The following is a 105504-nucleotide window of genomic DNA, read 5'->3' as shown; positions in this document are numbered from 1 at the left end:
GAAACAAGTCTTACTAATGGGTGTGGAGGAAGATGAAAATATTGCCAGTTTTTGCTGGAATCTTTTGCATAATGAGAAATGTGTCAGACAGGTTGTTTAATGCTGGAGTTTACTGAACATTTGGCTGTTACAGGATTAGGGCAGCAAATAGGGGGTGGACCCCGAGAAATCCCATGAAATGTCACAGCAATTAAACCATGAAATCAAACCAGTTAAACTATTGGAATATGTTATGTTAAACAATTAAAAAACAATTATGGGATTTGATAGCAACTAGTGCCAGAATCCAACAATATTCTATGTGTTTTAGTTAGACTTTTAGATGCACCCTGCAGTTCAAAGGGCACCAATGTGTTGGATTTAGACTTGGAGCACTGCTCTAGATTCACATCTCCACGTTTTTCAATAATATTTGGTTGTCAATAGCAACATAATGCCACATACAGAGCTTATACACTCTTGGAGAAAAGCACTGGTCCATGCCAATGACAATTTCCAGTGTTCCCTAACCCTGCTATTCTACATTCACAGCTTTTTTATTACTATAATTCTCCTTGGGCTTGAATATTTATGCAACCCTGCATATATCACCATTTCCCCATTCCTTTTCCCCCCCCTTGTCACCATCCTACTTCCCAGAGGTTGCACGGGGATATGAACCCAAATTGAGTGCAATCAATAACTGGCAGGTGGGAATGCCTCAGCGGAAGTGTGTCTGGACAGGCGCAAACTCTAATCTGATCCTGCATTAATTCTCATTATGGGAGGTCAGCCGCTGCTCCTTATGAGCACATTAGGACTATATGAGGTGCCCCACGGACTGCTCAAGCATCGCAAATGGCTTTCACATCCCACTCCAGCCCCACAAATAGACAATCTGGCATTCAGGAGATGACAGGCCTGAACCCTGGATGGCGATTTTGATGTATTATTCATTCCTAAATGTTCCATTATTTATTAATATTTCCAGCCTTAATTTGAGGGACAGCACGTTGAAACAGAGAATACACCAAAGATTTGTTTTCGTTTTTTCCTGCTTGGGTTATATGCGCCCTGTTAGGCTTTATTAAAAGAGATGACACATAGCCAGATTACTGGGTCCCAATCATCAACAAAGCAATTTGTAGCCTTTTACAAGTTTTGTTCGAAATTACAGATAATTTTGTCGCCCTGGTTACTGTGTCTTTTTATGCCATTGCTGTGACATTATTGGGAAGGTGCAATCTCTGTTTACCTCTTACCGTACCCAGCTGAAAAGAAAAAAAGGCAAAGATGCTATATTTGCACTGAAAAGTGAATACTGAAAACGCATCAAAAGAGCATGATATGAAATGAACAGCAAGCCAAATGTAAAAGGTTATTTTGTAATTTTATTATCTCCTCAGTATGAGTCAAGCCTGTTTGTGCATTTGTCTGACAAAAGTCTTTGTGAAGAGAGCAGCAGATGAAACAGACAAGGAAAGCTTCTCCAATCAGACACAATTATGCCTCTATCACTAATGCAACCCATTGGCAGCTTCTCTACACAGTGTGTGTATGCGTGCAGGTTTTGAAAAGGCCTATCCCACACTGATGCAATACAGGATGAAACTCTGGAAGAACAAACCTTTCACCAGAGGGGAAAAAGGTGCTCGACTCTGCACATCAGACTCTGTGACGGGACTTGACGAGACTCTGAGAGCTGACTGAGGAGAAACCTGTGACCCTCTCAGGCCTGTGACTGTGAGATTTTTAACATCTTGAGGCAGATTTGGAGACAAAATGATTGTGACACACGTTCATTACGTTCTATAGACCTGCATTCGCCTGACTTGGCAGCCTGATGTTTGTACTTTGTCATTTTGTTTGGTACAGTGCATATTGGAAAAAACGTTGTTGAGAAGTTTTGTCTGTAAGAGTATTTTTTGCTTTATCAATATTTAAGTTCCCCACTTTCCTTCAAATCATTCCATAATTTGTTTTAATTTGGTGCTATAGATAGTTTTTTAGCAGTAGGTGTCACTTTTTTCAAACGCTGGATGTGTCATTTTGAAATGAACGTTCAATAATTTTCTACAGAGAAAGAAAAAAATGATTATAATTCATATGTCTTAATAAGATGCACAAGGGCAACCAGTGGTGGATATTTTTTTTCAATCATTTCACCTTCCCAAGGACTGATGGGAGAAAAGCATATGAAAAAATATTAAAGAATAATGAATAATTAAGAATTATAATGAATAGATGTCTGAAGAAAAAAGTGTAAGACTTAAGAATCTTTGTTCATGGCATGCCAGTTCCATTTGTGAGAAAAGACTTTTCTATGAATAAGCATGTCTGGCCTTGAGAACTATTTGAGCTGTGTTTTGCTGTTTATATTTATGTACAATAAAGGACTGCAGCTGTGTAAAAATGTGTCCATGAACAGAAGAAAGGAGCCTAATGTATCTTGTCAAAGTGTGATCGTTGGAGCCTATGTTTGTTACTGCGATGGGAACGTGCCGCTTCACTTGGATTCACCACTTCAGTGGAAACAAATCAAGGATTTAAGGAGGTTTATATGGAAAATGTCCTCCCTGTACTCAGAACATAGGTATTATTAAATGATTCTTTATATGCAAAAGAACAATCTCACATTATGCAGCGGCAGACGTTTGTATAATGAGATATATCCCAAGTTCAGTTCAATGAATTCATGCTTCAACAGACCTGCTGTCATATCGCACATTGCTACTGAGGCAGTTGAGTGTATGTGTGTGAATGTAACTCTGTTTTAAGTGTGCGTTGTGCTTTTCTGCATCACTTGTGTTGCACTCTTGTTAAGGGAATTTCCAATAAATGTGTGTATGCTTAAGACTGCAGGGAAATGTTTTCTTCCAAGAAATGTGTTTCAATTATACTAATCCTTTTAAACATCATGTTAGCTCTCATCATGTGCTGTAGAAACGCCACCTGGCATAAACATGTGTCTCGAGTGACCCCCTGTGATCGGATCTCACTTCCCTGCTCCAAATATAACAACGTACATCACTGCGACAAACAGACACAATGATTTTTACACAAAGAACAAAATATCTTCATGTATAACGCCAAATTAAAAAGAAGACCCAAACATTTACGAATTTGTAAGAAACAAGATTTTACAAAGTTGATAAAAGTGTCTCCGAACTCAATAACCCACAAACTAGCAATTTTGTTAAGGCTGTCTGGGGACTTTCTCCACGGGCCAAAAAGGTAACATATGATAATAAACCTAATTTATATAGTGCCTTTAAAAACAGAGTTTACAAAGTGCTTTGACAATCAGGCAAAAGCGGGAAACACAAAAAGTCAATATGATCAACTACAAGTAAGAGGAATAAAAAGCAATAAACAGGCAAAATCACAGAAAAAGAAAGAGGGAAAAAATAGTAATAAATAATAATACTAATAAAAGTAATGCAAAAATATAAATGAATTAAAGAATAAAATCAATAAAGGACAATAAGAGGATGGTAAGAAAAAAAACAGATTATTTTACTGTATTTGTAAAATTTGACATGGTAACAATAAAATGTCTTCATTAAGAATTTTAGACTAAATGGTAAATCAGTTGAAACAGTGTGTTCGGACAGCTGCTAAATGTTGGTGGTAAAATGCAGTAGACACAGAAGCAGACAGGCTGGTTGGCTACAGCGATGCCGTGTCAACACTCTTTTTACAAGGAAAGAAACCACCTAATATATTACAATACATTTAATAACAAAAAAGCATCAGGCACTGATATGTAGTTTTACCACTTATATTGAGATTATTGCTTTAGCTCCACATCAGTCTCGGTGACATTAACCTTGAAATTGTGGTTTGATTTTAAATTGTCACTTGTCAACAGACTGGATTGTACTCTCAATGCATTAGCCTACTTTCAAATCTTCAAATAATATGGTTGGAAATAGTCAATCTGAAGGGCTGAAAATGTAATCTCTGGATGTATCTATAAATCCAGCCGTTTAACCCTTGTGGCCTTGTTATTCACACAAAGGCACCACTGATCAATAAGGTTGTTGCTCCAGACAGCTGCCCTCTTCAGCTGATAGAAACCTTTTGACTGATGTCTGGTAACAGCCCATCTAGTCAGACCCAGGAGTGCTGCAGCAACCTTTGGAACAAGTTTCCATGCTGGGAAAGTCTTGCACAACCTGAAAGATCCTCATTTCAACTCACACTTGTGAAAACATAGCTCCACATATCTGATCCATGAGGTAATATAAGTATATGATCTGATTTTGAGCCTTTGTAATTTCAATTTGGTTTGTGTTTCCAAACAACTGTCCAGAAGTCCTTCTGCACCTGGCAAATTTAACTTCATTTAGAGTTGACAGTGATTTGTTAAAATGGCCTTATAACTCCTGAGAGTCTGAGCTCCTAGGTTAGGTGTGTTGTAGTTTCAGGGCACACTGAGTATTCACACAGTAAAGCAACCGACAGCAATCGTTGCTCCTGAGCAACTCTCACATCCAAACCTAAGACACCACGTGCTGTGAGATTATGTGTGCTATTGAGGTAAATTATGCACAAATCACAGCTCTTGTTTCGCATTGCAGAAGATTAATATCTGACACAGCAAAAAGCTGCCTGTCAGTCGCACCTTTGTTTACCTTGGAAATAGAAGAGATGGTTTCCTTTCAGTATGTGCATGATTAGAGTGCTCAATCAAAGGCGAGTGTGTCATTCCTCAAAACATCCATATTCTTTTCCTGTCAAGGGCAGCTCGTTGCGTCTGGGTGAGCACTGCCATTATAGCAGTCAAATCAACCTGAATCTAATGCATCAACAGTCAGCTGGCATCTAATATCACTTAACATTGCGGTACCCTTCAAGACGCTGCACATAATATTTTCAAGGGGTACTTAAATAGAGATTTCATGAACCTGTGGTTACATTAGTTTACACCATGAGGAAACCGTTAACATGGTAATGAGAAATTTTAAAGCTGACAAAATACTGAATGGTGGTGTACATCAGATCAAACTTTATCAGAGCACATCTATAAAACAATACAAGACACACATTTGAACCTTTATACATTTTTCATAGGGTATGCAGGTAACACTAGCTACATTTGATATTTGATGAAAAAAAGGAATGGAATTCACATGAAGCATCACATTTATCACTTCAAAACGTGTTGAAATCCAGGTTGGTTCGTCCTTGGATCGCTAACTTTGGACACAGCATCAGATTTTTTTTACAGGCTGAGCGTGAGGAGTAAACGTGAAATTTAGTGCACCTTTATGTTTTACATAAGTCACACTTTAAGTAATATTTTTAAGTTTGTAAGAACTAACTAACCTCAGACTCATTTGGTTACAGGAGCGTGGAAGCAAGCTTTGGTTTTGTGTCTGAAATTCCCAACAGCAGCAAGTGGTGATGTAGCCACTTCAATGAACTGTTTCATTACAGCACAAGCTTTAAATAATTAAGACTTTTTTTTTTTTTTTACTTGTCTAATTTGGTATCCTTTTTTTGACAAACTGCAACATTTCTGAATAATGAATATAACTGAATCCTGAAGCATGTGGCAAATAAAGGAGTCATCAGATCGGCTCATTAATTATGGATCAACCAAGGAATGTGAGACTCATTTGTCAGAAGTCTCTTCTGTGGAGCTGTAACCAATATTCGGCGAAACAGAAAATATGTGTTTCAGCTGAACTATCTGGGCCTTCATGGAGGTCAAAATAGTCATAACGAAAATTTCTTGTCAAGTGGATATGCCATTCACATATTTGGATTACTAGAGGCACATAATGACTCTTTCTGAATTTTTACTCTGCGATAAAACATCTGATTCAGATCTTCTCAAAACATGCCGTAGGTGCAGATTTCCATTAGGAGGTTTCGTACAGGGTTACTGAAAGCATCAACAAAACAATATGTGTTGAATTAAATATTATCTGGGTTAAAAAAAAAAAAGGCTCTCCATGCATAATATTTTACATTATCATAAGAACTGTGTGTATGTAAACTAGCATGCACAGTAAACCTCCAACTCAGCCTGAATCACAACCCGAAGAGGCAACTGACATTCATAATAGATCAATAGCAATGAGCAGACAGCTGTAGATGTACCTTGCGTGCTCCTGTAAATTCCTCCGGGTACTGTGCTATATCGCAGAACTCACTGATTTCTGTCATGTCTGCCTCATTAATACACAAACCACAAGTCTGTCAAAGTGCAACATTCAGTTTAAACCCACAAGGAGGGGGTCTGGGGAATTGTTGGCAAAGTGAGTGGCAGGCTCGCTCTCTTGTTTCTTAAATGCCATGTAGTGATTGCACTCTTGTTTGGCTCAGTCAGAGGGGGAAATTGATCCACACCATTCAGATACATGGCATAGTCAAAAAGTCAGCAAACATCCTTGAATGGAAGAATGGAGGCTTTGTCACAAGGGAATCACGTTAAATAATGAGAAGGGGGCTGAGAAACTTTACGAACTACTCTTTTCTTGTGCACAGTCAACTTTATGCAACACTGAAAAGGAGCTTTCTTTTTACTCAGCTGTGTATAGGTAGATTCCTTGACATTATGTTTCACGGTTTGATTGTTCAATACCTCACCTTAGAAATAAAAACTTGAATTTCGTAGATGTCAGTCAAGAAATGTTTTTATGTCTAGAAGGTTGAGGTTGCTGTTCTTTTGCTTCTTATCGAAGGCTGGTTTGGTTACAGCCATTATCCTGGGCTTTATGAGTAAAAAATGTATGTGTTGGAGAGATGTTTTGCCATTCTGAATCTTGTTTGTATTATGCTGCCAAACAACAAGCCAAGGTAAGATCTGAATAAAAGCTTGTGTAACTCCCTCTTAAAATTGCAATCCTTGCATCTCTGCATCCCCCTTTGACATCACTTTGTTGCCTAATCTGCTTCAACTATTATCAGAAGAAACACAATTTTATTCTATTACATTCTATTACCTTCACACTGCCTCTGCCCTGTCTGATTTACTCCCACTTCATCTGTTGTTGATTTTACTCCCACGCTTTTCCTTTCAGAGGGAAAACAGACCTGTATGTGTGTGTTCATGCGAAAACATGAATCCTGAAATGACTTCATGTAAAATTAATAACCACTCTATGAAGGGCATGCTATGTTTTCCTTAGATTGTAACACACAACGGGCGACATTAGTTGTTTGTAATGATGCAATGTTTGAAATCAGAATATAAACAGTGGTGCTGAAGTTCAGAAGTTTAAATTTCAGCTCTAGCACTTCTGCACAAAGCTGGTATTCCCTGTTGAATTGGCAGGCTTAGGCTCACTCTGGAGGACACTGCACTGTTATCTGCTCTTCTGTGCTGTTGCTGTTTCACGAGCATTATTGATGGCTGAGGTGTGAGGAGAGCTAAGTGACACACCCAGAGAACAATCCCTGTCTGCACTGTCAGCACAGCTGAACTTTAATGTTTGGCACTAACCTTTCACAAAACTTTGCAAAGTTTAAAACTTTTCTACAACTTTAACATTTAGCTGTGACATCATGTAGTAACGGCTTTCAGCAGGGTGGACAGTAACAGTAACAAAGTACTTTTTCTGGTATCTTTACTTATATGCTATACTTACATATTTCTCTCCCTCTTCTTCCGACTTTGGTAATGATGGCTATGACAGATAAAGACGACGTTTCCTACCCAAGGTCATATCTTAAGTCCATGTTTCAGATTTTTGGATGGAAGAAAGATTCATATCATTTTAAATGCTTGCTTTGTTTATGTTGCACAAACATCACTTCCTCCATGTAAGACTATATGATGTGGACCCATCATGTTTTCAAGCTAATAGGGGCAGTTACAGGTCACCTGCGGGCTTATTTTTGCATTAGACTATAAATAAATAATTACACAGAATTACAGAGCTTCTGATGGCTGCACCATGCCTATACTTCAAATGGTTCAACAACAGCTTTGTATTTACTTGGGCTAGACTGGGATGGGCATTTTAGGATAATTTCACATTCATATTCCAGGAATGGTACTCAAGTAAACATTTGACTGAATAACTTTCAAATGTATCAGAGTAATATTTGATCAGGAGTATCTATACCACTGTCACTGATATAATGGAAGGATAACTTATGTACTGTAAACTTACTGGAAAGTCTTTTTCCATAAGCTGATGTTAAATGAGTTTTAACGCAGCATGAGACAGCTCAACCGATTCAGAGGAAAACACAGGTTCCTCCACAAATATGTCAGTGTGCAGGGAGCTGTTCTCAGGAGAAATGTTATAGCCTCTGTAGTAACCCTGTGATTCACCACTGCAGCCGACCAACATTACTAAGACGGCAGTCAGTGTTCTCTCTCACAGCTGAGGGAACTGGGAATTTTCTGGAGGAGAGCTAAAGGATTTACTCAAATTATCTGCTCTGCACCAGGTACAGCAGCCACAGGTGCGCTGCATTATGCTAACAGCTACTGACCTAGTTGTGAGCACTTCTAAGAAAGTGGAGGGCTGAAAGATTGGCTGAGGCTGCTGGGACTCGGAACAGAAAGCACTCATCTGGACCTGAAGTGTTCTCAGTAGTGGTCACACAGCAATGCAAATGAAGAATGAAGTGATTTTTAGAGATTTCGTTGCATTTTTGTGGAATCAGGAAAGGTGGTCAAAATGTTTGTGAATTTAAATCCCTTATAGTCCATATTTCTAATTCATACTGAGCTCATTAGAGTGGGGGGCTGGGGGTCCTTCCCCAGAAAGAAAAAAAAAAGATGATGCATTTAGCCAGACTGAGGGAAGGCTACCAACTTAAGCTGGTACTAGACAACTATCTCACAAACCAAACGATGCCTGTGAAAAACATATTGATGCTCTATGAACATTAACCACTTCAGCAACAGACCTTAAGCTATAGTCTCCATCTCCTGCAGCATTGATGTGCAGCTGTGTGCTGTGTGTGCATGCTGTTGTGAACTCATTCTGAAACTTTTGGAAAAAAACAATAGCATATGAAGAGGGGGTGTGTGACTTACTGAGGTATGATGTATGGGGTTATGTTTAATATGTTTGACTCATGATATAAAATGATTATAACTACATATGACCCACCTAAGTCGAACAACATTTTGCAGAAAAAATAACCTACATTTTTCTTGCTGTTCATTTTGCTAACACTGATGATTTCTTTGAAGGGCTACATTTCAAAATGACGAATCTGCCAAAGTGATACCTACTCAGCTGTCGGCACAAAATTGAAAATTCTGATTCTAGGGGGACAAATTGATAACAGGTCATTTCCATCTGAAGTTTGACACATGGGTGGCACTTTTACAGGCTGGATCAGCTGGGGTATATTTTTTGAGGCACTGACTGACAGACATCGGGTAAGTTATTTTCAGAACAGATGTTACAAGAGTCATTTTTATGGACCTGATCTCTCTCTCAGATCAGTTTCTCCAAATCTGTGTGAGAACACCACCGACAGAGGTATTGACATATCTGCTATCTACAGACTTGTGGGATGAAGGTGCCTGTGGCCACCATGACTGATGACAGGTATCCTGTTTCTGATTACTTTGTTTGTGGTGTGTGTCTATATCACTTGCTCTCACAATGCTCTGCCATTCTTTTAAGATTTCCAATATGTGTGTTTGTACATCTGTGTGCATCAGACAATAAAAAGAGCTCAAGTAAGCAGGAGAAAAGCCCAGTGTGGAGTAAATAAATAATTCATGACAGCCAAGTGCTCTGGACCAACATAAAGCAGGCTGGTAGACCTGACTGTTAATGCTCAAGTGGTCTCCGGGAGTCCACACAATCCCATACAGGCTATTTAAGTCTGAACACCTATACAGTGACTGTGTACACTGTAGATATTGTGTTTTACATTAAAATTCAAGTCATCCAGCACAAGCTAGCAGAATGGTTGTCATATCTATCTTTTTTACGTTCGATACACCTGCTGAGTCAACATCTGCAGTCAGCCATATTTGCTACATGCACTGTGGGGTAATGGGAACAAGAATTAGCTTTCCAATATCAGCTCAAAATGAAAGAATTGGATTTTGTATGTGTCACAAGTTGATGTTGTAAGTGATGTGGGATACATGGTCCTCGTTCTTTGCAAAAATACTTTTGTAAGTTCAGTGCAGTTAACATGCTTCTTCAGCAGTCTGAGTTGGAAAAAAAACAAGTGGTATCCTCTAAACTTACAGTATTTTAGCACAAAATTCCCTCTATGGGCGACTATCCCTCCACTGTAACTTAGCTAGCTAACATTGCTGGTTGATTTTTGAGTCTACTGATTACCTGTGGCTGGCCTAAAGGTGTCGAGCACACTTTCACCTCCTGCCATGTACATGAATTTGTCCAATGGACTGTTTCTGTAGTCCATGTGGATACAGCCCAAAAGATTGTGTGCTGACTGTAGAGATGCTAGCTACTCACCAGCATAAAAAACTACCAACTGTGTGCTCGGGTGTGTGTTTTGGTCTCTGAAATAGATTCAATCCTGGGATAAGTCCAAATTCTTCACCCAAGTTTCAACTTGCACAGACACATCTTTCTCCTCAGTGTATGCTGCTAAGGGCAATCTATTCCACCTACCCACATCTGCCCATTGGCTTTGTATACCACTGTGCTGCCTCTATCACCTAGTCTTCTGTCTGCACAAAGTAAGGAATGCACATTTACACAGACAAGGGCTGTACATTTTGTGCTCCATCGCTTACATTGAATTCATCTTAGCAAGGCCAATATTCACAGCAGAAGCAATAAGAGCAAACAATAAAATAGCACACAATGAGAATAAAAATGTGAATCTAATGTGAACCTATCCTTTAAACTTGGTGAACATTTCTGCTAGTAATTCACCATCTTAAAATTCCTGTGCTAGCCTGGTACAGTAACAGCTATCGTCATACATCAACTTATATATTCATAGAACATTTACAACCCATCTAATCTTTTCATTTATTCATCTATGGCAATCACAGTGCAAAGTAAAATTGAAGATCCCCTAAAAGATACAGGTGCCCATGTGTGGGAAACTGTATGGTGTGGCAAAAACCCCTAAAATTCAATCTGTTCCAGCTGACTGACTCAAGGAACATTAGAGCCCCAGGATTACCTGTCAACCTATTTACAGACATCCTGACTCTGGGGGATACCGCAGGCATGTTTGTGTGCATGCTCACGCACATGCATATACTTTGGTGAGTGTGCACTCATGCATGTCTGGGCACCTTTCCGTCCACCTGCAGGTCTAGCAGCGAGCTGGCGAGACCTACAAAGAATGAGAAAATGAAGCTGTAGAGAATAAGTAGTCTGTCATAAGTAACACCACCTGCCTCTTAAAAGCAGAGAAACATCAATAATTCAACAGATACAATAGCTCATCGCAGGTTACAAACCTGTGTGTCTGGTTATATCTCTGCTTTACAACATGCTGCCTCAGCGTCTTCTACTGTCACACTGAGTGTGTAGTCAAACAAACATCCTGCACTCGGATCTGACAAACAAGAAACTTTTACGAAATACTGCTGCAGATCTATTCCTGTATCCTTAATTTAATCACAGCTTATGTGACGGATGCTGTCACCTCCTACTGCTTGTTTCTACATAACATTTAGACTGAAAGTTTACCTCTAAACTGTCAGTCATGTATCAAGATTATTTAAACAGCGGAAATACATTCTAGCTTTTTATTAATGTTGTTCTACTGGTTGATTGTGGATCTTGATCTCATTTTTTTTTTCAACACATTAGAGATCAATCTTTTTTTTTACATACTTTATTATGAAGATGATCATCTGCTACATAGTAAAAGAATATCCCAACATTTTGGGACATACGCTAATTGACTTTCTCATGCCAAGAGCAGGATGAAAGGATTGATACAGCTCTCATTTCTGTGTGGTAAATATGTAGTAACAGCCAATAGCAGGTTAGCTTAGCATATATACTGGAGACGGGGAAACAGCTTGCAGTGAGGCAGCAGAAACAAACATTACGCTGAACTTCTTACATCAAAGTCTTTTTTGATTAACTGTCGCTATTTCTTCCTCGTGGATTTCTTCAAGGATAAGAAGCTGCTGCTGAAGGTGGTCATAAATTCACTCGGAACAGGATCTCAGAGGTCTCCATGATGGAGAATCTACTGTGTATTTAATGGTTCACTCTCCCGAAGCATGAAAGAGCCTAAGTAGAGATTTCTTTTGATTTGTGCTGTATTATAATAAACCAAAAATATTTTGCTTACTACAAAGCCACATCTTGCCCGAGGCACAAAAACTGTCTCAAAATATCTGTCCCTGAAAGAGAAGTGCCTCATTTCAGCCTGGCAGCTCCACTGCCCGAGGGCACCCCGAAGCTCTCTCCACCTCTTTCTCAGTCTTTCTCTCTGGAAACATCAGACTTCACAGGTTAAGGTAAATATCACATCGAGGAAAGCTCCTATACATTTCACAAAGTATTTTAACAATGAATTATAGATAAATGGTGTTTGTTTTTCAGCTGCTGGTGCTGCTGATGTGCACCTTTCCAAACAAAGCAGGATAAGAGGAAAGCAAAGACGGTGTTCAAGGAATGTATTTTAAGATCTTCGTTGGAAGCCACCCGTCAGTTCTAAACAGTGATGTGTTCAGCAAAGAGACTCAGCAGACAGGATAAATATTTAAACTGTCTCCCTTCTTTGCTTATCAATTCATTTTATCTATTTAATTGGCTTTCAATCCCTTTGCCTCGTTCCAGTTGATGAATCACAGACAAATCGCGGCCTGTTTTTTTTTCCTCTGCTTGTGAAGGTAAGTTTGTTAAAGAATTTTCTTCCATGAAGGAGGCCGTGGTATTTCCAATTGTTTGTCAGAATTTTTTGAAAAACTTTTGAAAAGATATTTACACCATTTTGTGAGCAGATACTGTAAGTCTCAGACTGTGATTTCCTTCATTTGATAACTGTTCTGATCTTTTCCATCATTTCTATTACACAGATACATCATCTTTGTGTGATATTGACGAGCAACAGTACGAGGCATTGCCAGATTAAAGTGTCCTCTCACTTCCTCTGCATTATTCAGGTGTCGGGCCTTTCTCACACCAAAATGATATTCGCAAAATCTCTAATTGCCTCGGTTTGTTAATTTTATGCACTCAGACACACACACAGACGTGCTAGCAGTCGGCCGGCCCTCTGAAGTGGAGATGATGTGTGAATCTGGGGCATGCAGTGACTGATGTTCAGCACTGATGGGCATTGGCACCACCACCACCAAGCCCACGAGGCGCTCGGCAGAGGAGAAGGGCTACAGCTGGCCTGGATAAGCTTCGCCATCGAGACCGACAGCAACCTGGCTTAAACACATGGGCCATCCAGGGACTCCTCTAGGATGCTGATGCTGCTGTTGTCCTCTACTCCGTGAAATACTTTGTGGAAAATGACACTAACACTCCTACCTGGGAATTGGGTAAGGACATAGTGAAGAGACCCACTGTGAGTTTAATAAGAATAAAGATTTTGCTTTTGAAACATGAAGATCAGCGATTCGGTCAGATTATCATGTTATTGCAAGAAGGTGTACAGATTCTAACTTAACCTACCCCGCAAAGATCTGAGCCAGTTTGCTACTGTCTGATATTAATTCAGCATCTGAGAACAACTCATGTAGTGTGGGGGGAATCACAGACATAGGCCAAGAATGGAAAAAAGCTAATGAGAGATGAGTTCAAAGTGAGGTGAATCTGTGTTTGTCTCTTTTTGTGTTGGATTTCAGGCACTGTGCAAAGGATTAAAGACAGAGAATGTATCAGAACCCAGCAGGATTTTCTTACTCATATCATGAAAAGTTACTTTACATTGCCTACGCTTTTAGTATGAGCAGATGTGTGTCTGAGCTTATTTTTCAAACAGTTGTTGTGTGTGATGTTTCAGAGTCAGTGTGAATTTGGAATGCCCTGTGATCTGCCCCAGCATACCGGATGTTGCATATGTGATGGGTACTCTTGCCCTACTTCCCTAACTCTTTGTACAGCCTGTTTCCCCTCTGCTAGAGCAATATGCTGGCCAACATGATTGGATACAGCAGCTATGAGTCTCCTGTTCAGTGCTGTCATTCCTGTCCTGTGTATCGCTGATAAACTCAAAGTTTCTTGCAGAGTCATTGTTCTTCAGGACCCTGACTTGGATGACAATGGATCATGGATATTCACATCTAGGGGTAGGGTGTCCTGATTCTTGTTGGGATAGAGTAGAGTAAAGTATGAGTGCTCCATGGCTCTCCAAAAGGAGGGTTTTCAGATGCACACTTTAAACCAAAGGTTACGAGAACTCTCTACCTTTTCAATGTATTATGGTCCTTCCCCCCCCCTTTTGATGGCATGTGATGCCTGAAAGTCCAGCAGTGAACTTGCTGCAGTTGGTCTTGTTCCTCAAAACGAACTGGTACGGTAGGAGCGCTAATACTAGCGTTAGCCTGTAAAACAAGCTAATATTAGTGGCTGGATTGCAAGCAAGTGCGTCCTGCTTTTCTATCTCCATCAGATAAATGTAAAAATGGTATTGTGTTAATACCGGGATCGCCATAGTAACACAAGAAAAATCACCACAGCAGAAGACGCCATGTTGGAAATGTCCAATCGTAACGTAAACGCCATTGATGTCAACTGATGACATACATGAGGGGCTTGAAGGATTGTCCCATTGTTACCCCTATTCTGTTCTGAGGGACAAGGGGTTCACTCAAAAACGAGGGATGGGGTAAAAATTGGAAATGGGATTAAGCGCTAGGCTCTGGTACGATGCAAGTCCCCTACATAGGCGACCCCCTTTCAGACTCCATCACTGCTTACAAGAGCTTTTGACATGGCAAAAGTGAGAAGCTGTCAGGTTTTCATTTCAAATCTGTGTAGATTTTTTCTCCATTTGTGAGCAGCAGTATAACACTGGTATATCATCACCTTTTGAGTTGATATGGTAAACTGAAACAAAGTTGGCAGACCATGGCCGCAGTACTTCTCAGGAAAGGTTAGAAAGTTAGAAAATAATTATTTCCATGGGCTGGGGTTGACTTGACCCTCCCTGCGCCCAGGAGGGTAATAAAACATATTGCTGTTGATTTACAAAGTTAGAGGGTCACACAGTAAGCTTTATGTTAAAATAAAATAAAAACTTAACAAGCTATGCCTCCCACGCAAGCAAGGTCAATTGGCATAAAACCAGGAGCTTGCAGCAAGCTGTACTTCATGCAGCAAGTTGCCTCAGAGACCAGTATAATGTACACAAGACTGGATTTAATTCCTTTTCCCACCTCTTTCTGTTTTCACACACATGCAGTATACACAAGATATGAAGAGCGTTGTCACCATTACAGATTAATTGTGTATTAATTGTGGGGACAGGATGTCTACTTGTTGCCGTGGTTACTACTGTTTCAGCGGTAATGAGATGCCCTTCCTCTCCATTGGCTTCCCTGTTGTTGCTCTGCTATTATGGTGTTCCTTACAATAGTGTTCAGAGAAAAAGACCATTTCCACTGAGCTTAACCTTTGAGACGGTTACTGTGGAGTAATAAGCTATGAGACATCAAACCGGCTCTGAATGAATTTCATAATTTGCTCGCCTCAGTCCATTTCCTAATGGAGAGGGGGGCTTTGTTAGCTGTGGTATCTGGAAGGATGCACACATGAACAAATAGGTTTGTTTATCCAGTCATTTCCATTTAGGCTGACACGCCTCTCATCCATCTGAGGGGCTTTGTGAGGAACGAGTGAAAGATGATGCCTTCAGGCTGGTCGATGAGGTGCCGGCTGCTGTGAGCACCTATGTTCATTATCATATAAAGCAGGAGATGCATTGGCTCTAGACTCCAGCTCAGGGTTTTTACTGCTTATGTGGCTCCATTAAATATGCATGAATCATTTCAGTGATTTACAGATGATTTCCTGTATATGAATCTTTAATGCTTTGTACTGTGTCATCTGGCAAGTGATACAACTACTTTGCTAATCTGTATGAAAACACGTTACTTTTTTCACACTCATTGTCTTCCTTGTCACTCCTACATGCATCCTCAAAGGCTCCTGTTAAGATATTTTTGCAAGCTCTCGTGTCAAAGGTTTCCCTTGTCTTTTTCCTGTATTTTAGTCATTACTCTTACTTTGAAATCATGTGTGAATACTGCATCTGGATTTATTTTATAATATAAGATGTGCTAAAGTTTCTTCTACTCCCTGCTTCATTATCGCTAATTGAAGCCAATTAAATTCCAGGCTCTATGGGTGCATGGATATAAACACTTCTTTGATGCATCCAAGCATTAGTAAACAACAAGGTTGCCTATGGAAAACATGGCTCATACAGACTTATGCAGTGGCAGACACAAGATGTTTGAGGGGCGGCCCCACAACAATCAACATACAGTTGCAAATATACATTTGCCTGAAGCACATTCAGCACAACAGTAGCAAAAAAGTTCAAAGAAGCTATCAAATAACACACTTTGGGGTAAGAGGAACAGCAAAAGGCAGTATTTAATTGATGCATGTTTTTCAAACACACATTAGTGATATGCTAAAACATGTTGAGGTGAATAAAGTTAGCTCTCCAGCTGCCACCTTTTCATCCTGCAATTTTAAGTCCCTGATTTTGAATCCAGTGCAAAACCTGTCCAGGATCACAGCTAAACTCAGACACCTCAGCAATATTTCCTGAGAGTTCACACTCATCAGTGTGTAGGTTATTTCTAATCTTCTTATTCCACCGCCAGTCGGATTACCTGACTGCTGATATGTTGAATAAACCTTCGTGTGTTTTCCCTCTCCTTCTTCCCTCAAGCTCCCTCCTCTCGTGAGTGTGTCCAGGCAGAAGATGCAGTCAGTAATCATTTAGTTGCAGCTGGCAGCACAAATTGCACCATATCCAGGGATTCCATCTCATACCCGCCATGAATGCTATCTCAAGACATTCACAGACATGCTCTGCTCTGTCTTGCCTACGAGAAGCTTTGTTTGCTTATCTGTAGGGTAAAACATTCCTGCAAAAACTGATAATGCATAACAGTTTCACACAAATAGCAGCGCACCATACAGTGATGTGTTTGTCTGTTGTTTAAATTAAGAATGCATGCATAATTTGGAATAGTTGCATAATTTCTGCTGAGTGTAACCTTGTAGTGTTAATTATCAGAAAGACTTCTTAGAGTACTACAGTTGCTTTGTAGGGCCTGTGTTTTTTGCCTGCTTGCTGAGCTGCCAGTAGCTGATTGGCTGAGTGTGTTGTATACTGTGACATCCTTGCAAGGACACATTCAGCCCCTCATCAGGAGCCTCGCTCAGTGACCCTCAGATGTGTTTCTACCAGCATTCATCAAATCTCTTGCGCTTATGTCTTACAATCCAACCACTTAAACACAAGCACAAAAACATGCTGGCTTTGCTTTTTCATCTGAAATGCAGAGGTTTGGCTTTCAACCCAGCAACTGTTAAACAAATTGTTTTTTTGTTAATTTCCTCTGTTCTGCTCTAGTTGCTGCAATGGCTGAACTCCTGCCCATTAGGAGAGACGTGGCCACACAGTGTCCTAGGCTCATACTGTTCCCCTTCGTGTGGTAAACAACCCCACTATTAAGAGGAAACGCATTAAGAGTGGCCATTAGTGAGCGTACAGTGGAGACACATAAAAAGCAAAATAGTACCACACATTCTGGCAGAGAGAGATAGAGAGTTTTCGCATTACACTCTTTCCTTTAGCATCTGGATAATGGGGTTTATATTTGTTTTCCACTGGTGGACACCAGATGTATCACAAACACAAAGTTCTGGCATTGCTACTTAAAAATGAGGACTTCATTGCAAGCATAAGTAATGACAGAAAAACGTGACTTTGTTTTTGGCAGCATTTAGAGCAGCAGAGAGGCAACTTAATTAAATTTGAGGTGCTTTTGTCATTGAATGCTTGAAGCTGCTGTTAGTGATTTTTTTTAAATTAAAATAAGTGTTAAATAGCTCTATATTCCCACAGTAATCACTGTTATAGGCTGTTTGTTCAGTAACCCATGTCTTTCCTTCCCCCGTTATGCAGTAAAAGAGAAAAGATATCCCTGCCCACTTTATCCAATCAGAACAAAGAACTCCATATACAGGCGGTCGTGTCTGTTCGTGAGGTCTCACAGAGCAGGATCCTCCTGTTTGCTGCTATGTCTGGCCATTACCAGTCAGCGTTCATGTGGTGACGCAAAGGGGATGCTAACTGCAGAATGGACAAGAAGTTAGCTAAAACAATGATTATGCTTACAAAAGCTACAAATAAAATGTAGCTTTATCAACATGTAACTACGACCAATACACTGGTGCTAAAACTAACCTTATCTTTTGTCTTTTTGCCTTCTCTTCCTTTGTCCCTCTTCTTCCCTGCCCAGAAAACATGAATGTACAGTTTTTACCTCACATGCATTTACTGTAGTTGATATAATACCTTATTTTAACTGTACTGTACTTTACAGTATTTCAATCATATCCTTATAGTGAACATGTACTGTATGCATAAATGAGCTCGGTATTTACTGTTAGCATGTTTGTTCACCTAATTTCAACTGATACACATTATCTTGTTAATTCACAACATTTTAATAAAATACACGGTACATATACAGTTTGTTACTGAATCAAATTCATTTCAGCCTACCTGTTTGACTCGGAGAAAGTTAACCGCCTCAGAGTAAGAAAAGAAAAAAGAGAAAAATCCCTTTCTCCCAGCATTTCTCTCAGGGGTTGCTAGCTCTCTAGTTGTTAGCTGACAACCCTGCTGGACAGCAGATGTTTGGTATTTTAAGTTTCACAGGAAAAGTAAGACCTTTGACTTGCTGATGCCACTAGAGGAAAAGTCTGAAGATCACCAAAGTCATCTTGGCACCATGAATGTCTGCTAAAATGTTTAGTCTGGGTTGAAGCAGTAACCTGCCTGACCGACAGACAACCCTTGCCATCCCTAGAGCTTTGCTGCTAGCATGGCTAAAAACACACTATCTTGGTTGGAGCATTTTCACACAAAATGTTTTGTGTTTTTCACCATGACGTCAGTTAATTAAGTTTCTTTTTTACCAGCTGAAGTGAGTTCTTGTATGAACTTCAACAACTCCTCCTTCTCCACCCACTGAGTAGCTAAAAGGTCAGTGCCGCTGCACCAGTTAAACATCCGACTCAGCCGAGGTTACCGTGGAACCATGCTGCCCTGAAATGTTTTCCTGCCGCAACCTGGTTCTTAATAAGTTCCCAAGTTCACTTTAATAAGCACTCGGCTGAGATGAAAAACAAACATGTATTTGCTGATGTATACAGTATGGGCAGCGTAAGGGGAAATGTTTTCTTTTCACTGGCTTAAAAGGTTATCATCAGTCCAAGCGAGCATACACATTTTTTAACAGCACTGCTTCACGTTTGTCCGTCCAAATGTTCAATTTATTCATCTAGCCGTGACAGCTTTTTAAAATTGCAAACTTTCTTGAATGACAGCGGTTGTGCAATAAATTATTCATGTAAAAATGCTATTCGGCCATATTTTAGGCCATCTCTGTAAGTGCTAACAGCCACACAGCATTAAGGGGAAAAGTAAGGGTTTGTTTGTGTTAATTTCTTCTGACAGTATCAGCCCACACCCTGTCCTAACGTGTTTTGTATACAATCACCATCCTTTAGATGTTTTGCATCCTTAATTTTTAATACACCACCTATACAAAAAAACACAAATCCAGTAAAAGGAACAAATCTTATCAAATCTACAGTCTACTGTGGTTATAAGCGTATGTTCTGATGAACTGAAAGTCTGCACAGTTCAAATATGTTTCTGTGAAGGACTCACTAGTTATTCCAGTGATATTTTCTTCAAAGTCAAGTTCTGACGGACCAGACAGGGATGACCTCTTGAGGGCCAAACAAGACCACATTTGAATGTGCTTCAGCACCACTATACAGTAGGCTGCGAGTACATCAGCAACAATGCAGCTGTGTTGGGTGTCATGTTTTATTCAACACCCTCCTGAAAAGAAAAGACCTTGGAAGAAAAAAAAAAACATTTTTGTTGGGGGAGAGACAGAGGAAGCAGAAGGGAGGAGGAGGAGGAGTCAGCAGATATTTGCCTCATTTTGACAGCTGAGTCCAAACTGAAAGAACTCAGATTGCACTCCTTTAATGTCCAATATAATTCTTTAGGGCAGCCAGTATGTTAAATAAAAAAATGTTGCTCTGGGCCACAAACTGAGCTTTTTCACATTTTGCTTTTCACCTCAGATTTTCTGCTCTGATCTTTTGCATATTTCCAGGTTTGGGTATATTATAACGGGTCAGGTGGTAGAACAGATCTTGTTTGAGCGATGTGTTGTCCAACAGTGCCAGAAATCAAAAGTGTTTGCTCTTTTTCCAAACAGTCACTGCCTAGAAACAGCATTTATGGACTACCCATGTGTAGATTTATTTGACATTGGCAGTCTTCACATAAACACACTGCCGACTTTACAATTAAAGCCCAGTGACAATAAATACATGCCTCATATTTATGAGTTTACATTAATTTTTCATTTTAACTCCCTCCTGATTGCAAAGCCCCTGAAGTCTGACAGGTGATGAATAGCTGCAGGGTACGAATCGCTTCCCAAATGGCTTTAACTGACATAAGCTGTAATCAAACTGTTTGTATAGCAAAATAAATCCATCACCTGTTCAGGGAATGACAAACAAACCCTTTCCTTCATATCTGAGGAAATGCAGCTGTGTTACTAGTAAAAATGGAATGCAGGTGTTTAAATACTGTATGACTGCCTGCAACGCAAACATTGTCGCTAGCCACTATTTTTGAATTTATATGATGATATTTAGGACAGTGTTGAGGTTTAAAGTTTGAGGTTGAAGTTTAAACTAAGATCTTCTGCACTGCTAAGCTCTTGCCTCCTCAGTGCACCCTGTCTGCGGGTCAGGTCTCGGTTCTGTGTCTGGTAGGGACGTGATCAAACTTCACCTTTGTCTTTTCCACTCTGTTGCACTTTATCTCACTAACATCCTCTCTCCTGCCATCCTGGTGTCTCTTCCCCTCTCCTTTCTCCCCGTCACTGCCTCAGGATCACTGCAGTGGAACCTGCTCTCATCTCAGCAGTGAGGGTGATTGATTACCCATCAGCGCCTCAGACTCATCTACTCTTACCATCCCTGCTGCGCTGTTGCTGGTCGTTTTTAAGGGCTAGCATTGTCCAGAGCCAAAAAAGAAGGGTGTGACAGACTTTGATTTAATGCCCAGTGATATAAAAATCCTCTAATCTCGGTCGTTACTCTAACCAATTTCAACTCTTGGCTCCCAAAGAGTTGAATGACCTTCACACTCCAGTTAGAAAGATCAAAGTCACTTCTCATCTTCTGTAACAGGCAAGATAGTCATCTTTTAGTCATGACTGCACCACATTGTCTTGTGCAATTGAAATTTCACCTCTGTACTCTTTAAAAATGTGCTCTTTAATCGAGTATTCTGTTTCTTTTGACAGTTCTTACTCCATTTTAGTTGAGTTGAGTTCAATCATTTTATTACCCTTGATGGGAAACTTTACACACTTCTTCTGGTTTTTTTACATTGTTAAAGCTCACTTTTTGCCTTTTTGTCTGCATTTGAGTCCCTTTGTATTAAACATGACATCTTTGGACCATCTGTCGGCACCCCCTGCACTGTCTTCTGGTGGCCATTGCCAGATTTTCAGTTGCCCCTTCTGGCCCCCCCTATGAAAACTTTCTGGGGCCGCCCCTGTCCTTGAGAGGTTAGTGCTGCTGCTATAGCTTCAGTTATGTAAACTAGAGGGTATGTTTCATGGAAAGAAGAGAAAAGAACCGAACTGAAGGCTTTGCTTAATGTAAAGTATGTTTTCGCTCTTCTCTCTACAGGCTTTGGTATGAGTTTGATTTACTAATTGGCTCCACTGGTGGCAGCACTCTCCATTGATCTGATTGGTTGAAGTTAGCCTGTGATAGACGATGATTAACAGATGGTTTACCCAATCACCTGCCAAGTATTTCTTGAAAGTGTCTGCCCTTTTCCAAACAATTTCCTGCATGCCTTTTCTGGCACATCAGGTTAGGAAAGATCATGGTTTGGGTTAACCTGATCAATCTTGCGAGATCTTTGGCGAATGTGGGGTCTCGACATGACTATTAAAAACATTTCACTTCTTAAGGAAGTCCAAACATTGTTGTCACAACTTAAAGACCAGATCAGAATTTGCATCAAATTCCAGGTTACTGTCAATGACTGTTCCAACACATTTATAATCTTCTTTAAATTTAATTCATTGTCATGTATCATCATTGTAGCTTTAGAAATTTCATAGTCATCATAGCCCATTTCACATTTTTAAGACAGGATATTTTGCCTCGCCATCTGTGTGAAAGTTAAAGAAGCAGGGGGGGACAGTTTCGTTCCGCCTCTGATCCGCCAGCAGAGGTAGTAACAGAGGGGCAACAGAGGTATGACGACCTCTGTGTGTAAGGGTCAGCCAGCAGTGCAGGACAGGTGTGTGATGGTCTGATGGAGTTCATAGTCTGACAACTAAAGTGATTCTACACTCATCAAATAAAAGAGAAATGTCCCACACTTCAATCCACATAGCAAAGTTCCAAAACCAAACAACAGCAATGTGGCAGCAGGTAGTGTCTTCAGCAATGTAATGTAATGAGGAAAAAGATACTGTATTCATATGTGGAAAAGTCGCTGTCATCCTGTCTGTCCTACTGTCACACTCCTGCCCGAAAAATAGCGAGAGCCAGGCAGCTCCTGCATTTGACGGGCAATGATTATGTGACACGATGTAGAGCAAAAAACTTTAACCAAAAAAAATTTAATGAGGAAAAGTCACCGCAACGGTCAGCCAGACTGACTGGGCCTTCAGTGAACTTCCCCCCAAGAAAACAGCATCCCTCTCCACAAGTAAAACCAGACGGGGTCCGCTATTCACTGATGCCGATTATGTGGTTTTGTAATTTACGGCAAAAAAACTTGGCTTTGTTACTTTCCACAATGCATGGTGGGTCAGGATCTCAATCACAAGGCATTATGATTATAAACAGTCGGTGGATACATTTTTAGATTTACAGGCAGAAACACGTTAAAAAACCACAAAGATCTCAACGTCAGGATGTATACCATTATGCCTTTTTTTGGTACCGCAACACTGGCATGCTGTATAAAATGACACACTGGAGCGGCTTTATGCCGACGCTGCTTGGTTCAGTGTTCGCTGCGGCAATATTGCAGAACCTCTGAGTGAAAAGGGCTATTGTATTCATGCTGTAAACAGATTTTCCAGAGGATCGCCCTGTTCTACAGAATAGGAACAATTGCATTCGAAGATAATGTAATGGGATGTGTGAGAGGTGATGAAGGTGAAGTACTTCATTCAATGCTTGCAGTATGTCCTTGACGCTGAAGTTAGTTATGTTGTTTGATGTGTGGGAAGGAGAAATTAGCTATGATGTGAAAAAGACATTCTTGAAAATGTTTGTGCGAGTGTTGCATGCTGGGGAGATGGATCCTCGTTGTTGTGTTGGAAATGGCTGTTTAAGAACTGAATGAAAAGTTTGATGGGAGATGGGATCCAGGAGTTAAGGGACAGTTCGCAAACAATACTAGCTTATAGTTTATATCAGAATACATACCCACAAGCTTTTCAGTATTTGTAACCATGTTGTCCTTGCTGAACCAAAATATGAGCAGGCACTTTCACATTTTCAGTGTAAAAATAATCCTTGCTGCCCGCGCATCCTAATTCATCTCTCACGCAAATTCTTGTCTTTTTCTTCCTTGTTTATTTGCAGGAAATCAGCGCACAAACAGCTTGGACTGCTTGGACCGTGTTATTCCCATGTCATCCCTATGTGTGGTCTTGTAATGTGTGACCATCTGTCACTGATCAGTGATGTAGCGTGCAAAACACGACTGCAAGACTCCAGATTACAAGGCAGAAAGTGTAACAGCTCAGCGATCTTACAACTGTGTAGTGTGACCAAGGTGCTGATGCTGCTGTAGTCCGGAGTGCAGAACAGAGTGCTGTCTTTCTCTTCAATCCTTCTTTCTAAACAAAAGCTAGGGGATATCACTTCGGGGGGAAAACTCTGGTGATAAAGCTGCTTATGTCTGTGTGTGTTTGTGTGATTGAGAGACAGTGAAAGGAGAAGAGAAGGTGGGAAGTGGACTATTGCTGGAATATGTTTTTGTAAGTTATTAACAACTTAATCAGGAAACCTGCTTTGTCACTCATTTACCCACCCGCCCGAACCCGTGATATTTTGCCAGTCTGCATTGATTATTGAGGTGTCATCTGGTCAGGTAACAGTTGTAGAAAAGGGGGAAAAAAACATAGGTCTTCCATTTTCTATCCGTCCTTACTGCGATGCATTCAGTTGCCTTCCAGCTCTATTCATCCAGATTTGACATGACAAGGACAAGACTGTTTCTCTGACAAGGGAGAGCATAAGACAGAGGAGTTTTGTAAACAGCCTGAGGTGAAGATTTACTTTTACTTAAAGGACTGTAAACAAACTTTTTAACTGTATTTTTTTTCTGGTTATTTCTGTTTATATTTCCAGCAGCCTTTGTCTGTCTCTCCCTAACATATTGCTCTCTCTTCTCACACACTAGCACACACAATCACACTTGTACCAAGGCTGCAGTCAATTAATATTGAGCTGTCATGCATCCTTGCTTTTGGAAAGTAATCTAGCTTAATTGAAAGTGGGGTAATTGGCACATAAGTCGTCCCTGGTCCAAGATGGAGTGCCTCTAATTCAAGCCCACACATGCACCAGTGAACACGCGAGTGCATGTCACGTGCAGGGACAAGGATATACACACAATTAAGAGGTGCACAGGTGAGTTCATTATTATATTATTATACGTCTTTAATTACAGTCTGTGGGTTGGCTAAATTTACATTGGAACAGGAAGAGAGTGAGTGTAGAGAGTGCAGCGGTTTCTTTGTAACTTGTAATAATGAGCGCCTGAGCTTCAATCTGGATTTCTGCCATTTCTTTCTGCCTCCTTTGCGAGCATCAACCTTGAATTTGCCTCACTGCCAGTCTGCTTCTCCGCGACTTTCTGCCTTCCATCTCATTTTCACTCCTGCCATTATATCTAGTTTCAGTTCAACTTAGCATCAAATCAGCATTCTTTACTACTGTAACGCCTACGTGATCAACACTGCCCAATTGTCAGAATGCAGTGAGATATCACTGAGTTAAAGAAAAAGATTTCTCTTTCTTTCTTTTCACTCTTTTTGTCTTTCATGTCACAGTATCTTGCCATTATTAAATGTATCCCTGGCAACTGGGTCTTCATTGTTGCCATTACCAGCAACTGTATGGTTGCCAGGGACAAACTTATCCACTTTCTTAGAAGAGAAACCAATTCGATTAAAGGAGCCATAATGGGCTTTTTCATTTTTTCATTTATATAGCTTCTTGTGCATGTAAAAGTCCATGAAGATTTAAAAAGATCAAAGTCTGCACCTACGGAAGCTCTTCTCTCCCACAGAAAACACTGCTCATGAAACGCCTCGTCACCATGTCATACATTTGCATAATTTATGACTAGCGGCTAGTTTGATACATAAGAATTGATTTAGCACAACTGCTTTGTTGTGGTTAGCAGTGCTGGGTCAGGCGTGTGTGTGCTGACCAATCAGAGGAGAGGGGGCCTTAAAGTGACAGGAGCTAAAACAGAGCTTCTCAGACAGAGGGGGAATACAGAACTGCAGCACTGGACAGAATGAGAAAACTGATGAGTTTATTGAGCATTAGCGCATGTAAACCCATTCTAGCAGTAACTCAAAATAAAATTATGAACCTGAAAAAGAGAATAATATATCTACTTTCAATGTCACTTTCTACTTACTCCAGACCAGAGTCTAAAGTCATTTTAGTGTCAGTATATTAATCAAGAATGTGAGTGCCTCCAAGGCTGTAAATGATTGTATCATAGATCACAGAAAAGTATGCTAGCGATTAACAAAAATGATTTGCATGACTGTAAGACATCTACAGCTGATCATGTTGTTGGAGATTTATAGGCTTCATCATCACATTAAGCCGGTGAAATACTTTGAGAACCGCTCTCATGGCCTCTGTACCATCCCCACGCTGCTGTAACTAATAGGCTGTGAAGCCTCGCCTGCCCTGCATGTTGAATAAAGTCTCACTGTTTTATGGAAACATCACACACCCAGAGTTTAATTCATTTTGTTTATACTCCTCCTGGGAGACGCTCGTTTTCTTTAACGGCATTTCATGTCTGACCATCCGTCACCTTGTCATTTATTAGATGTTAATAAAATGTCGAGAAGGAGGCCACAGTAAGAATAAGTAGTAAGTTGCGCTGACAGCCACATCAGCATATGTGGTTTGTGTTGATGAGGCATCATGCGTGGCCAGGAGACTGATAGCACCAATTATGGATCTCTTAGGGTCAGGTTTATGTGGAACTACGATACCACTACAGTCAGAATTATTTTCACAGTTTCTAGAAAATTAAGCTGACATAAAGGAGCAATACATAGTCATTATTTCTTATTTTTTCTTGAGGTCAGTTTACATAAATTCATTTTCATCATATAGTATCTCAATGCTGTCTTTGCGGAGTGCTTAGTGGTTTATCGACTCATTTCCTTTAACGTCTAAATGGTTCGAGTCTGCAGATAATGGCTCAGAAAGGGCTTAATGAGCAGAATTATGCATAGTTTAACTAAACTCCATCCTACTCATATCTCCACTATTAAGGAAGAGAGTCTGTGCATACATAAAAACTAGAAGGCTTCTCAAATGTTAATGATAATCCTCAATTGCTATTATGCTTATGCGTGAACACTCATTTTAACTGACCTTTTAGAGATAAAGAGACAGATAGGTGGAAAATTAAAGGGAAAACCAACTCATTATCTATACAGTAGCTTTGCAGTGATGCTCATGGGAGAAACATTCATTCCTTCAAAAAAAGCTCATTGAGGGATTTGATGGTTTTGCCTGTGTCCATTTGTTTGTTGGTTGGTTTGTTTGTCAGCAAGATTACAAAAAAATGACATAACGGATTTCCACGAAACTTGATTGGCGGATGGGTCTCGGCCCAGAATAGACCCCAATAACTGTTGTTGTGGCTCTGGATAAAGGGACGGATCCAGGAGTTTTTTCTCACTTTCTTTGACGTTGCAAGATAGGGCATTTTTCTACATTTTCGTTAATTCCTCAGGGAATAATTCATGGATCTTGATGAAAAAAATTATGCGTATTTAGGTGGCTAGTATCAATGAATGAGTACAATTTGATGTGGATCAGAAATAAAAACCAGGATCTAGATTTAAATAGGATGTATTTGATAGGTAAGCACTCTGCTGGGTGCCATCCAAGTTTAAAATGACATTGTGTCAATTTCAAAAACAAAGAAAAGAAAAAACAACATACAACAACATACCTTGCGTATTGGTCACATGTCATGACAGATGTTCTGGTACTGTTGAACCTCGAAAGCAAATCAGTTCAATTGCATTGCCCTTCTTATTTTCTGCTCTAGGTCTATTTCTAGGTCTAATGAGTGTTGGAACGTGCATGAGTATCAATATGCAAACAGATGTTTGAGGACGTTTCTACATCCATCTATGGGAGTGGAAAAGAACGACATCCAAATGTGCCCTTTTCCATAGTGACTCAGGTTTATGAAACAGAATCAGATGTAGACACAGCTTTATAAATCTGATGAAAAAAATGCCGTTGCATATTTCTCTCATATTTTGTCTCTTTGCGTTCACACAGTTTTAGTCGTGAAGTTTTATGCATCTGGTGATAGCAATGCATATATATTTGATTTCATACTCATCTAATCATTCAGTTGCCCATGTGCTGTTTAAAATCTCCATTTTTAATGTTTATTGTTGTTAGTACAGTTTTAAATTTTACTTTTTACTTTAATTGCCTTAAAGTCTCTGATTAATCACTTGTTTTACATGCTTCCAAATGTTGACAACGCAACCTTACCTCAAGGTCCATTTAGTATGTGCACTTTTGAGCGTCTCATTTGAGCTGCATGAGTAGATGGTGTCTGCTCGGTTGTCATGGAAATGAAAATGTTTAATATTCTTTTTTTCTACAAAAGTTAAAAAGTCCTGTGAAAAAAAATGGAACGTCTACTGTACATTTCCATGACAACTGTGTCGCCTTTATTCGGCGATTATGTGACAGGATCAAAAGTTCAAGGACAGCTACTGTGTGGATCTTTAAGCGTGAATGCTTTGTCAGTGGCTGTTTTGTAAGGTCAAGAAGGAACTTGAATGAACTCCAGTTTCAAATGTGTTCCAAACGTAAAAACACAGTAACGTTAATCCATTGCCACTGTCCTACACAAGCACTCTCATTATCACCTACTACTTTGACCTCAGATGTGGCCAGACGCTTTTATTGCTCTAAAGAGATATTGTAAAAATACACGGCCTTCATTCACACTCAGGTGATGAAAATTACCTTGCAGAATGGATCATTTTGGACAGTTATGAAGGTGGTAAATGTGCGATTCAGGTGCAGCATTTATTTCTGCTTCAATGAAATGGCAATGCTCAACAATGACCTATAATTATACATGTATATTTTCAGCCAGAAGCTATGCTCCAGGCTGTTTCTCTGTAGTGAGGTGGATATGGGCATTGAGTATTTGCTTGCAATCAAAAGGCAACACCCTGTGTTTATCAATCCCTGCCCCTCCCATAGCTACAAGGTATTATATGTGTGTATTATAGATAATGGTTTATGTCATTTTGGCATTTATGTCCTCCCTGTCACTCCTGTTTCTGCTGTATTTATGATAAATAAAATGTGTCCATTATGTATCAGTTTCCCAGTGTGAAATTATGCACACTGAGCATAAAATGATGACTCATTTTTCTGTTACAAGCCAGCAATTTAGAATCAATTTCATACCAGCAGAATGTAATAGAAACAGTGCCGCCAATTACACAGATGACAACGCCTTCACTATACGACTGATTCAGGCTTTCATTAATATACATATGGCAGCTGTTAAATTGCCCGATGATAAAAGTAAATCAGGGATATCTCGCGGGGGTCTCTCTTCTCAAAGTGTGACATCATAACGCATTCTGACATCTAACACTGTAACCGTCAGGCGAGACTGTTTGAAATATGGAAGAGAGTTGTTAACACATTCTGGAGGTGTGATTCAAAAGGATGGTCCGTTCACATGGATCTGACAGGCTTCATGAGCAACAGAGGATGATGAGAACTTTCTGCAACCTCAATATTTTCAGGCGAACTAAGACGCGACACAGTCAAACATTAAATTGAACCTCCCATACGGACTGCTATGGTTTTAGAGAAATCAATGAGAATTTTATGGCCCTGTTGCCTCTGTTTCATCTTCCCTCTGCCCACTGTGCTCGCAGAGGGAGTTCTGCTGATGTGAAGATCAAGTGGATGCGGGCAGGATGCTAGAAATGAGCGTGTACAGACTCTGGGGGAAGCTTCAGCTTGTCATTAATTCTCTGTTTTCTGGGAAACATAAAAACAGACATGATGGGGCTGGATTTTGTTATATGTCAGTTAAAAGTCTGGAGGACAGATGATGATGGTTGGAGGAGCCACATGATAAGCCTCTTGGCTTTTTTGTTGGCTCTGACAGCACATCTGTTGTATGACTCTGTCATTGTGTTCTAACCCATTAGGATTATGCTGTGATTTTTCTTGCTTTGTTTATGCTTTTTGATATTTGGCAAACAAGAAACCTCAGTTCACAGGAATTTTATTTATGAAAAAAATATTTTTTAGTCACTGAGCAAGAAATGTGTTACCTTCCATTGACAGAACATATTATCTCCAAAAATATGAATTCTGCAACATGTAAGTGAGTCAGCTATGTTTTAAAAATGACCAATGTATGTTCATGTGATAATGGTAGCTACTGTAGATGCCTCAGCTTAGTGTAACAGTAGCAAAACGATGTTACACAATGATGTGATGTACTACTGTGTAATTTTGTATTACGTGTGCTGTTTTGTTAGTCTAGTTCTGTTCTGTTGCTAACTTAGCCTATAGAGTGCTGTAGGGATGATATTTTCCTAGGCTAACCCGGACGTTAGCATTGCCCTGGTCCCCTCGACAAAAACCCAATGAAGGTTTTTCCATTGGATTTTGAAATTTGCAGAAAAGAGGGCCAAGTTCATCATACTTGTTTTCTTTACTATACACACTTTCTATAAATCGATCTACAAGTTGTGAAGTTAGAGTTAGAATAGTTTGCAAGTAAAGTCAGCCCGTAAAGACGGACTAGTGAGTAGATCTCCGTGTTTAGCATGATGCAGTTTAATGTCCCTCACGTGTGTAGTCTCATTTGGCCACTTGTTAGCAACTGCCATTTTTAAGACGCGTAAGCGCATTATAATTTAATCATGGGACATTTAATGGTGTATTTTATGTTGTAGAACAAAACGTGTAAATATCTTAAGCCTGTGGTAACCTCAGGTCAATATGGACCGTCATACCCTGGGCTCCGCTGGATCATTGCTCTCCTCTGTTTCACTATCTCCTTATATCTGTATTTCTGTAAAATTTGATGCCTCTTCACTCTCATCTTCTCTGTTTTACTGCTAATTATCTTGTGTGGCCTGCCCTCCTCAAGGTCACCATGGTGGAGAGGAGGTCATGTGACTCGAGCACCACTTGGCGATGCCTCAGCGTCTTATATTTGTCGTGAGCAAATTCATTTACATTTTTCCACTACGGAACATCGCAGAGCTGGTTGGAAGGAGTCAATAGAGTTTGTGTGAATAAACAATTGATACAGTACATCAATAAAATACTGCTTGCTCATAAACACATCTAACATAATGGTGGATTTCCAGGTTGAATTTACAGATTGGTATCGGAAATAATGGGGACATTTTACACGGCTGGCAGCCAGGAGTCGAGTGCACTCCGAGCACTCAGGCTCTAATTGGGTTTTTACGTGACCCAAAGTGTGATTATCCATGCTCTCCATTTTCATTACAGAGCCTTCATTACACATTGCAGCCCAGGTCCCTTGGACAACACCGCCACAGAAACTTAAAGGCTTCAGGGAGAAAAAAGAAGAGAATGAAATAAAAGACTGATTTATTAGCTTTCACTCCATCAAATAACGCCTGTCCTAAGAGGGCAAACTGACTAAACACTGCCTTTCTGGAATGAAACAGGGGAGAGCTGAGGAAAATTAGTTACTGGTGGAGAAGGTTTTGCACCTTGCAAGCAGAAGACCCAGATAAATGTTTTCTCAGGAGTTCCTAGAGAACAAAACAGAGCTGAAAGACAGTGGATATTACAGTCGTCCTCCCTCGAGACAGCTCAGCGGTTTCTCAAATACCCCAAAAATGACTTACCATTTCTACATTATGTTTTTGTACGGAATAAATAAACAGGATATAAACTTTACTGTGTTGTTAGTCAGATTTGTTTTCCTTTGAATAGAGCCAGGCTAGCTGTTTCCCCCTACCTCCAGTCTTTATGCTAAACAAAGCTTTGAAAATTTGAAAATTGGCACTTCACATGTGGTATTGTTTTTTCACGTTAGCTCACATGAAAATTGCAGATTGTGAAAATGTGAAATGTGGAATTCCCATGTGAAGAGGCACATTTTATGTAATTTCAGCTTTTGCTTTTCATTTGGAAATTCCAATTCACATGTGAAAAAAGTGAAAAATGTTTAAGTTCACATTTGATCTTTAACTGTATTTGGAAATGTTTATTCATATGCGAACAAAACCATTTGTGAAATTGTGTAGGTCACATGTGACATTATTTTCTTTTCACATGTTCAAATTTTGTTTACCTGTGAAAAAAAAATCACACATGAGAAAATATTCAATTTACATGTAAAATTGTGATTTTCACATTTGAAATGCCTAAGGGTAGTTATTTTAACCCAAACTAACAATGTTTCCCTAACCCTAACTGAGGTGTGACTAAACCTGACCAAACCTTTATCATAGTGCTATCAGGAAAGGGCCTCTGTATGTGTTGTTCTGAAATGAATTACAAACAATGTATTGCTGTTTATTTTGCAGTCCTGTTGAGCCAGAGACAGAACTTTGATGGGATACTCTTGTCATTCTTCTGTTAACATATTGGGCCAAACTGCTTAATAACATAATAGCATGTCAGGCCTGTGTTTTTGTGGGGTTGTTCTGCAGCAGCAAGTTAAATTACTATAATCGAGCGGAAAAGAGTCTCCCCGTCTGAATGAGGTGGTAACACAGCTGCAAACGTGTTTCCTATTGTAAACAACAGGTTGCCCGGCTGACACCGGCAGATAAATGTGACTCAAGAAATGTTCTGATAGCACACACATCATGTGTATAATGTTCTATAATAGAAGCACATAAATTGGTAGTTTGACAGTAAATAATAGATGGTAAATAGTAAAAGGTGATGAAAAAACATCAGTTGAGATCGATCCCCTGACAGAATTGATCGAGGCTTCACTTAGAATGAACATGTTTTCAGACCATTAGCTAACCAGGACAACTCAGACCCATCATTCTTAAAGAGACACTGACATTTTGGGAAATATGCTTGGTCTCATGCATTCAGAGGGGAATATCAATATTGTATAAATTGAAATTCTGTGCATCCACTCCACTTCCTCCTCAAAGAAAGAAAGATTTCACATTCATCAAACAAGTAGTGAAAAAAACAAATTCCAACAGAGGGTATGTTTTTTTAATTTATTTTTTTTAAGTCTTACCATCATGCTGCCAAATACATCAGTTTAAGTAGGGAAATTAAATAAAAAAATGCTTTAATGAGATCCAGACACAGTACCTCTAAGTCTGCAAATGACATAAGGTCTCACATCATCAAAGCCAGGGAAGAGTAAGAAGTTGTATAATATATATATCAGCTCAGTAGTGTTCCTGGTGACTGCAGTCCTCCAATAATTATGATGGATGTGACAGATTCTGGGTGTGTACATTGAATGTGCAGAAAACCGTGACCAGGAGACGATTTCTGACAGGCAGTCAAACATCCAGGATGTAAAGGTTGATGCGATCTTGAGTCAACAAACTGACAATTAACATGCAAATCAGAAAAGAGCTGCAGGGATTTTCTAACATAAATCCAATAACCATATGACAAAGCAAGCTATGGAACCTGTTCATTTAGTCTGTCTGCCACAAAGCAGTTCTCAGAAGATTCAAATTCATATCCCCTACTGTATATGTATATGTATATTGGACCTAGCTTACAATATATCCAGAAAATTATAATAATTTTGTTAAGTTAGAAATGTTAGAAATAACTTATAAAATAAAAAATAAGCTTATTGTTGTGATAGAGTGTGTAAATGCATTACATGTGGTACGATCATAACCAGACTGAATGTTTTATGACAACCCCCTGAAGAAAATAGTCCAAAATAACAATGAGGCCACTTGTTTTATGAAAACACCATTATCAGTGCTGCATTTGCACCCGTGAACCATGAGCGAGGAAGCTGTTAACCTTTTCTCATTATACAAGCTTGTGACTGTATTACACATTTTTTCACACCGCTACAATGCTTCTACGAATGAAAAAAATGTCCTTCAATGTTAGTACAGTGGAAACTTGTCTTGTTTAATATGCCACAGTGGGTGGATAAAAGATATATCTTTTTCAAAGGTCATCTGAGATGTTCGGAGCTGTTCATGAACTGAAAGCATTGGTTGTCAGTCTCCACAACAGGTGTTTTTTCCCCGGAGTCCTGGCTGTGTGTTCTTCATCAGCCAGCGCACCAGCTTGGTTCACTGCAGGGAGGAAGTGCCACCAAATCAAAGGCAGAAAGACTTTGATGGTTTGAGCTGCCAACAGTTATTTGAGGTAGTTTAGATTTAAGTTGCACAGCTGTGGTGGCCAAAAGCCATTCTGCTCTCCCCTGTGTGCTGCTTCCAAGCCCATCAGGCTAGACTTTGATATCACCACCTTCCTGCAGAATGCTGCTCCTGGCAGCATAGACACAGTGATCTGCCTGAGGTCTCCCCAGTATTTGAAACTCCTATGCACCTGGTGGGCATAAGATCATTAGTAGCCAAATTACAATGAAGGCGACTAATTTGGTGGAACAACAGTTTATCATTTGATAAGCTATTATGCAATTCAGAACAATGGTGTAAACCACACTATTTGAGTAAATAAGTTATTTCTGGTGACCGAAATTAATTATTGAGGTCCTAGAGTTTTATTCACTTTTAAAAATGAAATGGCTCAAACAACATTTTAAAAAAATAACAGATATATTTTATGTAATGATATTTCGGATTTAAAGGTCCCATTTGTAAAATAGCTGATTGTTGAGTCTCATTCCAGACTCGTCAAATAATAATGCTTTGGGTTTCCCTACTCATCAAATACTGTCACTCTGGATTGGTAGGTCAGGCTGGCCACCAGCCAAAAGCATCAGTGTTTGACGAGTTGGGAAAGAGACTCAAAAATCAACTAACTTCTTGGTGGTCTTAAATTGGTGACATCAAGTTTAAAATGCTACTTCATAAGGTGATATTTAATTTCCATGCGCAAATGCTGCCAGCTTATCTTCTTGATTGCAATTACAAATTTTAACACCACCAGTAAGTTATCAGTGACAATTTTGTTTGTATTTAAAGCTGCTGTAAGCATTGCTGTTGTTTTAGCTAACTACCTGTCCGTTTTGGTGTTAGAAATCCCCTCCCTCCTTTTCACGTCACCACACGAACACTAAGCAGTAATCGTCAGACATAGCAGCAAACGGGGGGATCCTGTTGTTTATGCGTTCATGAGCAGACAGGACCGCCTCTTTTTGGAGTTCTCTCTCCTGATTGGATAAAGTGGGTAGGGATTCCAGAAAGTTTATTCTCTCTTTTACCGAATTTGTGGGGTGAGGAGAGATGTGGGTTACTGACCAAATACTCTATAACAGTGATTACTGTTGGAATATAGAGCTGTTCAACACTTATTTTAATCAAAAATAAATCACTAACAGCAGCTTTAATTTAAACAGTTTTTAAAGATGGAACCGTAACAATTCTCCAATATTTAAATGAGAATATATATATGCTTTCTTAAGCCTAATAAGATATTATTTTCACAAAACAAGCACGACAAAAACAAGAAAATTACGTTTCTTTACTTTAACAATGACTATGCTATTACAGCAGTGCTGGATGGAAAATGTAAAATAAATACAAATACATATCTAAATAGTACGTATGAAATGCTATTTTGTTAATTTCTTGGCCGGGAAAACGTTTACATTTTAAGAGAATTCATCAATTTTGATATGTTGCTTCTGTGCAGTGAGATGTTAGTCGGAACCCTTTCACGCTCGGATTTTGTTCCCACACGGCGTTCCATTTCGAAACAACGCGTCACTTCCTGTTACAATCCTCAACACAGCCGAACCATATAAGCTAATCAACTGTAGCTGCTTTTGGTGAACAAATGTTAATGTGTCGTAAATACTGATCAACAATAATGATTCCGTACACTGTCAACATCAAACTCGCGGCTCGGACGTTGACTGGCACTCTCAATTTACAGAATAAAACCGCCGTAGATTGGTGAGTACTGCATCTCTGCCCTTAGCATTATTTTGTAGTTAGCTGGTTCATTTAGTCAAATCGCGACGGACAGATGATGTTTACGACCTGCTAATTACATTGTCGTACATCGTTTCATTTCATTGTTCCCTTTCATTACTGCCTCAGTGGAGTTCATTGCTAATTAATGCTGAAAATGCAGATTTCTCCTTATGAAAACAGAAAAACCTGAAGGGTGTCTTGTGTCATGTGATGTGATGTGATGTGACATTTTGCTGGGCCTGATATATGGAAGCCTCAGTTTAACTCCGCATATATGGTGCTGACAATGATTAATTTATCACATATTTCAATGTGTACACATGAGACCTCTTACTTTGCATTAATCACCTCTGATAAAGACTTTCAGTGTAAATGTTCTGGATGTTGTTTACCTCAAGCAGGTGGAGAAAATGTGAATTATATGTTTGATGATATTTGTTGTGCATATTATAGTTGTAGTAGTTAATGGGTTTTGATTTTGATTTTTTAATTTTGATTTACAGTCACACAATGCTTTCAGCCGTGAATTATATCCTCATTTTGCATTAGGACTTTAAAGATGGATTGCAACAGTTATTTTTATTCTGTTGATTTTTTTCCCCCATTGATCAATCGCTATAAAAAAATCTATAAGAATATCTTTAAAATATCAATGACAATCAGTGTGTCCCCTAGCACAAGATAACATTTTCAAATATCTTGTTTTGTCCACAACCCAAATATGTTCAGATTATTGTAGTAGAGGAGTAAAGAAACCTGCTGGAAGCTTGAATCAGATGATTTGACTTTTTCTTGAAAAGTATAGTAACTGATTAATGTAATAGATGAAAACTAATCAATTAATCGTTGTGGCTGTCCTTGAAAGCACAGCCTGTATATGAGTTTCTAAATTAGGTGTGGAATTGATATTTCTGCAGTCTGGATGGGTCAGCATGCAGATGTTGTATCCACACTAAAATATGAAGATGGATATGGGCATGGAGTGGAAAGCAGGAATTTGCAATGTGGACACAGCTTTAAATTTATACCACATTCAATAGAAATATTATGCAAACCACTGCAAGAGCAAATGGGCACATTTATCGAAGTTGTGTCATAAGATGTTTAAGTTCACATCTGGAAAATGTGCTATATATAGTCTTGTGCATCACTTGGCTCAGTCTCCCACTTTCGTTCTGAAGTGGAAAGAACTTTCTGTTCTCTCACAGAATGATGGCCTCATCATTCACCTTCTTTATGTGTTACTCCTCTTCCCATCATTCTCCCTGGCTTTCATTTACTGTAGGGGTTGGCAGGGCCTGATAGCTCAAGGATGTCACTCCAGCATTCTCATCATCGATCCAAAGACGGCCCAGACCATCCAGGTGTTGGAGAAGCACAAAGCTAATGTTGTCAAGGTGAGTTTCCTAAGTTAACTTTTTTCTTCATGTGTTTGTTTATCTTCATAGTAGGGCTGCAACTAATGATTATTTTCATTTTTCGATCACAATAATAACTTTTTCATGGTTATTTTCTGGATAAAATTGTACATTATTTATATATAAAAACAAATTGAAAAATGGCCGTCACATTTCCCAGAGCCCAAAATGAGGTCCAACCATCCAAAGCAGTTTCAGTGAGAATCAAAGAGGTGGCAAATCCTCGAATTTGAGAGGCTGGAAACAGCAAATGTGTTGTTTTTGCCTGAAAAATTAGTGGAACAATCAATCAACTGTAATTATTGTTGGCAATTTCTTGTGTATTTATATTTGACTATTCAGTTAATTGACTAATAGCTGCAGCTGTGCTCCATAGGCTACAACAAATAATTTAATTTATTTCAAGGACAGCTGTAGGAGAAAAACAAGCATAAAAAGTCCAGAGAGAAGTTTAGGTTAAAGAATTAATGTGATAAGTTTATGTTGGATGAAAAAATTCTGTTTTGGGCACTTGTTTTTCTTTTTGCCTGTTTTGTTTACGTTCTCAATCACAGAAAGTGTGTATTGAATATGTGATGCCTCAAATCAAAAACACCAGTGTTCCTTGAAGCACCTTAAGTCAGCATGTTTGAAAGTGAAGTATGTAAGCTTTAATATCTTCAGTCCACTTACTGTACAGTATGTCATACTGTATGTCCTTTAAATGTACGTCCATTTCTTGCTTGATTTTGTGCTTTAAAATACAAACGCACAACTGCTAAAGAATAACATGTTATCACACAGTATATATGTTAGCATTGAATGACCTTGAGCTAAGCTGTTATCGTCACTCTCTGGCTGACAGATTCAACTCTGCTTCACTGTGTAAGCCAACACCAGAGCACCAATAAAGGTTGCCTCTGCTTTGACGGAGAGTCCTATCGAATCTTCGTGTGTGTGTGTTTGCTTGTGGGGTGTGTTTGTTTGCTTATGTGTGTGTGTATCTGTTTGTGTGTTTTGCAGAAGAGTAAATAATGGACAATAAATTCTACAGTGATTATCAGTGCCTCGGCTCAATCCGAGGCTCTCATTCCTCACTCTGAAGCACATTTTAATCTTGTAAAGCACCACAGCCACAGCAGTGGGCCATTCCTCACCACCACCCAGCCTGATATAAGAAAGCTTGCGGAATAAAAAAAAAAAAGACAAAAAAGAAAAAGTAGCCACTAGCCACAATAAAGCACGCCTATTCAGGAACAAATGCGTTAGAGACAGAATCAATTATTTAAACACCAACTTGTTCATACACTCATTTGTCTTTTTTAAGTCTAGAGCTAGCATTGGCTGCATTTCAATGCGGTCCCATAAACCCACATTTATATGCACTAGTCATTAGTTAAAATCTCTATAAGCACTAATAACGAACAAGACCTCCTCTGGATTGGTCTACAGTTAATGAGAAGATCTTTATATCTGTTGTGTAAGAAGGAATGCAGCTCAAAGTGCTTTACAACAAAGAACTTACATGCATCAGGTGCTTCACATGAAAAAGACATAGAATGTACATACAAACAGGGATATAATGGAATGATTAAAGGTCCCATATTTTAGAAAGTGAGATTTCCATGTCTTTTTTTATTATAAAGTCAGGTCTAGATGTTATAAGAACTGTAATCCATGGAGAGATGCACACAGCCCATATTTAGAAACTTTGCCTTCAAATGAGCTGTCAGGACTTCCTTAATGTTGTGATGTCACAACTATACAGTCACCACCCTCAGCCACGCCCCCAGCATTGCTATTGTTGCAAGAACTCCGACAAAGCTGATGTGGAAACATGGTTGGCTTTCAATAAAGGCATAAATACGTTTTTCAGCGTGTTTTTATTTATAAATAGTCGAACTTGCATTATGTTTCTGAGGTTAAAAAATTCTCGTTTCATCACCTTGTTAATGTGGAACTTGAAGCTTAGATCTAAATCAAGGATAACATTCTGATAAGACTCAATACCTCAAGTTTAACTGAGGGAGTTGATTTAGAGCTTACTAAACAGCATTTCTCTTTCTATTTTAGGGCCAACAAGACATGATTTCAGTTTTGTCCTTATTTAACTTTTTTAATTGCTCATCCATTTATTTATTGCCAAAAAGCAATGAGTAAAGAAGAAGTCTGCGGTGTTATTTTGTTCGGCAGAGATGTGCAGTTGTTTGTCATCTGCATAACTATGGAAACATACATTTTTCTCTCATATCATGGCACCAAGCTTCCTTGTGCAACCTAAAAAAAAAGTCTGGTTTCTCAGATATGTGATCAAGACCAAGACTGACCTAAAACTTCCTCCACTTGATGTATGTTTTCAACAACAGTCATAAAGACCAGCCAACTTTTGGCTTAATCAACAACTATTGATTAAGATATGAGGGTCAATTGTATCTATTACTGCACTAAGAGGACACGAATTGAGACCCTATTTTCATCATAATTAAGTGTGATAATTTTAGGGAGAGCAGTTCCAGTGCTGTGGTAAAGCCTTATTTAAATTCCTCAAGGATATTATTTTCCTTAAGAAAAGAGAGTATTTGCTCTGGAGCTAATTAGTGATGTTGTTCTCCTCAGCTCCTGTTTTTTACTTTATCCACACAAATGGCAACAAAATGTGGAAATCTTGCAGTGTTTCCATAGCGACTGCCAGATACTCAGCATGTGTTTTGCGTTTTTGTGTTTGCTAGGTGAAATGGTCCAGGGAAAACTACTACCACAATCTGAGCTCTCCCTACTGTCTGCGGCTGGCTTCGGGTGATGCCTCAGGAAAGATCATAGTGTGGGATGTGGTCAGCGGCACGGCTCACTGTGAGATCCAGGAACACTCCAAACCTATCCAGGGTATGAGATCGCCCCCCTTCCCCTCCTTGTAGGCTTGGATTGATTCTTTGTCTATCGGCTCTGTGCAGGAAGGGGAAATTTCCCTGGCAGCACTGCCGATGAGAAACTTTAGAGAATTGTTGCTCTGTTGTCTGCCATTTGTTTTCATTAAGATGCTCTTACCATCATTCTCTGTCTTTCTCCCTGGCGCATACTACGCCTCCATCCTCTTCGTTCCCACATTCTGCGCTCTGTCTTGCTGTCTTTCTCTGCCAGACTTGGAGTGGCTGTGGAATCAGGATGCGTCTCGCGATCTGCTCTTGGCAATCCACCCTCCCAACTACATCGTTCTGTGGAATGGAGACACAGGCACCAAGCTGTGGAAGAAGAGCTACGCCGAGAACATCCTCTCCTTTTCTTTTGACCCCTTTGACCCCTCCAACATGGCGTGTAGGTGAACAACATCTGACTCAGCCTAAGTTTATTCATGGTTTCACTTCTTTACTCTCTTGCCCACATATGCATGTCTCTATATTGTAGCTAGATTTATGGTTCTACAAGCTCAGTATGGAATGAACATCAATACTATTGCTGAATATATCAACACATATAAGAAACACTGTGCCACCTTTAGAAAGATGCATGGCATTCAGATATGCTAACCATTGAACCGTTGGTAACATCTCATTTTCAGAAAAAGCAGAGGTAAAAGAAAACAGACATTTTCTCAAGTGGCAGATGCACAGCTGCCAACACAACAGCTGTGACAACCAGATGCATCTTTTAATTTAATTTCTTTTTTTATCTTTCTTGGCAGTGCTGACCAGTGAAGGGATAGTCTTTATCACAGACTTTACCCACTCTAAACCACCAGGCAGTGCTGGCAAAAAGGTCTACATCGCCAGCCCCCATGCAAGCCCCGCCCACACCAAACCTGCGCCTGCTGCTGCTCCGGCCCCTACGGGCGCCAAGAAGGCCCTCAACAAGGTCAAAGTGCTCATCACCAATGAAAAACCCACGTAAGAGCCACTGTATTAGACTTTTACTTTCATAGTTGTATTTTAAAGAGACATTATGTAACTTTTTTACCTTAAAATAACAGCTTCAAAATCATGTTGATGCTACAGTGTCTTGAAATAAGGTGAATGGTGTCTCTGTCTCAGCCACTCTGCCCCCCTATCAGTTGTTTCTGCACTGTGTAACTTCAGTGAGAGGGTAGGATCACAGCGTTACATACATTTTAACTTCGACATACAAGTTGTCAACACATAACATTGTTATGACGTAATGAGTTCTGTTTGTAGTCAGCACCTACATTAATTCTGATAAATTGTTATTGACCTGGGACTTGTAATTTACAATAGTGGTGTTCCACTCAGAAACTGTGGGGGGCGCCAAATTGCACAAAAATGCCAAAATTGTACATAATGTTGCTTTAAAATGTATGAATATATTTTTTGCATATTTTAAACCATTTTTAAATTCGATAAATAAATCTTGCCCATATATTACAATAGTTTTATACAATATTACACCAAAATTTGCACGTATATGCATTTTTTAAATAAACCCATGAAATAAGCGATTGACTCCTTTCCCATTGCCTGGTAGGTGTGTCATGTTCAACTTCATGATCGCATTGGAAAACAGCAAACTGGATTCTTTTTTTTTTTCTTTAACTTCAGTCTCCCATTTAAGTGTAACGTCAACTGAACAATGCTGCTTGAACGGAGACGGGCATAAAAGTATTTTTATGTGCCAAAGACCCCTGACTACTACACAATCATTTGACCTGGGAATGAATGCCGATTGAATCTTTTCACATAGAAGACAAAAGCCAGGTGTTAGTGGGTGTTAGAGGGTTTTTTGTCCGGTGTGAAAGGCAATTTAGAATTCTCCCATAACCTCGTCTGCATTTCAAGTATGGTCCTTTTCAGTTTTGCTCTGGCAACTAGGACTGAAGGGCATCGCTATGGGTCAACTTAACAGAGGTTTATGCAAACGGAGTCCCATGAGATAATATTATCAGACAATTTATGAGGCTCAGGGCATCTTCAGCTACACTGTTTGTATGTGCCCGTGACCTGTACTGAATCTGCACCTGTCAGCATGCATTATGTCCTATTCTGCTGGACGACACATTCAGGCACTGTTTATGTCTTGCTTGAGTGTAAAAAGCAAAGTAAAAGATGTGTCTGTATCAGGATAATATAACAGGCTTCGATATCCAAGATCAATAATGGATTTATCATCTTTTCTGTTTTTCTTTCGTTTTGATCAACTAAGTGCAGAGTTTGATGTACAGCTAACCCTTTTTTCCATCATGGTTTGACGTTGATCAATTTGACCATGTTCAAATTTAAGCTTTTTTGGGATTGAAAGTGTCATATCAATTAACCTTACATCTGGTGATAAATCAAGATAAGTGTGGAAATGAAGGGCCTAGATTTCCCTGAAGAATAGTGAAAGATTTGATCATTTGGCAGATTTACTGCACTGCCGTCTAATACAGAGACACACAAGAATAAGCGGCTAACCTCATTTTTATGTCATTAAGTGACAAACTTAATAAATTGTGTAAGGCATTACTTTACAAAAGTTTAGACAGATCAGGAACCAAAGGCTTTTTTGATGTGCTGGCAGCTTCCTGCCTGAGCGGTTGTGACTGTCAGGCTTATTTATAGCGGCAGCACCCCTGCCTCTCTGTCCACCCACCCAACCAGCCGTAATAACAAACACTCCATTAATCTTACTTGCCTTTATTCTTTATCTTGCCTCCCTCGCGTGTCCGTTTCAGTCTTCATGTCTTCTGTTGGTAATTGACACCTTCTTCCCTCACCTTTCACACTGTGTATAATTGCTGTATTCCTTCAGTTGCCCCGTCTGTGTGTCGATTTTGGACGTTTATCATGTCCAGTGTTACAGTATCTCTCCTCTTTGGCTCTGTCTGGCTGTGGTTGATAGATGGGGGTTTAAACAAGAACCTCCTATACAAAACACAATCCTGCACATTAGTGTCTCATTAGGTAACTATTAGTCTAGATGTTCCTTTATCAAGAGATATTGGCTTCACGCTTACACTCACATATGCCTGGTCCTTACGCAAACACACATGGACAAACAAAATGCAATTTTTTTGAATTGTCAGAATTTTTTTATTTTTGATATTTATAAATTTAATATCACTAAACTAAACGAACATTCATTAATAAATAATAAATAAATAATTTAGAAAGACAATCGTAAAAGATTTTAGACAGCAGTTGTTACTGTTCTAACCACCATGTTAGGTTTAACTTTACAGATCCCAGAATTCTTGGGGAACAAAAACTCATTGAGCAGCTTGTTTGTTAGAAATACATCAGTGGCTCATTGCACCAGCTATAAAAAAAAAGCAACTTAACTCTGACATGGTGCAAAGACAGTCGACTGTAAACAGTGAGTTAGTAACAAAAACATTGGTAAAATACATGTGTCCTGTTCTGTGATTTGTTTGTTTGAAGGCCATTTGAATTCAGTGTGGGAATGGCGGACCCTGCCACTAAAGATGAAAACTACTATATTTAGAAGTATTTGCTGAATATAAATACATTGAATGGCTATTGTAGAAAAAATACCCTGACTATAGATGGTATCAAAAATGTGGTTTGATTTCATTAAACTATTAATGATAATAACTATAAATTAGAGAAATAGAAAATAGACTTTCTTTAGCAATGGTGGTTGTTTTAAAGGAATAGTTCACTCTAGAACGAAATTCAGTCATTATCGACTCACCCTCATGCTGATGAGAAGTCCGGTGTAGTTTCTTATTCTTCAAAGTGCAGCTGGAGACCCGCGGGGGTACCCTCCTGCAGCAAAAATCCATATAAACGGGCGTAAATGGTGTCCGAGATGAAAAGGTCCATAAAACTACATAAAAACTTTGTAATATTCCTCCATACTGCTCGTTCGCTGCAATCCAAGTGTCCTGAAGTGCCGACATCCAGAGTTTACTCGATACGATGTCATTTAGTACATTTTCTAGCCTAAACAGTCACTATACTATATTTGCCTGGAGGCACGCTCTCACGTTCACGCAAGTCTCCTTCACAGCGTTTGCACTACGGAAGCCGCGCCAGACAAGATCAACAGAACTCGAGATAGATACACACCGGTATTTACATCCTGCTGTGAGTTTTAAAGTTTCAAATCACTAGTGCAGGCAGATCCCTCTTGTGTTTGTGTGTCGCTTGGTCGCTCACAGCAGGATGTAAATACCGGTGTGTATCTATCGCGAGTTCTCGTTAATCTTGTCTGGCGTGGCTTCTGTAGTGCAAGCGGGTGCGAGGGAGACTCGCGTGCCTCCAGGCAGATATAGCATAGTGACTGTTTAGGCTAGAAAAATGTACTAAATGACGTCGTTTCGAGTAAACTCTGGATGTCGCCACTTCAGGACACTTGGATTGCAGCGGACGAGCAGTATGGAGGAATATTACAAAGTTTTTGTGTAGTTTTATGGACCTTTTCATCTCGGACACCATTAAGCCCGTTATATGGATTTTTGCTGCAGGAGGGTACCCCTGCGGGTCTCCAGCTGCACTTTGAGGAATAAGAAACTACACCGGACTTCTCATCAGCATGAGGGTGAGTCAATAATGACTGAATTTCGTTCTAGAGTGAACTATTCCTTTAATGAAGACAGCCACTCCCATGATCCCACACTACTTGAGTCTTTTGTTTTTTTTGATTGAGAGACACCTAGCAGCAGAAAGTACATACTCTGCATCTAAGGATTAGTGGATTAGTTTAAAATATTTATTAAAGGCTAGAAGTGCAAAGACAAGATAGAACCTAATGAACATTAAATTAAATATAATAATTAATAATTAACAGACATGTTCCCCCTCGAGATTAAATTGAAGCACTCAGTCCAACCCTGAAATGTACAAAGTTTTTTTAAATGGAAATCACAAGGGATCAGCTAGCTATAGATGAAGAAGGGCATGACCAACTGAAGTAGGCAAGTTTTATTTTGTTGAAACAATGTTTTGTGTGTTTTAGACAACTGATGATTTATGAGCGTTTGAAGCTTAGTGGTTTCTTTTTTTGTCCCCATTTCCATTTCCAGCTGCTGTTGGTCTTCTCTTAGCCAAGACTGCAGGGCCTCAGTTATAAAACCTAATTATGCACACATTTGGTGCTTGTGTACAAATCCAAGCCAAAGTCGTGATTTACGAACAACAGCCTGGCCGCCAGTTTCAAGTTGTATACGTTTATTCTGTATTGTCTAGACCTCAGGAGCCCAAGCTGAAGTGACTACGTAATGTATAAACACTGTATTTGATTTAAATGTCCTTTGGGGCATTTATGTTGAGATGATTAAATAATAGGAGGAGCAGTAAGTTCTTTGAAACTTGAGTCTTGAGTCCTCTGAGGTAGCCTCCTGTGCTATCAAACACACCTTATTCAACTCACACTCTCCGTAGGAGCGCATGTGTGCATGTGCCAATGTATAACTATGTATGATCCACTGACTGCTGTAGCCTTCACTCTTATTCAGCAAAGAGAGAGAGATGTGAGGACTGTGTGATGTTTTGGAAATTGGACAGCTGAATATTTTGGGAGGAATTTCAGTTACTTTTTTCCCTCTTATCTGGTTTCCTCTCTCTCTCTGAAGATCTTTCTTCTTCTTTTTTGAATCTAAGACACAGAAATCTCCTTTGCTGTTTCTTTCTGATGTTTTGCCTTTGGTGGCATCGATATTTCAGCCCCTATCTCCGCCTCGCCTGACTTCAGTAAGCAGTTACAGTGTGATTTAGCTCAGTAACTCCTAAGGGTTCCCCTTTTTGAGTCCATTTTATCTGTTACGCTATCCCCAAGGTGATAATGATCTCCATTGTGTTATAAAGTTACTCTCTCCTTTATTTGATCTCATGGTGACCTGAAGGAGTGAAGCCATAGAGATGAATTATGGCCACAGACCTGCTCATAGATTCAGTGAAAATCAGCCCCTCTGTTCCTTCTTGTGTGTGTCACTGCTTTGTTGTCATATGGAGAGATCAAGCTTGGCTGCTGCCTTGAATAATAGTAATAATTAATTTAAACGCACATGAAAGAAATTACAGCAAACAGGCTTTGTTGAATATTTCCAGGACTCTTATAATAATGGAAGGGAGTTTTGTCTGACACTGCCAATACCTGCTTAATTCATCAGCCTCCCATCCTTAGACCAATTTCAAATTCTGCCTAATTTGTCTGTGACTCACAGAGATCACAGCAGTAATAACTAATTTATTCATCCCACTGTATGGGAACACGAATAAAGATCAAGTTGATTTTAGAAATGAGACAGTTCTTATTAAACTTACTGAACTATTAAACTTTTTTAAAGACTTTCTTATCCATCATCTCGCTGGTGTTCATCATATTTGCATATTTCCTGTGCATGTGTTGTTACAGCAGAGTCTTATTATCTCTCTGGTGAAGTCCAAAGACTAAGGCTGGAAGTATATCCTGTTATCTGGACCTTCATTTCAAAATATATTTTTTTGCGCTTTGAGCGCCACAAGCTGAGTGCCATCTAGTTCTGTTATATCTGAGAGAAGGCAGACATCTCTACGACAGGTATCTCTAAAACTCATATCAAAACAATCTAGATGGATAAATAAGAAGAAAAGTGTGTATTTTTGATATTGAGGAGAACTCTCCCTTCAAAGAAAAAAAAGGTGACACTAAATCGTATTTCCTTTTCCTACTTTGTGTGCTTTCCCCACCTTCCTGTGCTTTATGGTGCTGTTAGTGCGGAGGCGGTGACGTTGAACGACTGTCTCCAGCTGTCCTACCTGCCATCCAAGAGGAACCACATGCTGCTGCTTTATCCCCGAGAGATCCTCATCCTGGACCTGGAGCTCAGCCAGACGGTGGGCGTGGTGGCCATCGAGCGCTCCGGGGTGCCCTTCATTCAGGTGAGGTGCTGCATACATGTATAGCAAATTCTCTTTAAATAGGAGCTCAGTAAAGCTTGATGGAATCTGTGGAAATTGCACACCTAAGAAAAGTTAATCTTGTTTTGGTGTAAATAAGGTGATTAATTTGCCAATTAGATACATTTTTCAAGGTGAAAATTTTGTCAGGGTTTCAATTTGATGCTTAGACACTCCCGCTGTCCATTTGAACGTTACAAAGAAAAGACAACTCGCACAATGTTAGTCCTGACGTCTCAGTTGGTCGAGGTGCGATAAATGAAAGCATTGCTGTGCTGTCTCTCTCTAACACGCTTCCTACATCACATTCTCCTCCTCCCCTCAAATGAACCCGGTGCAAAGTTTCTACTTTTATTGCATTATTCACAGGGCTTTACCAAAATCTGTCTCTTTTTATGGATTATTCTTCCAGGAAGCCAATTCCCCCTGCCATGAATGATAAAGTTCTCTACTTTTCTTCATCCCTCTCAGTGCTCACCTCATCAAGGTTTGACAACTGCACCGCAGAGCCACGCAGTCCTTAGTTACAGCAAAAAAAATCTCACCAGCACGACACGTCATTTGAATTCTTGTTCCTTTCTTTAGTTGCATTCACCTGTGACCTTTATGTGCCAATTCCCTTCTTTTGGAGTCTGGATTTGTAATTGAAAATTGATTAATGCTGTGGGGGTATTAGATAAAGGATTTGTCACAGCTGCAGAGCTAGTAATGGAGCAGAGACTGTCTCTTAATGTCACTCTGCTCACTCTGCTTTCATTCCCAGCTCCGTGTCTGTCTGTCTGTGAGGGAATGACCATTGTGGAGGCTTATCATTTCACTGAGTGGATCTTATGGTTTTCACAGTGGTGGCTCTTTTCTATTTGAGCCATAATATGCCCTTTAAAATATATAGCCTTGAAATTGTTCGTGCATGGACCAGTTTACTGCTCCTCAGTTTATCACTGCTGTCAGTTGACATTTTCTGTGTGCGTGAAGTGTGTTCTGTTCTATTTTATTTTACTTCCATAAATCATACTTTTTTGGGGTTGTCAGTGATCTTGTTTTAAATAATGGATCCATGGTTAAACAGTACAAAGACAGAGAACAAGCCTTTGTAGTCAGAGAGTAAGACCTGAAGTCACAGAGCAGGGGTAGAGGGGTATTACTCAGCCGTCCAGGCTCTGTCCAGCCAACGCCTCCCTTCTCTAAGTGTTATAAAGTGCTTGTCACGCAGCCAATTTGCATGACTGATGACACAGCTTCAGCAAAAGCCAGGCCAGAACAGGAACAACAGGGGAATAAAGACACATGAAATCTATACTGCACACTGTCGGATGTGGCACATACACAAAGCACAGAGTTGTGAGTTGATCAGGTACACATGCAGTAGCTGTACATCTAATGCAATCCAATATGAAATCTATCACTGTAATGCATGGGGTGGGGATCTGGGTTTAAAATGATTAGTAGAGAAAGAACACCAAAACTGATTCTGAAAAGAATGATCAATGCAAAATGCTCCACAGGTACTAAAACTGTCACCTTAAAATCTGAACCTCTGTTTGAAATTAGAAAATAAACTGAGTGTTGTCAGTCTTTTCACCTTCACAATGTTGCTGAGTATAGTTGATCCTCTTTGCACAAGCTTATCAAAATGAATGCTGTCTGCTTGTTTCATTCTTTGAAAGTTCAGTGAGCTGGATAAACTTAAAGTGAATCCTTTCATATTTTTGTATATGTTGTACAACAAAATACAAGTTGTAGTCCCTTTATGGCACTCAAAGTCAGCGTCCGGCTAGTATGTCAAACAGTACAAACACAGCTAAGGAGATAGGCAAATGCCTTAATTTAATTTTATAGTCATGCCATACATCTTTAGAAAGCTTCGAATCTTGGGATTCTATTCATGCAAACCATGTCAAGCTAAAACCACATCAGCAAAGTACTATCAACAAACAAACAAACAAGCAAGCTAACGAACTAGCATGTACAAAGTTTTGCCAACTCACCAATAAAATGTTGTTGTGTTTCAATATCTCACACAGTCTTCCCTTTTTCCCAAATGTCCACTAGACCCTTTTCAGTAACACATTTAGTCCAAAACACAGTATCCCATGATTAAATGGTGACAAAATGGCAGAAAAATGCAATTGTGGATGCCTTTTCATGCTTTTTTCTGTAAAAGACTCATCTCACAGCAGATGCCATTATCCCTCTACACAGGAGATCCTGAGATGGCTGTTGTTTGATTGGCAGCTCATTTGAGCATATATGAGTTTCTATGCCCGCCCTAGAGCCTATAACAGCCAATCAGTGATCGTGTAGACCAGTGACCCACTCTCTCTTCTTCATCCTCTTCCTCTGAGCCACTTAAATGCCGGCCTCCAGATGATTGATGCATCATGTAGCAATGAGATTTCAAAACCAGCATTATATAGTTTATATCAGTTTTTAAAGCCTTTTCTTTTGCAATAATGCAAGTTTATGTAGTTCAATGTGTTTTGCTGTTTTTTAGTTAGTGGAAATAAGGAAATAAAGAGCTATAATGAGTTTTTGCTCGTGTTACTCTCAAGCAGGGGTATCTTGATGTCACAAAATGCCATTTGTTTTGCCAGGTGCCTAAATGTTCATTTTCAGTGATATTGTTATTAAATCTGAACTTGGACCATATAAGACAATATTATGTGGACGCATTGTGTTTTCCAGCTAAAAGGGGCAGTTACAGGTCACCTGCAGGCTTATTTTTGCATTAAAACATTTAGTAAATGTCACACTCCTATAGATTAATGCCAGAAGCACTTGCAGAGCTTCTAAAAAATAACCTTTCAAAACAGCCCAAAACCATGCCTGTACTCCAAATGGTTCAACGATAGCTTTAAAATCCAGGATTAAGATGAGGCTAAGGAGTTTCAAGGCCTGAGGAAAGAAACTGCTTCGTAGTCTGGTGGTACAGCAGCAGACAATTCTGCATCTTTTGTCAGCTTTTGCTTATCAAGCAAAATCACCAAATGTTTCTTGGTTTCAGCTTCTTCAATTTGAGTTTTTGTCATTATGCCTCTGCACTGGCCATTGCCAGAGGTGTTATGTATTCAGGTTGTCCCTCCGTCCGTCCCATTATTGTGACCTAGATATCTCAAGAATGCCTGGAGGAATTTCTTCAAATTTGGCACAACTGTCCCGTTGGACTCAAGGATGAACTGATTATATGAACTGATGCTGGTCAAAAGTCACTCACAAAACATGTTTTTTCAGCCATAACTCACTGACTTAATAAGCTGACTTCGACAAACGATAACACAAATGTTTAATAGGATAAAAAGATGAGGGATGACAGTCTTATATCCGTAAGGTCCATGGTAAATTTCACTGTTACATTATAATGTCTTGTAAAAACATGTTTCTGGACATTATTGAATCACAATAAGTCAGGAACAGAAGGAGAGATTGTGATCATATTTCACATTTGGTTGGATACTGAGTTGGTGACACTTATCTTGGGTGCCCATCTTAAAACCTTGTTTATTGTATCCATCATTTCGCACTGTTTTTGTGTACGTTTTTTTTAAATTAGTTATGGATAAATTGACCATTATACATATTATTATTTTTGCAGCCCTTATTCTATCAATGTGTGATGTAATAAATAGAAGAAAGAAAACCCCCATCTTATTCAGATCAACATAAGGACTTATAGCTCAACTTGACTGAGCTCTTGCTTACATTTTTCTTTGTACGAAGTTAAACAGAATGCCATGAAGATGTTGTTATGTGATATGTGTTTTGACACATGGATGCAGTGCGAACGGCAAACTTAAGTACCAGCTGTTCACCAGTCTTCAAAAGACAGTTGGTTAACTTGAACACACACACATCATCACCTGTTTCTCTCACTATCTCTGTGTGTGTGTAGGTGATTCCCTGCGCTCAACGGGACGCTCTCTACTGTCTCCATGAGAATGGTTGTATCACTCTCCGAGTGTGTCGCTCCACTACCACTCTGGACGAAGCAGCAGGTATGAAAACTCTCCACGGAGATCTACACACACGCACGCATGCACGCACACACAGCACATGCTTATTGTACTTTACTCAGAAACCACTCTCACTCCCAGTCATCATCCATTCAGCCGAACTGCACTGCAGTCGGCCTGTAGTCTTTCTCTATGCTCCGATGGGCATTTAGCCTGTTACTCACTACACACATTTATCTTTGGCTTAGGCCAATGGGAGTTCACTGTCTGACTGAATCTCCCTCTCTTACTCTTCCTGCTATCTCTCCATGCTACTCTTTTCTTCCCTTTCTCCTGCCGTTTGCTTTTGTGAGCCTCTCACTCACTCGCTCTCATTTATTCACTGATTTCATTCTCATCTCTGTAAATCCTTCCCTGTATCTCTCTGTTCTCTGCTCCTCTACTTTTCTCTCACACTCTAAAAAATTGTCTCCCGCGATCTCCCAATCACACTTATTTATCTTATCTACTATCTTCTCTTTTTTTGTCTGTTTCCTTTACCATCAACTACTTAATGTTTTCTCCCACATGTTCTCTTTTCTGTTTCTCCTGGTGTGTCACCCCTTCCTTTCATGTGTTCACCAATTTGCTCTGATTCCTTCTAATTTTTCTCCCACCATTCTTCTTTCTTTTCTACTCTCCTACCTTCTTGAACTGTCTCCGCCCACCTTTTTTTTTTACCACTTTTATCTCCTTCTATTTCTCCACTGTCTTACTCCATCCCCTCCCCTCTCTCTCAGACCCTGAGCAGAGTGTCCACGAGCTAGTGTACGACCTGCGTTCTCAGTGCGATGCCATCCGAGTCACAAAGACAGTCCGGCCGTACCGCATGGTCGTCTGCCCTGTCAATGAAAACAACGCTGCGCTGATGGTCAGCGATGGCAGAGCCATGCTGTGGGAGCTCAAAGCCCACACCGGCAAGGCTGCTGTCAATCCTAGGTACACACACACACACACACACACACACACACACACACACACACACACACACAACCCTGCAAAGCTACATTAAAATATTGTAGGCGGTGGCTGAAATTGCAGGAAGAGGCAATAGTTAAAAGTTTGAATACTTTCTCAGGTAACTTAAAGAGACTTTAAACTACATAATCCTCTGAGCTAAATTTAGTCTTCAGTGACTAGTGCAGGTAAGGGGAGCAGGGAGTTAAGCTGTCGTTGATGAGCCCTGCTTCCCTTTGATGGAGCGCTCCCTCGCTGCTGTCGAGGAGACAGTTTTGTGTTTTTCTCTTAAGTCTTCTTCCTGTGTGAAGCAGAGAGAGGTTTGTCTGCCTGTGAGTGAACCAAAACCTGAATTTATTTTGGGCATTTATTGTTTGGAATTATTTGCTTCAGACAGGTAGATGTTTCAAGATAATGGCAGTTGTTGGTAACACTTCATTTTAAACATCATTGTACAGGTCCAGGAATTTCATGGTAATTACCAAGCAACAAATTTCAAAATTTTATTCATCTCCAGATTACCACACTAATTACTTCAAAATTCAACCCTAACCCCCTCATGATTTACATTTCAAGGAAACTTCCAACTGGTTTCTGCTGAAATTCTGCTCATTATGCCATTTTAATTTCCTATTAGTTTCTGTCTAAGCTCGGGCTTGTACCAAAGGATTACCTGTTAATGTGAAAGGTGTACAGATCCAGTCCCCCCCAAACTGTTCCAGACTCATCAGGGCCAATAAATATCGAACATGTTTGATATCTAGAAGTCAAAATCGGGATGACTGCAATTGTCATTAAATCAGTACTTTCACCACAGCCAATGAGAAGGATATGCCGAAGCAGCTGACAGTGTTGCTAGGCAAGGTTAAACAAAACTTGCCCTTGAGGCAAACATTAACTAGTATAATGCTGTTGACAGATAATAAAACCAACACTTAAAATCTCCCCTCCTGTTCTCCTTGAAGAATAGACAGCCCATGTTGACTGCATCTCACCGGATGTTCATAATATCCTGTAGTGTGTGACGTGCCATTTTTTTCAATTCTTGTAGTATGTGCAGGTTTGAGATAAGAGACAAGAACATCTGTGAAGATTCTCCTTATGTGTGTGATGCAAGTTGACTTTGCGATCTTAGGGTTAGGATTTTAAAAGTCCTGTAGTGTGAGCCCAGCCTTACTTCCCCCTCAGCAGACCCCTAAAATGAAGTGAGTTGTTGCAGCTTAATTTCCAACTATTTTCTGAGGGTCAGTAAGTTAAAGTTAATTGTTGTGGTTACTGGTGAGTAATTTCAAAGAAATTTCAAATATATTACTTGGTAATTACCACCTACATACCATGACATTTGCAGACCTCTAAAATGAAGTGTTATCCAGTTGTCCTTCACACTACACTGAATTAATAATCTGATGCTCCCTTTTGATTGTTGTTATCCTTGTGCTCAGTTTTCAATTTTAAAAGTCAAAACAAAACCTAAAAAGATTTTTTGGCTTGACTGACATGAATTATTATTCTAGAAGCATCCTCTTTGCAAGGTGGTGTTGTCACGGTGCGCTGAGCATGTAGAAACAAATTAATTTTTCACTGTGCCGTATCTGTTCGATTATAGGTCAAGCCCCGATTGTATAAGCTCAATCACAGTTTGTAGCAGTAATTAAAATATTTTCTTCACTGAATGATACCTGTGTTTTTATGGAGCAGCATCTAATCAATACAAGGAATTGTTGAACGTGTCATCCTCTACAAACGCTGCTTTCTCCCTCCGGTGTAGTAGATTCTGAAAAAGTGGATCACATTCATCACTGGCAAAAGCAATATTAATTTATCAGTCCCCATTCATTTGGTTTCATTAACAGATGTGTGCCATGATTTCAGACTGTATTTAATGAATGCTCTCTCTCACCCTTTGTGTCAGTTCGGGTCTGTCGCCGCTCTACTCCCCTGTGTCATTCTGTGGAGCTCCACTGGGTCCAAACCAGAAAAGGATTCAGGATCTCTCTCTCAACAGCATGATCGGTACGGCTCTACACATCACTGATACACCATCTAGAAAGCATCATTCGTGTTTGTGTCTAAAACGCTACCACGTTTGTATTTTCCAAGGCAATATACAACCCAAATTCCGAAAAAGGTGTGAGGCTGTGTCAAAAATAGATAAAACAGAATGTGATAATTTGCTAATCCTTTTTGACATATACTCAATTGAACACAAAATAAAGATACAAAAATGGAAAATAAATTTACAGTAGTTGTAGAAAGTGTGTACTGGAGATAATGAGACACTTTTGTACTGTGTCTGTGACTTAGGAGCTGACAGCAAATTCTCTGGTGTAACATGCATGAACTCGGCAGCAACAACACACGACACTCTACTTTCTCCAGCAGTTAACCTTGCCATAATGTCAACGACAGGGAAATAAGCCACATTAAAACACATTAATCTGCAGGCAGGATCGCTGCAAATAATCTTTGACGTCATTAACAATTTATGTGTGTGTGAATGTGGTTACATATATCCATGTTTGTTTGCATCAGGCTTCCTTGTACCTTTTATTGTACCTCAGTTAGTAGTGTGGGCCTCAGGCACCCCTCCACTTTCTGCTTTAATGTGTAACTCCTCCTCGCACTACACAGGCCACCGCTACTCCCCAGTCATTGCTGCTCTGCACAAAGACTCCCACGGGTGCTTGGCCCTTCCTCTCTGTCACTTTTGTCTCTTTACAATCTCATCCTTTTGCTTATGATGTGTTTCCATCTCGCTCTCTCTGGTCCACTCACCCTCTCTCTCTCTCTTCTCCCTGCTGATTTGGAACAGAGCTGCCTATCAAAAGTTGAATGTGGGTATAGAATAGTAATGAGACGCAGGACTATCTTTATTTTTTTATTTTTTATTTTTTGTTTTTATTGTTTTTTTTTGTTTTTTTTAAACGTTTGTCAGAGTTGAGCTGCCAGTGAGCAGGAGGCCTTGGGGAGATGGAGCAGCAGTAGTTATGCAGGCATAACAGGGAAGGATTTTGCTGCTGTCTATCCACAATCACACACACACACACACACACACACACATGGAGATTAGAGCAAGCTCCTGCCAGGAGCAATAGCTCTATCTGACAGTTGCTTCCTAAAGCTCTTGTTAAGAGTGAATGTCACTGGCCTGCAGGTTGCTGAAGTTCTGTAAAAAGCCTGCTTGTTGTTAAAATTTGATGCTGATTGGCTGACATAAGAAGAGCATCAGTTGGTCAAAGGCAAACTCACTATAGGACTAGAAAATTATTCGGGTCAAGTAAGCACTCAGTTGGAACGAGAATCTGGTACAGATAATGTACTTTTTATGAGTATCATCTGAGTACAGTGTGTCATAACTATATTCGTGATGAAAGAAAATCCCCATTGGTTAGCTGTCAAAAATGTGTACTGCATAAAAACTGTCGCAGCGATGTAGCAGTCCCATTGTTTAAGACTTGCTATCTTTCTTTGTTTTGGGCTGATTTTCAAAATCCCTCTGGACTAATTGCAGGGGATTCAGATCACCTGTGCGCAGGGTGGGGGGACTGACTCCTGATTGAGGAGTAGAAGCAGCTTGGGGCATTTCCCTCCCAGCCAATCATGGTGTGACGACGCCCTTTTTGTGAAGGCATAAAAGAGGTGGGGAATGGCACCCAGGTGGCTCTTACCCTCATTCTGAATCTGTCCCTGACTCACTGAGAACCTCATCCACTTAGATTGCCAGCCAGAAACTCTGGTCTGTTTAGGCCCTATTGTGTTTTCTTGGCTGCCCCACGTCATTCTAGTGAGGAAACTGTATTCATTCTTGAACCCCTTGAAACCCAAGCCCCTGTACACCTTCAGTTTTGACATTTTATTTCACTGGGGCTTGTAGAACCACATTTTTTTTTAATTATACCCTGAAGAGGCATTTGTTTGTTTGGTTTATTGTCCAAGCAGCTGACATTGGGCATCCCCTCTAGATTTACATGTTTTTTGTTTATATTTTTATGTAGTTTGGGCTGGCTTGTAAGCATTTTACTGCCAGTATTGCCACATAAATCTTTTTTTGAAAATAGTTCTTATACTCTGTGATTAAAAACATTGACCTGAAGCTCAATTCTGAGGCTGTTTTCTTATAATTAATAAATATAGGAACTTCTGATCAGTCCATATCAAATATAGGCTGAAGTGAAAAACCTCTGTTTAGTCCCACCCACTTTCTGTTTAAGCACCACTCACTTCCAGCGTAAGCCCCGTCTGTTCCAATTACAGATACAGATAAGTATAATGGTGTATTTGCCTTTGTTGCATGTTTTCGTTTGCTGTACATGGCAATATGTCGCATATACAGTTTGTTTTTATTGATGTATTGGTTTGTTTGGACTCACATCCTCATCTCATTTTATTACATCTTCAATGCACCGCGCTGACGCCCATTTAGAGAGACATTAAATTTCCAATGCAGAGAAGGTTATTATGGTGCATGAAATGAAAACCAAATGGATTTTTCAACAAGCGCCAATTATAACTTCAAGGTTGTTGCACCCTCAGAGGATGTCCTATAGCTCTGCAGCAAATACACAAGAGGTGACGATCGCCCATTTAGAACGTATAAAATGTTGTCATTAACTGTCTGATTGGGGCTTTGCCATCAAAAACCCATGCCTCAGTAAAAACAGGGTGTGTTTGAACCTGGGGCTTGTATTTATGGTGAAAACCAGTGTTAAATTCTATGACTGGCCGGTATTAGAAATCAGCATAGTAGTTTTAACTGAATGGAGCATATAGATAAAACATGGGTCTGTGGCTTAATTGTCTCAGCTCACCACTAAATCCTTCAGATTATAAAAACTGCCCAACTTGAAAAATTGAGGCCACAGCTTTATGACACCAACACTATAGGTTGTTTTCCATTGGCTCCAGCAGTCAGATTTTGTGAGCTTTCTACTTCAACCAAAGAACAGATTTAGATTTGATCTGTAAAAAAGTAATTATTATAAAAAAATGTTATTTGCTTATGAACAAATATGTGTATAGAATAGGAATGCATGATATTTATCAGGCCGATCATTTTTGGGAAATTTATATTATTGGCCATTTATTGGTATGGGTAAAATTTATAGGCAATAAATAGAGCAGATAACAATTAGCCAAATTGCTTTCATTAACTTAAAGAGTTACTAAACCCCAGAGGTTTTAGCTGTCTCTGCTCCCTGCAGCTGCAGTTGTCCCCTCTAGCCCCTCACCACCACCACAAGTATTCACATATAGACACAATACACACACACATACACAACAACATACTATTAGCTGGCATAATAGCAAGGGTTTGTAGCCAAAAAATACGCTGGAGACTGATGATGTGACTTCCTGGTCCAATGCAAAATTCAACTGCAATAGCCAGGTTTCAACCTGTAGAGTGCAGACGCTATGCGTATTCATGAGACAACATGTAGAATTCAAATACTTTGCACTAAATATCAAGATATGGACCTGAATCAATCAACAACACTACGATACCCATGTACATGGTTTTGGTTTATAGTTACTCTTTAACGAGCACAGCATCGATTCCCCCCCGATCCGGTAGATTGCACTATTCAACTGTTGGCTGAAAAAAAAATCCATACCGTGCATCTCTAGTCTGTAATATAACTTTTTTTTCTCCACACTACAAAATATTAGGTTTATTCCAACATGTTTCACCCCACACCTTCGTCAGGGTGCTGATGACATTGTGCCACAGAACTCGCACCTGCACAAAATTAGGACACACGTGTCTGTCTCATGTATATGCAGCGTCATCTGGAGCTGTGGAAGGAGCTACTTCGGGATGCTGTTCAATAGTTGATGTTGTTGCTGTCGGTGCATTGGGTAGCTTCAGTTGGTAGTTTATTAGTTTGTGTCTCACATTTTAATTCCTTTGCTTGTATTTAATTTTGTCTGATGTCTTTGTTTATAACTCACAATCTAACCGTTGAAATAGTGTGACCTGTTCCTAATGCACATTTTTGCATGCAAGTAAGCACTGGCAGGGACAAATACACTGCTGCCAGCAGTTTTAATGAACTATCCAAGCGGATGGTTGCTTCAGAGTAGCTGTCTAAATCCTGTCCAAACCTTCCTCCCCAAACATTTACAGACTAAAAAGTCTCTCTTCATAGATACTCTGTAGAACATGGTACAAAAAGTTATTGGGAGCCATTAAAGTAAAATTGTGGTGCAGGCTTTATTTTCAGCTGCCAAAAAAATATCATCTAAATTGGATCCACTTGACTAATTTTAATATATTAAAATGTTACATTGGACACAGTAATATCAACACTTTCACTTCATTAAAGTACTCTGATCGGGGAAAACAACCTCATCGAATGTTCTGAATTGGAGCTTCAATCACTTTAATTGTTTCTATGTACCGTAGTGAGCAGACGTCAAGTTGTAATTACAAAAATGGAAAGAAAGAACAACATTCAATAGACACTTCTAATGCTGCTAAAAAAGCTCTATTTACTGTTTTTAGTGTTTATAGATTGCTCCACTAATTAAGAGGATAATGTTGTGGTTTCATCTCTAGGTCAGACCTTGATTCCGGGGGAGGCTCCTCCTCCATCGTCCAACCAGCAAGAGGTCCAGTTGAAGTTCCTGCTGACTGGCCTGCTGTCTGGTCTGCCGCTGCCGCCATTTGCCATCCGCATGTGTCCACCTCTTACCACCAAAAACATCAACCACTACCAACCCCTGCTGGCTGTAGGTAGGTAATAATGCACCACTGACACACATTCACACACGCACGCACACGCACACGCACACACACACACACACACACACACACACACACACACACACACACACACACACACACACACACACACACACACACACACACACAGGGGCTTGCAAAAGTCAGAGAAGAGCAAGGAACTACCGCTGGCAGGGATGGGGGTTTCAAAAAACTCTGCATTTTTTTTCTCCAATATGTTGTTTTGTTTCATCATGATTTGACATTCTTTCAGATTAAAACCAGTTGCATCAGTGCTGCATTTCATAGAGAAAATCAATAATAAATGAACTGCTTTTGTGTTGTTATGACTTTTCTCTGTCACAGAAAACATTAGTAAATGTTGCATGATTGCTGTTTGCTGCAGCTTATTTAGAATAATGGCTATTACATCAAAAAATGCAGAATGGATTGTAAATGTGAACTCTCACACAATATAAGGCTGAGTTGAGTCTGAGTGAAATGCTTTGTTAAACACTTAGATTTCATATTCTGTATTTGTCTGCAGTTCCAAACAATTATAGTCTGGAAGGACAACATGCAGTCGATCTAGTTTTAGTAGATATGATGTGGGGAAGTTCTATTTGGTCCTCAGCCCATGGGAGAAAAATATTTTCAACTGTATAATATCCCAAAAAGGATTACTTTAATGTCCTTGTAACATTTTTATGTGAAAGTGTTGATGTAAAAAATACAGATGTTTAAAAAGCACATTTTTGTATGAAGGCTCTTATATAACATTTAGTTGTTTTACAGTTACAGCTTTTAATGGCTTGGTTTGTTGCATTTTAGATTTTAATATTAATTGAGCATGTTAGCGTGCTTTCATTGAACACAGAGTCATTAAGATGATGTTATGCAAATTCACTCCATGCAGCACATTTAGATATAGATAGAGATATTTCAGTCGGGACCAAAGTGGTGGACCAATGGAGCGACAGACTAACATTGTGACCCGGTGTGGCTAAAAATCCAGAGGCCTTACCAATGACAGCTTTTTCATTCCTTTCTGGGTTGAGAATAAACTAGAACTTCACCTAATAATATTTACTGGAGCGAAATCCGCTGCACATGTATAGAGGCTGTGTGCTCGCGGCAGCGGCCCAGGATTCAAATCTGTTCTGTGACCCCTTGCTACATGTCATCCCTCTTCTATCATCCTGCTTTCTGTCAAACTTCAAGCTGTCCTATACAATGAAGATATGAAAGGCCAGAACAATAATTCATAAAAATAAATAAATATATTTTAAAAAAGTAGCATGAAACAGAGATACCCAACTACAAGTTTGTCAAAATTCTAATCCATTACAGCACTTGAGTAAATTAACTTGATTACTTCCCCCTACTGACATAAATAAAATACATACAGTATATATTTGATATTTCAGTAACTGATGCATATATTAGTTGTTCTGTAGGAATACTATTGGCCAGACCTTGTGTTGAGTGTGTGGTATAGTTCTGTCATCTGTCATGGTCATGCAGTATCTGTTTTTTAAGACTGTAGTTGTCCAAATGTACCCTTTCTTAGTTGCTATCATTCATCATGCCTTCACTGTAACAACCACAGATTTGAGTGTTGAGAAGAAAAAGCTTGTCCAGTTTGATTGATGAAATGTTGCTGCCCAGTGATGAAAGCACAAAACATCCAGTGAGACAGGAGGGCATAGGGCTGAATGATTATGCAGCTGCAGCGACACATTTTAATTGCTTGCACGTCTAGGCCCTTTTATCAGTGTGCCGTTGTGGTTTGGGTCCAAAAAATAAGACATAATAATAAGCACCGGTAATAACTAGCAGCAGAGCAAGACCTCAAACACTGTTTCATCTCAAAACAGGAAATTAACAGCGACTGATATGAAGCATTAAGTCAAGCAGGTGTTTACCTCAGAACAGCAAAACATTTATCACATACATTCATTAATTTGCTCTGCCTGAGGTGCCTGTCAATGGAAATGAATCTGTTCAAAACATCCAGGTCAGCAATTCCCAGTTTTACTTGAAGTAGGTTTTATTCAAATTTAGCTTTAAATGTTGTCCTGCTCTTTGTAGTCAACCTTATGTGAACTACTAAGTTTGCAACATTTTTCGAGTTGCAAAATGTTCTTGGATTTGCTGACACTTTTGTTGAACCCTCTTGACACTTTGGAAATTATCATCTTTGAATTAAAAAGGCTATGTCTGAATATTCAAATCATTGCTGTGAATTTGACTCATTGGGGCAGAAAGTGAGCAAGTAGTAGTCCACCAAGTCTGACTGTGCAGTCTCAGCAAATGATGCAGAAGGCATAGAGTTAAACTGAAATATCAGCCTTGGTTATTACTCCCCCGGGACAGCTGCTAGGCGAGAGAGAGAGAGAGAGAGGCAGCAAAAGTTTGGATTTATTTGTTTTAGATCAGCATAGCAATTTTCTTCAAAAGCATTTCCCTTATCTCCCCCACAGTAATGATGCATACCGTTATGAAAGTCTCAATTTAAATTGGAAATTAAGAGCAGAATCATGTATTTAATGCGACTCTGTTTTTGTATGTCTGCTGCTTTATGATGGTGTGTGTGTGTGTGTGTGTGCCTGTGTGTGTGTGTGTGTGTGTGTGTACACACTCCTGGCTGTGCACCAAATTCCATTTAGGGCCCAGGCGTGCTGCTGTTCCCTCCCCAACGCAGCAAACCTTCAGTTTAGTTGTCAGGCTGAAAAATAGGCTACGCTCAGTCCCCTGACATAGCCCACATAAATTAATCATACCTCAAAGATACATTGCCTCCCTCAGACCCACAGACAGGCAGATGAATAATAACACCTTCAACCTACACAACTTACAACCATTTTCACTGGGTGTCTTTGTCTCTCTGATATGTGCCTCACATCCACAATGGTGGGACACAGAGATCTCTTAAGTTCACAGCACATTATTACTTAATGACTGCAATAGTTCTAAAAGGCCGAGAGGGACTACCACTGATGTTCTCCATCTGTTACTTACCGGTTAGTCTCGGGTGTGTTTGTTCGAAGTGGAAGGGCATCTCTACCAAAAGAACTACCACCACCAATCTCTCAAGAGCAGCAATCTCAGAGCCACTTTTCAGCCAGAGACCTGTAATCTTTTTTCACTTAGTTTGTGAATTCTGGAGGGGGTCCAGTACGAGCCGATCACACCGCAGATGGTGTGGGGTTGACTGGCACAGCTGGTTCCCAGCGGCGTTGTGAATCTAAAACTAGAATAAGGCGATTGAGTTTTCTGTGCACACCATTTGTCTGGTCCCCATAGTCATCTTGCAGAGTCAAGTAGTTAAACAGTCTCTAGCTGCATTATTGAAATGTGCCTTTTGTTCCACTTCCCTGAACTGGCTTGTGAATAGTAAGTTTTGGGGACTAGATAATTACAGTGGGGATTTAGATGGAGGACATATCAACTGAAAGGTGGAAGCAATGTCCAGGTGATTCAAAAGCTGGCATGTGTTTAATTAAAATGGTATCTTGAGGCAAGTATATTTCATTTATAGCCAGTTTATTTTATAGCACAGTTAGTCAAGTCAAGTAGATTTTATTTATAGCGCAAAATCATAAATCACATTGCCTCAGTGGGCTTTACAATCTGTACAATGTAAGACTTTGTCCTTAGACCCTCAATTCAAGTAAGAAAAAACCCTTATAGCAGGGAATACAATGGAAAAAACCTCAGGAAGAGCCACAGAAGAAAGACAGGCAGTCAATACAGATTACATTGACAAAATATGATAGAAGTAGATTAAGAATGGAGAATGTGGAGCCAGGAGGACGACTGAGCAGGCAGGCCACGTGACCTTCTCTCCACCATGGGGACCTGGAAGAGGACAGGCCACACAAGATAATTAGCAATGAAAAAATATTAGAATGTATACAGATTTTGATTTAAAGAAGTAAAAAGTACAGATGTAAGAAGACTGTCGAACAGAAGTGAGCACTGATCCATAACGGGCATGCAAGTGCTGTCCACACTGAATCTGTTAAATATGCATTCCTTTACATCATGTAAACAAAGCATGTAGCCATCAGGTGTTCACTGGAGATCAGATTCGAAAATTTGCAATATTTAGATCTTTCTTTTCTTGGAAGCAAATACAATATAGCCAACGGCAAGTAGAAATGGAGTGTTTTCTGACCGGAAACTTTCAGCTCCATAGCAATTGCCCTCTAGCCAGCTGCCAACTTATTTGGGGTTTTTGAAGTAAAAGTAAAAAATATTGTTTACTCCTCATTTCAACTTCATGAATCAACTGTACGTCGACCGTGTCGTGGTTTTACCACAAGCATCAGAAAGCAATAGGAATATAAACAGCGCGCTGTGCAGTAGCGGCAAGTTAGGACAATCCAATAGGAAACAATGTAATTAAGCTGACTTTGTCATTACTGCTCACTCGTATGCAGTTAGGACACCGTGTGAGGCTATGATGATCCAGATTTGGCATATATGTGAGTCACCGACAACTAGGAGAGAGAGAGATTCCCGGGCTGTCGATGGTAAGGCAGGGAGGAGTAAAAAGAGAGAGAGAAGAAAGAGGAGGGAGAGAGACACACACAGCTCGCACCTTGAGGGAACCAGAGACAAAATCCGAAGTCAGAGACATGCAGTGTTTATAAGAAGTTGTGTTTTCGTCAGCAGGACAAACATGAACTATAGGGTGACCCGATTCAAAAGACTGCAACCGACCCACCAAAAAGGTAATAGTAAAAGGCGCGAGGGCTGAGCTAATCGAAGAATAAGGATTAATTCAAAGTAAAGGCAAGGAAATGAGTTTAAATTTGGATTTAAAGGCCTCAATAGAGTCAGATTGTCAGATGTCAGCAGGGAGGTTCATCTACAGGAGAGGGCATGATAGGAAAAGGCCCTGCAGCCAGCTGACTTCATTTACACTCTGGGGACAGACAGGAATCCTGTATTCTAAGAGCGTAATGCAAGAGATGGCATATAAGGTCGGACAGGTATGAAGGGTCATTAGAAGCACCTTACAGTCTGATCTGACGTGAATAGGAAGCCAATGAAGTGAAGCTAAGATTGGTGTATTATGATCAAATTGGTACCATAGTTAGGAACAATATATTCTATTGCATTAAGGTTGAAGTACAAAAAGTGCAAAAAGGTAGGTCACTGTCATGCTTTATAAATTGAAAACATTACTCAGTAATGATGTGCTGATTGGTGCTGCGACAGGTGTTCTGGCAGGCGTTGGCATCTGTCACCTCTCCTGTTTACCATGAGCCAGAGAATACACCTGATCACTAAATCCAGAGCGATCCATGGATTAGTCCTTGGCAGATACAGCTCAGTCTCTTTCTTGGCCTCTGTTCCAGTCTACATTAGCTAAGTCGTAAGGGGGACTCATTGAATCTCAGTGATGCGACACCAGTCAGAGGAACAGCCAAGGGAAACCAAGTTTTTTCACCTTGCACTAGATGCAAATAAAGCAAAAGATGAGCTAGCTGCTGATGGCTCGAAAGCACTCATGGTTGAAATTGCCATCCACAGTTCATTACAGTGAGACAGAAGGCAGGGATTCCCGCCTCTGTTTGCGCCATTTCCATTTCTCACTTTTCCCCTCTGCCAGTCTCTCTTGGTCTTTGCTTTTAAAGGAAGGGCTGCAAAAGCTGTGCAGCCAACCTCACTACCCAGAAGCAAGGCTTTCTGGTATCCTGTCTAAAAAGCTGTAATCTGTGTGAGACTTGACAGCTCCATTACAGATAGGTCCCAGGCCCGGAGCCTTCCTTTTCAGTGACATTTACACAAACACTGAGAAGCTGACATCCATTTCTAATCATTTGATAGTGGCATGCCTAATTTATATATCTGTGCTTGCCCAACAGCTATTCTTTGCTGCATTGTTTGGATCTTCAAAGTGAAACTGCATTAAGAGCAGAATAAACTATCAACACAGCAAAAACATACATTTTTCAGTTGCAAAATGTGAGAAATAAACATTCATGTACTGATATGAAGGCAGCCACTGAGGCATGCGCCTCCGAAAAGCAAAACAATTATCAGATGGACTGATTCTCATTCTCAGCTCCAGCGGTCTGTCAAAAAGAATATAAATTGGGTTTGCAGTCCTGAAAAGAGTCTTTTCAAAGAGTTCACATCATCGTCTGCCATCCTACAGTTATTTGGAGAGTTGGGTTCATCGGAGGACAGTCCAGCTCAGTCATCAGCTGCACTTAGTGTTGAAACAGATTGTGGATTCCTATCAAATTTAATTTTAATGAACCAAATGATCCAAGGAAAAGATTCTATTTATTTAGAGAAGGATTGCTGCTTCTTTAGAGGAATTCATTAAGACAGTCATTTAATCAGGGACTGTGAGATGAAATCAGACTGCATGTATAAGAAATAAGCAAAAATAATGTAATTAGTTTCAGACTTGTAAGTGCTTTACTATTATTGAACAAGTACTACAGATATACAAAACAACACAGATATACAAAACAAGACTTTTTTGCAGAGAGTTAGGTGAGAAGATTGAAACCAATCTCATGTCTCTACAGTAAATGTGAAGTTACACCCAAGGGTCGGTTAGCTTAGCTCAGCACACAGACTGGAAACAGACTCAAAATTCACCTACCGGCACCTCTTAGGCTCACTAATGCATTTTTTGGACAGGCGCAGTGACTTCCTTCAACCCTGTGGTGACTGTAACTGTGCCAGATAACCAGCAGAAACTCTTGAGGAGCCAGACCTAGAATAATTCCAGCGCAAAAAAAAACCCTTGTTAAAACAGCAACTTGCAATTTTTACATTTAGAAGTATAATATGTAAGAATTCTGCATTAAAATTTCTAAAAATGACTTGATCTTCGTTATATTTTGTCAAATTGTGTCCTTACATTATCCCAAATGTTTTCAACAGTGTTCAAACCCAGAGAAATCCACAAGTTTACTCAAGCTAACGATGCGTTTCATTAAAACTTTAAAACATAACTTCATCTGTGAACATTTGTGCCTAAGTCACATCAGATAGATTTTGATCAGCAGTGGTGGTTGTTTAATGGTCTATACATCAACAATGAAACGAGTTTGAGGGCAGGAACATTTGTGTTTATTTGCGTTACTCATACAGTGTTTATCTACCCCAAACAGCTAGTTTATTTTATTGTAAACTAGCAGTAAGCTAATGTTAGCAAGCAGCGACACTCTGGGTGTGTTTGTCTGTGTGGTTAAATTCAGGACAACTCTCAGTGAAATTAGTAGCCTAGCACTACTCAGTTCCGCCAGAAAAACGCGATTATGCGATAGCATAATTCAACGCATAATCAGCCAAAGTCCGCACATTTATGTGGGGGCCACATTTTTTCAAAGACGCCGCACTTTGGCTGCATAAATCGCCGATTTCCGCGCAAAATGCGCGAAATATGCGGGGCTTGCATTATTTCATAATCCCCGCATTTTCATTGCAAAAAAGTTGCATATATCTTCGCAGAAAGTTGAAAAATGTTGCGTTTACTTCACACAAGAGCAGCCATTTTCCTCCTGTTGCCTTGGGAACATTATGAAGTGACGTCATCGGAAAGCTGAGAACTTAATTATTCCCAGCACTTTCTGTGATGTAGTATGCTTGCTTATCATAGGAAGTCATTAGACATGACTCTTTACATTAAGGTAGTAGCCTAGTGAGCCTAGTAACAGAGTGTTGGGGGAATCACTTTTTTTTTCTTATTCATCAAACCGCAGTTTTTGCAAGTTCCCGCAATTTTTGCAAATTCCCGCAATTTCATCGCATAAAATTGCATAAATATCCCGCATATTCCATCGCATTTTTTAAGAAAACGTGCCGCATAATCAAGGATTTTTGCCCGCAACAATCACAAAAAAACTCTGCATTTTTCTGGAAGGACTGACTACTTGCTTCTCTCTCTTCTTTTTCCCTTCTCCTCTCTGTTATGTTGTTCATGACGTAAGGTACATTTCCCCTCCAGCTCCAGTAAGCAGTCAACATTACAGAACATAAACACCTGCAAACAGAGGTCACTCGCTGCAGTCAGGTTGATAAACAGAAGTGAAGATAAATTCACCAAAAGGATTGAGAAAGTGAGAAGTAAAGGCATTTTTAAGCCTGGTTTGTTATGAAACCGATTTGCCTGACTGAAAAACAGTAAAAAAAACAAAACATTAAAGCATCAAAGTGACAGACTACTGTTTTGCTTTCATCATGGAAAAAACTATGGCGGGACAAGTGAACAACTGACAACACTGAGCAGCATCCACAATGCCAACCATAAATTGGATATTTTTGATGTGTCTGTCTGATGACAGACTAACCCAAATCTGGCTTTTGATTCTTATGTCCTGTGTTGTGCGTCAAGAGGCCAATTTTTATTTGCTGTCGTAATGAAAGTGTCTGTCCCAGAATGAGAATCAAGTATTTTCAGCAATTTTCATCTCTCACCTCACCAGGCCATATGGAAGGGCAGGATCTTGATTAAAGTAAACAAACCTTGGCTGTGAGGCGACTCTGGGATCTGTTTATCTCTATCCACCTACTTCCTGATTGCCCGACTTCCTGCTGAAACATCCTACAGTCTCACCCTACATACCATCTATCAGCTACACAGGGAGCAGTAGGGGAACACACACACATACACAAACAGATGCCGATGTGGCACTGCCTATCGCCACCTCCAGATGTTGTGTCAGCATGTGGTTGTCCCGCTGAAGCCCAGTGCAGACTGAGCAGTCCTTTGCAGAGGGACTGGGCACAGCAGCCCAGCTCCATCACACTCAGGATAATTATAGAAGTAAATGTGCTCCTGCACCTGTCCATGTTCACCACAAAAATAAAATAAAATCCTCCAATCTTTGTTAAACACTTTCCAAACATTACCAGAATGGACTTTTGATTTGCTTTTATATCTGCTGCAGTTTTATGTTTATTCTGTCATTCTCTAGAATTAAGTAATTATTTTAATTGCTGTGTCTTCCAGCTTTGTTGCTGAGGTTATAACCTCAATTGTTTTGTGCCTTTTACAGCTGCTTGTTTTTCCCATCAGTGTAAAATCAGCCCATGGCATTCTATAAAATCATGTATAAACTGTTTTAATCATCTAAAGGACATATAGTAGAAACTAGTATATACGATGTTGGCTTGGATTCAAAGCTGAAAATGTAAATAATGTCTTTTATTACTTGTATTGTTGAAATAAAAACAAAAAAAAAGTATAAAATAAAAATAATTAGAGCCCGGCCAATACAACATTTTTCAGGCCAGTGCCTATACCGATATTAAGGAGTGAAATATTCAGATTTTTAATGTATCAGACCAAGCACTTGTGACAAAGATATGTATGGAGAAAGCATATTTTATAGTTTAACAATAAACTTTGTTGTCTAAAATGACATCAGTCCACTGAAACAGTAAACTTTTCTATGAATTTGATTTAATTTTTAATTATCCCAAGCATCCCAAATTTACCTCGATTTACCAGCCTAACATTGGTATCGGCCAAAAGTTGACTGACATTGGCCTATCGGCATATTAGATGGCATTTACCGATGCCAGTAGCTGATATTGATCTGTTGCGTCTCAACTATTTTGCACTGGGTGCACGTGCTGTCCAGCCCCGCCTTCCTACTGACCGCAGCCATTACTTTCCCCACGCTCCATGCGCATGTGCCAAACATTTGTGTGACATTTGCTGACATGATCTCCTCAGTGAGAGCCCTGAGACTTCTTTTAAGTGGAGGCTGACACAGATCGTGGTGTTGAAACAACGCTTTGCTCTAATGGAGTCGATCCCCCATGTTCTGCACCGGGATTTCGCTGGATCCCAGATAAGCTATAAAGACCACTACTTTGATGTGGATTTTTAACAAGGCGGGCCAGCAATTGATGCAAAACTGATAGAAAGAATGACTTAAAAGACAGTTCAGTTATTCTTCTATGAAGAGGATTTCTTTGTTTCCTTGATGCAAAAGGTAGAATAAATAACCAAAAAAAAAAAAAAAAAAAACTTTAATCATTATCGGTTGTCGGCCAAATTGTTATTTACATCGGTATCAGCCAAGAAGAAAAATGTGTCACAACTTTGTAAGTTGATTTTAACAGTGAGAAACTTTGTACCCCCCCAAAATTGTAAACATCAAAAAGAACTTTTAACTAGATGTTTGTTTGTCTCAGTGTGAACAAATGTGGGAAAACACCACTTTGTCTTTGTCAAACCGCCTCAGAGTTTCTGATCTCAGTGTCAAATGTCACCTGCAGTATTTTATCGTGTGGATTTCGGGGAGGGATGCAGTTGTTTTGCTATTTTCCCAGCAGCATATGAAACAGTGCTGTGAGTTGAGTGACACAGGGTTTGATGTGCTGCGTATATCCACATCCACTGCTGTGACAGGGAACACACAGGGGTGTCACACTGACACACTGTCTCTCTGATCCTGCTGGAGGGTAGATGCTGCTAAGATAAGTAACGGTATCACTTGTGACCTCTTGTCTCTCTGTTTCTCTGTCTCAAACATTTCCTCTGTCTCCTCTTCTCAGGCACCAGTAACGGCTCTGTACTGGTCTATAACCTTACCAGTGGTCTTCTGCACAAAGAGCTCAGTGTCCACTCTTGTGAAGTCAGGTAAGATTTGTGTGTCTGTGTGGTGGAACTTGTACAACAAGGCAGAATATTTCCAGGCTCAGCAGTTCAGTTCCCACTGGTGCACTCAGTGTACCCTTTGGATAAAATATCTGTAAAATGACACGTTAGATGAACCCCAGTGGCTGGTCAGTCAGCTCGAGGTGGATTGATTTTCTGTTGATTGTTTTCAGGCTCATTAGAGTTTGTGGAGGCAATTGGCAATCAGATAATTAGAGTGCTATGTCAGCTCTTGTGAGGTAGAGAGCATTAATTATTTAGCTATGCTTTATGGGAGTTGTATCTGCATATCTTTTAGGAGTGCTTCAGCTGAGTATGGCACTCTTGGCTTGAAGAAATAAAGACTGCAACAAGCAAAATAGAAGATCTGGATTTTTCACCACATTTTAGTCCAAACACCAAGATGGTAGAAATTGCATTGCTATTACAGGCAAATGAAAACATGAAATCCATAAATAAATTTGCTTGCAAGTGGCAATCAGGTATGTACAGTGGGGAAGGTAGCAGAAAAATCCTGGCACTGCAAACTTTGTGATCAAGCCATAGCTTATTTAAAAAAACACCACACAGTCTCGAGGAGCTGACAAAAATACTGCGGAGCTGCTTTGGTACGTTTATCCCAACAAGTAACTGAATTGTGAGTTTGTTTCCTGAAGTGTGGGTGAACGCAGAGGGAGCTCAGATGTGCTCGGAAAATGGGACCAGCTTCGTGTACCGTGCAAATCAATTCATCATGACAAGCCAGTAAATGGTCTTACAAGGCCTATATTTACTCTGTATGTGTGGTGTGTTTGTGGTAGACAGAAGAAGACGGTGTGTTAGTGATGTTGATGTTACATATCTACCCAAAGCAGCTGATGTAACTTTTATACAGTCAGTGTGTATTTGTGCATTACACAGTCACAAATATATTCTGCCAATTTGCAAGAAGTTTTAAAGTTAAGTCAAGTCAAATTATACAGCCCGTTAGGACAAATCACAATTTCCCTAAGTGGGCCTTACAATATGAACAGTATACGACACCCTCTATCCTCAGACCCTCAATTTGGATATGGAAAAACTCACCAAAACACCCCAAGGGAAACAGGAGAAATGGTATCCCTCTTTCAAGGTAGATAGATATGCAGTAGATGTTGTGACAAAGAAACTCCACAGTATATAAAAACTATGATGACAAATTTAAAGATGCATATAGATTGCAAAAAGTGCAGAATATGGTAGAATATGTAAGAAATCACTTGTTACTGATCTCCACAAAAAGACAAAAGCAGAAACACAGATTGTGCTATATACTACTTTCTCACAGTGGACGTTTCAACTTGTTATAGCAGGAAAAACGCAGACGTTACTAATAGCATTAACGAGGGCACAGGGATTATTATTCCCTACATAATTGACTCAGAGTATCCCACAATGCATCGAGAAAAGTAGTGTACAACTGATGGTCACTAACAAACATTATATACATCATGCATTGCGCTAGAGGGGGAAAAAAAAGACCCAAATGCTGTCCAAAATAGTTTTTTCACTTGATCGATGACCTCACTATATAGTCCACTATGTAGAAGTACCTAGGTAGTGCGTAGGGAGTGATCACTTTCCATTGTCACTTGGAATAAATAACTCCCTTTTTATGTCAGAAATTGAGCCAAATGTTCAGGCTTCTTTTAAACTCAAAGGACTAGATAACTCCCTCAAGCTTAAGTAGCTAATTAATGAACCTGTCAATAACACATCAAAGGGGCCAGTCAGAGGAGAGCAGTATTCTACATTAAGAAGCTTCTTCCTGCTGTTCTTAAACAAGCATTTAAACCAGGAATTAAAAAGTTAAATACATCTGTGTCTATATATGGACTATGAATTATCTATTTATTCTACTTGCATACTTCTACAAAATGAATTTGCTTTTTAATTATGTTCCTTTTAAAGTTGACTGTTAAATGTTTTTTGTAGAGCCCGACAGATGCTTGATTTTTGGGGCTTATGCCAATACAAATGTTAGGAAATAAAAAATTCCTCGTATCCAACAAAGTTCTTTTGGTATAGTACTCTTTGAATCCATCTGAAACCCGTGGTAACCGTACCTACACATGAGATCTGTTTTGTGGTTCACCATGGTCAGTGCTCTTCAAAGTACGTGAGGTTGTTTCGGCCGGCCTTTCCATTTTTCCAACAGTTGGAAATCAACATTAGGGACTGGTCTTAACTTTTGAGAAGCTGATGCATTTATTAACTGACACACTGTGACCTGTACATAAGTGCCAGATTGACCGCATGTACAAACTGTATCCTTTTTTCGCTCTACTCCGCTTGCATTCACCGTCTCTTCTCTGCCACTCTCTCTCTTGCTCAACACTTGCCATGCACAGCGAACGTGTGTGGTTGTTTATTACAATACGGAAACCAGTTGTTCTTTGGAAAATTCTGCATGCAGCAAGACAAAAGACTGCTGAAGAAACAGGAGTTTGGGAAATTCTACATCAGAGCACAGACGACTAGACAACTCTGGTTGACCAATCAGTGGTCTGCTGTGCTGTGTCAGTGTGCTGGGTACCTCAACAGAAGGGTAATGAGAAAACAGGATGGCATGGAGTGGTTCTTTTGGTATCGTACACAGCTTTTCATAATGTAAAGGCACAAATAACCATTCTAATGTGTAACAAACTCAACCAAACCAGACTGCTTGGTGTTATTTGCCTTACTTAACATCACATATCAAGTTGCATATTTCCAACAGAACTGCATTCAATATTTTACCTGTTGAGCATGCAAAATGAAAATTCTAATATATATTGTTTTTTGTAGGGACAAGATAAATGCTTGCCTTAGAGCTAGCTTTGTTTCAGTGCAGTTTTGTGACACTTTAAACTCTGTTGTCCTGCTGTGCTTCCTCACAATATATTGCTTAATTATGGTCTGTGCCAGGCCACACAGAAAGGGGATGATTTCAGAACGCTGCACCACCTTCTGAGTGCCCCACAATGCAACAGCCAAACATCAACAAAGAGCAGGCTGTGCTTCATTAGTTAGTATTCTCTAATGAGCAGCAAAACTATTTCACCAGGATTAATTAAGCACGAGATTGAATCAATTAATGCTGTTAAGAGATTGATTGGGAGCTAACACCATCCGTTCAAGCAGAGCCAGGCTTTCTTTAATGAGAGAAGTTGGTGTCCAAAAATGCAAAATTCCAACAAACTTTAATGAGATATGTAACGTAAGCACAAGTTACTAACATATCCGTAGCTCCCTCTGCCTGTAAAACGGATGAAAGTAAGGGATTAGCAGGGGTTTGCTCTGCCTGCTTTCTTTCTGTGGCCTGTTTGTCACTGTGAATTTGCTCGACTGTCCTGATACTCAACAGCTGTCTATTCATCAGGGGTGTAGATCGCAAGTTTTATCACGATATGATATTCTTTGGATTTTAACAATGGCAGCGATATGAATCGATGCTATTGGATCGTTGATTACTGAATCGATATATCGATCCGGATCGATGTATCATTACACCCCTACTATTCATCTGCTCGTCATCTCTCACTCAACACTGCTGTACCTTGAGCTCACACACTACTTATGATATGTAACATTTTCAAGCACTTACACATTGTTTACTTGTCTAATGTTGCACACTGCTCATGTTTTTTGAACGTCCATGAACAAAGTAGAGCACAAAAAGTACCAACATTTAAAAAATAGATGAACAACACAGTCATACAAGAACCATTCAACCACACATTCACATCAAAGTAGTGCCATCAGATCAGGGCTTTGTCTTAAAAACACCTCCATCTGGTCTTCTCTCCTCCTGCACAGACACATGTGGAGTGCTGCTGTGATGTTTATGTTCAAAACTGAACGTTTTCTGTGGTGGCGAGAGCAGAGGTGCTTTATGGAAATGAGCTGAGCATCCCTTGCCCCAACGCAGCCAGGCCAAGGAAGCCTGGCTGCTTAGCATCTCATTTACATTTAGTGGGGAAATCGACTAATTAATCATGTGGCTATTTACCATCTCATTACAGTCGAGTTTGTGCTCCCCGAGCTGGGCCTGCTTCTAAAATATATTCATATCTGGCACTCAGCTTCATTTCGTGTGCATGTTTTTACTCTTTCCGAATGGATTTGTTGAAGTTTTAGGTGTCTCATTTACCTTACTTCTTAGCAGATGAATACTTTTCAGCTCTTCTGCAGGTATGAGATAGAAATATTATAAATTTAACTAAAAACTCGTTTGTGCTCATTTTTCACAGGGGGATTGAATGGGTGAGTCTCACCAGTTTCCTCTCTTTTGCCACTTCTTCTCCGAACAACATGGGCCTGGTGCGAAATGAGCTGCAGCATGTCGACCTTCCTACTGGTGAGCCTGCACTTACACACACACACACACACACACACACACACACACACACACACACACACACACACACACACACACACACACATTGTATACTATTGCCTGTACCTGAGGGGTACCAGGACTTATACATTGGCCTCTGTTCTCAAGGTTTCTGTTTTGCTCAGGGTTCCTGCAGCCTTAAAAACAAAGAAAATAGACACTTCAGTCTCTCTTTTTTCTCTTTTAGTGTCTCTGTAGTTTTGAAGAGACTCTTCTCGTCCTCCTCCAGGGGATACTTACACTCTCCTCCAAATTAGGTCCAAACTAAACAGTGTTAAGGTACCACCAAGGGGTGGCTGGCTCTGAAAATGAGATCCTATCGTGCCTTCCTGCAGAGCGACTTATATCCCCGCCTGAGTTCATTGACGGGTCTATAGAATTACTGCACCAGCAGTGACAATTGTGTGTTTCTACCTCCTCCAGGGGGTGGAAAGTCTACAGTGCTACATTTTCAAGACAGTTGAAAAGTAGTAAGTGGTCAGGAGTAGATAGTTGTTTCCGTGGGAAAAAAAAAGCTTTTCTTTTAGCAAATGAATATGAATTTACATTAATAATATATCTCCTTGAGAATAATATATTGGCAATCTTGGATATGAATGATTAATGAGGTATTATCATTTTCACAAATTGTCCCTGTTTTTGTCACGTGGGTCTGCTTCATATGTTTTAAACTTAATGTCTTCGGCTTTAGAAATTTGCTAAAAACTTATGGTCACTGTAATGGTTGTGTCTGAAAGACTTTTCCCCCCAATTCATTCAGGACAATGGAGACGGTAATTCACTTTTTTAACAACTCTCTCTTAAGCACCAGAGTCATCAAAGTTAACAGTCCACGGCATTAGCTTTGGTTACAGTCCCTCACACTTCCCAGCACATATACTTAAGTGTTTTTTTCTTGCAAGTTCAAGTGACAGAGATCCTCCAAGGTGTCCTTGACTGCAAATATAGCTCCTGGGGATCTCACTGTCATATATCTCTGAAGCATGCACAAATGTGTGTGTGTTTGTTTGCTACGGTCACAGCATTTTGGAAAATACACTTTTTTATTTACTCTCTTACCAAGAGCTAGATGGAAAAGATCAATATCAATTCAATCTGTGTGTATTCAGTACAGAGATACAATAGGCCTGGGACGTGTTTAGCCTAGCATAGCGCCGAGATGACAAGAGAAGAAAGGGGAAACAGCTCACTAAGGTACATCTAAACAGAAAAATACACCTCTCAAGATGTCTTTCTTTAGAGGTATTAATACTATACATGCAACAAAACAAACAAGACATTGTGATTTAATGTTAATGATGAGACTTTTTTATGTATTTATTTATTTATTTTATGTTAAATAATGTTAAATGATAATTATACCATCCAGCATTGCAGTTGCGGCCACACTAACATCCTGGACCAGATTCAGAAAGACAGCAGGCAGATCTTAACAATTTTGTTTCTGTTCTGTTGTTTTTTATTCAGGGAGAGTCAGCATACCTTTTTGCATAAACAAGTCCTCAAATAGAGCAGCAGAGCAAGTTTTGTATTCAAAGGCATACTATGCAGGATTTGTCGGTTGCTGTTTGTAAACACATCATTCAAAGGTGCAATAAGCGATTCTGGAGAAACATGGTTTATTGAGTTGTTTTTTCCAGGTCATCTTAAACCAACACTTTGGGTTGGAACTCAAAGTGTCAGTATTTGTCGACCTCGACATGAAACTCAACAATCAGCCATCTTTCTACTGAATCGCCGACACTCTTAAACACAGCAAGATGATTTCAAAAATAGAAGAAAATACAGGCAGATGCAGACTCCGCCACACACTTCCATTGGGTCATAAGTGAGGATTGAGAGGGATTTCTTTTTCTGGACATTGTTTTATAGGAAAATCCTGTAGAGAAAACCTTTTCAAGATTCTGCATTGCACTTGTAAGACTAATTCACCAAGAGAGCAGCTGTGGCCTTTACAGCTTGAGCACTTTCTGATAAGATTTTGAGACCCTAGGATAAAAATCCTCTTCCCTCGCTCGCCTTACTCAATTGTGGTAATACCTGGTTTCTGCAGCAATGAGAGCAGATGGGTGTATTCTTTGTCTAAGAAAGGATTTTTAGTCCTGCAGTGACTGTGGAAAGTTGGTATTAAGAAGTTGGAGTTAACTCAGTTGGCTTTGCTTCACACACAGTATAAATATTTATAATGTGTATAGATAATAATTACACGTAAGAATTACATTATCATTTATTAATGCAGGATCGTGGCAGGTGTCGTCTGCGCAGCGCTTTGAGGTGTCTCTCCAATAATCAACATCATCTGTGTGTTTCCGTGATTGCACATTTGACACATGTCATTAGAGCCTGCAGGCTGATCATCTGCAGAGTGAGAAACCATCATTGACACTTTGCAATCATGCGACCCCTCCTGCTGAGGAAACAAAAGTGGAAATTCTGAAGAGGGCTTCATTAGGCTCCAGTGCACCACAGGTCTCCAAAGTTTGCCCTACACCATATGCTTTGCTATTTCGTCTCCTCTGGTGTACAAAACTACCTCAGTCTCAACACAACTGTCGGAAGTCAGCCCCCCCCCCCCCCCCCCCCTTCCTCCAAACCACCACAGGCACCTCTATGACTCGTACATTTTAAACAGGCCAACTTCCTAAGTGTCCTCTGCAAAATCAGATCAGCACTTCCTTGGGCAAATGTGATAGCATACAGCTGAAGGGCATTCTTGTTTTGTTTAAAAGGGCACCTTGATGCTATGCATAATGTCTGCTTCACTAAAAAAGTTGCAAATGAAAAGCAGGGATCAGCGCAGGTGGTGAGAAGAAGTTGTCGGCAGTCTGCTCGTCCTGCTCTGGCGAAACAGATGAAACCAGGATGCCCTGGCACTAAAATGAAATGAGATGAATCACTCTCTTCACAGGTGCAAGGAAAGACACTGTCTTCTGCCTCCCATCATCACCTCATCTCCCTCACACTCACATGCTCTCTGTCTCTCTCTCTCTCTCTCCATGTCTGTTGTGTCTTTCAGGCAGATGCTTTGCATTCAGGGGCGAGCGAGGCAACGATGAGCCACCCATTGAGATGATTAAAGTGTCGCATCTCAAGTGAGTTTTCCAAAACCATATACCAAAAACATCACACAGACGCACACACTTAAACTGTACATTTACATATACACCATTTCACACCCACACATGTCCTCACCTCATCTGCCTGGAGCCATCTCACCTTTATTTCTCTCTTTCTCAGTCTGTCTCTGAACATTTAATTCCTATTATTTTTCAAGGTTGCGTTGCTTTTGCTTACTTTTTTCAAAGGTGTTATAATAGCCAGACTTGAATCCCAGTGACAGTCTGCACAAAGACCTGACAAGCGCAGATCAACCATTGATTGTGTTCTGTATTATTACTGTCCCCAGAAACCTTCATGTATTCATTTTGTGCAGTTTTGGATTATCAGTTTTCTATTCAAGTATTTATCATCGCCACATCTTTTAATTAGACTGTGATATTCAGAAAGATAAAAGGGCATGCAGTTATAGCCACCCTACATTTTTTGAGCTAAACAATACACAAGGTTATCAGATTGCAGCTGTCATAAATATAAGCAGTTGCTCTCAATGTGTTTGACACTGTAAGAGCCCCATGTTTTTCTAAGCCATCTTGTGAATTCTTAGCCTTGTTGTGGAGTATGAGTAGGTGGTTAATGTATTATACTAGAAACTGAAGACTTGGGTAATTGTAGATACACTCGCCTTTTGGCACTTTTGCTTACTGCAACAAGTGCCTTCTCTAGAGTGGAATAAGTAGGCTGCTCTGGAGGCAGTGAACACATACAGGGTCAGTACACAGCCGTGGCCATAAAAATATTATGAATGACATCACATAGAAGCCGCTGAACAACTGCAGTTAATTGATGTACTGCTTGGATAGTCAGAATGGTTACCATTTTGCACCCGACTTGGTTCAATTTCACACCAAATAAAAACTTCTATCTTCTGGTCTTTTTACTTAAACTACTTTCAGAGTATTACATTTGCCTCAGTCTAAACTGAACGACAGTACACAGCCATAAAACCGTGATCTCGTTTGATTTAAAAAATATCTTAGCCCTCCTTTTTACTGACATTTTGTCACCTCTTTCCATAATTTTTAGCTTGTCCAGCTATAGAGCCTTACAAATAAAAAGCTGAATTAATAAGTGATAAAACAAACTGTTGCGCAGGAGTTTTACTGCTACAGCCTTACACGGCATGGTATGACTACTAGCTTACCATTGGCTAATTTTGGCAAACTTTATATAGCAGGTGAATGGTGAATGGTGTCTCTGTCTCAGCCACTCTGTTGCTGCTCAGTGGCACATGAAGCCAAAAAAATCCCATTTCTTGGATAGCCGGATCTTCCGCATTGTGCGACCCATAGAGGTAGAGTCTGCACAATAGAGACTTCTGCCGACCGGGCCAGCTAACTTTTTTTTATCTTGTGGCTCTTTCAGACACCAAATGTTATCAGACCGGATGTCTCAAATTATGATTTGAGCCATCAAACTAGTTATTTCACAGGGGTTGTGATGCTCAAAAGAATTACACATGCGACACTTGCAATGTAAGCTTATGGGAAAAAGTCTTTTTGGGCCCCAGTGCATCACCTGACGTTGTAATTACATGGTTAGGCCACTACAGAAGTTGGCTTCAAAGCCTGTCGCACATCCTGGGGACTTGCCCGCTCTCTGTGTAGATAAAGAAGGCTCATTCTAAGGTAACAAATTAAAACATATTATTAGTGTTATATTCCATTTTTTCCAAATGGTCCCCCTAAATCCTCTACACTGGATCATCGAGGTGCAAATGAGGTGCTTCACTCTACACACCACATCATGGGGGAAAATGAGGTGAAATGTAATTACTGGATAGTGCATCATATCAATCTTTTCATCCACCAGTATATTATCTTGGCTGCCACAGATCGCAATCCCATAATAACAAAGACCTGAGGGTTGTAGTTACAGGAAGAGAGAGGGCAACATGCTTTCATATGCTGGAGCTCTCTGAAGAGCTGCCGGGTGCTGCAGTGTGTTTGCACTTTTGAACTCTGTTGTGCTCCAATACAGCAGCTAAAGGTTAGATATTTGCTCTTGAGCAGTTGCATGGTACCTTTTTTAAGAATGGCAGCCTCTTATCTGGCCAAATTGAGTAAGCTGGGGGATTTAGACTGCTAACTTCAGGCCACAAGTCTTAATATTAAATAAGTCATACAGTATGTGAAAGAAAATTCATGCTGCTCATTTAATTTGTTTGTTGATGTAAACAGCTGTGTACCTACAGTAAGGCCTGATGATTAAGGAGTTACACTTAAAGGTCATATTGATTAAAAAAAATTGTTGTCAAATCATTAAAAAAAAAAAAAAATCTACAGAGATTGTATAAAGGTGCAGAATAAAAGTATATATTTTCCTTAAAAACATTATGATTGTGAATCAGTGATTTTAAAATGTTTGTCTTGTCTCTGTGTAAGAATCCTGACTGCTGTTTCTAAGGTTTGTGAGTCAATAGTATGACGTCGTGGAAAAACATCTAAAAAATGGCTGACTTCTACAATATGCACCCAACATACTGTACTGCCCTAATGTTTTCCAGGTAGCGTTAGCAACTTTAACATTAGCTAACTTTTATCAACATTAAGGTTTTCTAACATTAGCTAATGTAATGCAACAAACTGGCAACCACTTGAGGGGCAGATCATTCAAAAACAGTGGTGCTGTCACTTGAGTATTATCAATTGCAGCTTTAAAGCTCATCCTGAAAACTCATCCTTGATGCATTTAGGCTCCTATGGGAAGGTTAAACATTCATTGCTCCAAAACTTTATTGTATTTCATGAACACAAAAAAACAACTTTCTGAAACATGATGAGATAAAAAACAGAAACTGTTTTTGTTGGTAGCAGGACACATTACCTGCTTACCAGGTGGTAGTCTCAGCATCCGATGTCTAGATTTCCAGGCCACATGGTAACCGCTTTTTGTCCCTTTTTGAATACAAAAAAACACAAGAACCTTTATAGTGGGGTAGTGGGCGGTGTTTTTTTTTGAGACTGAATGTGTGTATTTGTGATTTCCATCCTCAGACAGTACCTGGTGGTGGTGTTCAGAGACAAACCCCTGGAGCTGTGGGACATCAGGACGGGGACGCTTCTCCGGGAGATGGCTAAGAACTTCCCCACTGTTACTGCTCTGGTACAGACAAATCTACATACTACCGAAACACATGAGAAAAAAATACAATAAATGCTGCACTGCTGTGTTTCGATATACTTATGTAAATTTACAGCTCCTAACATCTCCAATTTATATATTTACTTAACAAAACACACAGTACGTGCTGTAATAACACCCATTGTTGACTCTTCCCCTTGTTAATAGTCTCTTATACTTTTTGACCCCTTTCCCTTCTTGTGTTTGTGCGGGCCATTTGAAAGATTAGTCTGAAGATTTTCCCCAAGCTCAGCAAAGAACAGAGGCTTCATTAGGCCAGAGAAATGCTCATAAAAGAAGAGTTATGGTGGACAAACTTTACAGTGTGGCTGTAAAAATCCTGCACAGTGCGAATAAAAACGCCAGTAACCTTAATAATACATGCTGGCTCCCCCAGCCACATATTGCTGTCTCATTTCCATATTGATTACAATTTCAAGTCAGCCAGACTACAGCCACAGTGCTCCTGCAGTTGGAAAGGAAGGCAGGGGAAAACAGCTCTCCTGTGTGTCTTAGTTTAATTTAACTGAGCATCTACTGTACATGCAAATCACTTTCCTGATCCCTTTGTCTCTATGTGTCTGGGTCTTGGTCTGCATCTGTCTCTGTAACGGCAACCCTGTGTCTCTGTGGAAACAGGAGTGGTCCCCGTCCCACAACCTGAAGAGCCTAAAGAAGAAGCAGATGGCAGCGAGGGAGGCCATGGCTCGGCAGACGGTGTCAGATGCCGAGCAGAGCAGCGTTGAATCCTCAGTCATAAGGTCAGCATTATAAATGTTGTTCTTGGAAGCCTTTTGCCAGGATAGAAATCCCAAAAGCAGAGTGTGAAAGTTTTTCAGACCTTATGAATAAAATCCTCCAACACCAGACTGAGAATACATGTATATTTTACTAATACTGTAGCTGTGTTCAGGGTAGAAATTGTATCATACCTGATATTCTGGTTGACAAGGTATTGGCAAAAGCCAAATAGAGGTCCTTTTTATTAGCAAAACAATGTATTATTTTAAGTCAATTAATACATTCAGTTAAACTGGAGACCCAATGTACAGGTGCATCTCAAAAAATTAGAATATCATGGAAAAGTTCATTTTTTTTCTGCAATGCTATACAGTATGGAGATGCTGATTTCCTTTTCCAGCAGGACTTGGCACCAGTGCCAAAACTACTAGTAACGGGTTTGCTGACCATGGTATGAGTGCACAAATGAACATACGTTTCAGAAGGTCGACATTTTTGTATTTTTGATTGGTCTTATGTAATATTCTAATATTTTGAGATACTGGATTTTTAAATCAGTACTCCTGTATTGTTAAACTCTCACGTACCTCAGCACCCCTGTCAGATGACTGACATGTTCCAAACATGTTGATTTGAATTTAAACTGAATGACATTTAAAACCATTAATTATATACATGTGGATATTGTTGCAATAATTTTCATACAGTTGAATTGTTCATTTCTATGTCAGTTTGCAGTTGCACTACTGGGTTACTACCTGGAGTGACAGAAGATGGATTTTTCAACGATTTATCCATTTCTGTTAGCTAACTATTTGAACTGTTTGTTCATTACTTTCATGTAACTATTTCAACCATTTAGGCTATCCATTATTTTGTAGATAACTATTTGAACCATTTATCCATTACTTTTAGCTGAGTATTTGGGCCTTTTAACTATTACTTTTACTGTATTATTTCTGTCAAAACGGTTCTGGTGACTTGCTAACTAGTTTCCACACACTCAATCACAGCACATAGCATTATAGCCATTTTTTTTTTTTTTACTTAGCTGAAAAGCTTGTCTACAATCTTTCCATGTTCCCCCTGGCAGCAGCACAAGTACCTACTGGGATACAACTACTACTGGTTGGCCTTGTCACTGTCAGCAGCAGAATACCAAAATGTCCAGACAAACATTTCTCAGAAAAAGAGAAAAAAAAATCTGACATGTTTTTCCACTACAGTCTCTTGCAGGATGCAGAGAGCAAGTCAGAGACCAGCCAGGCCATCTCAGCCAGGGAGCATTTTGTATTCACCGACACAGACGGGCAGGTCTACCACATCACCGTCGAGGGCAACACAGTCAAAGATGGTGCACGAATTCCCCCTGATGTGAGTCCAGAGACTTCGTGTCTTTTTTATGTCTATTTTTTACTTCATATCCACCTGAGCTACTCCAAGGTCATCCACACTGATCCTTGCACAAAGTTATTCTTCCCCGTTTCATATCTCTCCCTCTCTATTAACTTTCATATTGTGTTAATCCTTTTTGTACGCAAAGATTGTCACATTGTCCTCCTCTATAACGTAAAAAACATTACTCTCGCTCTATGTCCTTTAGGTTTTTTGTGTGGCTTTTATGGGGGATGATATACGGTAGATGCTGGCTCTGCAGCAGAAAGTGACCAGCCCAATGTGGCACACCTCCTAGTACAATAATAAACTGCATGCAGTCAAGGTGAATGTTTTTCAGCTAAATTCTGCAGCTTTATGTTTTGTTGCCAGATTAAACCTTTATTTGGCTAGATTGCACACAGCCAGCTGAAGCTGTGATTTTGAGTGTGTCACCAGTGTGTCATCAGTTTGTCCCAGATAACGTTCTGCATGTGTTCCCTCCACTGGTTTAGAAAGCAACTCAGGCTCAGGAGAAGAGGGGCTGTTACTGTATTTACCTGTAAAGCATCGGACAGTAATCTAGCCTTTAATTTGCTTTGATGGCAAAATTGCCAGGCTGGTAAAGAGAAACGAGCAGCCGGATGTTTTAAATACTTTACAAGTCATCGTGTCACCACCAAATGCCTTGAAATTTAAGCTATTGTTTGTGAAGACTTTGGCTTCAGGAACTTGCTGTCCTCATTATACTTGTAATTGTGTCGAGCTGAGTCATGCTATAGCACCTTCTGTTGTTTGTTGTTGATTGCCCACATCTGTCAACAACAACAACAGCACAGTTTTATACCTCATCACTAACACATATCCTTTTTTTTTTTCCATTCTAGATAGCAAAATTCATCTTGCTCTGTACTGTTTTTCTAAAGGAAAGCCACTATAGGTTATCAAATTCTCAAGTCCATTTAAGAGCAGCAGATTGGATTGTTAGACGGTCTCTGTTTTGCCCACTCACTACCTGCATCTATTCACAGCAGACAGACAGACACTGGAGCTTTACCTGGGGATTTTTTAAAGCTTTATCTTCTAGACGGCTGCAGATTCATTGCTCACAGATTTGCATACCCCAAAAGGTTTTACAGTCCTTTCAGGATGATAGAAGATCTTCATATCTCTGTCAGGAAACTGACGGAAACTCTCCTAAAAAGTTTTGTCCTATCATCCGCTGGGTACACAGTGAAGGTGAGCTGACACATAATGTCTTCACATCAGCACTCTGTCTTCTGGCACAGCCTTATTTAAACTCGGATGTTGTGCTTGTTCACAACTTGGCTGCCACAGATATTTAAAATGTATTTTCCTGTATAGATTCACGCTCAGACATAGGTGCCAGAAAATATGATGTTTTTATAGAGGAGGTAGAGTATGTTCTTTATGCTGTGGGGATTGCACTTTGTAACTTGCATCTTACAGTATTATCACCACAACGTTATTGTTTTTATTATTGAGACCATAAAAAGAAGCAAGAAAAGTCAGACTTTACTTTGTTATCAGTAGGTCATAAAAAAACTACAAATGCACACTGATTTGTAAAAATTCAAAAATCCTTTAATAAATGGGCTTAGCACCTACGCGTTTCAACTCACCATCTTCCTCAGGGCATGTTAAACTAAGCAGCAGCTCACAGATATACCAAAGCTGTTATTAGCAGCCAGGCAACCAGAGTAAGACTGAATAATTTTTCAGAGGTGCAGCTAGAAAAGTGGGTGTGTACATAATAATGTGAATTTCAACAAGGGTTGATATCTTTAGGATTACCAGATTTATCATAAATCAATAGCATCATCTGTAGCTATTTGTTTTTACATGCCCTGAGGAAGACTGTGAGCTGAAATTTGTAGGCGGTAGGCTTACTTATTAAGGCTTTTAACATTTTTTGCAAAGCTGTATTTTTTGGTTGATACTTATTTATAACAAAGTAAAGAATAAGTCTAACTTCTCTCTTCTCTTTTCTTTCTCATGATATGTCTCTGGATCCAAAGAGCTATTTTTTTGATACCTGCATTTGCGAAGCAGCTTTCCTCAGCCAATCTACTCGGATTTTCTTTCTTTACAGATCATTGTTTTTATTGTATGTGAATCATCTAATCATACGGAAGATGTTAATGGACTTCTGATGATTTTTTAGGATTTACTTATTATTATGTTCTCTCTCTTTAAGAGTGCAATTACAGAAACTCAGTGGTGACACAAGTAGTGGTACTGGAAATAAAAATAATCCATACAGACAAGATGCTTAAAACAAAGACATATATTTCTAGGTTTACTTACTTCTAGTCAATACATGACTTAATAAGTCGGCGGACAAATTCAGCTGTCCTTCCTTATTTTTCCTCTTGTTTCTCTCACTTAAACACATGCCTTGCCTTCCTCTCCTGTGTTGCAGGGTAGTATGGGCAGTATCGCCTGCATTGCCTGGAAAGGTGACACCCTGGTGCTTGGGGATGTAGATGGCAATCTCAATTTCTGGGACCTGAAAGCTCGTTTGTCTAGGTAACGGCTATATGTCATAGGCCACTTACTACACAGTAGCTACAGTATTCTTTTATCACTGCCTACAATTCTCCTAAGCATGTAATTGGGTTTTTATTTATTCATTTAACTTTTATATTTTTATGAGATAAACCTCAAGTATTTGTGCTGTGCAGGCTAAAATCTATGCTTGGAACTTGACATGTGTGATGAAAAAAATCAGCCTGCTCAGAATATTCATGATGACATTACGGGGAATAAATGACCGTGGGATAGGACAGAGAAATTCTCCCAAAACAACCAACAATGTTGATGTTTTCAGGGGAATACCAACACATCGTGGCTGGGTGAAGAAGATTCGCTTCGCCCCGGGGAAAGGCAACCAAAAGCTGCTGGTCATGTACACAGACGGAGCAGAGGTCTGGGACACCAAAGAGGTGAGCCTTCACAATATTATGTTATTGTGACAAAAAGTGAATTTATCGATTAGTTTGTTGTTACACGTTATAAACTCCCAGCATGCATCACCTGACTGCTCTGCATAACTCAGATAAAAAGGAAGAATGTGCAGTGGTCTGCAGGTTCTTACTGTCGCTGTACTTTGCAGTTAAACAGATTTACTATGGCAGAATTAATGTTTCCCGAGCACTGTAATCACTGAGGCACTACAATATTGTGGAGGGGTATATTTAACTAATGTCCTCTCTCAGAAAGGCTGTGGTAATAGCATATCCACTGTAATTGTCCTGCTTTATTAAAGAATCATTACAATGCACAATATAAGTACACGTACACAGGCCTTAAAAGCTTTCCACTGACATGTATAAGCTCAGCAGTAGCAGGATGGATGATGTTGATTCCTGTAAGAGGCATGTATCCTCGCTTCCACTTTAACTTTGTTTACTGAAGTCGTGCTCATCCAGAAAGTCCTCTCTCTGCAGTCTTCATTTCACCTAATCTGTGGATCTTTGCGGCTAGTTTGCGCTCCAGTTCATCATTAGATCTGATGTCATGGACCAGACTGTTTTTGTTTGTTTTCTGTATCCATGCCACAGTGTTTGTTAGCTTACCCAGCAGCAACATGTTAAAAAATGGAAAAGCAGATGAATGTGGACACAGTAGATGCTCTGCTGTATTAAGCAGCATGGGCTGGAGGGGTGGAGGGATGGAGGGAGGGGCTCCCACTGAAGCACTATTGTCTGGGGGTAGGGATGTATTTTCTGGAGGGGAGACGAGATAAGACACAGTTTTCGGTCCTCAATTCTAAAATCCAGACAACAGATGGATCATGCTGCAGAGGGAAACAAGCAACAAAGCTAAGGGGTTTGGGAGAAAAAGAGGGGTAGAGAGAATAAGGGAGGAGCTGGCGAGGAGGTTCGGGAGAGATCTCCGAAATGCTTCAGTGCACTGCTGACAGCTTGGTTGCACTGACTCCCATACAGCCACATAAAAAGCCAGAGGGAGGGAGGTTTTGGAAAACACTTTCTCAAAAGGCTGTTTGTCCACTGTGCCTTCCATTCTGTGTCCTGTTACACTCAACATAAATTAGTTTATAGTTGCCTGACACCTAGGCCGTCTTCTGTTGATACAGGTTTTTTATTGAATCCAAAAAGCATCCTGTATTGTGTCTTTCTCCTTCTGAATTTTGCAGAGAAATAATATTTTCCCACCATCCCCTGGGAGTTGTTGCAAATGCTTTAAAAGAAGGTTTAAGGGGACAGTTTGAGATGAACTACCTCCTCTCTTGCAGGTCCAGATGGTCAGCAGCATGCGGATCGGTCGCAACGTGAACTACCGCATCCTAGACATTGACTGGTGCACGTCAGACAAGGTCGTGCTGGCCTCTGACGACGGCTGCATCCGAGTGCTGGAGATGGCCATGAAGTCTGCCAGCTACCGCATGGATGAGCAAGACCTGACTGGTGAGCCAGGGAACGAAGAGTGTGAAGGAGTGAAAGAAAAGTTGCATCTAAAGGTTTAAGGAGAAATTTGGATCGGACAAAGGATTGATTCTTAAGAAATGATATGATTTTTAAATTGATACTACTTATGATGACCTCATCAGCAGTAGCCTAATATTTGTTCCCTCTGATGTTTAGATCCAGTGTGGTGTCCTTACCTGCTGGTGCCCCGAGCTGCCCTCACTCTCAAGACTTTCCTCCTGCTGCAGCCCTGGTCAGGAACCTTCACCATGGACATCACTCAGGTGTAAGTCTCAACCTGAATAAGTCACCATAACTGTGTCCAACCACTCTAATGAGGTCAGGAGTTTTAGTAGGGCTAACACAGAGACAGAATATCTTATATTCAACTTCACCTGACCTGCATGTCTTTGGACTGTGTGATGAACCCAAGAGCTCCCAGAAAAACAAGGATAAACGCACACTGAAAGGATCAAAGCTGAAAATCTCAGTCATGACCTCGTTAAGATCCTTTTTAAGTTAAGCCCTCATTTTCATTCTTGCACTGTGTGTACACAGAGAAATTTAGTCAAAACAAGTTTGTAAGCATAGATATGTAAAGACTGTAGAGGAATAAAACAAAACTGCATTAGCAAACTTTATTTACTGCTTGATGCTCCTTAGCCTATCTGCAAAATTAGTATCAGAGCTGGCCAGTGTGGTTATTAATTATTTTTATCAGCTTTGAGAAGCCTCATCCAATTCCAATCCTCTGTTTCTTATACCAAATTATAGTTGGGTGCAACAGCTATAAAAACCCAAATACTGCTAACTCCTTGGATTTATAAAACAAGCCACTGCGAGCAAGTAAGCAATTCAGCACATTAATAGTATGGTTGGGAGTTTCAATTATTAATATCCACACAGCGTGCATCAGTGGTTTAGCAGTGCTGCTTTAGGTTAAACCTCATTTAAACTTGCGTAGTATACATTGTTGAGCTCAGGGAACTCTGGGATAAGGACAGGCTGTCAATCTGAAATGTTTTCTGTTTTGGCTGTAAAACTTCAATCCAAAAAGTTACCTAACTATTTAAACTCTTCAACAGGCTGATCAATAATCAAAACAGGTGGGAAATATTGACAGGCATTGTGTTGACTCACAACAACCAGCTCCTTAGTCATAGTTTTGTTAATAAAAAGTGCACTGTTTTTAGGCTGAATAGTCTCAGTTTAAGTAAAAACATGATTTACTGGAATTAAGAACTTTGTCAAAACTTGATCGTGCTCTTGCTGATTAAAAAAAGTTTCAGTTTTAAGTGACAAGATTAGTTGTGAGCAGGGATGGTACCTTTTAGCAGTATAAGAAACAGAAACTTGTTTGTCAGTAGATCAGATTTGAGTTGTCCTTCAGAATAAGGGTCGATAAATTTCATTATTTTATTGAATTACCTACCTTCCAGGGATAAGACTTTGCTTGATGTATTCTTTTATACCGCTATACCATCTGCCAACCACTCAAGTGTTTAGTTTATTACCTTCATAAAGAAAAGAACCAATTTGCCGGTGTAAGCAACTCACCTTTGTAAACAAGTCAACGTAGGAGTCAATAGAGGCTGTCCTGAGAGAGGAGCTTTATTTTTGTTCAGGCTGCTACATCTGTGTTGAACTACAGCGTGTTGTAATTATGCCCCAGATAACCTGAGTCCTTGGTGTAACACTGCTTTCGTCTATTAAACACACACAGCTGTCTTATCAGAAGTCAGGCAGCTACAGTATATTAACAGCGCTCACAGGGCACTACCTGACCTCAGCATAAATGTTAGAATAGAGTTATCTATTACTGCCTGACACCACACATCGACTTCTGCAGGTTCTGAGCTTCCCATTTAATATTTGGCCAGGCTTTATTTTTAGGGAGACGTAAGCGGAGCCATTTGACTGAGTTTGATCCCTCCATTTCAGAGACTACAATGAGAAAGGTGAGATAAAAGGCTTGATCCAGGAACAGCTCAACTCCTTGTCAAAGTGAGTTCTTACACTTTCTAATGGTAATGATCACACGCTGTGGCTCCGATTTCACTATTTCCTGTTGATTTCATGATGCAAACATGATGCATGTGTGTGTGTATGAGAGTGTATCTGTGCCAAGTGTCAGTTTTTGTTTACCTACTTTTGTCTTGCAGTCGAGTCCCAGGATCCTTTGTGTTTAGACAGTGTGCCCAAAGAGCATGTAGTCTGTGGGCTGGCAGATAAGAGAGATCTCCAGTAACAGCCACACTGGGCCTGCTGTGTTTGAGAAGTGTAATTGGCTCTCACTGTGTTCTGATTGTCTGTTTCTGATTGGCTCCCCAGTGATATGAAGAGTGTGCTGCAAGACCCGGAGCTCAGCCTGCTACAGCGCTGCCTCCTGGTCTCACGGTGAGTTAAAAGTCAGCATGGAGTTGCTGCTGTTTTGATGTCTGCACAGACTGTACTGTGTTACGAGGGTCTACGGGACTCATAGCATGATTATTTTGTTAACTTTCCGACAGTGCACCTGTGTAAAAACTACAGTTCAGCGGCATTTCTATAAGCTGCTAACCTGGAAGTGTGGTGACACTCTTCCACTCTACACTATAGAATAATACAACTGTAAAAAATGAACTTTACATTAACAGAACACATGTTAAACTTGTCTTTGACTCAATATGTTTGCTTCTACTAACGTCTCCCTTTCTGTGTGTATGATTGTTAAGTTCAGGCAGGAGATTGGGTCTGTTTGTTACAATGATCTAAAGCCGAACTGGATTTGCAATCAAGCTGCTTGTTAGCCTTGTTGTTGTTCACTGATTGCACAGGATATAATTCAAGCGTGCAAGACACAATTGCACTGATCACCATCAATTTCTCTCCAGACATCTGTGCTTAATGGCATACTTTATCATCATTTAAGCTTTCACTGCCTTTATTGATATTTATTTTTCACTTTTTACTTACTTCAGCATATGTTATACAAGTGAGAAAGATAAACAAGATATTGTAATATTCTGAGTCGAATAATTTGCTTTAATTATTTGGAAAAATAACGTTTTTGTCTTTTTTCCCTTTTTCTGCTGTAACTATACAGTTGTGATTCTGTATCTCCACAACAAAGCCTGACATGAGAGCTGGTGTCAGCAACTCTGATCTCGTCTCTGCTCCAGTTCTCATTTCCCTTGAGCATCTGACAAATCTAGAGCAGCCAGTCAGAGCAGAAATGCAATATCCATCCCTTCCCCGTTTACATCCTGTTATTAAAGCCATGATTTACCTGGAAAGTCCCAAGGACTCTGCTCGATGAATGCTGTTACTCTAAAAGCTCACCGTAGTGTCCCTGCATCCGTCCATCCCAAGTTTTCATGCCACTGATAATGTGGCATGGTAACCTAGCAACAGCTGTGTGCCTGTGTAGATATGTTAAAAGAAGGCTGGAAAAAAAAGGCAGAAGGATGCGGAGAGGGGGTGGAGGGGATCTTGGTGAAAGAGCGAGGCGTGGGCTGGAAGATACAGGCACTATGACCATTAGTGAGCAAACTGTTGCACGTTGATTCGGACTGCAGAAGTTGACCAACCACTCCAGAGAGAACGTTATTCTCTCTGGACACAGCTGACCGGTTGTTGTGGTAAACTGCAGGCTCTTTGGGGATGAGTCAGATCTTCACTTCTGGACGGTGGCGTCCCACTACCTCCAGGCGTTTGCCCAGGCTCGTCAGCTGAGTGTATCGAGTGCAGAGGGACAGACACAAAGTGATGCAACCCAGCCACCACCTCAGAACCACCTGGACATCTGCCATGACGTCCTGTGTGAGAGCTCTTACTTCCAGGTCAGTGAAACAAGAGAAGAAGACAAAGTGTTGTCCTCTTTTTGCCATTGAAACTGAGACAATGGAGACAAATACATGATCCCAGCTGTCAACATTTAAACATTCCCCTCGGACTCAGCCAGAGACACTTACAATCCTCAAGTCAGGCAACGCACAAACAAACACGTCCTGTCCCTTGTCATCCTCAGTGTCAACACCATCGCCCCGGTCACACAATACATTTCATTATTAATGACATTTTGTCTCTCCTCTGTTATCTCACTAAGTCCCGCTCTCACAGCTCACACTTTTAAATCTTTGAGGTCAAACCTTTCTTTCACTTCACCCTCGCTACATTTAATTCCCTTCACATTTCCGGGATAGGCTCAATTAAAAAAAATCCCCTCTCTTGTTTGCGCCGTGTCATTGCTCGGATCAATGCATCTGGCTGATGACATAGTTGAATCTGCTTGCAGGGCCCATGTAAACAAGACCCTGAATCTTCTCTCTTTTTTTTCTCCCAACTTTTTAATTATCGACCTAGTCTGTTTTAAAGAGTATTGGAAAAGTTTCTGCAGAAGATGCCCATTGATTGGTCCGCTGTGTCCGCTCGCATCATTCTGGTCGGCATGGCAGCCCAGTGAACAAAAACATCCACCATCATGTTGCTGTTGTGAATTCAAAGGTTTTTCATTAAAGCTTATGTTTTTTTGTGTTCTGGATGTTCCACACATTGGTTTTGTGTCCAGACTGCAGAAATTACTTCCGTGGACCTTACTTTAGAGGAAAAGTGTGGATAGTAATTAAAAAGTTGGCACACTGTGCAAGAGTCGACAAACCTTCTCTGTTTTTTGTTAGATTCGTTCTTTTTTTCCCCACAAGGCTACATAACTATACTCAAGAAAGCAGTGGAGTAAAGAGGAGAGAGGAGATGTTCCTTTTTTGATTAAATATCAGCCAGTTCTGAAAAATGTCAAGTATCTCTCAGCTAGCATTGAAGTTTGAAGCAGCAGAATGTAAATGGACTATCTAATTCCAGTCAAAATAGGTCGTATTGAAAAGCCTCAAATAAGCCAGTAATTTATTTTTTCAGGTTATTTTTTATGGCTTATGCACCATTCTGTTTTTGAGAAACTTCTGCTCCCTGTGTTAATGAGGGACCACACAGTGATCACAAAGTTACGACTTTCAAAGAGCAACCCAGACTAACTGCAGCTGCATTTGGCTGCTGTTGTCATAAAACAGCTTCAGTGGCAGAAGTCTGACTGTAATTACTAATATCCAAGACTCCAATACAGAGCACACTGTTGCTAAACTCATTTGGTATCTCTGCGAGGATTTATGCCCATGGCTGTGACTCACAGAAGGATTCATCATAATAAAGTGCAAAAAACAGTGTGTGTTAGATATAGTGTGCGCACACACAGCACATGTATCTAATATTCTACTATGCCGCTATCTCTCCCCTCATTGTATCATTTCCCCCTTCGTCATCTTATAAAACTGATGAGCTCTCCGTCTTTGAAAAATCTATTGCTGTTTATGTGTTTCATGCCTATCAGTGAAAAAAAATCTGATCTCCCATCAGGGAACATGTAATGAAATAAAAAAGCCACCAGTCGTGAAAGCCAGCACGGGAGGCTCTGGCAGCAGAAACACTGAAAACTCCTGAATATTTTAAAGACGTTATAATTACACTCCCCATCTCTGTATTTCTATAAATATCCTCTGTATCTTTTTTGCTCATCATTATATTTTTAATGTCCTTAGTGTATAGTCTGTGTGCATCAACTCATTCAATCTCCCTCTCCCACACATGTACAAGGTTTGAACAGAGATTTTTTTGAAAGAAATGTGAAAATAAAACTCACTTGTGGATCCACCTTTACCGCTCAACAGAAGTTCCAGTTGGATCGGGTCCACCTGCAGGAGGTGAAGCGCTCCAGTTATGAACACACAAAGAAATGTGCTGACCAACTCCTCCTGCTGGGTCAGGTTGGTATTACATGACCTACACTGTTCACACAACGATGTGTTAGGAGGCTATACATTTATGTCTTTTGTGGGTGACGTCACAGTTGTTAGCATAATGCAAGATAATCTTCCTTCACACATAAATGGATGAACTCTTTTTGTTCTTTTAGCTGTTAATTTAAAGAAAATGTATGTGACACAAACCTCTCTCCTTCTTTCTTTCTTGCATCTTTCAAACTAAACAGTATTCTACCCTCCTCTCCCTCACAAACACACGGCAACACCCTCACATGCCTTAGCTGTGCATACATGCACATTGTTGTCATGGTAAATGGGTCATATCGGTGCTGTGCAGCCTAATGAAGCAAGATGGACGATAAGTGCTGCCTCGGTCCTCCCTGGCGTCTCAGCCCGTGGAGATTGGAGTCACCTCTCCCTTTTCAATGTCACCTCTCCCTCTAATCACAGGCTGCAATCAGCAGGCTGTTTGTTTCAAGGTGCGCTCCTCCAACAGCCTGAGCTGACCCCAGCATGAGCCTTCAACCACACCAGATGAAAAGCATCATAATAAACATAATTTCCCCTCGTTATTCAGCCTTGTACGGCTCACACAGCGAGTGAGCAGTTACCTGCCTGAGCTGCTAATGCCTCGGCTCTCTCTGCAATCTCGTTCATTACTTTCTCTTCCTCTTTGTTGTTGCTCTCAGACGGATCGGGCAGTACAGTTACTGTTGGAGACGAGTGCAGACAACTCCAGCTACTACTGTGATTCACTCAAGGCTTGTTTAGTGACCACCATCACCTCCTCAGGACCATCACAGTCCACCATCAAACTAGTGGCCACTAACATGATCGCCAACGGCAAGCTAGCAGGTAGTGTTACTGTATGCCTGATAGCATCTCATATTTGTAATCAGTGCCAGCCTCACTCAGTACGTCAGTGTCTGCAGCTTTATAAAAGCATTAAAATATCTTTAAATTGTTCTATCTATTCTTTAGGCCTAGATCCTTTTCAAAATCCCTCCTAAAAAAGTTTTTTTATTGCGAAAATTATTTAAAATAAGATTTTGGATTGTTCTAGATCCACATATCGTGCAATGAGTGTGGCTCCTGTCAGCAGATTTAGTGTATTAAGAGATCATCACACTGTTGTCTGGGCAGTTATCCACCTTGGGTAGTAACAGGCCATAATTTTTCTGTCTCACATCTTTGTACAAATTCTCCCCTTTTTCCATCTGTCAGAGGGAGTACAGCTGCTGTGTTTGATTGACAAGGCAGCGGATGCTTGCCGCTACTTGCAGACCTACGGGGAGTGGAACCGCGCCGCCTGGCTGGCTAAGGTAACTCGGCATGACGCCGTCCGTCAACAGGAAACATCAGATACCGTGTAATGTTTGGGCCTGTGAGTCGTAGCTGGGTTTTAAGGGTGTACACACTGTGTATGTGTATGCTTGAGTTTTTATAGTAATTGTAAGAAGATTGTAAAAATGTAATTGCATAGATTAATCATACTACACAGAACTTTTAACTGGTTATGAAAGTTATTAAATTTATAGTGATGAATTTGTTAGACCTACATAAGCAAATGAGACCATCGTCAGAAAATTGGCTACTTCTGTTCAATTATAATTAGGTTTGGGACTAAATATAAATACAGCAATTAAACGTATCGCCAATGGCGCCAGTTAATGCTTTTTTTATTACAACATGCAGACGGTCTAAACAGATTCCCCCAACAGTTTGATTAACCAGTTGTTCTGCTTTCTGGGAGTTTGGTCTTTTGCTAGTTTATGGCTAGTTCATTATTTTACATTGGGATGACATCAAGTTGCAGTCAGTGTGTGTGTTAAAGAGGCTCTAAGCTGAGACTTTATGCACTTTTTTGTACATTGTTACATCTCAGTTATCAACTTCAGTGAGACTGATACCACAATGCAGTAAATAAATACATAATTCCTGCAATTTGCCTTTTAGGGGTACTTGTTCTTCTTCAATTCGACCAACATTGCGATATATCCTAGATGATCGTTTTGCAAATTATCAAGTATCGCTGAATGGCTGTATTGTGATATCACTGTTATTGTATCATGAGTTACTCTATGGTTCCTACCCCTATCTATTCTAATTATTCATATAGCTAAAGTTTGTGATGTTTCATCATATTACAGTTATTAATCTTACATAGGACAAATACATGTATTACCTCATCGTTATGCATCCTTTTTTTAAAAAAGAAAAAAAACATTAAAACTGCATTGCGTTTTTCTTTCACTTGCTTCCATAGAAAATGCATGCAGTAACCAGATCTGCTCGTACTGCTTTTGTCCACAGGGGCCACCAGAATCAATAAAACATGAAAGCTCCCTTTAACAGCTTTAATTGCATTGTAACTTTTGCTGTGATTGTTAATTCATTTTTTTTTTTTTATGTATTCCTTTCTATTTTTTTTTTTTACTTCCTTGCAACTATGTTTTTAACCTGTTTATGATGAACTACTGACAAGAAAAAGCCCCATAGAAATGTTTCTGTTTGAGGTGGAAGCACAAAATGTGCTGTGAAAACTGTCAAGACATGTTGTGGAAATACAGGTGCCTATGATCCCTTGTCACGACAACTAGAAAAACAAATGTTAAGCCTCATTCTTTGACAGATTCAAAAGTTGTCTGTCGGATTTGTGCTTTCAGTTCAGCTGGTACTTCTTTTTCTAAAAAAATCTTGTAAATGGTGTGTGTGTTTCCAGGTGCGTCTGAGTCCAGCAGAGAGCTCAGATGTGCTGAAGCGCTGGGCAGAGCACCTGTGCTCCCCGCAGGTCAACCACAAGTCCAAAGCCATTCTGGTGCTGCTTTCCCTGGGCTGCTTTTACAAAGTGGGAGAGATGCTCGTCAGGTAAGAACCAGGGCTGATGTTGTTATGAGGGAGTGTTAGACTGAGGTCTTAAAAAGTATTGAGTTTAAGAGTGACACAAACTCTGTACTTTACTTGTCTTGTGACTTGTGTTAATTCCATCCACAGAAATACGTCCAACTCTTTCAAATTCCATTTTTTAAAATGTACTCACTCTGTGCATCACTTTCTTCTTAACAGTCACATCCTTTACTCCCCTCTGCTTTCATCCACACTCATAAACTCTCAAGTCTTTCTCAGTTCGTTCCTTTTGTCCCTGAGTACACTGAAGGACACTTCGCAGAGCATGGTATGGTCTGACCCCGAATCTTTTACCTCAGCATCGATCTGCTTTTGTCCCATTCTCCTGCTCTCTTGACAGCTCATGTTCAGAGATACCTAAGGGCGACAAAAGCTCTCTCAGAGAATTAGAGTGGCATCAGTATGACAGGGCTGACGTTTGCATTGGGATCACAGACATCAAGGCAGGGATGATGCTGGTTTCTGACAATTGCTCTCACCACCTCCTTCTGTCTGTATCTTTCTCCTCCTCCTTCTATCTCCTGGGCAGTATGAGGCAGTTTGATCGCGCCGCCCTCTTCATCGAAGCCTGTCTGAAGTATGGGGTGATGGAGGCCAACGACACTTCCAATATCCTTTTTGAAAACCCATTACTGCTCTCTAAGGGCCATTTATAACCAGAGTTAGCGGCGCCACTAGCTCTGTCCAGCTCTTGTACAGACGTGCACTGGATAGCAGAGAGCTTTTTCTCAATCAAGGTCAATTCAGATGCTCCGCGGAGCACATCGTGCTACATTTCCGATGTTCTCAATAGCCAGTACCACACTGTGTCACAGAGCACTCTTATGCTGCAGACTCTTTTACAACCTAGACCTTGAAAAAACATTTTATCACACCTGACTAAAGATATTCGGAACAAAAAGTAGACATATCTGGGTAGAATATCTGTTGGTCAGTCTGTGCTGTATCACCACAGTTTATCAGACACTTCTTAAAGGATTGGACACTTGTCTTGCTGTTACTGTGATAAAGCTGAGATTGTCTTGTTAAAATGGGTGAGAAATTAACTTAATGTCTACTGGATCAGTTCTATGAGCCAGATTTGTAAACAAAATTTGTTTTTATATCACATAGCCAACGCTGTGTAACCCCACATGTAACAATAACGACAAGTGTTGTTATGTTGTTGTTGTTGTTGTGCGTACACTAGTTGTGAATGCGTGGACTCTATGAGCTGGCTCCCGTTTAAGAATCAATTACCTTTTTTTTTTTTTTTTTTAAACAGAATAACAGAATGATCCCAGTCTATGGATGATCCTATGACATATTTGTTAAATACGTCCCAAAAACGTCATGTCTCAGTAACTAGAGCCTAGCAAGGTGAGACAGTGACTTCTGACATAGTGTCAGTAACGCTGCAAATGTGCAGGTCTAGCCACGAGGCAGTAGACAGATGAACAGAGAGGACATGAATAGTAGGAAACAGGATGAGTAGCGTTTGGATGCATCTCAATATGTAGTTTTGGGGAAGACATTTTAATCAGAAGAGAAAGATCTTCATCGACTGACTATTTTATATATGCCTGAACAAACTAAATAGACAAACACTCTTTGTTTTCATGACTGAATAAACTGAATAAACAAACTGACCTTAAAGGACAACACAATTTCACACTGTTTCACTTTGTTTATATTTGGCGGACCCTGCCACCTTTCTAGCTTCAAACAGTGTTCTGCGGACCTTATTTTCCTCTGAGAACAGGTTGTTTATTCAGTAATGGGAAAAATAAATGTTTCTGAGTTTGTATAATTACCTCATTAATATTGTAAATATTTCTCCTCCAAAATGATAATGCCCCTTTAATGTGTAAACATTACTTTGATATTGCAGCTGGTAAATGTGGAGCAATTTTTTTTACCTTTATATGGACGATGAACATTTTGAGCAAACGCTCAACACTTACAAGAGCAAAGTCCTCCATGAAATGAAGCCTTTGATTAAAAAAACAACTAAAAATGCAGAATATACTAAATCAGTTATATTTGCATTAAACATTTTAAGAGATGATTAAAGAGAAAAATAATATTTGTGGAACTTTTAAATGGCTGCATCCATTTCTTTAGTATAAAGTGCAAAGAATTTAAAAATGTTACTGAATTATAAAAGCTGGGAGGTGATACTGAATGAAGAGCTGTTTGGGAGCTGAAAGAGCCGGCTCTTACTGAGCTGAGCCAAATGATCAGGCTCCCCACTGCCGGAATTCTTATCACTAATGTACAGTAAACTGAAGTCATCCCCTTTCGCTTGTTTATTTGTCAGAAGTGGCTTGTAGCCAGTAAGTAAATTTTGAAAACGTCTTTCAAGAGAGTACAAAAATTCCCTTTTCACACTAACTTACTATCTCCTTTGCGTTCGTTTCTTTTAGAGAGGTGTTGATCTAAACATACCATTTTCTGAGCATTAATAGTCTGATCGGGTCTGAGCGGGGAAAACACAAGTACGTGTGAGAATTAGCACAAAAATTTAAATGCTCCTCCTAATCCATAAAGACATCCTCAGCTGTGCCACCCTTCTCACAGCAGTGCAAGCGGGCCCATTATCAGCCAAGAAAATGCCACACAAGCACAAAAAATAATCAAATTGAACTGCGACTGAAGTTATAGGTCTGCTGACATTTAGCCAGCAGGAAAATAAAGCTCCTAGTGTCTCATCTGGTGACTGCAAACGTCACCTTTCGTCACTCAGCAATCACATGTGCCCTGTGTGGAAGCATCTGCATTCATTATGTGCTGTGATTCATGTATTCAGGTTTGTCCTTTAATTAAAGTGGTTATGTGTTTTACCTTTTAATTGCTAGGATGCAATAATCTGGTGTCACAGCTGAATAGTGTGGCATTAAGTTAAAGCAGTTTTTGAGTGATGACACCTGTCTTCTGCTGGCTGTGTCTTTATGAAATGTTCCGAGTTCTCCTTGACCTGCAGTTGCACATAAACTCATCGAGGCTGCGTTTTTGGAGTATGCGCGGCTGCTACGCTCTCTGGGCCTGAGGGAGGGCGCTGCTCTGTGGGCATCTCGGGCCGGCAGCGCTGGGGAGCAGCTGATGGAGGAGCTGTTCCAGGGAGAGGGAGGCGTGCCAGAAGCCGTTCTTGGCAACGAGGAAGTCGAGCTGGGCCAGGAGAGCACCGAGTGACCCCGGAGAGGGAAGGTTTGGAAGAGAGCGGGGACCACAGTCTATGGTTGTCCATTAAAGTCCAGCTTCAATAACCATTGCGAATGAACTCTCGAGGGGAATTATGATCATCTCCACATCATGAGAAGAGTGGAGATACGAGGAGTTTCCTACATGTGAAGTCCGTCACTGGAGTCACCTTTGTCTGTGGCTGTAATGACATTTCGTAATGTTTGGTATGACCAGTGTGTGTTTGTGTGCATATGTGTATGCATGTTACAGCCCCAAAAGAAACACACTTGTTAAGTAGTACACATGTTGGTATCAGTCTATGTTTTTTGTTGGTTAATTAATTCAGCTTGTTGGATTTTTTTTTTTTAAATGGTTGCTTGTTCGGCTTTATTTTGTTTGCCTGTATTAATAATGTCAAAGTACTGTTGTAGCTCTACAGGTTTAAATTGCCTCTTTGCCGCTGAGATTATCCGTGGCAGAATGAATTGAGATAAAACATTCCTTATTTAATTTACTACTCCATGACTGAATTTCAAATTAAGTTTATTTGCACTCTTGATTGAACCAAAAACCACATTATTTGGATGATAACTCTGATTCCTGAGACACAGCACAGCTCCAGAGAGGCTCACGACAGACTGGATGTTTCATCCACAGCAGGTGGTGCCGTATAAATGACTGACCAAAGCCTGCTGCTGCACACGCCCCTGCAGCTGTAACTGTTGGATAGCAGTAAAATTAGTAAGCCTTGCCACCCTGCACTTATTAGACGCTTATTAGTATATTATCTCCCTGCACACAGAGAGGGGAGAGGAATCTGACCGCCGCCACATGAGTGATGCCATTTAATTAGCACGTGTAGAGTTCAGTGCAGTAAAATGGATGCTGGTTGTTCATTAATCCATTCCATTAATCCAATTTGGAATTTTTAATTTTCTACTTTTATGAAGACTTGAGAGGATACTTTGCTCTCTGTGCTCTTTGATGTTTGTATAATGAGGTTGTTCTCTGCCATGTGTGGGTGTGTGTTTGAGTGTGTGTTACAAGAAGAGCTGTCAAAATGTGTTGTAACTCATGATGGATCATTTACACACAAACAATAATCTGTGCTGCTCCCACTGTTGCTCATCACAATCACAAAGCCTGACACGCAGTTTAGGAAATGATTTATACTTGCTGCCGTATCTCCTCTGCTCTACTTTTGCCTGATCTTTACACTGTAAATATCTACTGATCGTTGAAATCCTCCGTGTGACAATGCAAAGACGTGATTGTGTGTTGAATTGCCTCGTGGCGTGTTTAGTTGTCCTGAAATGAGACGGTGACTCCATCCACAGGACCTTTCTAGTGTGTCATTGTGTTTCATAAACACGTCAGTGCTGTTCTGTTTTACAGTTCACCCCCCCCAAAGCAGTGTCACTATGGCAACCCAGGCCTATTTTAGGGGGCTACATGTTGTTCCTATAGGTCCATTTCACATCGCTCCACTGACATACTGTAGGATGTCATAGAGAGCCAGCATGGAGTACATACAACCCAGCAGATAATCAGCTGTAGTTTACTTGATGCTGTGTGTCCTCCAATCGTGTCATGCATTAATGTGGAAGCAACATGTACTGTACTGCCTCTTTATGATTAGGCACTAGTTTGAATAACACTTGCTGCTTTTCTTTTCTGTACTTAGTTAAACTAAACTAAGTTTAGCCTTTTTTCATTGTTCTCTGTTCATTGTTTACACAGTGATCCTAATGCTTTAAGCTATATAAATATGACAAGTGAAAAAAAAGTTGTATGTATATATGGATGGCAATAAAATCAATATTATTGACTTTATTACCTTTCAGCGTGTTGTTTCCTGTCTAAAGATGTTGACACAAGAGGGCGCTCTTACCCCTCATTAGGAGGCAAAGTGACTGTTGTTCCTTGCAAAAAGACCTGTTTTATCAAGTGCTCTTTGCAATTATCCTCCTTTAATTTCAACCCAGGTAGATTGAATTTGAATGTTCATTCATTTATCAAACTGTCTTAAAAAGCAAATTAGTTCCTGCTTGAGTCGCTTCCGCAATTAATTACTTCTTTTCTGCTCAGAAGGAGGGCCAACAGCTGGCTTCAGCTCGCTGCCCAGGTCTAACCGTTTTCACTCCTTTCTTCGCCTCAGATTTATTCATTGACATGTATTCTGTTTCTTCTCTCTCTCCTGCAAAAAAGCAGAGCACAAAGAGAAGAAAAACAGTCTGAAACAGAAGGCCACACAAATGACCTGATTGTGTTCCTTTAATGGCTTAATGAATAACTGCCGGAGAGCCGATCCAGCCGTTACAGCCAGGTCATCAGTATGCGCGGCTTTGCTGCAGGATTTCTATTCTGTCCCACAGCTTATACTTTACCCTACCACCCAGCTAGCCAAATGGGTCTGATAACAACTCCCACCCAGCCATCCTCGCTTGTCACTTCCCTTTTTCACCTTATATGTTCTTTATCCCTCTTTTTCCTGTCTATCCCTGCTTTTCTTCCACCTAGAGAAAACAGGCAGACACCATGCCAACTCATGTTCTCGCTGCACCCCACCTCCACTAATTTCCTGGAAGCCTTGTTTCCATCTGCTGCTTGGCTTTCACCTCGCAGTACCCCCCCACTCCCTCCCCCTGAAATAAGATTCAAAGTAGTGTCAGAAACACAAGATTAAGTGTGCTTGGATCCAAAGCTGTGAGGAGCACTTATGTTCATTTAACAGATGGAAATCACTGGCCTTCACTGTTTCATGCCACATACGGCGAGAATTAACAGCCGGCTCCAAATCAATCGTACACGGTAGTCTCTCTGTTACGCATTCTCAATCATCTGTATAAGTAGCCATCTAAAATAGACCTCCATGTGCAGCAGGCAGAAGCAGAGCCAGCGCTGCACAGTCTGTGTGGTGTAGTACAGCAGGTCATCCAGTTCCCATGAGCATGTTCTCCTCTGCTGCTGACAGATAGCTTTATCCAGGATGGGCAGGTCCATGCCTGCACACACCACTTTACTGAAAACCCAGCGTGTCTTACTGTGCGTTTGTGCGAGATGTTTTCCAGTTTGTTTTACCCCTCCTCCTCGAGAGTTACCACTGAGTTCATCCCTCATTTTCTCTGTAATTATCCCACCTTCCATTGTTTTCTCAACACTCTCCGCAGACATCTTGGAGCATTCTTTAGGCAGCTCACACTCCAGGTAGTGGGATTATATTTGGGTTGAGTGGCTGCTGCATTTATGAGGATAATTATTTGTCTAGGTATGTTGATTGCTGTTTCACTCTTGTCCTTTTGACCCTTGTTGAAAAAATAGCATACGTTTTAATACTCTCCTTTTCTGGCTGGAGCATGCCTTGAGTTAAAAACAGACAGCACAGTATGCACTGTGTGCCACAGAAAGTTAGCATAACCAAATTAGCTACCTGGTCAATGAATGTAATACACCTCTAGTTATACAGTTTTCAAAGTGAAAAGTTTGACAGCACATTTGGCTAACATTGATAGCATGCATTGCATACATTGACGGTAGTGGGTCATACTGACCAACCTATATAATGGTTTGTCAGTATTATCAGCTGATATTGGCCTATCACAGATGCATCAGTATTGGTGTATATGTTTTCCGATATCGGCCAATATGAATCTTTTTGGATTTACAGAACATGGTGCAGAAATAGATGCTTAGGGTGATTTATAATTCTTAAATGTTCAGTGTAGTTTACTGTTTCAGTACATTGATACCAGTTTAGACAGTACAGTTTATTTGTTAAACTGTAAAATCTCCTGACTGGAGTGTTTGATTACCACATTTGAGGGATTGTTTGCAAACAATGTTAATATCAGCAGATATATCAATATCGCAACTCTTTACTCCCCAACATCATCATTTGTATTGGCCCCAAAAATTGTGTATCCATTGGGTTCTAATATATACATATATACAGTATATGTGTGTGTGTGTGTGTGTGTGTACATGCATAATGAACCTTATATATGCCATGATTAACTAATCATTGTAGAGGTGGATTTTATGTGAGGGAATTTTACTTTGTTGAGAAACAAATCCAAACAAACCCTAAGGAGCTGAAATTAATTTAACCCTTTTTGATTCAACACTCCGTGTGTTACCATCCTCCTCACACAATCCAATTTTGTATGCATGCATTAGCTTTTCTAGGTGACTCTTGTCTTGTCTAATAGAAACCATCATTAAGTACAAAAGGTATCAAACAATTCTGTAATACAGTGATATCCCTGCAGTCATGGTCTTGACTGGTCTTGAAAAAAAAGCCTCTTCGTCTGAGACTGAGACAAGACAAAGTGAAAATGAGTTGCTTAATGCAGGAAGGGAGCTCAGAACTTACTTTTTAACTTTCAGGATTAAATAGTGGATTTATGTTCACTCCCGTTCATCATCCTGACTGCAGCAGCAATCCGCAGAGATGACCCCTGCTATCGGGTGCTCATGTACTGTAAGGCTGACTGCCAACTTAGGCTGGAGAGGAGATGAACTTAACCTCATGAATGTATGTTATGTTGTATGTTGTGTTGTACTGTATGTGTTGACCTGAATTCAAACACAGAGACACACACCGTCAGTGCATGCCATTGCTTGCAATACTTGGCCTTATTTTGTCTTATTAAAAAAAGAGAAAATTAACTTCTCTTAACATCAGAGATGGCATTTTTATCCCTCTGTAAAGACTGAATTTCCTTGCGCCAAACACTAGGGGCGTACCTCCGTAATTATGAACACAAAACAAACCTGTGTGGAAACATGACGTTACAGCCAAACTGTCAATCTTCTCCACATTACTGTAATTCTCACCTTTCTCCACACTGTTATCAACAGTTCCTTACTCCCAGTCCACTCCACAGGGAACCTGATCTACACATGTACAGGTCATATCCGTTTCTCTCACACAATCACTCTCACATCCCTCATCACCTCCCTTCGCCCACATCTGGGGGTATCGCCTGGCGTGGAAGGAACCCACAGGCCTGATCTCATCTGATATGTAGCCGCTCCTCTGATTGGTTCGAAATGATTTCCCTCCTTCCTTTCAGCCTCTGCTATTGGTTGAACTCAGAGTTCCCCCTGATGTTTTCAGGCTCTGGTTGGCTTCCCACCGGTGCCGGCGCCCACGCTGGGGGCTCAAGGTAATGTTTATGTCGAAGGTATTCAGGCCCCTAGCTTTATCTGATCCCATTTAGATGAATGTCACAGTGTTCAGCAGACCATGGCCTCACCTCGCCACAACACCGCCCTGCTCCTATTTAAGAAAGGCATGAGCAAGAGGGAGTAAAGCGGGGGCACGAGGGTCTGGGCAGGGGCAGCATGGGGGGACGACAGGATCTCTGGATCATTACCACACTTTGACAAACCCTTATCCAGGCCCTGTAATGACTTTGCGGACAGGATAATCTTTTTAAAAGGCTCCTGTTATCTCTAAAACAGCTCTTTTGTGGCTTCCACGTGTGCATGTTGCGGCCAGGGCTGTTATTTACAAAAGCAAAGAGGAATCAATGAGTGCATTGTGTCAGGAGCGTGGTGCTGCCTCTGTCAGTTACTGCAGTGTGGTCGGGAACTTCTGCACAGGCTTTTGCATGATTCAACACTGCTAATCCTCAGAGAATGATCAGGATTGTGTGTGAGAGAGACAGACTAATGGTTTGCAAACAGACAGTGGGGTGTGCAGACTTCGTCAGATTGACACACCTACTGTACAGGGGGAAATATCCAACCTGGGAGTAGGAGATATTAATTCCACGTATAAAAGGAAATCCTTGCTGATATGTCAACAAGTTGAAAAGGCACGGCTGAAAGATCTCTTCCCCAACTGTTGTTGACAAAGCTTAAACCACATCCAGACTGTGTGCGTTTTTATGTGTAAATAGCAAATAGACGCTGCAGAGATCCCATTAATGACTGTGAAGCAGCTAAATAATGAGGTGATGAGAGATGAGGAAAGAGGAGGCCTCATAAATACCGATACTTTACCAAACAGTGGGCATAGGGACTCAAAAGAGCCCAAAAATCCAAGCTATGCCTCCCAAAATGTGTGTGTGTGTTCGTGTGTCTGGTTTTTTATGAGGTAATAGAGATGCCACAGATGCCCCTTCTCCAGCGAGGCCCTCCCCAGGCTAATTGCCACTGTCTTCTGGGAGATTAGAGCAGGGGAAGGCAGGGATGATTATGAAGGAAATGGCCTCTTCTAAGCCGCTGTACGCTCGGCCAGCCGGGCCCAGGGCTGCACAGACCGGGGTATTCCCTTTCATCGGCGGACAGTGGGAGCCAGTAGAGGATGTAAAGGATACCTGCGCTGCAGCTGACCCATTTCCTGTATTGTTGCTTGTGTATATGTGCATGTATGTGTGTTTATCCAAAGCTGTATATGAATGTACAGAGTGATCCCAGTTTAACTGCCCTGGCCTCTTTCCTGTGAGTGCACAGAGACTATCCCGCTGTGTTCGGGTCTCTCGCGGAGCTGCGTGTTTTTGTTTCTAGTCAAGCAGAGTACGTGTGTTTCCTCCCCGTGTAGTCCGACCGGACACACTGCGCCTGTGTATGAGAGCGGGGCCATGGGGGACGCTGGAGGCCCAGGAGCGGTGGGCTGTTTTGCTGCGGCCCGTGCAGGCCTTTACTTCTGGGGATAAGCACGTGCTACGCTGCCAAGAGAGAACCGAGTCCAGGCCCAGTCTTTCTCCCGTGGTTTTTAAAGGAAAACATCCGCTGCGCTGTTAAGTTGAGATGGCAATCAATCACAAAATAGTCACATCTATAGTATAGGGCTTTGTTTTATGGCTGCAATTCCTGACTGTGTTCATTTGACACAAACTGTGTCCCTGTTGTATTCCACAAATTCTAACCATGTATTGAGTTCATAGTGCGCTCACACTAAAGGAATGACAAAAGGATGTTTGAGTGAAGCATTGATGGACACTGATGTCCAACATGAATGAAGGGTTGTTTACAGCTGCTCCAAGTTAAGAATGTGGGCAGAGGTGACAAACTTTAAGCAACAGCTCATGACACAAACAGATCAGGTAGAAAATCCTAAAAAATGACATTTTCTAGCTAATTCTTTGACATTATCAAACTTATGTCTTTCGTGTTGGTAAAAATGGTGCAGGTCAGCCATGTTTCTTTGAGCACTTTGAGCAACATAGGGGTAAAAATTGGAAATGGGATTGAGCCATAGAGTCGGCTGTGTCGGGTATCGACTGGAGTCACTTTTTTAATGATTTGCTGCTCCACTTCACAGGAAATAAATGACTTGAGACATGATGACTTTAATCATTTG

The 105504-nt window shown here is 40.2% G+C and overlaps 1 protein-coding gene across 1 annotated transcript; it reads left to right on the top strand.

The window, feature by feature from the left end:
* The first annotated feature begins 35406 nt into the window (after positions 1–35406).
* On the top strand, positions 35407–100025 carry wdr11 (WD repeat domain 11). Its single transcript, XM_073482150.1, has 29 exons — positions 35407–35572; positions 36879–36990; positions 39720–39873; positions 40129–40302; positions 40670–40871; positions 46634–46799; positions 50707–50809; positions 51547–51745; positions 53676–53776; positions 58320–58496; positions 69027–69111; positions 73380–73486; positions 76542–76617; positions 79639–79747; positions 80405–80526; positions 81733–81880; positions 84324–84430; positions 84732–84846; positions 86160–86331; positions 86509–86617; positions 88273–88335; positions 88663–88728; positions 89963–90152; positions 92031–92126; positions 92813–92978; positions 93348–93445; positions 94846–94991; positions 95560–95642; positions 98002–100025. Exons 1-29 carry the CDS (start codon positions 35487–35489, stop codon positions 98199–98201), a joined length of 3732 nt encoding a protein of 1243 aa, XP_073338251.1. The 5' UTR covers positions 35407–35486; the 3' UTR covers positions 98202–100025.
* Positions 100026–105504: the final 5479 nt, after the last annotated feature.

Source organism: Pagrus major, chromosome 15 (assembly GCF_040436345.1).
Source record: "Pagrus major chromosome 15, Pma_NU_1.0".
NCBI classification, from domain to species: domain Eukaryota; kingdom Metazoa; phylum Chordata; class Actinopteri; order Spariformes; family Sparidae; genus Pagrus; species Pagrus major.
This window is presented reverse-complemented; position numbering and strand designations above follow the sequence as displayed.

What these genes read in the sequence shown, in the direction of transcription:
- wdr11 (XM_073482150.1), top strand. Translation starts at nt 35,487, where the DNA reads ATGATTCCGTACACTGTCAACATCAAACTCGCGGCTCGGACGTTGACT. An exon ending in AATAAAACCGCCGTAGATTG is followed by an intron (nt 35,573 to 36,878) that starts GTGAGTACTGCA and finishes CATTTACTGTAG; the next exon opens with GGGTTGGCAGGGCCTGATAG. An exon ending in GCGCCGCCTGGCTGGCTAAG is followed by an intron (nt 93,446 to 94,845) that starts GTAACTCGGCAT and finishes GTGTGTTTCCAG; the next exon opens with GTGCGTCTGAGTCCAGCAGA.